The following is a 137,792-nucleotide window of genomic DNA, read 5'->3' on the forward strand; positions in this document are numbered from 1 at the left end:
AGAAGCTGTCACATTCTTGCTCCAGTGGCCTGTGAGACCAGCACCAGCCCCCCAGCTGGAGCCTCTCCCCTCTGGATCTTGTCACTGTGGCTTTGCTTTGCTGCTTGGGCAGCCGGGAGTGGTGACAAGCAGAGAAGACAGTGCCCAGGGCGGCTGGCTGTGCCACTCTGGCCCACTTGCCATCTCACCCATCAGCGCCCATCTCATCACCCACAGGGGTCCAGCTGAGACCAGTGACCGGCCCAGCCGCCCTTACCTCACTGGACCACAGCAGGGGGAGGGAGGCAACTGGACCCTCCTCTCCGAAAGACCTTGCCCAGGCCCCCTGGCCACTGAATCTGAGCTTGGGAGCCGTGAGCTCTCTGTTCCCGGGCACCCAGGACCCACCAGACATGGACAGGAACCTGTGCGTCAGGCAGGGGCTTGAGGAGGGGGTTGGGGAAGAAAGCCACTATGAGGAACCAAACATATTTTTGGTATAAACTTTTTGTTTCATCTGCTTTACCATGCACCAGAATGATGTCTTTACACCCTGGGCCTCTGGGTGCTGTGTTAAATAATCATCCCTCTTGCCTCGGGTCTGTCTCAGGGTATTAGTTCTGGGGCATCAATCAGTCACTGTGTGCTCTGAAATCTGGGAATGACCATTTCTATAAAATCAGAAAGGCAAACAAATAATAGTAATAATAAAAAGCAGGGGAAATTGCACTGGCTGCCGTTTTCCTGTTTTTCAATCGTCGGTGCAGCCTTCCACCCAGGTTTTGACATCCTGATTGATTCATGCTTTCAGGGGTTCATTCATATATTTGCTCAACGGCCATGAATCAGCCAGGTGCCAGGCTCTGTGCTGCGTCCTGGGAGCCAGTGCAAAAGCCAGCCAGGGCTCTTGCCTGTGCGGTATTTAGAGTTGATCGAAGAAGACAAACAAATGCACAACAAAGCATCATGCCCCCAGGAGGCCAGGGAGCCGTGTCCAAGTGCCCTGCCTGGGGACCCAGATGTCCTGTTCTTCCAGCTGAATGCTTGAAAGTGACGCAGAATCCTTCTCTCATCCCAGGGTCAACATCCCTCCCCCCACCCCCACCCCGCATCTCCCGCGTCTACAGGTCTGGCCTCCCGGGCAGCCAGACCATCTGAGGATGGTGGACAGAGTGTGAAGGTGAGACTGAATCTCAACTGCCCGGGTAACCTCAGGCAAATCATTCATCCCTCCCAGTTGCAGTGTCCTTCTCTGTTAAAAGACAGTAACTAGGACCCATCACAGTGATACCATCAGCATCGAATAGGATTAAGTATATAAAGCACCAAAGATGGTGCCTGGCACACAGTAGGACCTCAGCTTATACTAGCCGCCCCCCCCCCCCGGCCCTTTTCCAGTGTTATACACTGCATCTCTCCTCACTGGCAGGGGGAAGAAGCTGGGGTGGGGGGTGCAGGAGAACCCGGGGGTCCATGCACTATGTGTCGATGCTTCATGCCATCCTCCCAGGAAGTCCAGTTCTGCTCTGAGGGGAGCCTCTTATTTGAGGGGAAGAGGGTGGAGAGGCCTGGCTTTGCCTCCTGGACTATCTGAACATTCCAGAGAAACAGCCCTTTTCTTCATCCTGTTTCGCCTCTCTCTGGCTCTCAAGTTTAAAAAAGCATTATTGTGAGTGTGTGGTGGTGATACAGAGGTGGTGATGGAGGTGATGATGGAGGTGTTGATGGTATTGGTGGTGGCAGAGGTGATGATGGTGAAAGTGGTGGTAGAGATGATAATGGTATTGGTGGTGGTGAAGGTGGTGATGGTGAAGGTGGTGTTGATGGTGATGGAGGTAGTGATGATGACAGCGAAGGTGGTGATGGATGTGATGATGGTATGGCTGGGGTAGATGATGGTGGTGTAGGAGCTCAGTTCAGAATCCTAGGCTCAGATTTTGAGAGCTAGGGGAGAGCTCAGTTCTAGCTAATCCACTGAGGGCCTACTATGTGCCAGGTCCTGTGGTACTTGCATCATCTTCATAGCAATGCACAGAGATTACTATCTCCTTTTGCAGATAAGGGCACACCTTGACCCACCAGGAGTTAGTGAAAAAAGGAAGAAGAGCAGAAGAATTGTGCCTAGGTTGCACACTGTTCACAAACTTCTTCCCCCAGGAAGCCTTCCGGGATTCATCCCACAGTTTCATTCCCTCTGACTCCTCTGACCATTCCTTCCATCTCAAAACTATCTATCTGACTCTAAGTCTTGAGTCATGGTGATGATGATGTTGGAGGTGGTGGTGGTGGTGGTGATTGCAGGGTAGTGGTGGTGGTGAGTGCAGGGTGGTGGGGGTGGTGGTGATGTTGTTGGTTGTGGAGATGGTGGTTATGATGGAGGTGGTAGTGGTGCCAGTGGAGGTGGTGGTGATGGTGGTAGAGGTGGTAGAGGTGATGGAGATGGCGGTGATGGTGGTGCTGTAGGGCCTGTGATAGTAGCTCTTGGATGATTAGAATAAGGTAAGGCCTCCTGGAGGGAGAAGGGGAGCTTGGCTGATCACTACCTTCCTCTACCTCTTTCCCCACCTCTTTAATAACAGCTACTATTTATTGCATGTTGCCCATAAAACAAGTGCATGCTCAGTACTTTATATGTAATCATTCATTTAATCCTCCCAACAGCCCAGTGAGGCAGGCACGAATATTTTAGAGATAATATAGTTGAGGCACAGAGAGGTTAAGTAACTTGCCTGAGGTCATGCAGCTAGCAAGTAGCAGAACCTAGACTCAGACTCAGCCACAGCCCCACACCAGAGTCTTGACTCCAGAGGCAGAACTCTATACATACAAGAGAACTGGTATGTATGTGTGTGTGTGTGTGGAGGGGGGGACTTTAAGGGGCTCCACTATCTTGAGGTTTCTATGGCCAAGCAGTGCCATCTGACTATCTTCTTGCCTTCATCTCTCTTGGGAGCTCTGACGGGAGGTGGGGATCATGGATCTGTGGAAGAAGTCTAGGTCCCAGCAGTTGGTGGTCACAGAATGGGGGAGGGGGAGCCACTTTTCCTGACCCACGGCTGGCAGCTCACCCCAGTTCCTGCCTAGGGCTCCTGCTCTCGGGAGCTCCATCCTGCTGGCCTCCCTCCCTCCCAGGATCTCATTATATCCCTAAGAGAAACTGACAGCCTCAATATCTTACTTTGCAAATATAGTTTATTCCTTCAATAAAGCCGCCTGCGCAGGGGAATGTTTAAGCCCCGCTCTCCCCCAAGAGCCTCATTTGAATTTCTAAAGTCTTTAGTCCTCCAATGGGGCAGCCGGGTAATGAAAACGCAGCCGCTTACAGGGGATTCATTTCCTGTCCGGTCTGATCACGGCTACCACCGCTGTCACCACCACCAGCACCAGCATCACCGTCACCGTCACTGTCAATACCACCCCCGCCACGGAGGAGCAGGACTGACCCACCGAAAGGAGAACTGCTGGCTACCTGGATGCTGGGGTCAGGGGGCAGAGAGGCCGTGGCATGGGCCTGTGCCCCCAGGGACCCCTCCACAGGGTCTCTAGGCCCAGGGGCCCCTAGACAGCATCTCTTAGACCAGGGTGCTCCCCTAGGGACCCCGCCCACCAGCCCCTGGGGGTGAGGTCTGCTTCCTGGCTGGACCCCACTCACTCCAGGGCAGTCCCTACCCCAGGCCCCCATGGGAGTCTCTAATTAAAGGACCGGCACGCCCCTCGGGGACTCATTAGGCCCGCTGTGCAGAGAACATTTAATCATTGCTCAGAGCATCGATTGGAAAATCAATTTCTTTGTCTCTCCGCACGCGGCGCTGGAGAAGTGGGGGGAACGCTGACCTCCTTCTGCTGCCATGTAAAGTGCCGCACATTTAATCAGGGAACAGAAATCAATTAGCCACTTACGAGGTTGGCTTTAGTTACCGAGTCGGCAGGGCCCGCGCCACAGCTCAGCTGCTGACAGCAGCAGATCTCTCACAGCCCACCAGCCCTGCTGCTCTGTGCATCCCACCAGCTCTCCCGGGGGGCCCCCACCCCCTGCTGGGCAACTGTCATCCAGCTAGACCCCTGAGAACCCCAAAAAAGCCCTGCAAATCTCTCTAAACTCCCAGCTCATGGTCACAGCCTCCCTGGCTGACCCCTTCCCACTGACCCAGACCACGGGCTCAGCTCTGCAAACTCTGGAGACCACAAGCACATGGAGACTCAGCAGAGGCCAGTTCAAATCCCAGCTCAGCTCCCTGCCGGCTTCTGGGAGGTCAGGGATGCTTTTGAACCCCTCTGAGCCTCAGCTACGTTGTGAGCACTTCACTCATGAAATAGAAAGGATGATAGTCCCTGCCTCACCAGAAGGCGGTGGAAAGCCAAGGAGATCTCCCGCGGTGCCTACCAAAGCGCTGAGGTTGGCACCAGTGGGGCAGGGACCCTCCATCTGCGTAGTCAGCCAGGTCAACCGGGGACAGGGCAGGTGGGCCCAGTGTCCCCCTCACTTCTCCTGTTTCCCCATCACCTTTTGGGGGGCGTGACTCTGAATCACCTCTGCACCCGTTCTCCCCCGCCATCTGTGCACCCCCAACCTGCCGGACATCCTCATTGCCCCCTTACCTGGGATGCTGTGCCCTCCCTCACCCCCATGCCCACCCCACACAGCTCCGGTGGGGGGGAAGATATAAGCTTCACAGCACCGTCTCACGCACCCAGAGTTCTACACACCCAATTACACAGAGTTGTACACGGTGTGCATGCCCCATTACACACAGTTCGGCAGAGTCTCCCCCACAGTGACAGTCACGGGGCTCCTGTCCCCTCACGCAGTGCACACGCCGCCTTCACACACGCACAGCCACCCCCCCGCTGCTCGCACACACGAGCACGCTGGCCGGTGTCACCCACGTGGGCTCACCAGGTTCACCGGAGGGCCCCCACCCCACAGGCTTGCACACCAGTGGCACACTCAGTCACGCGCACACACACACACACACGCACACGCACACCCATTCTGTAATAATATTAGACATGCCATTTCTTTTGCATGACAGTTCCAGTGGAGATGCTCAGAGCTGTCACTTGGATGAAAAATAATGCATAATCCTCGTCTTCCTTCCTTCCCTTCCCTTTCTTTCTTCCCTGTTTAATGAGCTCCTAAAAATATTCCTTGCTGTCTCGACGAGGCTGTGGGCTAAGTGTGAGTCAAGCCTCCCACCCCCTCCCCCGCCCCTGCCTCGGCCCCCTGAGTGGGCTGCGGGATGAAGGGGTCGCAGCCAGGCTCAGTGCTTGGCTAAGCTCAGGTCAGGTGGAAGCCTCTTGCCCAGGCTCCACAGGTCTCTGACTCACCACCCCCGCCTCAGCTGGCCCACCTGAGCTGGGAATGAGACACGGGTGGGAGCGGGAAGAAAGGCAGAGAAGTCCCTTCTGCTACCTGACCACCCTCAGCAACGCCCCCACCCCCCCAGCTCCTGACCAATTTCACACCGACGGTCCCATCCACCATCCTGCCCGCCTGGACGGAGAGGCCTGCATGTAGCCAAGGTCCGAGCTCCGTGAACACCTGCTTCATTCTCCCACCCAGAACTCAGAGGAGAAAGGAGGAAGGGCCTCCCTGAAACCCCCGCTTCTAGCAGCACCCGAGCCTGGCTCTGCCGGGGAAAGTTGCAATTGTCACAGCTTCCTCTGATTCATCCTTCAGGCCTCGCACCAAAGTCACCTCCTCCCCAAAGCCGCCCTGATGCACACGGCAGGAGGTATTTGTTCACAGTACATATTGACACACTTTCATAATATTAAATTTACAGAGGAGAGGCGATCATGCCTGGTGGGAACTTTGTCTCTCTGTGGGACTCTCTCCATCCTGTGTTTTGTTTCCTTGTGGTGTCGCCCCAACCATATCCTAATTCCTTCAGACCGGGAACCTGGCTGGCTGGCCTGCTTAGAAAGATAGATGGATGGATGGATGGATGGATGGATGGAATAGATGGATGGATAGATAGAGGGATGGATAGATGGATGGATGGATAGGTGGATGGATGGATGGATTGGATGGATAGGTGGTTAGATGGATGGACGGACGGACGGATGGATGGATGCAGAGACAGAAGGATTGATGGGAAGTGATATAGAGGGAAGAGCTCAGCATCATGAGGTCAGGAACCTAAATGCTCACCTGGTTTCTGTGAGCATTTGCTGTGACTTTGGGAGAGGCAAAAGCCCTCTGTGGGTCTCAGTTTCCCTATCTGTAAAGTGGGAGAGCTGGGCCATGTGGTGTCCAAGGCCTGTTGCAGCTCTGCAATCCTCATTCTACAACTCTCCACAGTGACAGATGGAGAAAACCTGCCTGTGACTTCTGACGTCCCATCTGACTGTGCGAAGGGGCACTGTGCTCTGACCCCCTTGAGGAGCTTGCAGCACAGCTCTGGGCTTTATTTTCCTAGCCTCTCTCAGCCTCCCACTCTCCCATACCTATTTCCTTGCTTCAGTCTCCTTCATTCTACTTCCATGTCTTCTTTTTGTTCTCTGTCCCTTTTCTTGCTTTTTCTGGGCCTGCGCCCTACCCATTAGTAGTTCAGAGCAAGTGTGCCAGCCCCCCCGGCCTCCCTTCCTCTGCCTTCCCTCTCCCAGCCCCACCTGCTCCAGGAGCCCCCTCTCCATGGGCCTCCCCACATTGTCCCAGCAGCTCCAGTCCCAAAAGGTTAAGCTAATAGCAGCTGCTTTCCCATCAGCTGCTCTTGTTTGCTCTACATAATTGCAGGAGAGGGGGGCCAGGAGGGGGACCTCCATGTGGTAGGAGTGGTAGCAGGTGCATAGGGAGGCGGCTGCGCAGCCTTGTCCCTGGGAAGGGGAGCCGGGTGAAGGTGGCATTTACGGAAACGGGACGGTAGGCTGTGCGGGCGCTGATCACGTGGGACAAGAATTGGGCAGAAGGCCCAGCCGTGGCCGAACTGCCTGGAGAAGGCGAATGGGGTCCAAAGAAGAGTGGTCAGAGATATTACTACTCCTGGCAGGAGAATCATAACAACAACAAGAGCCATAACTATAACGTTTATCAAGCAGGTGACCACGTCACAGGCCCTGTACCAAGTACTTTCCTGCTTTTATCTCATTGCTCTTCACCATGATTCCAGGAGGCGAATGCAGCTCTTGGGCCCACTTTTTTCCCCTTGTGCCCATTGTACAGGAAACGGGCTCCGGGAGGTTAAGTCACTGTCCGAGGTCACAGGTTGCTCAGGTAGAGCCTCAAGCAGAGACGGCTCCTAATCACTCCTGCTCAGAGAGGGTCTGTGCTTGCAGGGACCTGGGAGGCCAACCCACTCATTGTCCAGAGGGACACAGCGAAAGGGACTTGTCCAAAGTCCCAAAGCAAGTTGCCAGAATTCAGCTGCAGATTCAGGTCTGCGGCACCTTCTGAGCCGAAATCCCCCTGGAGACTTCCTGTGGGTAGGGTGCTTGGGTGAGGGGTGACTAGGTGGACAAGACGGGCCTCCTGGGAGGTGGTGTGGAGCCAGAGCGGGCAGGGTGCGCGCACGCGTGCACGGCGGAGGGAGGCACACAGAGAGAAGGCCACCTCTCTGCCAGGGAGGGGCAGCCCCGGCCTCTTGCTGGTTTGAGTATATTCAATAATTCAACAGGGACAGAGAGGAGCCGGGAACAGCAAGCAGAAGCCGGGGTAGAGAGTGTCACAGCAAGTGGTGGTGAACTGAGGCCAGCCCCGGGAAGTTGGAGACAGCAAGTCAGCATGCTTGGGTCCTCAGCCCGCCCCTCTCCCTACAGACTCGGCATCATGCCGGCCTCCACATTCCTGCCTCCAGTCCCAGGTCTGGGGCCCCACTACCTCCTCCAATCAGGACAACCTGCCTCTTTTTTTTTTCCCCCAAAGATTTTATTTTTAAGTAATCTCTACACCCATGGTGGGGCTTAAACTGACAACCTTGAGATCAAGAGTCGCCGGCTCCACCGACTGAGCCAGCCCGGTGCCCGGGGACAACCTGTCTCTTGTTTTCCTCGGGGCAGGCACAGTCTTTCTTGTGTCCTTGTTTCCTTGTGAATACACTCAGGGCAGGCACAGTCTTTCTTTCCCTTTAGACTTGGGGGCTCTTGAGTGGGGTCTTCCAAACTCTGCTGGACACTCAGTCCAGGGCACTCCATGAGTCTGGAAGTAGGGAAGCTTTCTCTTACAGAGAACGACTTGCTTTTTATTTTTTTTTTATTTTATTTTTTTTTTTTTTAAAGATTTTATTTATTTATTTGACAGAGAGAGACACAGCGAGAGAGGGAATACAAGCAGGGGGAGTGGGAGAGGGAGAAGCAGGCTTCCCGCGGAGCAGGGAGCCCGATGTGGGGCTCGATCCCAGGACCCTGGGATCATGACCTGAGCCGAAGGCAGACGCTTAACGACTGAGCCACCCAGGCGCCCCCGACTTGCTTTTTAGAAAAACTTCTGACAGGCGGTCGAACTCCATCCCCTGTGACAGCCGCATGCAAACCTGATGCTCCCCGCACATCTGCCTGCAAGTCTGCAGCTTGCCCAGAGCTGGGGTGCTGCCCCCCAGAGCTGTAGCCCACTGCTGACCTTGGATCCCCCGGCACCCCCGTCTGCAGTTCAGTGCATGCCCCCGCCTCTCATCAGCACCGCCGGGGGGCAGCCGTGAAGGGCCAGGTGAGCAGATGGGCCTTATTTGTATTCTGAGCGGCCAGGCGGGGCTGTGGTTTTCTCCGGGAGAACTCCATCCTCTCCCTCAGCTCCATCTTTTGAAACTTCTCCAAGCAGCATCAATAATGGGAATCGATTCATCAATGAGCATCCTGGCCTTGAGGCCCACAGCCCTTGTGGAGCTTTGCTGCATCTCTAAGCACTTCAGCTCCCTGCCCTCCCCCTATGCCCCCCCACGCGCCATCACTTCTTGGGACCTTGACCTGCCTTCTGACACTAAGCCCCCACCTCAGCCCCAGGACAGCTTTGCTTTGACAAAGGCAGGAATGTAGCCTGGGACTGGAGGAAGCCCTGGGGCAGGGAACCAGGGGCTGAGCTCAGAGTTGCTTTATCATGCATCATGCAGAGTGGGAAAGCAGGTGCCATGCCCAGCCTCCAAATACTGACCATTCCATGTCTACCTCTTAACACTGACTAGCCAAGTGACTATCTCCAGCAGTCCTGACCACCCTTTCACCCAGCCCAACCTCCCAACACTGGTGGCCCAGCCCAACCAGCTCTCCAATGTCAACAATCCATCACTGACCAGCCACACCTAATGGCCCAACATCAGTATGTTAATACATCCTTTCAGCTCGGGCCACCCGTACCAACCTCTTTACCCCAACATCCAGTAGTGACCCTCAATACAGAGCTCCCCAGACTAACCACTCCAACCCACTCTCCACTGGCCATCTAAGATTGTATCCAACAAGGACCCTACCCCTTAGTCACTGACCGTCACCTGTTGCTTTCTGCTGGATCCTGTGCTTTACCTACCACTCTTCAGATGTCTGCTGGTCACAGCTGGACTGCCCTAACCCTGACTGGGCACTAATCTAAACTTCTTCTGGCTCCTGGGACCTGTCCTGTCAGCCAGTGGTGGACTGTTGGATCTCTAGTCTTGCTCCTTTTCATCTGACCAGGCCCTGAGGACTCCTCCCAGCCAGCGCCGACCAGCTGCAGAGTTTGGCTGGGAGGGTTTTCCTCACTGTCTCTGGGCTATCCCCAGAAAAGTTTGGTTGCTGCTTGCTGGATGCCTCCATCACCCCACCCCTCACCCCCAAGCCAGGGTGTTGGTTGTTAGGAGTGACAGTCTATGGAGGGTCATGGCTCTGGCCTGGGCTGATCTCACAGGGAAAGCCCCTAGACTGCTGCCCTCTATGCGAGCTCTGGGTGGAAGGTGACACCTCTCCCTGCCCACTCCCTTCCTGAAGCCAGGCAAGGCGGGGGAGGGTGGGGGCTCAAGGTGAAAGAGTTAGGGGCAGGCTCTGAGCGGGGGCAGGTGATAAGGTGAACTAGAAGCAGAGAAGGCCTGTAAGGGCCCCGGATGGATGGCAGCATGGCCAAGGGGAGGAGGGAGTGAGGAGCTGAGGAATGGCAGGGGCAGAGAAGAGGATGAGAGGCGGGAAGGGGGTGCAGTCCTCGGCATGGTGGGCCTGTGCGCTGCCTTGGCTGCTCCCGGTCCCTCTTGGTTCCCTGCTTAATGGAAAGCTCCATGGAGGCTCATAGAGAGTGACTGCTTATGATCCCCCTTCATCAAGGACTTGGAACCAGGGCCATTAATTAGACGAGGGAGCAGGGGCTCTGGGCCTAGGGGCCAAGTGACAGGAAATCAGTCTGTCCCTGAAAGCTCTGTTGGGAGGCTTTCTGTCCACCCTCATCCTCTGTGGGGCTCGCCCAGGGAGCTGCACATGCCATCGTGATACACTGACTGCTGCTGACCTTGGAGCCCGGGTGCGGCAGACCCCACATCCTAGGTGGGAAACTGGCTCCTGGATTGGACTCCAACATGTGCGTCCGTGGGCAAGTCATGTCCCTTCCCCAGGCCTCAGTTTCCCCATCATTCCAAGGAGGAAGGCTGCTGCCCCCACTGCCCCGAGGGGTGATGTCTGGGCTCCTCTCCTCTCCTGGGCCCAGCCAGAGGGCCCGTAACTTGTCCCGAGCTGAAAACAAGGCTGAGCCTGATGGCAATGGCTTCTCCTGGCTTCTCCTACCCTTTTCTGCTCTCTAGCCCCATCTCAGGGATCCAAGGAGAGTCACCATCCTCCCGAGGCACAGAGGCAGGGTGAGCTTGGGTCCCACTGGGTCATGACAGAGGACGGGTCAGGGGACTCATAGGGGGCCTTGGGAGCTGAAGGAGTTGGAGATGGAGGAGATGAAAGGCAGACCAAGGTCAAGATATCTGTCAATCCCAGATGACGGGGCAGAAATTCCTGGAGTGATGCAAGGACAGCCCTCCATTGCTAGAACTTTCTGAGCAGGGGTAAGGGGACAAGATGCTGCTGTGGTTCCTTCCAGCTGCAGGGGTTTCTGAGGCCATGAGTCTAAGGCTGACCAGGCAGCATCCGTGTGCTGTTCTGTCTGCTGTGGGGGGGGGGGCATGATGGGGATGGTTAAGGCGTAACTCCTGGTGCCCAGGCCCCTACTGTCCAGTGGGGGAAATGGGACTCCTGCCCAAGAAACCCCAGGAGTGCAGCATTCACTGAGCCTCCTCTTGTACACACACACACACGCCCACGCACGCACACACACACGCACGCACGCGCACACGCACACACACGCGCACACGCACATGCACACAAAGGAGACAGCAGGTGTGAGGTTCTTCAGGGGAGGAAGAACTCCAGAAGGCTACTGACTGCTAGGGAGGTTTGGGCGGGAAGCAGAGTTAGTCTGGGTCTTCAGGATGGCCCAGGGCATGGATTGGTGGAGAGGAGATGGAGAAGATGTTCCAGGCAGAAGGAAGAGCCTGTGCAGAGACATGGAGGGGTTGGGGTGGGGGAGGCATGCGGAACATGTAACCAACTCCAAGGAGCCTGGAGTGCTGGCAGGACGTGGAAGACTTAGAGGACCTCTCCAATGCTCTTTCCAGGCATGCAGGTTATTTTCTGATCCCCAAATCTGGGCATTTGGTGTGATTGGTCTGTGTGCTTAAGGGTCTGATGGGGCGGATGTTTGAAATATGGGTCATCTTGGAAAAGCGGGTATTTGGGGCAGTGGAACATTTGGGCAACTCTTGCATTTTCCTCACCCGTTCCCCAGTTACAGATCATACCAGTTGGATCCTGGGGCTAGCCTCCAGGATCCTTCATCCTCAGGGGTGGGTGGGGGTGGGTGTGGGGCCCTGGTACCTAAGGGGCACAGGGGCCCCGGTATCTTGCCTGCTGACTTTGCACACCTGCCCTTTCCACTTCCCTAGTTAAAACCCAATCCCATTCTTGCTGGTCCCAGGGCTTCCCCCCACAGGACAGAAATCAATGAGCAATTTGCTGCTATTTGTAGATCTTCCTTCCCTGCCAGCCCCCAACCCTAGTCCGTCCTGACCAGGTTCGGCCCTGCCTCCTTCCCCAGTCAAATGGACTGGCACTGCACCCAGCCAAACGGAGCTTAGTTTTCATTACCTGGGGTGGGGGGTGTCTCGGCCCGGAGGGGCCAGCGCTGATCCTCTACCTGGGTACACTCCCGAGAATCTAGAGGAAATAAGGACAAGGCAAAGCATCAGTCCAGGAATCTGTATTTTTTTAAAAAGATTTTATTTGTCAGAGAGAATGAGAGAGAGCATGAACAGGGGGAGCGGCAGGCAGAGGGAGAAGCAGACTCCCCGCTGAGCAAGGAGCCCGACGTGGGACTCGATCCCAGGACCCTGGGATCATGACCTGAGCTAAGGGCAGACATTTAACCGACAGAGCCACCCAGACGTCCCAGGAATCTGTATTTTTAAAAAAGCCCTTCAAGGGATCCGAATGGGGCTGGTGCAGGTGTGGCTGGGAGATGAAATGCTTTGGCTGCTGTCAGCTGTCCTTCCACCCGCTGGCTGTGTGCCCTTACTTACCTTCTCTGTGCTTCAGCATCCTCGTCTGTAACACGAGGGCAGTAACAGCTTTAGCCTCCTAGGGTTGCCCAGGGGATTACTGGAGAAAACGCAGGCATAAGGCTTAATTCAAAGCCTAGCACCCAATAGGCATTCAAGAAACAATTGATGAGGAGCACCTGGGTGGCTCAGTCAGCTAAGCGTCTGCCTTCGGCCCGGGTCATGATCCCAGGGTCCTGGGATTGAACCCCAAGTTCGGCTCCCTGCTGAGCAGGGACCCTGCTTCTCCCCCTCCCCCTGCTTATGCACATGCTCTCTCTCTCTCTCTGTCAAATGGATAAATAAAATCTTAAAAAAAAGAAACGATTGATGATAATAGCAAGGACCAAGGGCTCTGAGCACAGGCACGCTCGCTTCTCCTGGGGGTTCCTGGGTGGGTGAGCCTGATGCCTGATGCCTGCCCCAGTGCAGAGTGCCCATGCCCCCTCCCATAGCACTGGAGGCCCAGCACCAACCAGTCCCCCGGGTGGTGGGGAGGAGAGGCCTCTCAGGGGGGATACGCAGGTTAGACTTGATCCTTAGAGGTGGAAGGAAACAAAATACTGACTCCTGGGGATTCCTGACCCACCAAACAGGATGCTGTGAGTCAAAGAGGGGACCCCCGGCAGGAGACTAGACACCCCCAGGTGGTCAGTTCCCCAGATCCTGGGAAAGCCACAGACAGCCTGAGTGGTAGGGGGCAGTAAGGCAAAGGAAAGCTCGAAACTTCCTCCTGGTGGGGGCAGGTAATCAATTCTAGATCTCCAGGTCTTTCTCTTCCTCCTACTCACCTGCCTGCCCACTACTCACCTGCCACTATCTCAAGAGACACAGAACATAATAGTTACAGGTGTGGATTTCAGCTCAGCTTACCTGGGTTTCTCTTTTCAATTTTGTTGAAGTATAATTTACATACAACGAAATGCACACATTTTAAGTGTTCAATTTGATGAGTCTTGACAAATTTATATGCACATATAACCACCACTACAATCAGGGTATAGAACATTTCCATCATCCCCAAAAGCTCCCTCATGCCCCTTCCCAGTCGATCCCTAGCCTTCCCCCAGCCCCAGGCAACAACTGATCTGCTTTCTGTCAGTATAGATTAGGTTTGTCTCTTCTAGAGTTTCATATAAATGGAATTATGTAATATGTACTCTTTGGTGTCTGGCTGCTTTTCACTTTTCATAATGTTTATGAGATTCATCCGTGTTGCTGTTTTGTCAGTGGTTTATACCTTTTTATCGCCGAGTTGGAGCCCACTGTATGAATATGTGATAATTTGGCCACCTGTTGATGGACATTCATGTTGTTTTCAGGTTTGGGTTGTTTGTGAATAAAGCTGCTATGAACGTGTGTGTACAAGTCTTTGCATGAATGTATACTTTCATTTTTCTGGGGTAAATACCTAAGAGTGGAACGACTGGGTCCTACGGTCATTGAATGTTGAATTTTTTTTTTAAGATTTTATTTATTTATTTGACAGAGAGAGATAGTGAGAGCAGGAACACAAGCAGGGGGAGTGGGAGAGGGAGAAGCAGGCCTCCCGCGGAGCAGGGAGCCCGATGCGGGGCTTGATCGCAGGACCCTGGGATCATGACCTGAGCCAAAGGCAGACGCTTAACGACTGAGCCACCCAGGCCCCCTTTTGTTGAACTTTTTAAGAAACTGACAGACTGCTTTCTAAAGTAGTTGCACCCTTGTACATTTCTGCCTTCAGTGTATGAGAGTTCTAGCTGCTCCACAACCTCACCAACACTTAGCGTGGTCAGACTTCTAAGGGGTGTGTAGCGGTAGTTTTAATTTGTATTTTCCTGATAATGAATGATGTTGAAAATCTTTTTCATGTGCATATCAGTCATTCTCTATCTTCTCCCGACCATTTAAAAAGTTAGGTTATCTTCTTATTTTTATTTATTTATTTATTTATTTATTTATTTATTTATTTGAGAGAGAGAGCAAGAACACAAGCAGGGGGTTGGGGGTGGAGAGAAAGAAGCAGGCTCATTGCTGAGCAGGGAGCCTGATGCAGGGCTCAATCCCAGGACCGTGGAATCAAGACCTGAGCTTAACCAACTGAGCCGCCCAGGCGCCCCAGGTTGTCTTCTTGTTATTGAGTTGTAAGAGTTTGCTGCATCCAATTCCTTTGTCAGATATAGGTATGGTAAATAATTTCTCCCAGGCTGTGGCTCGCCCTATTATTTTCTTAGCTGTCTTAATTTTGATTCTGCTAGTTCCTTGTGTGCAATCTTGAGCTAGTTGCTTAGCCTTTCTTTCTTTTTTTTTTTTAAAGATTTTATTTATTTATTTGACAGAGAGACAGCGAGAGAGGGAACACAAGCAGGGGGAGTGAGGGAGGGAGAAGCAGGCTTCCCGCTGAGCAGGGAGCCTGATGTGGGGCTCAATCCCAGGACCTTGGGATCATGACCTGAGCTGAAGGCAGACGCTTAAAGACTGAGCCACCCAGGCGCCCCTTTGCTTAGCCTTTCTGACCCTTAGCTTCCTTATCAGTAGAATGGGGATAATAGTAGGTATGGTACAGAGATATTGTGACTTTTAACTCAGTTCCTATATGTAAAATGTCTGAACCCAGAGGAGGCCCTCCACTCATAGTGGCCATTACTGCCATTATTCTCAGGTAGTTAACAGGCTATCCTTCACTTCTCCTGTGTCTGGTCCTGATGAGGTAATATATCCTTTCTGTCCAGCTGGCTCCTGAGGATCCCACCACCAGCCAAGGCAGGATGACTTGTGGTATCATCCCATGTGAATCTGGGCCTCCATTCATCCTGTATGTTGGCCTCAAACACAGATTGGGAGACCACAAGGTGCTGGGCCAGCACCATCCTGGAGCTTCTGAGAGAGAGAATCTATACGTCCTACCCGCAAACCCACAATTATTCATGCACACCCACAATCCTTTGGTCACAAACTTTACATTAGCACATGCATGCAACCCCATCACGTTCCTTCTGGTATGGGCACAAACACAGAACACTTGAGCCCAAAGTGAAACGCAGTGATCGCCTACTCCCAACCCCCACTGCCACGGATCAGGAGTGATGGCCTCACTGGCCAGAGCATGTATAATTCAGAAGTTTGGCCTGAAATAGTTCTGTTCGGGCCCAGCCTCTCAGACAGGGGAGGAGGAATAGCCGGGGTGGCAAAGGGAGTGGGGGCAGTGACCTCAACCCTGGGGGAGATCCTGGAGTCGGCCTTTAGCTCGGGTGCCTGGGAAGAGCTTGGGGAGGAAAGAGGAGCTTTAAGAGCCACCTGCAGGGCTCCCTTCCCAAGCTGATGGGCCCCTCTTTCTCCCTTCCCCACTCATATTCCCAAATCCTTCAGCCTGGGGGGACATGATCCCTCAAGGGGCAGCTGGGAGAGTAGTCTGGAGAGCTGCATGGCCCACATTGGGCCATTTACAGGTGCGGGGGCCTGGAGTCCCCATCTGTGTGTCTCCAGCTCCCGAACACTTCCCTGGGGCCCAGGATGGGAGGGACACTGCTCAGTTGAGATGTCTTTGTCCCAAGCCTCCTGCCTTTATTCCCCAATCAATCAGTAGATAAGTCCACAAATATTTACGAGCACTCGCCTGGGCAAGGCTGAGTTCCTAGGACATCAGAGGGCACCTGGGTTGTGCACAGGGAGCCTCACAACTTGCTGAGGAGACAGAACATTCACAGAAAGGAGGAAGACTGGGCCAGGGAGGGACAGGCTGTGGAGGTCAGAGATGGGGCTATGGGAAGGCTTCCAGCTGAAGGCCTGATTTGAACCAGGCCTGTCTGGATGAAGGGTCGGATCTGGGGAGATGGAAAAGCAGGAAAGAGAGGTGTGAGCTGGGTGAGGGGGCTGGAAGGTACAAGACTATCTGAATGTTAATAAGACTGGCTGATGGAAGCAGGGTCATGTGAGGAAATCATGGGGCTGGCCTGACATGTCCTTCACCCTTCCATAGTTCAACAAGGACAGGGACTGCACCATGTACAATCCCCTGGAGGTTTCCCTCAAGATTCTGTCATATGGTGTTAAACATCTTGTTTTGGAGTCAGCCTGCTTGGGTTCAAATCCCAACATTGCCACTTCATTGCCCCATGACCTTGGGCAAGTGACTTAACACCTGTTTCCTCACCTATTAAGTGGGGGAAAGAACAGTTCCTACTTCATGGCCTTGTTGAAGAGAGAGATAGAAATGCACATAAGGTGCTTTGCCTAGCAGCCATCCCACCTGTCTTGTCTTTCTCAATCCACCTGTGCAAAGAAGCATCCTCAGAGTGTCTCCAGGACCCAGATAGCTGACCAGGAGAGGGCGCTACTGCCCAAAGGTGGGGAGGTAGTGCGGCCAGATGGAAAGCAGGAGGGCTTCCTGGCAGAGGAGGCCTTTGAGCTATGATTTGATTCCAAGTGACTGACTCCAGAACATCTATAGGCAAAGTGGACTATGGGCTCCATGTTATCTATGGGACACAATACTCTCATGATCCTGTGGGTCCCACAGGGCTTTGGTTTCCCTGTGAACAAAGTCAGTGTGTGGGTTGCTCCAACCCTAGATTCTGAAGGACTCCCTCCCTCCTCTTCCACCTCATCTCCATCCATCTCCTTGGGCCTCTGGCCCAATCTCCCCATCACTTTGCCTCCACCTCTCTTAGTTTCGCTAATTTTGTCTCTCCCCCCAGCCCCACCCTGGTCTCAGCCTCCCTCCCTCTCTTGTTCCAAGTCTCTCAGGCTCTGATTCTGCCTTCCCTATCTCTCCTTTGCTCTCCTGTCTCTCCAGGGACCTCCCCCAAACTCCGCACTCTTCCTGGGACTGGAGGCAGCTGAGGAGTAGGGAGGGGGTCCCTGCTGCCGAGGGCCCACCCCAAGCCCAGCCCTATCGATTAGGGCTTTCTTGGGGGTGGGGGAGACATCGATGACGGTCCCATGAGCCTCTCCAGTGCTGCTAATATTAGCCCAGGGAAGGCAGCTCACTGATGGATTAGGAGAAATTAAGAATTCAAATTCTGTAATTTGAATTAGAGGGCCGCTACTTGCTGACAGCTAATACTTCCCCAGAAATTAATGAGTGAAAGAGGGATGGCAGCCCCAGCTTTCCTCTTTGACAGTATAATTTTCCCCTCATCCGTGCCTTTGAACCCCCCTACTCCAAGCAGGCACTTGCCTGGAGGGCTGGGGTCCTGTTTGTCTCAGATCTTATTCCTGGATCCTGTGGATCCCAGACATCCCCAGGGCACTGGCCTCTGAATTCCCAGCGGAGCCTTGGGCTTCTGCTAGCTGGTGCTCTCGGCATGAGGCCGACCCGCTTGGGGCTCCGGGAGAGGTGCAGGCAGACCTTCTTTCTGTCCCTTCTGGCTGCACGTGGCCCCAGCAAGTGTGTGAGCCTGTCTTCATCTCGGGATGCTGGTCTCTAAGATGGAGATAACCATTGCCCCCTCTCTCGGGTGTTGCGTGGCACAATACACAACCAGGGTGCTTGCTTGCTTGCTTTCCTCCCATTTGGCTTCTTCTCCCTGTGCACCCCAGCTGTGTGGTCCTCCAGGATGCCCACCAATGTCCCCGTGGCCAAATCACGCCCAGACCTCTTTCCTGCAGGAAGTCCTCCTGGGTTTCGTCCTAGGGACACTGATGGCTCCTAAGTTTGCCCTCTTTTCTGCCATGTCTTGAAGTTCCAGGTTATTCCAGGAAAGGGGTGTCCTGCCTCTCAGACAAGATTGTCGACTTCCCTGGGGCCACACCGGCCCCCTCCCTGGCACCACGACGAGGTGCTAAATTCAGGTGGATGAATTTAACCAACATTTTCTATTCCCTTTGTACCTGCCCCACTGTGCCTCCACCCATGCCCACCAGGTACCCTGTAAGTGCTTGCTGGTGGCTGGCTCTTGCTGGGGTGTGCCAGGGCCCAGCCAGTCTGTCCTGCAGTCCCAGCATCCGTGTCTTGGTGGGAGGTGCAGAGGGGCGCATTCACTCCTGCTGTGAGTAGCTTCCTGGAGCCATTCACCAAAATGGCGGCTTTTAAGCAATTTTTTAAAAAGCGTTGACACAGTGTTCGTTAAGGAAATAGGACAAAGTCATGAGAGAGAGCCCTGGGAAGGCCAGACCTGGAGACACATGAAGATGGAGTCAAGGTGTGTGTGGGGGTCCTTTCTTGGGTCCTTCCTCCCAACCCTTCAACCTCTGGGGCACATCCCATGCCTGCCCTCCTGCCCCGATCCCAGGCTCACGCTCCCCCCCCCCCCCCCCCCCCCCCCCCCCCCCCCCCCCACCCTCTCCCCCTGCCCCTGGCCGAGCTCTGACTCAGGGGATGGGGAGGGATATCTTAGCTGCCGGGGTCGATGGACCATGTAAGGCTTGGAGCCCACCCGCAGAATTGGCCACTGAGCAGTTGGGGTTGGGCTTCTCCAGTCCTCCGTGGAGGACACATGGGGAATCAGCTGAAACGGCTTCCTTCTGAGTTGGGAGGGGGCCTTCGGGGTCACCTAGGACCAACTGTCCCTTTGACAGCTGGGGAAGCTGAAGCTCAGAAAGATTAGTATGTAGTCAAATCCCAATTATCTGCCTAATAGGGAGAAAGCTGGCAGAGTGATCCCCAGAGCAGATAATCCCAAATCCCTCTAGAAGGCTCTGCAGGATTCTGGAAAATCAGATGTTCTTTCCAATTCTGCTTCCTCAGGGCTAGTGTTGGAGCAAAAGTTTGCTCCCAGATGGGCTGGGGCTGAAGACAGAGAAAGGAGATTGGCAGAAAAGCAGTTTCCTAAGGTGCTGAGGGCTGCTTTGGGCAGGGGTCCTGTTTGTCTCAGATCTTATTCCTGGATCCTGTGGATCCCAGACATCCCCAGGGCACTGGCCTCTGAATTCCCAGCGGAATGTTCTTCCAGCAACTCAGTTGCTGGAAGCGTCCCCCACTCCCAACCTGCTTGCCTGTGAAGCCCCCCCGCTACCACCACCAACTTTTTCTTTCCTGCTAAAGCTAAACCCAGGTCCAGGATGAAGATCAGGGAAAGGGTGGGGGTCTGGGAAGAGTGGCTCAGAAGCATCCACTGCTGCTTAAGGCTCAGGGGCTAGAGGGCCCCTCCTTGACATTCCCGTGCTGCTCCGCTCCTGCCCCGCAAATGGCCCGTCCGTACCCAAATAGCCTTTTCCCAGATCCAATTAAAATGGTGTTTGGAGCAAGGTTGCAATAATCACATAGTCATTTTCTCTAGTAAAGTTACTGGCTGGAGCCCGATTTGAAAGCTGAGCTGGTAATTGAATCAGAGGAGCTGGGAGGAGTGGAGGGGGTCCTTGGTGGGGATCAGAGGCTCCTGGCTGTGTCACAACCCCCGCTCCTACTGCCCATCACCATTCACTCGCTTCCCCTGGTCACGGATGTCTCTTGCGGCTGCAGGGCTCCCAGACCAGGGGAGGACGACAGATCCTGAGCCCGTGTCATGGGACTTTCTCAATTCACAGGTCTAGCGAGGGAGGCCACATGCCCAAAGTCACCCGGGGGGGTCAAGGAAAGCGAGGACTCCAACCCGGTCTTCCTCTCCGGCCAGTGCTCTGTCTCCACCCCAGGTTTCCTGTCTCCCCTGAAGGAAGCTCCAGTGCCCCAGAGCTACTCCGTTCCCCACCCTCTCCTGCCCTGCACCCACCATCTCCCATCCCCCACCCCAGGCCCCAGCACATTCTCTCTCCGGGGGAGGGGGGGGGAAGGGCTTCCGTGCTTGCTCCCTGGTCCTGGGGGCAGCTTGCTGTGATTTCCCTGCACACCCTCAGCTGAAATGCCCACAGCAGTCGGACTTGCCTGTCCTCTGCAGCATTCTTTCTCCCAGCCCTAGGCTGGGGATCAGAGTATCTGTCATTTGTGGTGGCTCATTCATTTCTTCCTTCTCTGCTTCCTCCCGAAAATATTCATGATGCCTCATGGCACGTGAGGCCCTGAGCAGGGCGCCGGGATAAGTCGGGATGGACAGACTGGCAGCTGCCCTCATGGCCTGATGGCCAACACGAACAACTTCCCAAGTGGGACGTGATAGGAAGTCCCTTCCTGCAGCCGGGGAGACAGGCGGCTTCCTGGTCGAAGTGACCCCGAAGCCGAGGTCTCCAAGCTGAAGAGGAGTGTTTTCTCACAATGAATGCCAACGCCGAGGAGCAAGAAAAAGCCAGGTATCATCTTGGGCAGGCGGAGGCCTCAGTTTCCTCATCTCTAGAATGGGCTCCCTGCTCTGTTTGCCTCACAGGCTTCTGGAGAAGAATGGATATGGATGTTCTTTGTGAGATGGAAAATGATGATGAGATGACTATCGTTGTTAACGGGGGGCATTTGTCCCCCACCCCAGACAAGGGGGCAGAACCCTGGGGGAGGGTCGGTCAGGGGTAAGGCCTGGTGGGCAGGTTAGAGGTGGGGGGGACTGGAAGTCAGGACTTGCCCTGCAGAGCCCTCGAGGTTACCTGGGACTGGGAGCCAGGAGACCACCCGGCTGGGAGTTGTGGGGGCCGGAAACTGCCGAGCTGGTAGCTCCCGGCGGGGCTGGGCCTGGCCTCTGTGGTCGGTGGCCAGCTTCCACGTGGCCAGTGACTTCTGGCCCTTGGGCAGCCTAGGCCCCGGGGAGTCACAGTGAGACTGAGGGGATCTAGTCGTCTCCCTGCACCTCTCCGCCAGTCGATCCCTGCTCTGCCCCCCCTGCCTTCAGCAGGCTCGGTGCTAGATGTGTCATTCCGGAGCTGACCGGCTGGCCCAGAGAGCCCACAGAACCCCCTCGCCCACGAGGGCTCTGGAGGAGACCCAGCCACGGGCGAGCTTTGTGCCTCCCTCACCAGTGGCACCTGCCACGGAGCTTCCTGTCGCCTGGGCCCTCCGAGGCCCGTGCCTGTGGCCCCCAAGCCCTTCCTGGCATGGCTGGCCTCCTGGTCAGCAGCTGCAGGGGTGAGTCACAGCTCCCGTTAGAGCTTAATTAATCAATTGAGTTAATCAGACAGCTGGGATGTGCTGTGGTTCCAGATGGAGGCCGGAGAGAAAGAGCCAGAGCACGAAGGGCCGGGTCAGGTGAGCGGCGGCTAGCGGCAGAGCCTGGTGGCTTGGTGAGGGGGGAGGGCGCTGGCCGAGACCACACCGCAGGTCCCTGCGACGGAGGATGAATGGGCTCAGCAGAGGCCCAGGAGGCGCTGCTCTGGAAGGTGCCCTTCATTGGGTGCCAGAGACAGAGCCTGGGGAAGGGGAAGGCAGGACCTCTTCCACCCGTGGCTTCCTCTCATTTTTTATCTTGTCACGTGTGTCTGAAAGCTGTTTGAAATCCTTATTTGAATGGAGTGGGGGAAAGAAAGAAAGAAAAAACAAGACCAAAAAAAAAAAAAAAAAGGTAGGTCCTCACATTCCCAGTGATCCCAGTCTGATGGGGGAGACCAGACGTCTGGGGACACAGACAGAGACCCAGGCTGAGAGTTGAGTCAGGCTCTGGACATCTGGACCGGGGGGATGGGGAGAGGCCAGGGGAACCAGAGCCAAGGGCGGGCAGGAGTCCAGGAAGAATACTGGGAAGGGGGAAGCACTTGAATGGAGTTTACCCCGTGATTTGCAAAATGTTGTTTCCTCTATTTTTTCTTATATCTGACCTTGGTATTACCTTGGGGGGTGGGGGTTTCAGTGCAGGAAGGGTGATGGTGGGATATGGATTCAGAGAAGACTCACGGACACCCCCGACAGACCCTGGCCCCCCCCACGGGCTTAGTTTGCACAGGGCGGCAAGCTGGGTGCAGTCCCCGGAGACCCAGAGTGTGAGGCTTTGAGAGATAAGGGTCCAGGGCTGGGGACACGCAAGGGACTCTGCGGGATGAATGCGCGGAAGGCAGGCATTTCAGATGAGGCTGTGAAAGACTGTCCTAAGAGGTGGCCTGTGAGCGGGGGGTCCCGCAGGTGGGTGGGATCGTAGCAAGTGGAGGTGAGCAAGGAGAGGACAGCTATGGCAGGGAGGGAAAATCGCCCGGGGAAAGGCAGGGAGCGTGGACGGCACACGGCAGGGTCCGTGAGCCTCGCAAGCTGGCCTGGAAATGAGGCTCCCGTCTGTGTCCGGGAGAGAGGGCCTTATGGTGGAGGGCCCTTTGAATGCCAAACCAACACGCCTGAAATGCATTTGGTGGGCACTAGGGATCACCACGAGTCTCTCCCTGGGAAGAATGGGCTTGAAGCAGTTTTGCAGAGGATGTATGTAGAGGAAGTTCTGTGCAGGATGGAAAGATGGAAGAAACCTGAAATAGGAAGAAAGAGAGAGAGTGTGTGTGTGTACGTGTGTGTGTGGATATGTATATGCATTTGTGTGTCTACATGAGTCTGTTTATATCATGTGTGTGTGTATTTGTGAGTGTGTGTGTGTCTAGAGTAGTTCTTACCCTTTTCGGACTCACAGACCCTTCTAAGCCGTCACAGAAGTTTAGACCCTTAGCTTAGAAAAGTGCACATACTCAAGGTTTTGCTTTCGATGAAGGGGACAGGAGGCGTGCCCTTGAATCTTCTGAAGTCCACGTGCTGGACCTCCTAGGGTTTAGATCTCCCCAAATCCCAGCTCCTCCCCTTCGCTGCAGAGTCTGCAAAAGGTATAATTGAGAGCTTAGCATGGCTCTCGGGACCCCGCGGGAGTGCAGGGGGCACTAGGTCCTGGGCAGCTGGGTGCCTCTCCCCACACCTGTCCCCCGGCAGGACAATTCTGCAGCCAGGACCGGGAGTACCGCTGGGCAATAGGGCAGGGGCCCCTCGGGCTCAGGCCCAGCCAGCCCAGGCGTGAGAGCTCCAGGCTGCCGGTTCCCCTTCCCTAGCTCCCAGCATCCGCAGAAAATGTCAGGCTGGACCCAGGAGGGCTGCCTCCCTGCCAGCACCGAGCACCCTTTGCATTGCCCTGAAATAAGCCCCGTTCACTCCTTCCCACAAATCCTAGTGTTGAGAACAGCTGAGAAGCAGGACCCAGGTGTCCTGGTTCCAAGCCTGGAAGCTTCCGCTAAGCCGTTTCTGGGTTTGTTGTGTGGCTCCTGGAGAATCACACCCTTCCTGGGCCTCTGCCGCTACCCTCTTCCTCCAGCTGGAGCCTGACTCCCCCAGGAGTAGGGTGGCCCCCTGCAGACCCTGAGAACGTGCCCAGCAATAGCCACCACGGGAGGCGCGGCCCATCCTCCCCACTTTCTCCTCTCCTCACACAGGCTCATGGCCTACAGAATATACATTCTTTTTTGGCTGAAGTGGAGCTGCTCAGGACCATCCCCACTGATAGCCGGTCAAGCTCAGGGAGGGGCCTTGCCTTAGATCCCGCCGCCAGGAAGCAGAGGCACCAGGAATGACAAGAGTTTCCAAGTTCAGCTGGTAGGCTTGTCCCTCCACACCAGGCTGCCCCAGGTGCCCAGGGATGCCAGGAAGCTCGGCATCCACCCGGCACCAGGTCCTGCCCAGGGGAGCCAGGGACCTGTGGTGACCCACTGAAGGAAGATGCTGCCATCAGTCAGCCTCCCCCCAGAGAGCCTCCTGCTGGGGTGCTGGGGCCACAAAGGGGCAGTCTGCATTTTTTAAGATCATAAATAGAAGTTTTATTTTATATGCTTTTGATGACTTTACTGAATTATCCTATCGGTACAATATTTTTGTTTTATGTTGTTATTTTTTTTATTCATTTCAGAGGTAGAATTTAGTGATTCATCAGGTGCATAGAACACCCAGTGCTCATTATGTCAAGTGCCTCCTTAACGCCCATCACCCAAGTATCCTTTCCCTCCCACCCCCCTCGCCTCCAGCAGCCCTCAATTTCTTTCCTAGATCATAGGGGCACACTTTTCCCTCTGCCCCCACAGTGTCATAGAAGCAAAAGTCCCTACCCCGTGGTTCTTATTCTAGATCTGTGCTGGTCCAATATGGTAGCCTCTCGCCACACGTGGGGATGGAGCCCTTGGAATGTGGCTAGTGCCACAGGTTGAAATGATCATATTTTGGATATATTGGGTTACATTGTTTAAAAAATGATTTAAGTTAATTTCACCCATTTCTTTGGGCTGTTTCAACGTGGCTACTAGAACATTGAAAAGCACATGTGTGTCTTGCCTTATGTTTCTTCCGTACAGTGCTACTCTAGATAGCAATAGCCCCCTCACCCCTGTGCGGCATTTTGTATAATCTCACTGACAACTGTGAGAGAGGAATGGGGGTGACCTGCCTCTGTTTGACAGGTAAGGAAAGTAAGACTCCACGAGGTCAAATGACTTCGCCAAGGTCATACAGCCAGGAAGGGGTGGAGGCCAGATACCAACCCAGGTTTTCCTGACTCTAGAACTGAGACCCATTTTCCAAGACAATCCAGAAAGATGCCCCTCTCTCCACATTGGCGCTGACCCTCCCCTACCCCCCTCCCTCTCCCCAGGCCCCTGCTGACACCACTCTCCCCTCCCCATGCTATGGGAACCTCCCACTAGAAACATCCCCCTGGTAACCCGATGAAGACGGACGCCTCTTGGCCCTCCACTGAAGCCAGAGTCTTATTTCACATTAGACTCCATGGCCTGTGATTCTTGCCAGCAAAGCTGGTGCCTTTGCCCTATCATTAAGAACGTGCTCTTTTGTACCTGCTGCCGCTCACAGAAGTGCCCCCAGGGCAGAGGAAGCAGCGGGCACTGCTCCCTGGGGCGCACCCACTTTCTCTCCCCATTGTGATCCTGGTCCTCTGCTGACGCCTGTCCACCTGGGTTCCACCCGGTCTGCCTTCTCCTCGGAGATGAGCATATTCAATGAGGCGAGGGGACTGTGTCTTTAATTTCCCCCCCTGTCCGTCCCTGGAACGTGATAAAAATACCCGGCATTGATCTTTTTTTCTTCCCCTTCTGCCGGGGATAATGTTTACCCAGGTGTCAATCAGGAGAAGAATTTGGCTTCCTAATTTCTCTTCTCCTCCCCGGGGGCCGCGCGTCTCCCCGCCTCACATGGACACTGAGCTGGAATCAAGGTTACTAATAATCCCCCAGCACACACAGACACCGAGAGCACATATATTAAAGTCACATATTGATTTATATTTTTGGGTCCCTCTGCCTTTCTGCCCAGCCTCAGCCTTTCTCTCTGCCAAGGAGAAAAAAAGAATTACACAGCTATATTTATCACCAAGATGTTTAGTGTAAAGAGCATTATGTCCGAAGCTAATTCCCACCCCCTGCCCTCTTTGAGGGTATTTTTTAAAAAAATAGTGTGGCGTTGCCTATCCATAAACATTTATCTTTTGTTGTTTGTTCTTTAACTTCTCCCTGAAGGAGGCAGTGAGGGATTCAAGACAGACTGTCAGAAGGACTTCCTGTCTTCACAGTGGCTGCCATCCCCAAGGAGGCTGGGGGAGTTGTCCTGCCAGCAGAGATAATCCTGTTGCAGGTGGGGAAAGAGATGGGTAGGAGCCTGTGTGGAAGGTGGGGCAACGGATTCGGTAGCTCTTAGAGGTCACCCACCAGTCCAAATAGCACCTGGTAATTAGTGGCTCGACATTTGCCGTCCCGTTTCACAGTTGGGAAAATCGAGAGGCTGGGGAGTGAGTTGACTTCCCACTGGGGCTCCAGAGTCCAGGTCAGCCTCGGCTTTCCATCCGGACTCTGAAAGTTGATGGGAAAGAACCTTTCGTCCAGGCACGGGTGACCCCTGCCCTGAGGACTCAAGGTGGGCACATAGATCTCTGCCTGGAGGAAGGTGCTGGTGTTGGAAGCCAGGGGGAGGAGAGACAGTCTGGAGATTCTCATTCTTTAAGGTAGGATGGGGGAAGGAAAGGCTCTCAGAGCCCTAAGCCTGGGCCCCACAGCCTCTCCCCACACCTCTCCCCCCATCCAGAATGCCTGTCACTCTGTCTGGCAAGGCAGCCATTTAAAAATGCCAAACTATTTGACTCCAGTTCCCTCAAGGGGCTCTTGGAATGGAAACAACGTTGAGCATGAGAACTCACAAACCCAGAACCATCTTCTTCTTCTTCTTTTTTTTAAGATTTCATTTTATTTATTTATTTTTTAAGATTTTATTCATTTATTTGACAGAGAGAGAGAGATCACAAGTAGGCAGACAGGCAGGCAGAGGAAGAGGGAGAAGTGATTAGGGAGCCCGATGTGGGGCTCGATCCCAGGAAGCTTCCCAGGACACTGGGATCATGACCTGAGCCAAAGGCAGACACTTAACCAACTGAGCCACCCAGGCGCCCCCATTTTGTTTTTTTAAGTAATCTCTACACCCAACATGGGGCTTGAACTCACAACCCTGAGATCAAGAGTCGTGCGCTCCACCAACCGAGCCAGCCAGTTGCCCCAGCACCATCTTCTTAATGCCTGTCGGTGAGTTTCCTGCCCCCTCACACACCTTGTCTCCTTTATTCTTCACAAATGCTCTGGGAGGTAGAGAGTGTTGGCCCCATCTTACACATGGGGAAACTGGGGTTAAGGAACTTGCCCGGGGTCATATAGCTGGGAAAAGGCAGGCCCCAGCTACAGCCCCGCTTCCTGACCGTTCCCAGGGCTCACTGCCTCGCCCTCAGCCATGGGCATAGCCTCCTGGCACTCAGCCTTCTGTGACCTTCAGAACCCTCCCAGCTTCTTTCTTTCCCTGGCCCAGCCTTGGGGTCATGGCTCTGTCTGCTCACTCCAGGCCCAGCTAACTCTCCGTCCTTGACAGTGAGGGGCAGTTCCTCTTCTGGTTGTACCCAGATGCACCTGGGCTGGGGGGTGTGTGTCAAACCTTTCCCTGATGGAGCCTGATGGGGTCCAGCTGCCTGCTCAGCCTTTGTTGGGGACCCTGAGAGGCTGGCTGGCCCCTGCTTTCCCTCTGGTATTTTCCAGTGGCTTGATTGAGTCACTTCCAACCCGGTGTTTCTCACTTCATTCTGGAACTTATTTTACCCCCTAGCAGGGCTGAGAACTGCGATCTATGGAGAGCCACCATGTGCTCCCCCCAGTGCTTGTTGACCTCCACAGTAACATTGCGAGGTGAAGGTTGAGCCTTTCATTACAGTTGGGGAAACCGAGGCTCAGGGAGCATAAGTAACTTCTCCTAGGTCACCCAGAGGGTAAGAGGAGTTAGGATGGGGTCAAGTTCGTGTGACCCAAAGTCCTTGCTTTGGAGCTCACTCTTTTTTTTTTTTTTTTTGAGCTCACTCTTTAGCTCACTCCTACTCGGGGACTGTCCCCATCAGACAGGCTGGGTGAGGGCGGGGGGGGCCAGACAGCGCGGGGCGCGGCGGGAATCAGCAACGAGGACCCTCCCGGGGAACTTTTCCCATTGAAAATCTGTTCCCCTCGCGGCCACGGGTGATGTATGGCTGGAGCTGATGAGAAACGTGCCGCGGAACGGAGGCAGGCGGCGCGGGCGGGGGCAGCGCGGCATTGAGATTCCGCGGGGCGCGGGGGGCGATGCGGGCCCTGACACGGGCCGGGTAATTGATCTGGAGGTGCCAATTTGCAGCAACTAAATATTTGGTTTCTGCCTCTGCCCGCTCCGCACTCTGCTCAAACAAACTTCAATTAAAAGCGAAAAGCGAGGGGTGGAGGGGCGGTGCGCCCGGGTCCCCGCGGCCAGATCGATGGCGCGGAGCCTGCGGGCTGCGAGCGCGGCGCGCCGGGCGAGGGGCACCACGGACGCGGGCGGGGCGGGTGCCCCCTTCCGGATCGCCGAGCACCGGGAGCCCGGCCCGCGAGAGGCAGAGCCGAGGGAGGGCAGGCGGAGGCGGTGCTTCGAGCCCGGAGCTGCGGCTTAATTAGCTCCGCAGAGCGCGGGCCGCCCACTGTGTGCCAAGCGGGGGACACGAATAGGGCCAGCCTGGACACCCGACTCCGAACGTCCAAGCCTGTGTACTCGGGCAGGGATCCGGGGAAGGAGGGGTCCCAGGGCGCTGACCCCCTCTCCCAGCGCGCCCACCGAGGTACTTTGATGATGGCCTTGCCCTTCTACAGCGTTCACTCAGCGTCTTCCCTGGGCGCCGCTGCGTGCCTGGTGCACCGGACTCCGAGGTCCATCTCCTCTCCTATGTCTGCCCATTTGTCCACCCTTGGGTTGGCCTAAGTGAATCCAACCCACGCCCCACCCCTGGCGGGGTCTGAAGGAGAGGGTTTGGAACTGGGAGGAGCAGTGAGATGCTGGGGAATTGGGGAGGGGTTCTAGGGAGGGGGCTACAGCCTGGGGCAGGGAAAGGATCTTTGGGTCACAGTTGCCTTCTTTTGGGATTCAAGAGGAACATAGCAACAATAGTCACCCCCTGGGCAAGTTAGTCCTCAGGAAAGTTTCTGTCCCTCAGTGATCCTTCATTTCTTTGGGGGGAGAGACCCTAGAGGCTGGGAAGGGTTGCTAATCAATCCCTGGGTGTTGCAAAGCGGAGGGATCTCAGGGTCGGCTGGCTGGGGCAGCCTGGGGGGTGGGTTAAGACAGTTCTGGGAAAGATGTGATGAGGGATGGAGGTGGGGGTGGCAAAGAGACATCCACGTCAGTGTGGAGGGTAGGGGTAAGTTCAGATGGATTGACAGTGGAGGGGAGTTGGGGTCCTTCCATCGGAGTGGATGCTTCTGGAGACCCAGCAGTGGGAAGTAAGGCAGAGGGCCTGGAAGGTAAGTGAGGAAGAAGCCCTGCCGCCTCCCACATTGCTGGGCCTCACCTTCTGGGGTAAAAGGGTGGCTTCCAGACTTACCCCTTCACCAAGTGAGGCTGCTGCTGGTCCACTCAGCTGCAGGATGCAGCCCCTTTCCTCCCAACCTCCCCATCAAGCCCCCTCTCCTGCCCTCCCAGGATCCCCTTGGCTCATGGCTGGGTGTGGAATCACAGGCTCTCCCTCTGTGCCCAGCTTCCAGGCCCTCAGATGGCTCTGCGGTGCTTCTCTGGGCCAGGGAGACCTGGGTGCCATTCTCATTCCCAACCACAGGGCTCTAGGGGAGATTGGTCTCACCATCCCTCCCTTCTGTGCCCCTTCTACTCCAAGCCTCACTTCCCGGACCCTCCTCATGGGCCCTCAGTCCCCAGTTCTCTCTCTCTGTGGCTTGGAGCATTAGTCTTTATTACAGAGAAGCTGGATGCAGAGCTTAGTGTAAGGATGAGGAAGAGCCCCGGCTGGACCACCCTCAGAAGCCTCCCCATCCACCCCTGCTCTCCCACCCCAGTCCCTCCTAGGGGCTGCAGTACTCCTCTGCTGAAGCCAGACCGCTTTCCAGCCTGCAAGCTGGGCGCCGGCTCCCGCCCAATCCCTCCCTCCCTCCCTCCCTTCTCTCCCTGGGCGCTGAGCTGTGGAGCAGAATGATTTCCTGTAATTGGCCAGCAATCCGGCTGCCCGACTTGTTCTATCGACATGCTGGTTAGCTGGAAATTGTATTGGAATCTGAGTGATGGGGAGGGGCGGGTGGGGAGCGAAGGGAGGAGGCTCTTTGGGCCCCCGCTGGGTGCAGCCTCAGCTCTGTGGGTGAGCCAGAGGGGCCACCACCTCTCTTGGAAAGGAGTGGGAGAGCGGCCCAAAGTGCCTCCCCACCCCTTGCATTGCGCTCCTTCTCTTCTGCCATCTCTGGGGGTCTCCCCTACCTGGCTCTACGTGGCCCCGAGGCCTCAGGTCACCACTGTCACCCCATTCCCTCTCCTGCCCCTGGGACTGGTTTCTCCTGAACTAATGTGCCTTTGTGAGAACTAGGGGGCACTTAGCAGACATGGCCGTCCCTCTCCATCCAGGTTCTAGCCAAGGAGGCTCATTATGGAGAATCCCAAACCGCCCCCCCCCGCCCCTCCCTTCAACCTCCCCCAGGAAAGGAAGAGGCTGGGCATCTGAAGAAGTTGACAGCAACTCCTAGACAAAGAGTCAAGGTGTAATTAATGAGGCAGTGCAGGTAGTGGGAGGGGCATGTCCCGGGGAGTCCAGAAGCTTGGTGATTGTGCCTGTTGGTTACCTGGGCCCCGGGGCTCAACCATAAATTCTAGCCCTGCTTCCTTCACTCCTTCACGGAGTTGGCAGATTTCAAGAAGATGACTGCGTGAAAGTGCTTGGTAAACTGTAAAGCTCTGCTAGTTATGCTAGGGCCAGCCCGGGCCTGGGGATGGGGGCGGTTTTAGGGGCCTTGCCTGTCCCCTTGCCCCCGCCGAGAGGCCGAGAGGCCGTGGCAGGTGTCTCTGCTGCTCCGCGGGGTGGGTAAGGCCGAGTCCGGGAATGGAGCGCGGGGTCCCGAGCGCGCGACTGGAGGGTAGGAGGCCAGGGTCCCGGGCCGGTCATCCTCGCGAGGGTGGGATGGGGAAACATCCCTCCGCCCCGCGGCGCCAGGAGCACGCGGGGCCCGCAGCTCCTGCAAAGAGGACGCGGCGAGCCGCACAGCTTTTTAATTAGCGCCCGGGGCCAGGCGGCGCGTCCGCGTTCCCGCCGCAGCCGCGGGGCGGGGGATCTGAGGCGCCCGCGGTTCCGGAGCGCGACCGGGGGAAAGTTAGTAACTGCTCTGCGAGCGCCCGCCGCGCGGGCCCGACCCCAACCCGGGCGGGTGCTGCCACCTGCCGGTCGGAGAGGAGGCCGCCCGCTCGGGCGCGGGGCTGGACTCCCGGTGGCCTGGCTCCCCCTCTTCGTTTTTTTTCTTTTTTAAAAGTAAGCTCTAAGCCCAATGTGGGGCTCGAACTCGACCTGGAGATCCAGAGTGGCCAGCCAGGCGCCTCCGGTAGGCCTTCTAGAAGGCTGCCTAGGGCCCTGAAGCCTGGGAAAGGGAGGCCAGAGGAGAGAGGCATGATGGGGAGATGGGAGGTGGGGCAGGACCGGGGCACCGGGAAGACTGGCCCGCCTTTTCTGCACACCTGCCAGTCTGGCTATCCTCTGACATTTTTGCATCAACTTCAGCAAGAGAGAAAATAATTCTTTGGAACTTTAGTTTGCAAAGGGCTTTTACTGCCCTCCACTTATCAGGTCCTTTGACATAGGCATCATGAAGCTAACTTGGTCGAAGAAACACCAGTCAGGAGGTCCCATTAAGGAGGCTGAGCCCCAGTGCGATCCCAGGGCTGCTCCTCCCTGGTGAGGCTCAGGGGCACAGCCGCCGGGGCCCAATGCCTGGCTCTGGGGCCTGCATCAGATCCCTCGACCTCTCTGGGCCTGGAATCACAGTCACGTCACCCATAGGGGGTTACACCTCCAGCACACTGTCCAGAAGGTCACGGGCATTCGTGAAGAGTCGTTTTCTCACCGACTGGGCTGACAGGGCGCTGTAAGGGGTCTGCGCCTCTCCTCTTCCTCCTCTGGCCAGGCCCCAGGAACCCGGGGAGGCAGCAGCCTTCTGCTTTCCCATCCTGCCCTGGCCCCCACCCTGCAGCCAGACACCTCCCTGCAGAGCCTTTCTTTGTCCCCGGGGGTGTGTGTGTGCAGTGCATTCACGAGCTGGCCTCCGAGGCACGAGCAGCTCTGGGAAAGGGGACACAAAACATGGCCACCACAGCCTTGTTGCATTTGTCATGCTCAGTTCTGGCCTTAGTAGGCTGCTGGCCAGGATCAGCACCTCAGCAGGTCTGCCGGCGGTGGCAAGGGAAAGCCTGGCAAGGGAAAGCCGAGGTCTACACTGGTCTAACTGGTTGGGGAAGGAAGATGGAGCGAGCAAGTGGGATGCTGCCCCAGCCCCTCCACCCACCTCCCACAGGGTACACCTGGGCCTAGCTGGAATCCTCCAGGGGCCTCAGGAGACGTCACAGGGCTACTGAACCTCTGGGCCCGGGGAAGTGAGGGACTTGGGCCTCAGTGTGGGAGGAGGCCAAGTGTAACCCCAAATGGCATCGGCCAAGTCTGGGAACCTCAGTCAGTCCACGGTGCTAGGGGAAAAATGGCAGTGTGGGGCATTTCAGATCAACACACCTTGTTTTATTAAGCACCAATGGCGAGTCAGGCTATGCACCAGGAACATGGAGATAAACAAGACACAGTCCCGGCCGCCGAAAGGCTTACAGTCTAGTAGGAGAGACCAGCCAGCTTTTGGCTGATTACAATTCCGTGGATTAAAGTAAAACATGGCAGGGCAGGGTGGGCAGGGGGCTTTCCCAGAGCACCTGACCCAGCCCGGGGCTCCAGATGGTGCTTGGGAGTTATCCAGCTATAGAAAAACGAAAGGTATTCTAGGTGAGGGAACAGCACAGCGAAAGCACAGAGGCAGGAAACAGCCTCGTGCGTGTGGACTCCTAAGAGTTCAGGGCAAGGAAGACACGGAGTGGGAGGCAGCCTGGTGGCAGGTGGGGAGCGGGTATGGGGGAGGCTGGAGAAATGCCAAGGTGGGGCAGTGGGTCATCCCACAAGAGGCCCCGCCACAGCATTACCAGCAAGGGAGTCCTCTCTGCATCCTGGCCAAGGGCTTCAACCTAGGGGAGAATCCTGTCCGAAGGTAGCAGCCCTTGGTCCACAATTATTTCCCTGGTCCAGGATGCAGGTTTTGGTCATGCTGGGGCATGTGCTGGGAGAGGGTTCAAGCCCAGGGAACTCCCAGTTTTGGACACTGTCAGTGGCCACAGAGACCGTGTCCCTCGCCGGCACCCCCAAGAAATTTACAACGGTTTCCCACCATGGCTTTCAGGCCGCATCGCGGACACCATTCTGCGGGCGGGTCCAGACGGAGGGGCCCTCGGGAAGGTGGGGAGGAGTGTTTACTGACCAGGCGTTTCCCTGCCTCAGACAGGATGCACTCCGAAGGGTGGGGGGGAGCAGGGGGGCAGTGCCGGGCTCAGCCCAGAGTCAGAGAGAGAGAGAGAGAGAGAGTGTGTGTGTGTGTGTGTGTGTGTGTTGACGGGCGTGGGAGGAAACAGGAAGCATTTGTTACCTGCCTCAGCCTCTGAGGAGACCAAGGCCTGGCGCTGCCTGCGTCGGGAGCGCCCCGCTAGGGGGAGGGCAGGAGGTAGCGGGTGAGCAGGTACAGGAGGCCGGCAAGGCCCACCAGACCTGTCAGGACCCCGAGCCTCAGCGGCAGGTACTCCAGGGAGCGCTCCAGCTCGGCGTGCAGGAGGACCACCTGGCGTCTGGTGATGCTCCACTCCCCCGAGTTGTCTAGGACATGGCGGGCCATGCGGGCCTTGTCCTTCAGGGGCAGCTGGGCCTCGATCCGGGCCTCTGCGTCCTCCCGGTTCAGGTTGTTCCGCTGCATCAGCCGCGCCAGCTGTGTGTCCCGGTCACTGAGGACGGGCCGGGAGGGCTGCTCAGGCACTGCAGGCCCCGGCCTCCCTCCCACGGGCAAGTCACGGGGGGCGGAGGGGGGCGCGGGCAGTCCCTGCTTTCAAATCTCTTTCGGGGCCACGGCCAGGGAGGGAGGCTACTCCCACCTCATCGCACGCTTTGTGGGGACCCTAGTAGCACCATGGGCTCCGGAAGTCCCTCAGCATCAACGGGGGGGGGCATTGCAGCCACTGCTCTCTGCCATCTGGGGTCTCTCTGCCTTGCCACTAGGCCTGCGACTTCCCAGTTATAAGCTGGGAAGATCTGGTCATCTGGCATCAGCTACATCCTGAGTCCCTGGGTGGGTGACCTTTACTGGAAGGCCTGTGCCTGCAAACCAGCTGCTTCCTGTAGTTCCCCTGGGGCTTGGGCCTGCTTCGTCCAAACAGCTTCCTGAGCCACCACAGAGACCCCTGTCCTTGCCTTCCCACTCTCACCCTGGACACTGAGAGCCAAGACAGCGGCTGCCTTGCGAGATGCCACTGACACAGAGGGACGGGCCAGCCCCAAGGTGCTTCCCCTTGGAGCAAGGGAGCTGGATCTGGTCCTTGGGACAGGACAAAGCATCACAGGCTAAGCTAAACACCACCCAGTCTGCCGACTCCAAAGGAAATTCAAAGAATAGGTCTTTCGCCCACTCTGCTATTCCCACCTAGGTCCTTCCTCAGGAAACTGACTGTCTTGTCTTTGGCTGCCCAGGCTGCCAGGCTGTCTCCTGGAAGGGAGTCATCTCTAACCTCTCTCTAGCTCTGTGGCTACCTGAGCCCCTCAGGGGGAACGAGAGGGAGTGGGCTCTGCCATCTGGGGGCTGTCTGCTTTGCCACTAGCCCTGAGCTCTCCCAGCTGTGCAAGATGAGAGGGTCTGATCACTACAGTTTGGTCTCCTCTTAGGTGTGGCTAGACCAGAGGGCCTCCTGGGATGTGAAGACACACCTTCCAAGGACAGACACAACCTGAACACTGGTCAATTCTAATGCCGTTCAGAACAGAATGCTCCAGAAAATCATTTCTGGCCGGCCAATCAGAGAAGACTTTGTAGAAGGATGGCGTCTATACCGGCGTTTGAAAAGTAAGTTGACTTCTCGTTTCCTTTGTTAGGGGGACAGCGTCCTGTCAAGGTCACAGGGCCAATCCCTGCCTGGCTAAAAACAAGGACTGAATCTTAGGGATGCTGTGAATCTGGGGCTAGGGAAATCTGAGTGAACGGAGGTGGCTTAGAGCCATCTGCGAGGGCACAGCCTTCAGAACGTGTGGCCTAGGCTCAGGGCTTCCTGGAATGTGAAGGCAGAGCTCCCTCACAGCCCCTTCTGGGGCCCAGAGAGAGTCCCATATGTTCAAGGACTGATGCTATTTATGGGAATAGGATTTTTACCCAAACACTTACTCTGCAATTGGCAAATTTCTCAAAAATGTGAATAATCCCATTTTGGTATAATCACACTTTGGTAAATGCCCCATATTATTTCAAATGCACCAGGGATACAGGGATAGTCTGATAGTTAAAGGAATCCATGAGGGGATCTTTAGTTTTGTCCAGTGTAGATCCGTTTTATGAAAAGCAAATAATCACTCATTCACATGTCTCTGGCCTCTCTCTCGAGCCTGAAAGCGGGGTGTGAACAGCACCCAGGATCCCGGCAAAGGCTCCTGCGGCTGGTGAGCGGGCCTGGAGGGTCTCCTGCAGAACAGGCCCCATCTACGGAGCCCAGCGTACCCGCCAGGAGCCACAGTGCTCTCTGCTCTTAGCGAACAGACCAAGCTGGAAAGGAAGTGCAGCAAGGCAGGGCAGGCATGGGGTCATCTGGGTCATCTGTGACTGCAGATACAACCAGTGTTCTCACCTCTGCTAGAGGATTCCCCCTCAGCCCCTTTTCTGATCCTTTGGTGCAAAGTTCCAATTGTATTAAGACTCCAAGGCAAAGTCTTCATGGAGTGTGCTTGGCCTCTGCTGATAGCCTTTCACAGACAGGGAATAAAGAAGCCAGAGAGGCTGACGGTTTCCATGGGAGACACGGGCCGGGGGGGCAGCTATGAGGATGCCTGAGTCCCTCCAGGAGGCTCAGCAGATTCAGACTGGGCTTTCCATGGCAGCCCTCAGTGGGAAGCTGCGGGGGCGGGCAGGGTGAAGCTTAGGGCATGAGCACTCCAGGCCCCACCTCCGGTGGTGCTGGGAACCTCCCACGCACCAGTCTCTGGAGAGCCACCCTGTGCCCAAAATACCCACAGAGCCAAGTGCCCACCTCTGTGTCTGTCTGCTGTACTTGTGGGTGGCAGCCAGGAGGTTTCTGGGAGGCAGAGACACCCTGCAGCCTCATCTACTCTCTCACCCCACTGGGACTGTGACTCATTCTCTCTGACAGTTTGATCTGCCTGTTTGCCAAACCTGGATTCTGGTTTGTGGTGTGTCCTGAGGGATTCTGAGAACAAAGCTCCCTCCTTAGCTGGACTCTGACAGTTCCCTCCTGGCAATTGTCTATTCATAGGTGCTGCAGGGGGCGGGAGGCGGGACCCTGGACACCCCCTCAAGTAACTCCCCCCTCGAGTTTCTCTTCTGTAATTCAGAAGGATCAGCTCCTGCCCTAAACACCCCATGCTGAAAGGCAAATTGAGTGAAGTAATAAATGTGGGAGCTGTCTGGAAAGGTGAGAAGTGCTAAAGGAGGGAAAAGGGCTCCCGTGATTAACAACATGGTAGCTCAGGGCATCTGGGCTGAAGTGCCCCCAATAGCCAGCAGGGGGAGCCCCTCCCAAGCAACTAGAGATGCCTGGGGGCCTTCACTTCCCACAACTACTTGGGGGCATATCTGGGTCAGGCACAGAAGTCATTCCTATAGGTTTTGGACACAGCCACCCAAACCCCCAGGGCCTCCTGGTCACCCCGTGGGGTAAGGGCAAAGCGATGTGGGCCATTTCTCAGGTACCTGCTTTACTCCAGGGGCCCACCTTTCCAGCCTTGGTCAGGCCTGGCCATGACACACACTCACCAATACACCACCACTGTGTGCTTCATGTACTTGAGCAGCTTCCTGGTCTCAAACAGCAGGGGGATGTCCAGAATCACATAGCGGTATCCTGCGAAGAAGACGGGAAGCCCACGGTTCAATTCTGCAAGCAAACACTAAGCACTGTGTGCCAGGCTAGGGGACAGAGTTGGAGCCATTGGCCCCTACCATCGGGAGCTCCCTAGCAAAGGGATATCCTGCGAGGACAGGCAACACCTCAACGCCAGCCAGCTCCAGTGCCACTCAGAACAGAATGCTGCAGAGAGTCATCTCTGCCCAAGATGATCAGGGAAGACCTTGCAGGAGGGATGGCATTTGTACTGGCCTTGAAATGCAGGTAGGGCTTCTGATACTTGAACATGAGTGTTTGGAGGTGGGGGTTCCAGGAATGGGGGACAGCAAAGCATCAGGAGCAGCGAGGTTCTACTGCTCTGGCTGTGGAGGCCTCGTACAATGGGAGGCAAAGCTGGTGAGGTGAGCAGGGCAGGCACCAAGGGTTGAGTTTACCTTGATCTTGAACCTAAAGGGTTGTTATTTATGAGCAAGGAAATGACACAGAGTTGGAGGAGACTGGGAAGTTTCCAGGAGGAACTGGGCCCTTTCTGCCCTCCTTCACCTATCTTGGCTCCAAAAAACCCTGAAAAACAAAAACAAGAGTGTGGCTCCCTGCTGAAGAAGAGTCCTGCATGGCCATCTCTACCAACTCTTCACGAGAGACTCATATGGGGGGCAGTGGCAGTAGCCCCAGAAGGAAAGAGGTGGCTTCTCTGCATTGGAGGCAGGCCTCCAGCCAAGGACCGCAGGGACTGGTCTGGAGGTGGTGGGTGGTTATGACTAAGAAAATATAAGTCACTCCAGTGTGGTAAAAGGCACTGGCTGGCCCTTCCAATACAAGCCAAGGCCAGCCAAGGGCGGAACCCTCACCCACGGTGACAGGGCATGTCCCGGGGCTGCCCACCCCCAAACACCGCGGGCTCCACACTCCCTAGTTCTCTTTGGGGCAGGATCCCTTGTGTAGGTGTAAAAAGCTGGCAGGGGTCCCAGAGCCGTGAGGGAAAGGGATGGGCACTGCCTCCACCCAGAGATGCCTGCCCGGCTTGGATGGCATCCCACCGCAAACACTTCCCACCACAGAGCCAGAACATGCACAGGGGACAGGGCAGACGACCCAAGCCACTGAGGTTCCTATTCCCCAGGATCTGCTGCTCGGGAAGCCCCAGAAAAACCTTCAGTTGAACGAGGGGGTTAGGAGACTGGGCTGTGATAACATGCCTGGGTTCACGGCCCCCCACTTTCCCACCATGTGACTTTGGGCCCCTGAACAAACCTCATCTGTGAGCGAAGGCTACCTCCCTCCCAGGAAGACGGTAAGGATCAAATGAGTGAAGGCTCGAAAACCACTCCCAGCACCTCACCCAGACACTCCCAAGTGCTCCATAAATGAGGGTTATTATTACTACCGTTCCCTGGAAGAAGGGTGGCCCCGCAGTTCCAGGTCCCCCGCTCCCCTCCCAGCTCAGAACAGAAGCCAAGACCAGACCCTCTCTGGGCCTCTTATCTCCCTTTCCTGCTCTGCCCCCACCCGTCCCTGTCCCCTCACTGTCCTTTCTCCTCGGCCCCTCTCGGGAGCTCGTGGCCAGCTCTTTGGTTCACCGGCAAAGGGCTATTCAGCTGTCACATCCCTCCTGCTTGATAAGCTCTGCAAACTATCCGGACTCTATTAAGACATCCGTCTGCCTACACAGAGACCTCCCCAACAGCTGGTGATCTTATCTGACGTTTGATTATACCAACTTTGACAGTTGTATTTGTTATACTCATCAGGGAAAAACTGGGACTGTGGAAGCCACAGCTGTCGTCCCCATTTTTCACCTTATCGAGCTGAAAAGAGCTTTCTGGCTTTTATTTAAGTGGTGGTGGTTGGGGAGAGGGGAGGCTGGGTGGATGACACAGCAGGAGAACTTTGGAGCGGGTGACATTATCCGCTGCTTAATTTCAGAAGGGGAGAGCCGTCACTGCCTCAAAGCCCTGCAGATGTACTTGCAACTGGCCAGGGAGTGAACGCGAAAGGGCAGGACTGAAAGACAGAAGGCTTCGCTCCTGGGTGGGGGCCAGGAGGGGTCCTCACACAGACACGAGAGGCAGGACAAAGGCAGAAAGAGTCCAGAGACTCTTCTTGAGGGAGGAGAGAGGGAGGAAGGTCTGCAGCAAGGTCCTGAGATGCAGAACAAGCTGGTCCAGCAGGGAGGATGCCTGGAGGCCCCTCTCGCCCCCGGCCAGAGCAGGGGAAAGGGGTGAGGGGAGAGGTCAACACCGTGGATGGCTGTCAAGTCCTCTCTTTCCTTCTGAAGGGAGGTGCAGGGCAGAGGAAGATGGGGTGGGGAGAGGCTCCCCACTCCACTTGAGAACTTGATGCATGAGAGGATAAAATAAGGCCAGGATCACGGTGCAAAAGCCACGAGAAAACCTAGAAGGCTCCCCAATACCCTCCAGGAACAAAGTCTCAGCATTGTGACTGATGATGGGGAGACAAGCAGCCAGGCTTTCCATTCTGACGCCCGGGCTGGCGGCTACATATGCCAGAGGCTGGCGGGCAGATCTGCAGGGGCCCCAGGCCGGCCTCCCGCCTGATCTGAAGCCACTGCCCTCTGCTTCTCCACTCTGGTGACCGACCCCCTCCTGCACCTGCTCAGGTCACCCCGGCCCAAAAGCGTCCTAAGAACAGGGCTGGCACCAGGGCTATAGCTTGGGAAAGGTTGCCAACCTCCAGAAGGTTCTTGCCAACTAAGCACAGACCCCGGCTTTTCCCTGTCCCTTCTTTTAGTTCCGGCACACGCCAGGCTAACTCTCTCCACTGAGCCCTTGCCCCAAAGGACTATCCTCCGAGTAAGGACTCCTCTCCCTGCCCCTGCCCCGCACCTGCCCTGGCCATTCTGGGTCCTCCATTATTTGTCAGCTGTTACTACTCCCAACCCTGCTAGAAAAATCAACTTACTTCCTGGGGATCGTGGCTCAAAAGCCTCAAGTGTCTCTTCTCACTCAATTGTCAACCTCTTTAAATGCTGAGGGACATGTGCACCTCTCCTCTGGGGCTGCCATGAGGCTCTGCGTGGGGGGTGCAAAGGAACAGTGTGAACTCCACAGCTGGACCAGCCAGCTCCCCTTCTCCCTGGCCAACCTTTCTGCAGAGGAGGAGGGCCCCGGCCCTGGAAGAAGAGGACTCTGCCTCACCCCTGTCCCAGGCCCTGGGTCTTACCTCGGAGGAAATACTTGAAGGTCTCCTTCATCATTTCCTTGCGGATCTCAGGGTGGGTGATGGTGTTGAGCAGATGCCGCCGGTCAGGCTGGTTAAAGATCAGGTCCCCCAGGACCTTGCGATTGATGTCACCATTCTCCAGCAAGACCTCGGTGCCAAAGGCCTCCACGATGCGCCGGTGGGCGGGGTATCCAGGCTGGACGACTGTGGCATGAGGAGGGGCCTGGGTCACTCTCTAGAGCCTCCAAGCCAGGCGGAGGCCCCCAAATGACTAAAGGCAAAATGATGGGGGAACCCACGGGTGCCTCTTTCAGTTGGAGCAAAAACCAAATGACAGGAGGGAAGGCAGTTGAAGAAAAGAGCAGAGCGCTTGGAACCCCTCGAGTGGGTCACAGGGTGAGGTGAAGGACAGGGATGAGAAAAGGGGGGGGCAGGGAGCAAGAAATCAGACCAGGGCAGACAGGAAAGCCTTCCCCTCCTCCAAGGCCTTGAAAGGACTTAGAAAAAGGTGAGACACGATGGCAGAAAGGGGTACAGGGGAGCTGCCGTGCAGTCCCACCACCTGCCCCTCCCAACTCACCATGGCGGGCAATGACGTCAACATCAATCACCGCACAGCCCAGCTGCTGGAACACCTGGATCACCGAGCTCTTGCCCGAGGCAATGCCCCCTGTGAGGCCCACCAGGAACATCTTCCCAGGAGAGAGGAGGCCAGTAAGAATGCTGAACCAGGAGCCGGGGAATCACCGGAGTAGGGCACGCGTGGCTGGCTGGGATGGCCTGCCCCAGGAATTCCAGAAGGACCTGCCTGGGATGACAGCAGGCCTGATGAGTGTTGGGCCTGAAGACCCAGGGTCGGGGGCGGGGGGGGGGGGGCGAAGGAATGGAAGGGAGATGCGGCCTGCGCAGGGAGAGAGGAGTTCTGAGCTTGGGGAACTCTGGATCCATCCTAAGACAGAAAACTCTTTCCGGACGGGCCTCCAGTAGTCTTTAGAAAACTTTCACAAACAAGGCAAACCAACACAGTATAAATTTAGCAATCAAACTGCTGAGTAAGCAGAACAAAGTCAGGTGCTGTTAAGCAGAGTGCTTTCTGGAAGAACAGTACCCCGCTGCAGGCAAATTTCGCATAGGAAGGGGACACCTGGTGTGGTGAATCCAAGGCACTTTTCAGATGCCCACAGAGCCCCCCTCTGGCCTTCACTTTATAGTCTGGGGACACTGAGGCTCACGGGGAAGAATGTCTTGCCTGCCCACCGCCCCCAGCACCAGCACTGTCTGGGTGGCTCATCTAGACTGGGAAGAATCCTCCCTCCTCAACCAGAAGAGGCCCAGATGGGGAGCCCAGAGGAAGCGGCGGCTCGGGGGCCGGGAGGCCTGAGGTTTAGAGGAGTGTGGATCTTCCCCGGGAGGAATGTGAGGGAAGGAGGACAGGCTGCGGGAGGGAACGCTGAGCCGGCGCCGGGGTGTGTGGCTCACTCAGACTGAGGAGCAGGGGCCTCTGCAGACCCCGTTTCTCCATGCACGATGCTGTGTGACCCTAGACAAGTCGCCTGTCCCTCGGGACCTCAGTATTCTCATCCATAAAATGGGGCTGACGGAACCTATCTCCTAAGGCTGTTTGCAGACCGAATGAGAAAATGCATCGGAAGCCCTCAGGACACTGCCTTTTCCACGGGGAGTGTCCAGGAGAGGAAGTGAGGACGGAGATGTGGGATGGAAGGCGGGCGCCGAAGTCACACCGCCAGGCCCGGAGACTAAAACAGACGTTTGTGAAGTGGGGTCCCCATTCTTACAGCCTCCGACTATCTCACAAAAGACTTGTTTAAAGTCATGTTGCATTTTCTGGAGTAAACAGGGTTACCGTGTCTCGGACTTTGCTCCCAGGCTGGAAGAAATTACATTGAAGGCCAGTTCTCTCCCATCCCTCCCTCAGCATCAAATCACTTCTCTAGGACCTTGAAATCTGTCATGGGACTTTTTTTTTTTTTTTTGTAAAATGGCAGATTTACTGTCCTAATTACACTTTGCTTGAGCTTATACTGAAATGAGTTTGCCTCCCCTGAGGACACACCGAGTGACAGGGGGAGGCAGCTGCTCGGATGTGGGTGGTGGGGGCGACCAACCCAGAAGTTTAAATCTGCCCAGGCTCGTTCTCCCAGGGCAGCCAGGGGAGGAGAGAGGAGAATACCCACCAGAGTCGTCATCCAAATGGAGAGATCTAACTCAATTATTAAACCATTTGCAAAGCATTTCTCCTCAACCTCTGTGAGCCTGGAGTCGCCCCCAGGTGGTCTCCCTCCAGTTGACACAGAGAGGACTTAAGGATAAGGTTCAGTTGTCAAAAAATTTTTTTTTGTTCACTCAGCTGAAGCTTTGAAATGGAAAATCCAGCAACAGCATTGTAATCCCAGCTCTGTCCTGTTGTCCCCTGAGCTGTGAGCTTGCCTCTCCTCTGCAGAAGACCAATCTGGAAGAATGGGAGTGGAACCTGAGAAGAGGCGGTGGTGGACGGAAGGGGCAAGGGCCAATTCTCCCCCGGGCCCTGGCCCCTCACTGTTGAAAACAAGCCACCATCACCTGGGCACCCAACTTTGCCAGATTTGGCTGAAGGGGCTCAGCAGAGCATGTGACCTCAACTCCTGCCCGTTCACAGGACCAGGACCCCTCCCAAGACACGCTAAATCGGAATTTCTAGCGATGGCGCAGCTCTGCTGACTCACAGGCTTGGAATCGACTTTAACTCTTCATTGACAGTGAGGAGATTAAGGAGCAGAGAGGAAGGGACTTACCCACGGCCACAGCTATTAGTGGAGCCTGACATGAATTCAGGGCTCCCGCCTCTGAGTCTAGACTCCCGCCTTAACATACTCAGGAAATGAAAAATTAATTTATCCTTAGACTAAGAGATAATAAGGACAGTGAATATGGCTATAGGCAAATCAATTCAGAACCAAAGAAAAATGATTTCTAGATGATCATATTGTTGTTTGCCCTCTGCAGAACAGGGGGTGAGGTCTTATGGACAGCAACCAGAGCACAGATGTCAATTCCAGGCTCAGCTCTGTCCCAGACTCTTGGGGTAACTTAATGCATGTCTACCCTTCTCTGTGCTTCGGTCGACCATCTGTGGAAACAGACCAACAGCTGCTTGGCCTCTGTCAGGGAGGCCGAGGGGATGGAGAAGCACATGCCCTGGGAGGCCGTGGGGGGCCCCTGGCTGAAAGGGGCTGGACAAATAACAGCTGTTCCCGTCCAACAAGCCGTCCATAACTCATTCCTCCGCTGACTGAGGACTGAGCTCCTCTGTGCCTTGCAGCGCCGCATCGGGGACCTCTCGGGTAACCAAAGGAAAACGTAGGTCCTGCCCCTCAGGAAAACTGGACGGAGAGACAGTAACTCTTGAAAGCAGTCAAGAAGAACAGAGCAGCCACAGGCGAGCCAGAGTAATCACGCGGGACTCACCCCGGGCCAGGGTGCGTGCGTGCGTGCGTGCGTGCGCGTACCCACTCACAAGCGTGCTCACGGCCCTGCCCAGGGAGGCAGCTGCAGCGAGCAGGAGCCCACGTCCGCTCTAAGCTTAGCAAGGAGGAAAAGAAGGCTGAGGTTCCAACTGCCCCTAAGACTCACCTAGACCTGTGCGGCAGCTCCTTCCCAGGGAGACCCATGGCGAAGTGAGCACCTCGGGTAACCTGTGCTCCCGACCCCGCTCCTGCGCTGGCTCGGAAGTCCTCGTTTCCCCTCATCCCACAGCCATTTACATGCAGGCAGTGGGAACCTCACAGCAACTCCTAAACCTGGCCCTGAGCTGAATCCCCTACGAAACGTCAGAAAAGGTACAGAAACCCGGGCTCCACCCTACTGTCCCAGCCAGCGCGGCACCAAAACCGCTGCTAAAATGGAAGGTTAGGGGCGCCTGGGTGGCTCAGTCCATTGAGCGTCTGCCTTCGGCTCATGTCATGATACCAGGGTGCTGGGATCGAGTCCCGCATCGGGCTCCTTGCTCAGCAGGGAGTCTGCTTCTCCCTCTGCTTCTGCTGCTCCCCCTGCTTGTACTCGCTCTCTCTCTGTCAAATAAAGAAATAAAATCTTAAAAAAAATTAAAATAAAATGGAAGGTTGTAGACTGTAAGTCAAGAAGCCTGGGTCCCAGTCTCTCTGCATTCTGCCATAAAACTGTGTGACAGTGGGAGCCTTCTCACCAGCCTGGCTCAGGGTGGTAAGTGCTCCATAAATGACAAAAAGCTGATCCCCCAAATGCCTGCCCCTGTCTGACCCTCAGTCTCCACACCTGTGAGCGAGGGGCTGATGCTAACTGGGGCTTTCTTCCTCCCTTTTGTAGTGCGGCACTTCACAGAGCTGTCCGGAGATGTTCGCCTGGGAGACCAATGAATGACGAGACTGCTGGTGGCCTGGGAATCCTCCTCCTCAATACCAAAAGCTGTTCCCAGAGCCAGCTTGGCTGGAGGAGGAAGGAGACACCGAGTCCCATGGTAACAGAGAAAAGCAAATGCCCAGCACAAGAGAAATGGAAGCTGGATTCTGGGAAATGATCCCAGGCCTGTCGGCATCAGCCAAGGTGGGCCTCCAATCCCAGGGGAGCCACATCCAAATCCTTTCTTCTCCCTCACTCTCCCTGTCAGGGGAAAGACAGCAGGGTGTAAAGAAAAGGGTTGGGACCTGAGTCGCAGAGGTGGGGTCTGTAGTCCATGAAGTGAGGAGCGAATTCCACTGTGCTCTGTAAATGGGGGGGGAGGTCCCTCTCGTTGAGCTTCCCCAAACTGCCTTTCATTTTTTACCTCTTGGGCACCAACAGCCCAGAGAAGATGAAGAAAAAACATTCAAGGAAGAATGGTCTTGGGGCGCCTGGCTGGATTTGTCAGTGGAGCATGCAATTCTTGGTCTCAGGGTTGTGAGTTTGAGCCCCATGTTGGGTGTAGAGATTACTTAAAAATAAAATCTTAAAAAGAAAAGCCTCTCTTGGAATCTTTTCTGGCAGTGTTTCTTAGGGAAAAATGAGAGTAGGCTGCTTCATGGGTCTCCAGACACAAAACCCTGCTGCCATTGCTGTCTGTCCTAGTTCCGACTCCACCAGGCCCACCCTACAAACCTAAGTCCCATCCCCTGCACCCAGACCTGTCCAGTGGCCTCTTGACTCCACCCTCCAGCCCCTGCCTGGCTTCTCCCAAAATGGCCAGGGTCAGGGCTTCAAGTGGACTTCTGATCATGTCACTCCCCTGCTTAAAACCCTCGCTGCCTCCTTCCCTCTCCTCCTATCCTCCTAGCCTCTCACAGAAGCCTCTGGGCCCCATGTAACCTACCCACCTTCGACCCCTCTGCCCCCCCACCCCCCAGTCAAGGAACCTGGTCCAACCTTGCACACCTGCTTTCTGTCCCTGAATATTCAGGTTCTTTCCCACCTCAGAGCCTCCATGTACTACGCTGCTCCCCCTGCCACCACGCTCACTTCCTAGCTAACTCCCCTAGGTTTATTCTGCATTCATTCCTTCAGCCAATCAGGCACCAGGCCCTGCTCAAAACAAGAGTGCCTGCCCCCTCCAAGCAAAGCCTACACTCTACTGTGGGAGGTAGGGGGGTGGGGCAAGGGCGGAAACAATAAACTCACAATATGTATGGTGATGTTAGGTGGGGAGCATATCAAGAGCAATGGGGGTCAATGTCTTTAAGATTTTATTTCTTAGAGCATGCGCACGAGTGGGGGGAAGGGGCAGTGGGAGAGACAGAGAATCTCAAGCAGACTCCACACTGAGCACAGAGCCCAACGCGGGGCTTGATCTCATGACCCCGAGATCATGACCTGAGCTGAAACCAAGAGTCAAGACGCTTAACCGACTGAGCCACCCAGGCGCCCCGGGGGTCATCATCTTAAATCAGGACCAGGGAGGTCTAAGTGAGGGTCTGAAAGCAGCAAGAAGGCACATCACAGCTCCACTCAGAGCAGCCTTGTCCATCCCCCAACTCAAATCAGGTCCCTGACCTCTCTCTGTGCCATTCTTTTCCTTCCCTGTACCCATCGTGTTTGTGTGACTGTTTTCAACGTGTTAAATAAAATAAGCTCCACGAGGCCACGAGCTGTGTCATTTGCAACCCTTTGTCTGTGGCATCTAGCTTAGTGCCCAATGTCTATCCATCATGTACCAGATGAGTGATACTGGTCACGTTACTTAACCTTTCGTTGACTTGGTTTCTTCATCTGTGAAGCTAATGGCACGTACTCTGAGTCGCTGTGAAGAGTAGAAGAGTTCATACATATAAAGTGTTTCATTCTAAGTGCCTAGCATACATTTATGCCAAGCACTCACCAATGCTCCCTCTTAGTTATGAGAAAGTGTTTGAAAGCTCTTTATAGAATGAACAACTGAATGAGTCCATGACTAGGGAAGGGGAGAGAAAATACTTGGGGTCACATTCTCCTGTCAGTGGCAAGGGGGAGGCTGGAACCAACCTCCCAGCCTGCTCTCTTTTCCATGAGAACATGCTGCCTGAGGATAGTATATCCCTCCTGGGGGAAAAAAAGGGAAACAAACAAAACACCCCATGGGTTAAGCAGAATAAGAAACTGATACTGAATGGACACTCTTTCTTTCCTCCCTTGGGAGAGCTCAGGACTTAACTTGGAAGCAAGTTCTGTTGCTTTGCATCTCCCAATCAACAGCCCCAACCTGCCTGTGCTGGGGGGGCCAGGACCTGGCTCCCTCATTAGCTTGCAGCTTCCCTTCCTCCTCCTCCTGCAGCCTCCCAGGATTTCACACTGGGCATGCATGACCTGCCAGACGCTTCTCCTTCCAACTGCTTTCCAAAGAGGATGTATCCATTTTGCTCCAATGATCAATATAATCATTCATGAAAACGAGTCATTCCCTGCCTTGGGACCCAATTATTTTCTCATGTAACCAGTGGTTGCAAAAATATACTGTTTTCCAGTTAACTAGTACGTGCTATTTTTATCTATGGTTTCCCCACTCCTAATCTTTCATTATTGGGGAGAGGCTGCCGTTTAAACCTCAGTCCAAGTTCTCATCTGCTAGGCCTATTAAGTCAGTACCTCCTCTAAGCTGCCAATTACCTGGAGGGAGCCCCAAGAGAAGGTGCTGGTGGTAAGTCCCTGTCTCCCTTCTCCCCTGCCAATACCAAGGGAAGGGGAGGGAACAGGTCACTCTCCTCGAGCACTCTCCAAGCATAACCCATCAGTGCAGGGAGCTTTTATGGGTGGCCAGGGAGGCTGTTTGCACTGGAATACTATACTGGTGCTTAGGCAGAGGAAGGATCACAGGGAATGCCAACTCTCAGGGGCTTCAGAGTCACAGGGACCTCAAATGGGATCTCAGCTCTGTCCCTTAACTAGCTCTGTGGCCTTGGGCAACTTCAGCATTGTGGGCTTAGTTCCTTGCGTATAAAATGTGATTAATAATGACGACTCCTGGGTTTTGTCAGGATTGAAGGAGGTGACACGTCATGGCCACCTCCTCTTCCCCAACTCAGTGTGTGACATGTCACAGTCATTGCAATCTACTCCACTTCCCCAAAGGGCATCCTCCACCCTCTCAATTGCTCAGGCCAAAAACTTTGGTGTCCTCCTGGCTCCTCGCTCACAATCTTCATCCTACCCACTAGCGCCCCCTGCTGGCTGTGCTCCCTGCTACCTTCACAACCCAGGGAGACACCGCTAGGTCCTTCTACCACCGTCTTGCTCCTGGATTACTGCAGTCGCCTCTGAGCGATTTTCTTGTTGCCTTTTGCTCCCCAACCGTCTGCTCATGATATACCAGCTAGTATGAGCCCTTAAAAATGCAAGTCCAATCATTTCACCCCTTTGCTCAAAATCCTCCAGCGGTTCCTCTCATGTAGAGCACAAGCCAAGTCCTTACAGGGTCCTACAGGGGCTTCACGATGGACGCAGGCATCTCTGTTCCCAGCATCTCCTATCACCTCCCCCTTGATCTCAGCCCTCCAGACACACTGGTCGCCTTGCTGCTCCTTGACTATGTCGAGCATACTCCCACCTTGGGTCTGTGGATATACTGTTCCTTCCACATGGAAAGCTCTCCCCCCAGAGGGCTGCATGGCTTACACCCTCCTCTGCCTGACCATCACCCTTTCGGAGACTGTCCTGAATATATAAAACAGCACCCTCATTTCACTCTCTAGTCTCCTCACTGTTCCACTTTTCTTCATAGCACTTACTAACTTATCACTACCAACGTATTACATATCCACATGTTCATCTATTGTAATCTGCCTCTCCCCAGAATGTGGGCACTAGTGTATCCAAAGTGCTGAAAACAGGGCCTGACAAATAGAAGGCCCCCAAAAACATTTGTTGAATGAATACATAAAGCATGCAGAAAAATGTCCAGCTCATAGGTAAGGAGGAACTTAACACTGACTATTTTATTTTTTATTATTTTTAAAGATTTTATTTGAGAGAGAGAGAGAGAACATGCAAATGAGCTGGGGGAGGGAGAAGCAGACTCCCCGCTGAGCACAGAGCCCCATGCAGGGCTCAACAGCAGGAAGCTCAACACAGGGCTCGATGCCAGGACCCTGAGATCATGACCTGAGCTGAGGTCAGACACTTAACCGACTAGAGCCACCCAAGGGCCCCTCAAAATTAACTCTTAAAATAACAGCGTATTTGTTTCAGAAAACCTACTATGAGAACAACAAAACCTTTTCCATATCACTTCCTATCCCTACATTTCTGGGCTGACAATATCTTGGGACTCACAAATGAGGAAACGGAGACAGAGAGTGCCTAGGAAGGCGAGGTTTCCAACAGGCAGGATATAAGAGGAGCCGCCCCACCTGGGTGGCTCAGTCGGTTCAGTGGCCAGCCGACTCTTGGTTTCAGCTGGGGCCATGGTCTCAGGGTCGTGGGATGGAGCCCTGCGTGCGTGTGTGTGGGAGGGGGATGCTCGCAGCTCAGTGCTGAGTCTACAGAGTCTGCTTGAGGCTCTTTCCCTCTTCCTTTCCCTTCCCCACTGCACCCCCACTTGCACTTGCACGCTCTCTAAAATAAATAAATAAAATCTTAAAAAAAAAAAAAAAAGAGTGTGGGCGCCTGGGTGGCTCAGTCAGTTAAGTGTCTGCCTTCGGCTCGGGTCGTGATCCCAGGGTCCTGGGATCGCGTCCTGCATCGGGCTTCCTGCTCCACGGGGAGCCTGCTTCTCCCTCCACCTCTGCTTTTCTCTCCCTCTCTCTCTCATGAATAAATAAAATCTAAAAAAAAAAAAAAGAGTAGCCGCCCACCATTTGAACACTATGTGCCAGCGACATCCCTCATTCCGTTTGATCAGCACAACCACACAGCGAAGTAAGTCAGTTCTTTGGTTTATGCCCATTCTAAAGGTGAGGAAATGAAAGCTAAAAGAAGCTAGATATTTGTGCATGGTAGTTCCAGGACACCTGGGGCATACTTGAAGATATTCCAAGGGGCACAAAGGCACAGTGTAGTAGGAGTACATTTCCCACTCAATGCCCACTGCCTCTACCAATGGGAACAGACCAGCTTTGGAACATGCCTGCATCCTCTCCTTTCCCAGGTCTCCCTTTACCCTGCCCCATCTCCCAGGTTTCAAAGAAAGGCACAACTACCCACCCATGCCAAAATCTTACTAAGGTGCACTGTCCCTAGTGCAAAATTCCCCTGGCACCACCAAGGGGCACTTGGAAACATCAGTATTCATGCCGAGGATGTGCCTGCCTACAGTGACTGCGTAACAAATGCTCCTGCTGAGTCAGGTGGTTTCCAAATCTTTGCCTTCAATAAAGTTCAAGGAGGACCTAAAAGAACTGTCTGCTGGCAGGTCATTATTAATTGATTTCAATGACAGATCACTGTGATTTTTTTTTGGCCATAACTCGGAGGGTGTTCAAAGAACTGAGTAATATTACCACAACAAAATGTCTTCAAGTCCTACGTATTTATTTACATGAACCAACTTTTTCAGTGCTTATGGCCACAAATAAAAGTTCTGCTCATTCTAGCAAATATACACGATACACACATGAACTTTAAAAAGTTCCACTTAGCGTATTAAGAGAAGCATTTCAGGGGCGCCTGGGTGGCTCAGTCGTTAAGCGTCTGCCTTCGGCTCAGGTCGTGATCCCAGGACCCTGGGATCGAGCCCCACATCGGGCTCCCTGCTCCGCAGGGAAGCCTGCTTCTCCCTCTCCTACTCCTCCTGCTTGTGTTCCCTCTCTCGCTATGTCTCTCTCTGTCAAATAAATAAAAATAAAATCTTAAAAAAAAAAAAAGAGAAGCATTTCAAATAAAACTTATGTTTGACAATTGATCAAAACCAGGTGTTTTGATCAATTGTATATTTTGCAATTATAAAAACTCAATCCAAGAAAAATTGTTTAATATTATGACCCCAAGACAATTTTCAAAAATGTTTTAGTTTTAATTTTTTTGTTATTTGTTGCAGAGACGTAGGACGACAAACCAAAGGCTGTCAAGCATAAAATGTATCATACTAGAAAAAGATTCTGGGGAGGAAATTAGGTAGAAATATAAGTTGGAGGAAAAATAGCAATGTAAAATTTCAAAGGTTAAACTGGTTTGTATATTTTTTTCAAAGGATAAGGGAAATCAAATCACTATGGTATTGAGATTCCATTGCAGATTTACATGCCTGATATAACAGTTGCATTTTTAAAGTGTCTAATATTTACAATTAACCAGAAATTATCTCCTTTGAAAATGTCAAGAGAAAATTTTTAGCTATCTGAAAACGTGCCAGTGGGTAGTTTTCAAAACAAACCAAAGTTCACTGCTTGCCTGCCTTCAGTTACCAGCCCTAATCTTTTCTCCTAAGGCAAGGCACCAAGAAAGGATCTGAACCCTTTAACCGTATTACTCAGGAGGACAGATTCAGACCTTGCACAAGACAGAAGAGGATCCGGTGGGAATTTATGGCCCTGCGAAAAGAAAACCACCCCAACCCGCCTGCCTACTTTCTATTCATCAGTCAGAACTCCAGCATTGCCCAAGACCTAGGTCAGCACCCCGCCAAATCCATCTGATTTATTCTGGTAAAATCAGCCATCACCCTCCCCCCAACGCCCCCCCCAAAACCTTTATTCAAAGGCTTCCGTTTCCTCATCTTTAAAATTAGGACTTAATGTCAAGGTTCATTCGGGTGATAATTTTCCCATAACTAAGGGAGAAATAAAACTTCATAAGCAAACTCAACGACAGAGGTACCAATGTCTCCATTTGGGAAACTGGGGAAAGAAGAAAGGTAGGGGGCCAGGCCGCCCTCTTTACTAGTGGATGAGTGGGAATCTCATGCTGCCACCCAGGCCTGGTGGGGGGCGGGGGGGGGGTCTTCCCTAAAACTTTATAACCAGTCCAGCCTCCTGGGGAAAAGTAAAGTGGAGGCAAAGCCTTGTCTGAGATGATCACTCAGCAAAACAGCAGTACCCAGCGAAGCAGTTTTAATCCACCCTATGAAATAGGTATCATTCCCGTTTTCCAGATGAGCAAACTGGGAGTCGGAAACGTATGCAAGTTCACAAAACTGGAAAGAGCAGACGCCGGATTCAAAAATAAAATAGATCAGGGGCGCCTGGGTGGCTCAGTCGTTAAGCGTCTGCCTCTGGCTTAGGTCATTGTCCCAGGATCCTGGGATGGAGCCCCACATCGGGCTCCCTGCTCTGCAGAAGCCTGCTTCTCCCTCTCCCACTCCCCCTGCTTGTGTTCCCTCTCTCGCTGTGTCTCTCTCTGTCAAATAAATAAATAAAGTCTTAAAAAAAAAATTCTCTCTCCCTTTAAAAAAAAAAGCAAAAACAAAAATAAAATAGATCTGACCACAAAGTTCTGAAGCATTTTGACTTTGGACTGAACCTCGGTTTGAAACCACATTCTGCCACAATTCTAGCTGTAAACCTTTCTCCGTTTCCGCAGCTGTAAAACAGGGAAAATAACACCTTGCTTAGTAGGGTTGCTGTCAAGGCAATGAGCCATGGATGCCAAAGCATTTGACCCAGGGGCTGCTACACAGTATGTGCTCAACAAATTGGAGCCGAGGTTTGAAAAAACAAGGCGCGCACTGCCCACCCCACCGCGCAGCACAACCGGTGCGCCTCGGGCGGGGCTCGAAGCGCCCAGAGCCAGGCCCGGCGCCGGGACGCGGGGCCTCGGAGCCTCCGGGGTAGACCCAGCCCTCTGGGACAGAGCAGCCCCGGGGCGCCCCCCCTCACCAAGCCCCAGCCGGGTCCGGCTATTTCCGCCCGCCCGCGCGGCGCGCTACGTACCCGAGGCCTCTGACCCGGCCTGGGCCGTCGCCGCTCGCCCAATCTCAGCGGCGCTTACTGGCTCCCGGCGGGCAAGGCGGGGCCTCGCGAGCGCGCGCACGCGGACCGGACGTCCGGCCGGCGAAAGGGTGGGCGGGGAAGGCGCGCAGTGCCCGCGCGCTGGGCATGGTGGGCAGCGCGGGGTTGTTGCCTCTTCAGAGCCAGAGCCCTCCCACGCCAAGGGAAAAAAAAAAGACCCGGAAAGTCCTAGCTCCAAGCTCAGGCCTTGGCCATCTCTAGCTGTGCAGCCCCTGGCGATGGCTACGGCACGTAACTGCGCGCCTTCAACCCGCCAGGTCCTAAAAGCACTCTGTAGTGTGGCACTCATTGAATTTTCACAGGTGGATACTGCCACCGTCCCCATTCCACACAAGAGGAAACTGATTTTCAGAGGTTAATCCGTTTGCTGCCTTACAGTGTCAGTTGGCTGTAGAGCTCAGTCTGTCCGTGCAAGCCCAGGAAGTCACTTAGCCTCTCACCCTGTCTCCACTATTAAAGTGGGGATAATCACTACTATGCTGTTTGTTGAAAGCATTAGAAATACATAAAAATACCTAATGGTGTCTCACATATAGTAGGTGGTCCTTAATTACCCTGCTTCCTTTCCCTAAACTGGACCTCTGCTTTCTGCTTCCTTTAAAGTAGGAATCTTGTCTATGTTCACCACAAATATCCCCAGTGCCTAGAACAGTGCCCACCACAGTAGGGATCTGATACATTGAAGAATGAAGTAATTCAGTATCTTTCTCTGACCACTCCAGTCCCTGAAACCTTTCCTCTTAATGTCAACAGCACCGGCTGCTATCACCCAATAAATAGGCTTGCATCTTGATCAAAGGGCACATTTGGTCCAAACACCAATCCAGTGTTTGAATCTCCTCTACATCACCTCTGGGGTCTAATCTTGGCCATGCCCAATGTCGGGGAACTGTTTTTCAAGAGAGCTTCATGCTGTCCAAATTTGAAGTCTAGTCCTAAAAGTAAGAAAGTTTTTCCTTAGGTAATACAGTATCTCCCCTAGTTCTTATCTGTGGGATCATGCAGAACAATTCCAATTCCTATTCCATAAGGCCAGATCTAATGGCCCGGTTTCCTTCTTGCATCAAACAATTTACAGATAACCTAGCTTTGTGGTTCTCAACCTTTTCCCTACTCCTGACACATCAGAGGGATATTCCCATCAGTAACCCTGGCTGCCATGGCAATGACAGGGAGAGGAATATACCTTCCCCTCTCTCAAATAATCAAGCTCTTCTTGGGGCATATTGTTAGGAAACCCCTGCAGATGATCCTGCTTTTCCCAGACACTGCCTTACGGTATTGTGAGCATTGGTGTACAGGCAGGGGCCTTGTCTTTTAAGTAGGTGTCCTTGTGGTCCAGTGGGCCAACAGCATCTGCGACTCCGCTCTGCATCTCTGCTGGGATGATCCCAGAGGAAAGGCTGAAGGATGCTGCAGGGCCTTCGACCCAGGTACATCCTTGGAACTGAAGCTCTACCTTGGCAGTTTGGAGGGGATGCCATCAAGGATTTTTTCGGCTCAAACACATATCCTCTTTTACTCAGGATAGCAATAATAAACTGGCTCTGGCTGCTTACACGGTCTCGTTTCATCCTGACAATGACCTGCATCTCAGTCACCTCTGTGTCCTTGGCATTAAGCACGATACATGGAATATGGTGCTGCTTCAAGTTGTTTGATGAACAACACTCTAAGTCCGAGAGAGATGACTCCTTTGACTCCTGGGTCTTTGACTCTTGGTTCTCAAAATTAAATTTACTTTCTGTATGTTTATTTTAGATAAATATTAATATGCAATTAAATTTATACCGTACCTTACAAATACCATTAATATTTATCCTTTATTAAACAGCTTCAAAAAAAAAACAAAAAAAAAACCTCCCATAGGTTGTCACCAGCTGGAAGATAAAGTCCAAACTTCTTAGCCTGAAACTTAAGGCCTTCTGTGACCTGGCCCCGATCACCCCTCTAGACATGTGCCTCACCATATGTCTCACCATATGTTCTCCCTTGGGAAAGGCCAAGAAGGAAAGTGATTTAGTTACTGCACCAGACTTTGTGTTAAAACACCAGGTTCGAGTCTGAATTCATACTAAGTAGCAGTGAAACTTCGGACTAATCATTGAACTTCTTGTGTTCTCATTGTAATAAGGGGAGTAACATCTGCCCTGCTCATTACACAGCATCAGAGACAGTTGATGGTGGGGATCAAAGAAACAGTGTGCTAGCACATTTTGTGAGCAATAAACGCTATGGGTCACCAACAAACACAATGGGTCACCATACTGCGTGTTCCTGCCTCTGCCCTTTCCCTGTAACCCTTCTTTCTCACTATTCATTCATTCACACATTAAATAATCCAACAAGTGTTAATTGAGGGCCCACTCTGTGCTGGTCCAAAGGATACAGAGGTGAGGAAAATCCAACGTATTCTCTGCCTTCACTGAATACAGGGTCTTGTGGGAGAAGATGGTTGCAAACTGTATAACCACACAAACAAAAAAAAGTAAAACTGCAGCTGTGATTCCAGCTCGGGGGGGGGGGGGTCCACACGGCCCCCAGAAATTATAATGGAGGATCTGGCACTTAAGTTGCCTCCAAGGCCAAGTTCAAAGCCTGCTTTCTCCAGGAAGCCCTTTCTAACAATGCTGCCCCAAAGATCTGCACCCCCTGCCCCACCCTGAACTGCAGTTAACCTCTCTCTCTAGCTCATTTAATCATACCCAGTCAGGCTGTGTTATTTTTTCAAATTGCACCTGGTTTTTCCCAACTTCACTGTAAGTGCCTTCTAGCAGGGAATAGCCGGCACACTCTTAAATTCCACAGATTTAAGCCACAGAAGGCTGGACCCACTGCGTTCCAGACCCATGTGTCAGGTGCTGTCATAGGAAGGAAGGGTACCCTTCCTGAAAGTGAGCTCCAGGGGAGACAGGAAGCTGCCAAAGACCATCTCCCTGTCCCTTATTCACAATTGAGCACACTAGCCCTGTTCTTCAGAGGAGAAAAACTCTCTTCCTTAGGACAGCCAGGCTGCTGCCTAGTATGATCTTTCAACAACAAAAATGTCATCATCTCTCTCCCCAGCTAAAAACCTTTCCAGCAGCTTCCAAGAGTCTTCAGGATAAAGCCCAACCCCCTCAGCATGGCCTCCACATCCCTTCCTGGTCGACTCCTGCCTGCCTCTCTCGTCTCAACCTCCAAAAGGCTCATATAATTCTCGCTGCAGGACCTCAACAGCACCCCACTCTCAGGCAGCTGGACTCCCCCACCCCCACCCCATTTGTCTGGTTCCCCTTTGAAAACTCAGCTCAGCCATCTTTTTGTCCAGAACCTCTTTCCCCAGGCTAAGGGGGCTTCCAGGGTCCTGCTACATCTGGTGTTCCCACTCTCTCACACACTGTACCATAATGGTCAGTCTGTGTAGCTGCCAATGTGTAGAGTAAAGCCAGCATGGGGACAACTGTGTTGTTCTATCTCTTGTTCTCTAGTTCCTGCCATAGAGCCTGGCATGTGGTGAGTGCTCCAACGTGTTGAATAAATGAACCACAACTTGGCTCATGCTTTCCTAGGCCCATTAGAAGAAATGGATCTCTGACATGCTGGGAGTACAGCAAGGGCCTTGATCTGTGATGGACATTGTGAGAAAGTTTTTCTTTGATTATCACAGGGAATGCTGACTTCCTGGGAAGGGAAATAATTTATTAGGCACTGACTGTCTCAGACACTTTACTAAGTGTTTTGCCTTCATTGTCTCATTTTTTAAGTGAGGACACTAAGGCTCAGAGAGGTTAAGTGACTTGCCTAAGGTCACTCATCAGGCAGAGGTAGAACCAGAATTTAGAACCCAGGGAGTTAGACTCTGAAGCGTGTTCTCTTAATCACTATATTCAACTGTCTCCAGTAACAGCTGTGAAGGGATAACAGAGGTATCCACAGTAGAAGTAAACTCCAGAATCTGCAGTTTCACAGGCACATGCCTCAGCCACCCTTTGGGTTCTGCTGTACCTCACTGCCTTTGTAGAATGCTTCAGCCAGAATGGTAAGGATAGAAAGAGCCAGCAGAACTAGATGGGAGAATCCTGCTATTTTAATGTGATGAGGCACTCAGGAAGCTGGGAATGTTTACCTTGGAAAAAAGAATTTTAGGGAACCAGATATTAATTGAAGAATATGTAACAATTATATAGAGGGACACAGGATTATATGCTTCCACGTAACTCCATAAGGCAGAACTTGGCCAACTTTCGACCAATAAGAACTGTCTGAAGGTGGAAGGCTCTCTGTTACGCGGTAGGGGGGTGGGGAGGAACAAATATGAGAACTCTTGGAATCCCAAGAAACTATCACAGACCCAATTTAGGAAACTCTACACTGTACTGCTTTTGGTGATCATTCTGTCCCAATGTGACAATAAACTCGAAGGTAAACTTACATTCCAAAATCACATGTGGCAATATTCAGTTTTCAGTGGTCATTTTTAAAAAGTATCACATATACTCAATTTCTTTTTAAAACCATAACATTTAAATTTTATTACAGAGAAATAACGGATTCTACAAAATCTAAGTGAGCATTCTAACTTGAAAGAGCCTAAGGGGTGGCGGGGGGGGGGGGGGAATAAGTGCCTTTCAGGTGCCTTTGAACTCTGAAATTCTCAGAGGTGCTGGATTCCAGAACTTTGGACTGGTACTTGCATTCTGAGCTTGGACATGACAGTCACATTGCCTGTCTACATCCCAGAAAGGCTCTCCACTGAGCAAAAACTGCTCAGTTTGCAGTAAAATACAAGGCAGTGTCTTTCTAAGCTTTGAATTGCAAGAATGGCAGGTTCCACAGTGGACCCTACAATCACTCTGCCCTGGTCATGCTTCATTAGCTTTTGTTCAACCTCTGCATGTCTGTGAGAAAAGAAAATACAGGGTTGGGAATTAGAATATCAGATGTGGGTTCTGGTTCTGCTACTAGGTATCGTTGTGATTTTTTTTTTTTTTTGGGCAAGCTCAATTTTCTTCAAGTCCCCTTCCCTACCTACTTTACAAGGTCACATGAGCTACAACAAGTGAAACATCTAGAAATTAAATCCACCTAACACATGTAAGGCTTTATTATGATTAGCTCTGACATCTTCTTCTGGCCCGCAGCTGCAAAGAAGACATCATACTGACAGCACTCTTGGTCCTGGAGAGATGAGTGTGGGTGACAGCGCTCAGTCTGAGTGGGTGTCCTTCCCTTCTAAAATCAGATATAAATGATTGGGGATTATCTGCTGTTTCGGATCATATTTACTTCTAAGCCTGCCACTGAGAAAAACTAATTGACAATATTTAGCTCTTTTTTGTTTTGTTTCCCTGAGTCAGATGCGAAGTGTTTCTTCCCACTTTCTCCCTCTTTCCACGTTGAGGGTTTCCCAATGGCAAAGATTATTCCTTTTTTCGGCCATGGAGCTCTCTGAGGATAAGAACATGTCCTTGCTGTACAACCCACAGTCCAACCTGAATGGGAAATCTCTAGAAATGGGAACCATGTCTTCAGGCCCTGGCCTCAAGCCTCAGGTGCAATTACTCAAACACAGGGGTGAGACCCAAGGGATTGAAGCATTCAGTCAATGCTAAAACTAGGTTAAGATGTCACCATTACTTTCTAATAACTGATTTCCTTGGGTGATGAAGTAGACAATGGGACTTCTTCAGTGATAAAGAACTCAGAGGGACGAAGGGCCGACAGATCCAAATTTGTACACTGATTTTGCCACTTACTTGCTTTGTGACTGCCCGATTTACCACCCAATCTGGGCCACGTTTCTTCGTCTGTGCCAAAGGGGAATAATAATACAACGCATCCTCTCGGCTTGTTGAGAGGATTAAATGAGATATACGAAAAGCCTTACCCCAGACTCTGGCATATAAGTGCTCATTAAAAAGTGGATGTGGAGAATCCTAGGGACACTGTAGGAGTTTCGTGGAGACCTGTAGCTGGAGACCAAGAAGCGGCAAAGCCGGACCGAGCAGTCAGGTCTCCCGGCTAAGGATCAGTGCTCCGCACACCACAACCCACCGCCTCTCAAGAGGCCTCGAACTCCTGACGACCAAGTGCCGCCTAGAGTCCCCAGGGAGGAAAGGCGGCCAGGAGCCAACCTGGCTTCTTACAGCAAAGGCTCTCCAAGAAGGCCTGACGCATTCGGGGTCCCGGTGGGTAGCACCCGCAGGCCTCAGGCCTCATTACTTACCCGGATATGGTAACGGTCCTTAACGGCAGCCAATAGCGGCTCACCTGTGGCCGAGGCACTGGCAAGGGCAGGCTGAGGTCAAACCTTGGATTTTGGCGCTTCATCCCGAAACCCTAAGCAAGCATCGAACTACAATTCCCAGCATGCCACGCGGCCGCCCGGTCGCGGAGCGTCGGCCCCGCCAACCCTGGGGCCCTTCTTTTCTCAAAACGCGGCTGAACGCCCAGTACTTCCGGGTAGTGCGGTGCCCCCCCCCATCCAGGACAGCCTCCCTTTATGATTTCTGGGTATTGTAGTCCACATTCTTCCAGTTTCGCGAGAATCAGCTGTTCTTAACCACGGCTCCCTTCGACACAAAAACTACAAAACCCAGACTATATCGCAAGTTCCTCTCGTCCAATAGGAACCCCCCATGTAGCGAGGCGCGGAGGCCGGCTCTCGCAACTCAAGATGGCGGACGAGAGTGAGACAGCAGTGAAGCCGCCGGCACCTCCGCTGCCGCAGATGATGGAAGGGAATGGAAACGGCCATGAGCACTGCAGCGATTGCGAGAACGAGGAGGAAAACAGCTACAGCCGGGGGTAACGATATCCTCGGAGTCCAATTCCCGTCCAGTCTCCCACAACCTGGGTCTCTGGGGTGCGGGGAAATCACCGGGAGCTTAGGGTAACCCCACCCCCATATTCTAATTGGCTGAGACATTGGGATCCTGCCTGGCGATTGGTTGCTGTCTTTGTCATTTAGCAGGGTGGGTGCTCAGTATATTAAGGGCCGGAGACATTCAATACTTTCATTATATAAAAGTTCTTCTGTGTAATGTTCCACTCGTGTGCTTCACTCGCGTTCAGGGAAAAGAGCATGTTGGACGATGGTTTTCGACGGCACAACACGGGTCAATCTAACAGTACAATTCAAAGGGAACGTTACTTACAGAGGTGTGTGAACAACGTGATTAGCAATAAATGAATAATAAAACATTTCGCTGCAGCTCACTTTCAATGAGGAAATATATCAGGTTGTACAAACCATAATTATGTTGTAAAATATCACTAACAGGAGAATCTCAAAATACAAACTTACCTTATAAACCCTACAGTGTAATTACTGTATGATAATGTTTTGGTGTATACAGTGCCCGTTGTTCCAGATAAGCTGTAAGTTTCCTGAACAGTATATAATTAGGTCTTGCAGGATCTTTGCTCTGTTTACTTTGTGAAATAGTCTCAAAGCTTCAAGAAATTGAGTGATGGTGCAGCTTGGACAGGGATTGGAAGTGGGCTTAATACTGCATCTCTGTACTTCTCTTGCCTGCTAGTAATTGTTACTTGGGCAGAAGAAACTCATCAGGCGTTTCAGTGTTGAGTTCTATTTCCAAATCAGTTTTCATTCTTGTAAGCCACACCCTGTCATTCTTCTTTCTTCATATTGTTACAGTAACTGGTGCTGAAGCTCTGTCCCTGTCTATATTTCCGAGTATGTTTTTTAACGGAAAGTTATGAGAGACTTTTTGACGTATAACTTTGGGTGAGTCTGTGGTGGTCTGATTTTGTGCGCGCGCGCGCGCGTGTGTGTGTGGTAGTCCCATTTTCATAGCCATGAAGTCATTTGCAGTATTAGCAGTAGCCTGTAGGTAAAGGTAAAAGGTTGAAATCTTTGGATAAACTTAAAAAAAAAAAAATCCACTGCCTTGTAAAGATGGAAGAACAAAGGATTAATTAAGTAGCTTATAATCTGCTTGTGATGAATCCTTAGGTTAAAAGATCTAGCTTTTATGTTCTTTGACCAGCATTAAAAAAAAAATCACAAGAAGAATGTAAAGAAAAAGGAAGTTTGTCAGATCTGGTTTTATAAGAGTGTGTGTTCTTTTGCTATAACTCACAATAGATCTCATGTAACAAAAGCCTTGAAGTTGGAGATTCCTAAGAAAGGAAGAGCTTTTAAAGAGGAAATAGGAACAGGAAGAAGGGAAAGTGCAGCCCTCCTGAGTACAAATCCTAATTATAGATGAGAGCTGTTGAATTCAAAAGTCATTTCAGAAGTGAAAGTAAGGCTTTTTCTTGGCTCTGTGTGTAGTTGCTTTTATTTTTCTCTGCTAAACTGTTGCCCTGACCAGTGTCTATAGCTCTTTAATTGGTTTTATTTCCTATGATCTGTGAATCACTTTGCAAAACTATTTGGCAGAAAGGTCTGTGTTTTATTTATAGTACAACAAAATGATAACCTTAAAAAATTTTTTTTTTGTTTTGTTGTTATTGTTGTTGTGCATGGTTATATATGGTCTGGGTGAACAAATTTATTAGCATCCCAAATCTGGAGGTCTGTATAAATGAGTTTGGAGGTGGCAGGTGAAAAACAGAGGACCTAGCTTGGAGGACAGGCTACTTCGGGCACTCAATCTGAAGTGGAGTTAATATTTTCCCATTAATTGTCAGAGGAAATGATTTTGGAAGAGGCAGTGTGGCACGGAAAGAGCACGGATTTGGGGGTCATTCATGGGGTTCAAAGCCTGGTTCTGACAGTTGTCCTATAACCTTGGGAAAGTTACTTAACCTCCATTTGTAGGGATTAAATGAGATAACATCGGGAATACAGCCTGGCCCCTCCCTCCTGTTCTTCCTTCACATCTTCCCTGTCCTCCTTTCCCCAGCTTGTGCTCTTATCACATACCTCGTTTTTTGTAGCTTTTATAACAGTAGTTAAATAATGTGTGTCCAGTCCCTGCCTCACCTGATTGTAAGGTGCCTGAGTAGAGGGACCATGTCTTCGAGATGCCTGGCACTTAATGGGCATTAGTGAGTATTTGCTGGATGAACAAATGGCAAATGTTAAAATTCAGAGTTCAGTGTCGGTGGAGTTTCTCTTCACTGAGGGGAAGAGTGTCAGATTTTTCTTACAAACACAATTTCTTACCCCAAGTCAGTCTCATTGTGAGCCTTACTACAGTTTCCTGTGAAATACCTACAGAAATTGGGGATCCTCCAATTTGTCCTGGAAGTTTTCCACTGTTTTTTTGGCTTCTTGAAATTTTCTTAATATTACTTAAAATGTTTTCAAAAGTGATGTAAGAATTGAAGGGGAGCATCTCCTTTTGATGCTCATGAGTCTAAAGTACAATTTGCAACAAAAGTTAATGATAGTTTAAACTAACCCTTATTCTCTTAGGCCTTCCTCTCAAGATGGGCTCACAGTACTTTACACTAATGAAAGAACCATAATTAAATAAACATTTGGTGAGTATAGATTACACATATACATTGAAATACACATATATGTGCACATGCATACATGCAGTGTATGTATATGTTTTATTTTGTGTGTGTGTATTTTTTATGTATGTATCTCTACAGTTTTTCTGTACGCTATTTTTTTAAAAAAATCTACTCAACAAAGGCAGGCAGCATTTTTCCCCCAGTTACTCGCCTGAGATAAGTTACCCTGAGCAACTGAGAGAAGAGTCAGACTACAATAATTTTTTTTTTCAGGTATAATTTATTTGAGAGAGTGTGTGTGCACGCATGGGTGCACACAGGAATTAGGGGAGAAGCAGAGAGAGAATTCCAAGCAGACTCCCTACTGAGTGCAGAGCCCCACTTGGGGCTCGAAACCAGGACCCATGAGATCATGACCTGAGCTGAAACCAAGAGTGGGACGTTCAACCTACTGAACCACCCAGGCGCCCCCAGACTAAGATCGTCTTAATGCTGTATCCCCATGCGGTTCACCATTCATCTGTATGCTTTAATTTGCTTTTTGTTTTTAGTGAAAGGCTTTCCAAGAATTGTTACTAAAGAATAAACCTTATTAGCTGGCAGTAGATTTTAGTTTTGGGTTAACAAACAAGTAAAGTTTATTTGAATGATTGGAACAGGAAAGGACTTTTATATTATTTTGTTCCTAGGATTCTTTTAGAGTTTATTTTGCAATGTCATTGATACCACTGAGATGCAGGTAAGCCATCCTTTTGATAAGGATGTCTCTTTCCCATCCTGCTTTCTTACTCCATGGGGACAGGTTAAGATGAGTTCTTGTAAGTTTTCCTCACTAGTCCTGAGCTGTTATCTCTTATGAAAAAACTTAAGAGAAAACAAAGGGCTTTTTGAAAGGAAATTCCGTAAAGCCAGCCTTACTTGCTTTTGTTTTATTCTTCAGATTCTCCGAGAGTGGTTCTTTCCATATTTAGTTGATGGCTTATAGCTACATCTAACTCTTGGAAAGAAGAAATCTTTTTCGTCCCTTTTTCTTAATTTCTCCCTTCAGCTTTTGGTTTTTCAAAACTAGATCGAAGCAGAAATGAAAAGAGAAACCTCATCACTGATATCAAATAAGTGTTCTAATTTTATTTCCCAATTAAGTTGCAATTAAAAAAGAAACTAATCAAGAGCTGCTTCAAAGAGGAGACTGCAAAGCAGAAGGAATGAAAAGCAAATGAGAGCCTATTTCAGGGAGACTGCTGCTCATGGCACACCAGTTTTGCTGATTTTTCACATTGTTTAACTAATGTGCTCACTCTAAAATTTCCCAGCTTTACCAAGTCTGCGCTTAACCCTTTGCCTGCAGAGTCCATAGATTTGGGGACTGGAGATTTAGTAACTTTAGGAGGAGCTTCTTCAGCTCTTTTCTGTAACTTTGTCTGAAATCTCTACCCTGCAAGCCTCTCTTCTGATTCCTCAAGGAAGGTGCTCTAGGGATTGTTGCATTTAAGGCACACAAAACATGGTGTTCTCTTTTGAGAGCACCAAAACAAACAAACAAACTTAAACTAAAATTCTTTGACAGGGTCAGTACTTGCTTAGAAATTTTTTCTACTGCTGCTGACTTTTGAGAGGCAGCTGAGGGGGTTACACTGTTGTCAAGCGTTTGATAAATGTTATCTCTTGTTATTATTATATGTGCTGGCCACTGTGCTAAGCCCTTTCCATGGATTATCTCCTAGACTTCACTTAAAAAGACTGATTTATCTTTGGTAGTGAGGCTTGGGATTTTCGTCTCTACCTCTTCCTTTGACACCCTGAAGGATCCATTCCGAACTTGCTGGATTTCTTTTCCCTACTGCCTTGATTTCTGCCTCCTGACTCTGCAGCAATGTTGAGTCCTATCTTTGGATCCATTCAGTAACCCATGAACTTTCCCAGACTGGGGAGCCAGTTGGTGATGGAGATGGCTGACCCCTTTAAACTCTTCTGAATGGACAAGTATCTTTTGCAGAGGTCATTCTAGTGTGTGAAATTTCTGCCAGCAGTGAGTCGTTGGTCAGAAAATTACTGAAAATGGTCTCTGAACAGCATTTGATTTGACCTTGGAGTTGCCAGGTTACAGCGTGGCTCACCAAAGCAACCCAGAGGATGTGGAATTTACATTTCTGTCTCAATCCCATTCTAAACAGTTTAGTATATCAGAGCTTTTGTGACCCCTAAAAAAAAAACCCCAGTTATTCTCCATGACAGGAACTGGGTTGTTCACCCTCAAAATTCTGGCCAACTGTCCCGGGAAGGGCAGAGGATGGCAGTAAAAGCAATTTTTGTAATCCCTTCCCACAACCTGCTGTTCTTTTCAGAGGCCTTCTGGGGTAGCTTGATGGCAGTACTAAAGTGGTTTTGGGTTTTGTTTTTTTTTGTGTATGTGTGTGTGTTTCCCATCATCTAGGATTCACACGCAGTTTTTTATATAAATAACTGGTGGGTGGGACTGCAGAGTTTGGGGTGTTGCTGTAAGTGACCCTGCAGTCACAGCAGCACAGAGGATAGGCTTTTGAGACTGAGTCTGACCACGTGGTTTCTACCCGGGTACCCTCGTATGCCTCCGCATTCACCTTGTTGGGCCTTCTGAGTACCAGTAGGATTATTGGTGAACATATCACACCGCATAAGTAAATGCAGAAGGATTTGCAGAAGGATTTCCTGATATCCAAAAGTAGAATCAAAAGGATGTTAGAGCCTAGGATTTGTTTAGTAGGTTTCTCTGGAAATATTAAATTTTAGCCCAAAGAATTAACTTTTAGTTTTTAGGGGTAGAAAATAAGTGACCAAAAATTGTGAATTTTATTTTCTGAACTTTTTTTTTTCCCTCTGATCTCATAATCAAAACTAAACCCGTGGTCTGTGTTTAAGACACTGGAACCATTTAAAATAGTTTTAGTGGAGCTTTTTTGTTTTAACTTTTATAGGAATAGGACAGGTCCTCAGGAGGGAGAAGATGACATATAAGAAAGTTGATAATTTAATAAGAAAGCTGATTATTTAAAATCTCAACCAGTGGCTCAAAAGAGCACAGCATCTCCACACTTTTCGTAGACTATTAATACAGCTGTCCTATGGAAACGTTACTGGAGACGTTTTGCTGACCCTCTTTTGGACTCCAGCTTTTCGGGGTTTTATTTTAGTCTATTATGCTGGAAAGTGTCAGTCAAGCACATTATTTGTTGAACTCTTAACTGTGCACTGGGCGCAGCTGGGAGTGCTCTAGGAAACAGCTGTATCAGATGTCCTTATGCTCAGGAAATTTTTAATCTTACTGGGAAGGTAGGAAGCAATGCATTATTCTATGTAAAGTATTAAATCATTTGGGAGATCATAATCTTAGCCAGATACCAGTGAGAGCTAGTGTAGTCAGGAGGCTTTCTGGATAAAGCGTGGCTCACTCTCCTCCTTGCCTTTAATACGTGCTCCTCTGGTACACAGAAATTTGTTTTAAGGCCTTGTGTGATGGAAGTGTCTTTTGGCTTTGGAGGAGTCTCAGATAAATTCCCACAGAAACAAGACCAAGGTGTTTGGGAAGGAATGGTCCATGTCTTTAGAGATTGGAGGCTTGTCCCTGGGTACCAGTTGGTGAGTTGGTGACCAGTTTGCCTAACGTGTCTGGGCCTTGGTTTCCTCTTCTGTGAACAGCAAGTTAAACTGGGTGGCCCTGAGATCTTTCCGGCCCTGGTGGCTGAGCTTGCACTCCCCCACAGTAACAGCATTCTGTTCCCCAATCCTGCACCTTTTGAGTGGATTTTGTTACCCAGTAGGATGGAGAGGAGGCCTGTGTTATGGACCCTTCCTGCTTGTCGTGTTATCTGGAAGTTCTGTGCTTGAGCTGCTCATCTGTCAACGTGCCCTTCCCTCCTGCCCACTCACACATCCTGGCACTGCATTCTGTTTCTAGAAATCAGCACTGAGGCTCATTTTCTATCTCCTCCCCTGAGCCCTGACTTTATACCAGAGCATCCATGGGATTTCTGTGTTTGAGCTTAGAATATCTTGGCCTTCATTTAAAAAAGGACATTTCTTGGGGCTCCTGGCTGGTTCAGTCAGTAGAGCATGACACTTGATCTTGGGGTCGTGAGTTCCAGCCCCAAGTTGGGCATAGAGCCTACTTAAATAAAAAAAAAAATTTTTTTTAATGACATTTTTATAAGTAATTTTTTTTTAAAGATTTTATTTCTTTATTTGACAGAGAGAGCCACAGCGAGAGAGGGAACACAAGCAGGGGGAGTGGGAGAGGGAGAGGCAGGCTCCCCACTGAGCAGGGAGCCCGATTCGGGGCTCGATCCCAGGACCCTGGGATCATGACCTGAGCCAAAGGCAGATGCTTAACGACTGAGCCACCCAGGCGCCCCTTAATGACATTTTTTAAATTGCTTGTCTTCCCTGTTCCTGGCTCTGTCATTCTGCTAATTTGTCCCATATTCGCTAGGTTGGTCATTAATGACTTGAGTTTATCAGCTTTAGAGTGTTAACTTCAAAATTTTTATGTGAACTCCTATGTCCATTTACATTGTAGGGAGCTCCCTTTTCCCCAGGAAGGCAAGTTTCACTAATTCTTTGCTCATTATTTTGGAACCAAATGAACCAAAGGCAGACTTTGATTTTCTATATTCCATGGTTCTGGCCCATCTCTTTGGGGTGTGTAAAGGTGCCTGGCAGGCTTAGAGTGCTCTCTAAGAGATTGCTATTTCAATTTGCAGAATCCCTACACACCCTGGGATGTCCACCCGCTGGGTGTGGACTGCAGGTCCCTTTAAAAATGATTCGAATTCTTAGAGAAGGACTAGCCTGCTTCAGTGGGGTCCTCTGGTGTGGTTCTCCCCAAATCCAAACTGAAGCTCTTCTTTGAAATGGCGTTGGCGGCTTCCTGGGAGGCTTCTTGAAGACTTACTCTCAAAGCTTCTCAGCTTGGTTTCTTTTGAATAATTAAAATTACTATAATTACCTTGAAAACTAAACCGTAGTGAGCTCTTTGGAAATCTCTTCTCGGGGCGCCTGGGTGGCTCCGTTGGTTACGCATCTGCCTTCGGCTTAGGTCATGATCCCAGAGACACCCAGGAGACCCAGGACACCCAGGACTGAACCCAGTCTGCTTCTCCCTCCTCCCCTCACCCCACTTGTGCTCGCACTCTCCCTCTCAAATAAATAAAATCTTTGGGGAAAAAAAAAAATCTCTTCTCTGAGTCAGTCGTCCTCCTATCTGGGTTGCTGACTGTAAGACCATGGTGAGCTCATAATGTGTTCTCGTGGATGTAGTTCAGTCCCTGGCAGCTCCCTGAAAATGATTCTTCTTTCTTTTAACTTCCCTTTGTTATTCATCTATCTCTATGCTTGCTGTACAAGTTGAAACAGGATTGTTGCTCAATAGCTGCGTGTGCAAATTCAAGGCAGTACAAGGATCATGAAATTCGCTCTCTGGGTTTAGTGTGGGTCTTGGAGTTTGTCAGGCACATATGTTGATGAGAACAAGAGTTCAGTCTAAGATCCTTCCACAAAAGTGGGGTCCCCGATGGCTGCTCAGAAGTGGCTCCACCAGGGGCGCCTGGGTGGCTCAGATGGTTAAGCGTCTGCCTTCGGCTCAGGTCATGATCCTAGGGTCCTGGGATTGAGTCCCGCATCGGGCTCCCTGCTAGGCGGGGAGCCTGCTTCTCCCTCTGCCTCTGCCTCTCTCTCTCTCTGTGACTCTCATGAATGAATAAATAAATAAATAAATAAAAACATTTATAGTGCCTATTTGGCCCATTTGTTTAAAAAAAAAAAAAAAAAAAAAAAAAAAAGAAGTGGCTCCACTGAAGAGAGAGAAAGGCAGGAAGGTAGTTTCTTAGTGATTTCCTTGTGAAGATTTCTGAAGTTGGAGAAAGTAATTTCTTCTATTTTCCTTATGTGAAAATGTGTTTAGTAAGTATCCAAAAGGTTGATACACAGCAGTTCTTTGCCTTGACCTTTTTTTATCCATAGAATTTTTTAAAAATATTTTTTTATGGTAATTCATATACAGGAACCACGTAACTCATTCCAAAGGCTGAAGTGAAGGACTTGTACATTGTATCAATGGTGGGGCACTGCTTTGTTTCCTAACATCAACCAGTTTTTAAATTTTATAATGCTCCATATAATCTTGAGACTGAAGTGAGAATATGTCTGGAATTTAAAAACCACATAGAGTTGTTATAGGCTACAAATAGGCCTGTAGATGATAACATTGAATTACTAAGTGGAAAAAATTTTCTTTAGGCCATAAATGACTTCCTGGTTCCTGTACTTTGCCATGGCCTTGGGGGTTTTGCAGAGCATCTGGTTTTAAGGAGTTTACCTTATTCCCCCTCTAAGAATGTTATTGGTCTTCCTTTCATGATATGCCTTCTGTGTCCCATTAAGATAATACCTAGGAGGTGCACTTGGACTAAAGTAACCTCCAGCCTTTACTGAATCTCCCTGACTTCATAGTCTGTCTCCCTGCGTTGGGTACAGGCAGTTATTCCAGGGCGGGGCGAAGGAAGAGTGAATGAGCTAGCCGGGAACTGAGGGTTATGGGCCTACGGAAAAGTTGGGCTTGATGATACCTTCCCGGGTAAGAGGCTGCTGTCACTGTAGGCTTTCTAGCATGGGAGGGACACACTTTCTAGTACGGAAAGCCTTTTCACAGAGCTGAGTCCCACAGCTGACAGGAGCTTACGATGATGCAGAAAGATGGCAAAGTCAGGGAGATCCAGCACAGGGTGGAGGTAACTTTAGTCCAAGTGTAAGGTCATGAAGTCTGGACGCCAGCGCTCCTCCCAGGCCTAGGAATAGATACCTCTCCCATAGGAAATGGCAGCTCATGGCTGCAGATTCCTTCTCCCTACACAGTACCACTTGCTATGAGAGAATAATTAATATTCATAATCACCTCAAGGCATTTTAAGGCCAGGTACACTTTGTTAATTATAAAATAAAGCTTAAATGGAATTTATCGTGATGGTATAGAAAATGCATTATTTATACTATTTTAATTCTTTGAAAATTGGTTATCTAGAATATACAGCTAAAACCCTGCACTTTTAGCGGATCCTGCAGATTAGGGTTCACTGTATTCTCAGGTGGGACTACTAATTTTGACTTTTTAATGGAAGATTTCCAGGGAAGATGGCAGAGTAACTTTAGGCATTACTTTCAGGCCGACAATTCCAAAATCAGTTTAGACATGACAGAAACCAACTGTAGTTGACCCTTGAACAGCATGGGTTTGAGCTGCACAGGTCTCCTTATATGTGAACTTCTAACAACACAGCACTATAAATGTTATTTTTCTTAGGTTTTCCTTGATAATATTGTTTCTAGCTTACTTTACTTGAAGAATATAGTATATAATATAACTAGAAAATCTGTGTTAATCGGCATGTTATAGGTAAGGCCTCATCAACAGTAGGCTATTAATAGCTAATTTGGGGAGAGTCAAAAGTTGTATGCAGATTTTCAACTGTGGGGGGGAGGTCAGGGACCCCAGCCCCTGTGTTGTTCAAGGGTCAACTGTCCAACCATAATTAGGAAAGCTAAGCTGCAAGGTGAACCTTAAAATTCATCAATAAAATAAAGGAAACCCAATACAAAGGTAAAATAAAGGAAACCCAGAAATCAACAAGAATTGGCAGAAGACATTAGGGAGCAAATGAATGGAAAATGTGAAAGAAACACAGTATAATATGATTTGTGTCTCAGTAAAGATGTTGAGAGACCTCAGAAAACAATAATAAAAGGCTGTAGGAGACGTTCAGATGTGGCTACGAGACTTGTTTTTTGCTGCATTCGTGGGGTGTGTCATGCAGAGGGCCTCTCCCCTTTACTGGGCTCACAGGCATGTTTCATGTAGTCGCTTTTTGGCAGGAGTGGGTGGGTGCTTCACTGTTCTTTTCCCCAGATCCCAGGTACTGGGTTTTGCCCGTGGTGATCACCCAGTCTGAGCCAGCTGACAGTCGCCCTAGGTCCTGCAGGCTTGATTTCGGCAGTGCTCACGACTGTTTCACTAGCTTGGACACAGATCGCAGCAATGTGAAACTGCCTTTTTCCTCCTTCCTTCCTCCCTTTGCAGTACTGCCTTGAGCTTTAGATCCAGCTGGGGAATTTCACTAAACGTGATGCACTGGGAGAGTGGGAGTGGGGATGAGGAAGGTTGTCCAAAAAGACTGCTTTGGGCTGTCATCGTTTTAAATTCAGGGCTCTAAGGAAGTGTTGGTGGTATGAATGCCCTGTTAACAATTATCATTTGCCTTTGGTTACAGCACTCTAGCAATCTGAAGAAAATAAACATCAAATAAAAGCAAGAATTGAAAAGGTCCTTCTAAACAAATAGGACATTTCTGGCACAGATCCCCCCTCCCACCCAACTCTCACCCCCCAGAGCTGGTGGGAGTGAGGAGAGCTGCATTTGCTGGGACCTGGATTCTCTAGTCGTCTTCTGAAGCCAACAGGCCTGATTAAGGACGATCTGGCTCCACAGAAAGCTCTATGTCAGTGTAGCTCAAAACAGATGATTTTTTAAAAACCCTGCATCAGTATTTTCTTTGTCTTACAGCGGTTTGAGTCCAGCCAATGACACTGGAGCCAAAAAGAAGAAAAAGAAACAAAAAAAGAAGAAAGAGAAAGGCAGTGAGACAGATTCAGCCCAGGATCAGCCTGTGAAGGTAACAAGGAGGCTCTGTTTTCGTGTGACTGAGAGTTGCTTTTTCAGAGGAGAGAGTTTGGGGGTCGATGTATAGGAACAATTCAGATTGACCATCTCCACTGGTATTACTTCAAGATGGAGGAGTTGGATCCCTCTGCTGCCCTCTGCTGCCCTAGACCTAGGTGATGAAACTGCTCTCGGTACCTTAAGAGCCACAGCAGGTCAGACACTGTCTCCTGAGCATGTGGCCCGCTCCGTACACACAGGTACAGGGCTGCATGTGGTGCCGTGTGGGGTGCCTGAGAGCGATCCCGCCGGACGGCCCCTGCCACCTAGAGCAGTGGTTCTCCGTCCTTCCTGCCTTGAGTCCCTGCCACCGGGAGAAGAAAAGGCCTGCTCTTTTTAAGGCCACCCTTTATGTATTGCAAGCATCCTCTGATTGCCGTAGTCCTTGTGCTGGAAACCGCAGGTCCCAGAGAGTGCACTGCTGAGCTCCACAGCTGGGAACCACTGGCCTAGACCAGATGACCTGAGACTGACACACTGACCCGAAACCTGGAAGTACGGGGCGGGGGGGGGGGGGGGGGATTGGTTTGTTTTGTAAATAAAACAACATTTGACAAAACCTTTTCTTTCAGGTTAAGTGCTGCCCCCTTCAGAGTAGACCCCAGGAGAAGCTTGAACATACAATCCCTCTCTTAGAATTACCTCTAGAACAGTGTCTAAGCCTCACAAGAAATCCAGTCTCACTCCAGTATACCCACGCTTGGTTTTATGCCACAAATGTTGTACTCCAGCTTGAATCTCCTACCTTGTTGAGAAATGGCTTCAAGTGATTTTTTCCTGTTCTCAATATTAAATCCCCTATGGGGAAAAAAAAAAAAAAACCAAACACCATTATTGACCACCATGTTGGCCAGGTTCTTGCCAGGCACTTCATTTAAATTAATCCTAAATGGGGCGCCTGGGTGGCTCAGATGGTTAAGCATCTGCCTTCGGCTCGGGTCATGATCCCAGGGTCCTGGGATCGAGCCCCATGTCCAGCTCCTGGCTCAGCAGGGAGCCTGCTTCTCCCTCTGCCTCTCCCCCTGCTCGTGCTCTCTCTCTCTCTCTTTTTGTCTCGAATGAATCAATAAAATCTTTAAAAAAAATAAAAATAAAAATAAATAAATTAATCCTAAACCTTCAACATCCCTACCAGGGAGGTGGGGGTCTTCTTCATTTTAAAGATGCGAGCAGTGGGGTGCCTACCTGGCTCAGGTGGTAGAGCATGCAACTCTTTTTTGTTTTTTTTTAAGATTTTATTTATTTATTTGAGAGAGCACGTGTGCACACAAGCGGGGGAAGGGGCAGAGGAAGAAGGAGAAGCAGATACCCTGCTGAGCAGGGAGCTCATCCTGGGGCTCGAGCCCAGGACTCAATCCCAGGACTCCGGGATTATAACCTGAGCTGAAGGCAGACACTTAACCGACTAAGCCACCTAAGGCCATGAGCATGCAACTTTGATCTAGGAGTTGAGAGTTTGAGCCCCACGTTGGACATAGAGCCTACTTAAAAAAAAATAATTTAAAGATGAGAGCAGTGGCTCAGCCAGGTCGTTGGGTCAGGGATTCTAGCCCAAGCCCATGCTTTGGCTTTAGAGACTTTTATTTGTTTCACGAGTTTGTCTGGGGGTGGGTGTTTGGAAGACTCTACGGGTATTTGAGCTCCAGCGTGTGTCAGAATGGTTCACTTTGGAATTAGAAACATTTAACAAAATACCATTTACATAGCCTCCCTTTCCCTCTTTGTGAGAGGGGTGCAGTTCATTGTCAAGAATTTAGGAAAAACCTAACAAGAGGAAGAAAAAAATCGCTTGTCCTACCTCCCAGGAATAAGCAATGTAAACATGTTAGTTTATGTTCTCCCTGTCCTTCTGAATCTAAATTTAAAAAAATGGTACAGTAAAAATACCAGAAGAAATTATGAGTATTTTTATATAATCGTAAGCCTGACATAAGACCTGGAAGTCATAAAAGAAAAATTGACAAATTTAAATAATCTCTGTAGAAGTTAAAAAGATAAACAACAGACTGGGAAAATATTTGCAGTATTTGAACCAATCAATTTAAAATCATGAAATGAGTAGGCAGTTTACACAATTAAAAATACATGTTCAACCAGTGTATGAAAAGATAGTTAAATTGACAATGAAAAAAATTAAAATTAATATATTTTTTTCCTCCTAGATTGGTAGAGTTTAAGATTTGGTAAATCTAATGAGGGTTAGGAGAAACACGTGCTCACTGGGTTATTAATTCATATTAAATGAACACACTGTTCATTGGGTTATTAAATGATACTCTCTTTTTAGAGAGCAAATTGACAATATATATTACAATTTCAAATGTGCATATCCTTTGACCCAGAAAATCTCTTTCTTAGACTTTATCTGGCAGGAATACATATCCCAGTGAGCAAAAATAGATGTACAAGAAAGTTCATTATGGCATTTTTTGTAAAGCTGAAGAACAAAATCACAAAAATGCCCATCAGCGAGGGACTTGCTAAATATATTGTGGTCTATCCACAAAGTGGACTCAGTTCAAATGAGCAGGTCTGCATGTCCACATGGGAGGGTCTCTAAGACATAGTGTTTTTTATTTTTTTTAAGATTTTATTTATTTATTTGTCAGAGAGAGAAAGAGCACAAGCAGGGGGAGTGGCAGGCAGAGGGAGAGGGCAAGGGCACTGAGCAAGGAGCCCAATGTGGGACTCGATCCCAGGACCCGGGGATCATAACCTGAGCCAAAGGCAGCCGCTTAACCGACTGAGCCACCCAGGCATCCCTAAGACTTAGTGTTTAAGGAAGAACAGCATGTAGAATAATACCATATGACCAATTCTAGTTTTTTGGAAAATTGTGCGTGTGTGTGCTTGAAGCTTGCATGCAAAAAAGTCAAATTATATTTGCCTCTTCTCACCCTACACCTCCTAAATTAAGACTGTTGATGATAAGGATTATATTTAAGGGGTGGGATTGTTGGGTGTTTACTTTCTGTATGTAGTATATATTTCTGCATTGTTTGAAATTTTACACTGAGCATGTATTCCTTTTGCCACCAAACATCATGAGGCTAAGAAGGAGAAACCCCATAGGAAGCACCCACCCTTCAGGGATCCCATCGCCAACCACTCTTTCTCTGGTTGTCATATGACATCTGACCTCTGGGTTTGGGATGGAGGAACCATACCCCTTCCTTGAGTTGCACCCCTTAACGCTTACACTTGTGATTAATCAAAAGTGCTTATTAACATAATGAGCCTTTTCTCTCCCCAACTTTATCTCATCCAGATGAACTCTTTGCCAGCCGAGAGGATCCAGGAAATACAGAAGGCCATTGAACTGTTCTCAGTGGGTCAGGGGCCTGCCAAAACCATGGAGGAGGCTAGCAAGCGAAGCTACCAGTTCTGGGACACGCAGCCTGTCCCCAAACTGGGTATGTATGTGCTTTCTTCCCCAGGGGATGGGGAAGGATGTGTCTTAGCTGTGCTTTGGGTGCCACACCGAATTTGTGGGGGGAAGGTGGTAGAGTCCTGGCGTTCCTTGGTGGTTATTTTCAGAGGGTGGTCTTAAAAATGCTGTGTAGAAAACACTAATGCTCAGGGACCTGCTGGTTCACAGGAGTCCATATTGAGAACAAGTACTGATTCCTTTAGTCCATCATCGTCTACTATAAAGCTACAAAGAAAAACAGTATATTGGCACAGGCCGAGTGGGGTTGTGTGATCATGGGTCTGTCTTCCTACAGAGATTTTGTAGAGAGACCGTCTTGTTTATCGGGCAGATGTCTGGCCCTGGGGTGGGCCGAGTCCCCAGCCCTTTCCCTTTCTTTTTTTTTTTTTTTAAAGATTTGATTTTATTTATTTGAGAGAGAGAGGGCACAAGCAGGGGGGAGGAGCAGAGGGAGAAGGCTGCTGAGCAGGGAGCCCGATGTGGGGCTTGATCCCAGGACCCTGAGATCATGACCTGAGCTAAAGGCAGACGCTTAACCAACTGAGCCACCCAGGCGCCCCCCTCAGCCCTTTCCCTTTGTCTCTCAGCCAGTGCATGCTTCCCAACTACACGTAACTTGACATTTTGCTTAACAGTGATGGCTCAACCCCGGAATGCCCTGTGCAGGTCTGGTTGGCACCCTTTAAAAAAGCTATACTGAGCTCTTAAAGGGATGGGACAAGCAGAAAAGCTCAAAGGATTCTAGAGAGACCGACATAGTAGAGTTAGAGATGCCTGCTGAGATTGAGCCACAGCTAACGATGATGCCTAACTTCAGATGTCACTGTTGACAAAAAATTTCTGGAGCGGTTGCACCATGATTCTGGACCTATTGATGGGCCAGTGCCTGTTTTCTCTGTGACTGAGAAAGTGTGTTGAGAAGACATGTGTTCAGATACCAAATTTAAATGACTGGTCTTTTCCAGAATGTTTGGGGGGGGGCGGGGGCAGGGCAGGGCCAAAGACTGGAGAGGGGAGAGGGGCGGCTGCGCCCACAGAGATGATCTGTTCCAGAGGTGGGGTCTGTGTGATAATTGGGCAGTACTACTCAAAGTGTGGTCCTCAGACCAGCAGGGTGGGCATTGGCTAAGAGCTTATAGACATGCAGACTCTCAGGCCCCACCTCAGACCTGTAGAATCGGAACCTGGAGGGCATTTGTGTCCACTTTGCGGGTTTCAGACACTGCTCTAGAGCAGATGCAGTTCTTGGACAGCTCAGTCACAATCCAGAAGCAAGCACTGCCTGGATGTGAGGAGTGGTGATTTGGCAGCCGGCGCTATTCCAGAACCCTGGCCCGACCCATCCGCCTTGTCTGTCAGGCTGCCCAGGTCAGCCAGGTCCTAAGCCCACTGGCTAAGCCTTCCAGCAAGGCTTCGGGTCACAGTAATGCTGTTAGTAGGGCATTACCAGGAATGGGTCCCAGTGACCACTCCCCGCCAAGGAGCAGGAAGAATGTAGAGAGCAACACGCTCCGCCTCTGAGTGAAATGCTTGATGAGGCATTTTGTGGTGCCGCCAGGCATCTTGGCCCAGTTTTCAGATGGGTTTTGGGGTTTTTGGTCCAATTTTATTTTTCATTAAGAATTTGCAAATGGGTAACTTAGCTCCATTCTTCATAGAGATGAATTGGGGTCCATGGACTTCTGTTCCTTATCAGTCCAGTTACTCTATGTTGTCTGCCTCCATTTCTCCACCTGTAAATATAGAGAGTGCTCCAGCTTTGTTGTCAGAAAGTTTGTGAGAAAGCCACACAGGTGCTTCAGGAGCCCTGACGCCCTCGGGAAAGTGGAACGAGCTCAGCTGTATTTCTTCTGGAAGTGCCTCTTGGGCCATGTGTGGTGTGGGGTCCTGGGGGGAGGGCCGTTGCTCTGAGCACCTGACCAGTCTGCCTTTCAGGTCCATGGTCAGGCCCAAAGGAAGGCTTCCGTTGTTTTCGTGAGGCAGCCCGCAGAGAGCAGCACATTAGAGGCTTCAGTTGGTCCGCATGGCTGAGGTCCCAGCCTAGTTCTCCTCAGAGCAGTGCGACTTACAGCTTCTTGCCGTGATTTTTCCCACCACTGGTGGGAAATGGCACCAGTGGCCATGAAGCCTATCAAGTGTACTGTTTACTCCCCACCTTGTTGGGAGAGGTGTGATTAGGTTGTATTCCACTGAAGAGACCTGGAATTTTTTAGAAGTTTACAGTCCTAAATTCGCCATTGAAGGGCCTTCTGAACAGCAGCTGTTTTAGGCTGTGTGACAGTGACAGTTCCGTGTTCCCAAATATGTGCACAATTCTGTTCCCAGATAAACTTTTGATCCCCTCCCTGGTTTGGAATTTCGCCACTCTTAGATTCGTTTGTACAAGTAACTACCCAGGGGAGAGCTCAGACTTGTACGTGGTTTTTCTGGGAAGCCTCCCCACTCTCACTCTCTTCCTTGTCCTGTCCGTTTGGTTTAAAGTCTCCCAGATCTCACATTCTTTGCTTCCAAGTCGTTCACAGTTGCTGTGGTGCGTGGTTTTGGATCTTTGATGTTGGAAGGCAAAGAGAATTTTGGGGGGAGAGTGTACAGAACGAAGCCCTCTTAAAGTCCGGGGTTTTCTTTTTAAAGTTCCCAATGTCCTTAGTCGGTTACTGGGTCCAGGTGGCCTAGTGATCATTGGCTGTGCCCCCACCATTCTCTGGGGCAGTCTCCCACATCTGCGCAGCAGGAGGCCCTCGAGAGCCCTGTGAAGGTGAAGACCCTCTCCGCACAGGCGGAAGCCGTGATGCTGGGCGCTGGCCGGAGGACAGTGCAGGAGCCTAGGGCCGCTCCTCAGCTCCGCTGGCACCCCAGACCGTGAACCTGTTAAAAGTGGTATCCGTTTTTTCATTGTGTCCTGGAACTCTGCTTTGTCAGCTGTGTCTTGGCAGATATCACACAGCCTTGAGATGACCTAGGAGAGCTGGCTTATCATGGTCAGGGGCCCTCATCTTGCTGCGGGACAGGTGCCTGCTCACCTGTCTTTTGGGTGCCCATGATGATGAGGGCCTATGCCATCCCATTCACCGGCTCCCGCCCCAGAACTCCTGCGCTCTGGGATTCCATGAACACGAGGTGAAGGAGTGAATGGAAATGCTCATTGCATGAAGGGCCTAGTAACCAGCCTAAGGGAAAAGATTCAGCCTTGAGATGATTGTAGTACAGTGGGGAAGACTACCAGTATCTTGCCCATGGAAATCATTTAGGAAAAAATAACAAGAAGGAGGTTCTGAAGTTAAATGTATTTTGGAAAAGGTATAAGTTCAGTACAAGGCAGGGAACTGACCAGCACCTCCTCAAGACTAGCAGGGAGATCCTTGGAACTTTCCAAGGGTCTAGCCCTCTCGGTTTTGTAGGCTCTAAACATTTCACATGGCAGTGGATTGGAAATAGATTGATTTACATTAAATTAATTCATAAGGGCTATTTTATGAATAAATCAAAAGGCTGGTTTCTAAACTAGGGAAGAAAAATATAACCTCTTTCCCAAGCAAACCTCCTGGGAAGCCGGGTGGTAAATTGGAGGTGGCTGGTTGCTTCCTTGCTATGTGTCCCCATTGTTGCCTGCACTTCCCAGTTTGTGACCCCTAGTACTTATTAAATACTTCCCCAGAAGATGGTCCATCTTGTGGGGACAGGGACCTTGTCTTTTCCCCGCTGTATCCTTGTGCACAATGTCTGGTGCAGGTCGGTGCTTGGTACATGTGCTGAGTGAGAGTGAGTGAGCTGGTCAGTCCTAACGGTGTTGCCCTCAGCTCATAGCCTGAGGTGGTCTCTTCTACTACACCAGCCCCATGGATCCGTTACCTCTGCCTTTAACACGTTAGAATGACGTATTTGGGCTAGGGGTCTGCAAGTCAGTAAAAGCCTGAATTGAGTGCCGAGTGTGTACAGAGCCTGATGCTGGGATCAAAGCAGTGTACTGAGTGGGTCCCTTTCGAAGGCTGTTTTCAAAATGTACTAAACATTGCGTTCTTACCAGTGTGAATGTGAACAAGCTGTGAACTGTGGAAACCGAATCATTCCAAGGGCCACAATTAAGTGATCGGTTTGGTCAGGTGTATCACGAGTCCAGTTTGGCTGCGAGGGCATCGGGGCTGTATCACGTGAGCGCCCCCGAGCCCTGTCCGCACGCTCCCCAGAGGAGCGGCGTCTGTCCAGGGGGCAGAGGTTGCGTCAGAGGGTGACTAGCCGGCAGCATCGTGTAGATCAGCGATTCAGGCTACAGACGCCTGTAGGACTCTGTAAGCACCGAGGAACCAAGTCGGCAGCAGCGGTTAACTGGCCCACGTTGCTGAAAGCCGAGGCTGGCCGGGCCGAGATGGAGCCTGGCGCCTCGATGCCATCATCTGGTTCAGCAGTGGGCCCAGTACATTGTTGTTGCTGTTGACACAAAAGCAGCCTTGTTGCAGCTCCTTCTAAATCCATCCAGGTTGATGGGCCTGGGCCAGGACCATGACGGTCCTTTTTATACCAGCCGGGAGGCAGGAAGCCAAATTAGTCAAGACAAATGTTTGCCATTTAGTAACCAAAGGGAGATTTAAAAGAATTTCCAAAAAAACCAACCACCTTGGATCTTAGTGATTGTTCTGAGGCTTTGCTACGAGTTGGCTCTCAGCTGGGGACTCAGGGTAGCTGGAGAGATGGTCTGCAGTTGCCAAGCACAGGGTGTTCTTCAGACGGAGGGCTCCTAGGGACAGGAGGAATTTGCTGTGGTCGATGTTTGAGCTGAGCTCCTTCCCTCCCTCTTCCCCACCCCCACCCCACCCCACCCCCGCGCCAAGACAGAGGGTGAGGCTCACAGCTATGCTCTTCTTCCAGGAGAAGTGGTGAACACCCATGGGCCTGTGGAGCCTGACAAAGACAACATCCGCCAGGAGCCCTATACCCTGCCCCAGGGCTTCACCTGGGATGCCTTGGACCTGGGGGACCGTGGTGTGGTGAGTAGGCCTGGGCAGGCTGCAGTGTGGTTTGGGGGCCACTTTCAGTGAGCCCTGCCATCATATGGAGACAGATGCTACCCAGGCCTTCCTTAAGGACTCTCTTGAGAGCTGATCCAAGCAGGTTGGAGCAGACACACACACACATACACACATACCCCACCTTGGCCCCCTATCTGTTGCCTCTGAGGCCTGCCCAAGACGCCACATTTCTTTTTTTTTCTTAAGATTTTATTTTTTGGGGCACCTGGGTGGCTCAGTCGTTGAGCGTCTGCCTTCAGCTCAGGTCATGATCGAGCCCCGCATCGGGCTCCCTGCTCCGTGGGAAGCCTGCTTCTCCCTCTCCCACTCCCCCTGCTTGTGTTCCCTCTCTCGCTGTCTCTCTCTCTGTCAAATAAATAAATAAAATCTTAAAAAAAAGATTTTATTTTTTAAGTAATCTCTACGCCCAATGTGGGGCTCAAACTTACCAACCCAAGATCAAGAGTCACATGCTCCACCAACCGAGCCAGCCAGGCGCCCCTCAAGATGCCGCATTAAATAGCACCTGACTTCTCAGGCAGATTGAGAGTTAAGCTCTGTAGCTCCCCCAGGCGATACCTTTCTGCCGTGCATTTGTTTGTCTTGTTCATCTATTCATTTGTTCCCTGTCTTAACGATGGAGCGGCTGGTTGGGTGGATGACATTCTTGCTCTGCCACCGTATTTACTGAAGTCTGCCGCTCTACCTCTCGGTGGCTCGGTTTCCTCGTACAGCTAGGGTGCTTGTTCCAGAAGAGTCCCTGCCATGCCTGGAGCGAAAAGGATTTATGAGATGAAACATGGTTTTTCATAGTTTGCCTTGTCCTTCTGGAAAGCTTAGAGCCCCAGGGAGGTGGAGTTGCCTCTCCCCACCCACCCCCGCCCCGCCCATGGCAGGGTGGCTCTGAAGCAGCTGCTTGTGTCTCTGCAGCTGAAAGAGCTCTACGGCCTCCTGAATGAGAACTATGTGGAGGACGACGACAATATGTTCCGATTCGACTACTCCCCGGACTTCCTGCTGTGGTGAGCCATGAGGCCTTCCTGGCGGCTCGGGCGGGGCGCGCGGTGGGCCCACTTTCTCATCCCTGCTAAGAACCAGCCTTCGAATGGCAAATTAGGGTGTCCATTTTGAGTTCCCACATCTGAAGGAAAGTTGTTTCCAGTGGAGCTAAGAATCGAAACCTTATTTAAGGTGGAATGACCGGGTGAGGGAGGCCTTGGTGGCATCAGTCCATCACACGAAGAAGAGATCGTGTGTTATGTGGTGACTTGGTGTAGGAAGGGAAGGAGGGATGAGATTTCAAAAGAAAAAAGAGTCATTTTCTATCCAGTTCCTGAATGTGCTTGGTTATCTGAAAATGGCCCTGCTTGGCTGAGGCCTCCAGCCTCCTGGCGCGTGTTGAGTATCCAGGGATGTAGAGGCATGAGGCTGAACTGAAGAGGGACTGCCTGAAAGGGAAGACTTGGGCAGGCAGATAGAGGGGGTGATGGTGCCCAGAGGGCGGGTGGAAACCAGAGCTCCGGGGGCTCCATAATCGATTCACAACCATGGGACCCCTTGGACGCTGAGCCGGTCATCTGGCTTAAGCTAGAAAGCGAGCAAGCACAAAGAAATTCGATCGGTTGCAAAGTCCTCAGTATGACAGCCTTGAATTGGGTGGGTGAGTAGGCCAAGTGGGCTGAGCAGCAGGAAGGGGCTCTGGCTCGACCCCATGTGTGTCGGGGAGGGCTTAGCCCTAAAGAGAATTAGCTCTTAACCTCCAGGGAGGTGGAGCAGCAGGAGGTGAGAACAGACTCGGCTATGGTGCGCAAGCCGTCTGCCCAGTGCACTGGTCAGTGGTTACTGTCTCTCTTCTAGGGCTCTCCGGCCACCTGGCTGGCTCCCCCAGTGGCACTGCGGGGTTCGAGTGGTGTCAAGTCGGAAACTGGTTGGGTTCATCAGTGCCATCCCGGCAAACATCCACATCTATGACACGTAAGCACCAGCACCACTCCCCACAGCGCTGCCATCCTCCTTGGTCTGGGAGCAGGGTAGAAAAGATGCACATACCTTCACGAAAGAAAAGGTGAAGGGAAGGAACTCAGGTCCTGGGAATAGAAATTCATGACAGGAACCGTCTCCTTTGCTCAGAGTTGCTGCTGGTTCTCTTGTTCGCGATCTGGGCTGGACGGGGCCCACCGTGAGGGCCAGTATACCTGCACAGGGGCCCCGTGTTGGCACTTACAACACCTGTCACACGGTTGTGCACTTGAGCAGCCTCATAAGTGGGCCCGAGCCAGTGTGACTCAACATCCGAACAGTCGTGGGGCCTCTGAGCTCTGCTCTTCATTTTCCCTGGAAACATCAGAACCAGCCGCCACAGTCTTCTGGGCTTACAGGCCTGGGATTCTTGTGGGAGTCAGAACCCTTGAACTTCCAGGATAGCCCTTGACTTAGTCTGAGGTACCCTGCCAGCTACAGGTGGGACTCCCCCATGCTGCTGGTGGGGGTTCACCAGGCAGATCCTGGTGATGCTGCCAAATAAAGGAGTTGGCTTGAGTCTCACCTACTTTTGAACGTGGGGTCTGGCTGAAAGGAGTGGGTTCCTTGCCTGGGGCAGCGGGCCCGGGCGTCCCCAAGTACCAGCTGCTGGGTGCGGGCGGCGGCAGAACGCAAGCCTCAGCTGAAGGGCCCCCTCCCTACGCGGTGGCGCCCGGGTCTTGAAGGGATTACCTTCCCTGTTAAAAGCTGGGTACTGGGGGTTTTTCCTTTCTCTCCAGAGAGAAGAAGATGGTGGAGATCAACTTCCTGTGTGTCCACAAGAAGCTGCGCTCCAAGAGGGTGGCTCCGGTCTTGATCCGGGAGATAACCCGGCGAGTTCACCTGGAGGGCATTTTCCAAGCTGTATACACTGCCGGGGTGGTATTACCAAAGCCTGTTGGCACCTGCAGGTAGAGATCTCTTGCGAGGCCCTCAAAGTCCTGGTGTGCTCGCTCTCGCTAAGGAGCTCGTGTGCTGAGTCGCAGCTCTGGCCCTCAGTCGGTGCATGCCCGAGAGCGTCCTGCTTCTCTCCTGCCTGACGAGATGGCTGGTGGCTGCCCACGGGAGCCGGGGCGGGGGGAGCACGGAAGAGTGAAGGGGGAATTTGTAGGAACAGACTGGAGAGTGGGTGCCCTGTCCAGAGGGGTCAGCCGTCCTCCGCTCCCACTGATTCCTGCCTTTTGGAAATAGGAGGTCATTCCGCTGGGGTTTTGTGGTAGTTTTTAAGGACCAGCCCAAATCTGGGTTTTGATGGTAAATGTCCAAGAGTTTTAAGTGGTTGGCTCAATTTTATTTTGAATATTCTGTGGGCCAAAGAGAACATGTTTGATCCCTGGGTGACAGGGGACCGCCTCTGCCTCAGAAAGCTGTTTGAAGGAATTGAACAGTCTCTGCCTCAAGAACATCAGAAGTGAAACACCAGGCAAATGCAGTAGAGGAGGGAGGAGGAGGGTACACATTCTGAGAACTACAAGTCTTTTCCTGGACTTGGCTTTTAGAATTTGGGGAAGAAAAATAGAAAGAAAATTCGGAAAGAGCTGTGGCAGCCCTGCATTTACTGGGGGCCGTTGGAGAGCCCACCACCGGCACTGGCGCTCATGGGGCCTGGCGGGTCTCTCCCGCCACCTGCTGGCCATCTGGAGAGTTCCATGCGTTCGCTCTCCACGGGACTTGCCAGAATCCTCTGAGGACAGGACATCTGTGTCCCCCACAGGTACTGGCATCGGTCCCTAAACCCACGGAAGCTAATTGAAGTGAAGTTCTCCCACCTGAGCAGAAATATGACCATGCAGCGTACCATGAAGCTCTACCGACTGCCAGAGGCCAGTGGTGCTGCGGGCGTGATGGGCGGGGGCGGGAGAGGCTGAGAGCCGGGCCCTTGGCAGGAACGCATCAAGGCTTGGGCAGGGCGGGGGTCCGAAAAGTGACCCAACTCAGAGTTTCCTAATTCCTCGACTTTCTGTCTCTGTTGTCTCTGCTGTCTATAGCAAGGATTTTATTTTAGTTTGACTTTCTCAGTTCTCTTGCATCTGCAGCTGGGCTAGCTTCCGTGTCATCTGTGATGAGCTCAGAGAACACCTATTCTTTGTGACTGTAGCCCAAGCGAGGCATAAATAGATAAACCTGCTCACTGAGCCGCAACACCGCCCAGAGCCTGTGTAAATAAGCTACAGAGCGTCTGCCAGGCCTCAGTTGGGGAAAGGAGGGGTGACTCCAGCCTGTGAGGGGCGCCCAGATTTCTTTTTTTTTTTTTAAGATTTTATTTATTTGACAGAGACACAGCGAGAGAGGGAACACAAGCAGGGGGAGTGGGAGAGGGAGAAGCAGGCTTCCCGCTGAGCAGGGAGCCTAATGCGGGGCTCAATCCCAGGACCCTGGAATCATGACCTGAGCCGAAGGCAGATGCTTAACGACTGAGCCACCCAGGTGCCTCGGGGCGCCCAGATTTCTAATCCCAGTCCCCCGATCCAGATATGTCTGGTGAAGGAGTAGGCAGCCTGGAGTCAGCTGGTTTTCTGTTCTGGGTCTCAGTTTACCTAATTTTCCAATGAAAGAAATGCTGCTCCTCATTCTCCCCTTGCGCCTGGTTTCAGGATCCTAACGACCTGAAAGTCGCTTGTCCTCCTGCAGAGCTTCCAGGGTCAGCGCGGTTACTGGTGCCCGCTGATCAGGGGGCTGCCGGCTTGCCTTCGTCAGCCACCAGACTGGCTTAATCACCCTGGGATCGGGCTGGTCCAGCACTGGGTCCGGGTCAGCCGTGTCCTGTTTTGAGAGACTGTGACAGTTGGATACTGCCCCAAAAAACAGATTTGGGGGGGGCTGTGATGGTGTCTCCTCTTCCTGTTGTGAAGACAGATTTGTCCTGAGTTCTAGACAGCCAGCATTCTTAAAGCGGTGTCGTAGCCCAGAAGAATGTCTCTGGATCTCCCCGCCTGTGGGTGAGAGCCCCTTTCAGTGCAGAATTCGAGGTGTCCTTGTGGGAGCTGCTGCCATGTAGAAATGAGGTCAGTAAGTGTTCCCCGGAGACATCAGGCTTACTGAGGAATTCGGGTGGCTGAGGTCCTGGAGCAGCTCTTCTAAAAGCAGTTCCTACACAGGGAAGCAGTTGCATCACGCAGCAACTGAGGTATATAAACTGTAATGCCACGCTGCTTTCAGATCGGCTGACCCCGCCTTTGTTTTTTTTTTTTTTTTTAAGATTTTATTTATTTATTTGACAGAGAGAGACAGTGAGAGAGGGAACACAGCAGGGGGAGTGGGAGAGGGAGAAGCAGGCTTCCCGCTGAGCAAGGAGCCCGATGTGGGGCTCGATCCCAGGACCCTGAGATCATGACCTGAGCCGAAGGCAGACGCTTAACGACTGAGCCACCCAGGCGCCCCCTGACCCCGCCTTTGTGTCTTGAACCTTTGGGGATGTTCTGTCAGCCCCAGGATTTACTCCAGAGCATCAGATGGGTTCATTCCACTGAAGCCTTTCTTAAGAAAAAGCAGCTGTGGGGTGGGATCCTGGTTTAAGATGCAGTCCCAGGAGTTTGGTGCTTTTCTTCACAATTTAACCGGCAGCAGGCCCGGCTGGAGGCAGACTGCTGCGGCAGGGTCTGAGCACGCAGGCAGAGCGGGCCTCGGGTGTAGACTCTGCTGGGCCTGGGAGTCCCAACATGCCTAGGCAAGGAGCTGGTCTGTGAAGGGCTCTCCTAGTCTAGAGGAGAGAGACCAGCATAGGAGATCGGCCACAGCTCGGTGGGACAAGGTGGTGAGGGTTCGGAGGAGAGGAGCCAAGAAGGGCTTCGCCAGGTCGACGAGTAGCCCAGGCCTGGGCCCACCCCGGCACATCCACGAGGGTTTTGCTCCCTCATGGCACCATTAACATTTGGGGCTGGGCAATTCTGTCGTGGGGACTGTCTTGTTCATTATAAGATGTTTGGTAGTTTCCTTGGCTTCTACCTGCTAGATGTCGATAGCACCCCTTCTAGTTGTGACAACCGAAAATGTCTCAGAGTATTGTCATATACTCAGAATCACCCCCGTTGAGACCTGCTGGGCTAGAGGGACATAAAGGACAGTCAGAACTGTCTGCCAACTGGTCCAGAGGGTGGAAGGTCTTCTGCTCCCTGTTAGGGAGTTTAGAGCAAGGGAGGGGCGTGCTGGGTTGTGTTTTCTTAGGAAGGTGGCCTGGGCCATGTGGGTAAGAGATCGAAGCAATAGCCTAAGCCAGAGAGGGTGGCCTTCACTAGGGGGGAGAGGGCGAAAGATACTGATGAGGCAGGCCTCGCGCCTGAGCGTGTGGGGGCCATGAGTGAGAGGCCACTGGCAAGGGTGACTGAGGGTTTCCTCTTGATGGCCTGGGTGGATGCCTCCAGGGTTGGGGTAGGAAGGGAGACAGTGTCAAGTTTCCGGTGCCCTCAGGACTTGAGAGGGAGTCAAGAGGCTCATGTTCAGCACACCTGATACCGTCTCGTCTGTCTGCCTTCCAGACGCCCAAGACAGCTGGGCTGCGACCAATGGAAAAAAAGGACATTCCAGTAGTGCACCAGCTTCTCACCAGGTACCTGAAGCAGTTTCACCTCACGCCAGTCATGAGCCAGGAGGAGGTGGAGCACTGGTTCTACCCCCAGGAGAATATCATCGACACTTTCGTGGTGGAGGTGAGTGGGGAGGGGTGTCCTGGGCCCCTGAGAGGCATTCTCCTTCAGTGGCTAGGTTCCCCAGGCTCGGGGACTGAAGACCCGCCTGATGGCAGTGTTGGCCCCCTAGACTTCCTTGACCCTCCTTGCTCGATCCTCCCTGAAGACAGGAAGTTGTAGCTTGTCCTTGCTAACAGGATACCCTCTGGACTTGGCGTGAGCCCTTCTTGCCTCTGCCCCCACCCGCAGTCCCCGGGGTGGGGGGACGGAGTAGAGAGGACTAGGCCCCTCTTCCTCGGGTGAGCCTCTGAGCCCCGGCTGCCGTGCTTGTGGTAGCGCTGGCCAGGCGTCCGCGACAGTCTGCGGGGCTGTGAGCCGCGAGGAGGCCCTGACGAGGCGCAGGGAGGGCGCTCGGCAGGGTCAGCCCGCAGTCCGGCCTGGATTCTCCTCCTGGCTCTGTCCTCAAGTGCCCTGGGCCAGTGCGTTCTCTCCTGCCTGCACCCCCTGTTTCGGTGTGTACCCAGTCATCTCGGGGGGCAGAGCTGCTGAGGGCGGTGTGGGAGCAGTAGGAAACGTGCCACTCCCGGGCTGCAGGGTCCCCGCGCGTGCACGACATTGCCTCCTAGTGTTGTTTCCCCTGCAGAATGCAAATGGTGAGGTGACAGACTTCCTGAGCTTTTACACGCTTCCCTCCACCATCATGAACCATCCGACCCACAAGAGTCTAAAGGCTGCTTATTCTTTCTACAACGTCCACACCCAGACCCCTCTTCTAGACCTCATGAGCGACGCCCTTGTTCTCGCCAAAATGGTGAGGAGCAGACCGGAGGGCCCGGAGATGCGTGAGGACGGGGCAGTGGGAGCGGTGGGGGGCACAGCTGCCTGGGCGCCGAGGCTTCCGGCCCTCCTCAGCCTCCCGCTCCGCGTAGGAAGGGGCCCAGCACTTCTCAGCCAGCAGCCTGAAACCAGGAGGGAGCAGGGAGCATCCACGTGAAGGGAAGGCACTGAACTCCTGGTTCATTTCAGTGAGTTCCGTTCTCACGGGCGCCGCTGCCAAGGAGCCTGAATAGCCAGGCCTGCTCCGGGAGTAAGGGGTTCTCCTACGACTTCCCCAGCGTGGGAATGGGGAGATTGGTCTCTGTCGTGGTGAGTCATTGGAGCGGCTGACTGTAGGGCATGGGGGGTGGGGCCCAGGCCTCTTTGACCCCCAAAAAGGTCAGCGTCGGTCAGCCCTTCATCGTGGGTCCTGCCCGAACTGAGACGAGGCCGCATGGGCCGGCCGGATGGTGGCCAGGTCAGCGTGTGCCCTGCGAGAGCTTCTGGTCAACTGGGTGAGATTTAGGAAGTGTCTGTCACGGTCTAAGAGCAGCGTATCTGCTGCCGTAAAGGCGCAGGGTACACAGCAGAGGCCTAGTAGCCGGGGTGTCGGGGAGTGAGGGGACAGCACAGCTGCTGAGCCGCTGATAGGAGCCAGCTTCTCAGAGGAAGTGCTTCGGGGCTTGGTCTCCAGAGAAGACCGTGCCAGTGACCGGTGTTTTGGGGAGCCTGACATGGAACCATAGGAGCAGTGACCTGGACGCTGAGGACACAAGGATGCACTTGGGCCACTAGGGGCCAGGTGGGGTGGCGTTCCGAGAGTCATGAGAACCACCCCTGGAGAGCAGGTGCTGGCTGGAGTCTGGATCTAACGAGGATGCAGCCGGGGCTTCCGAAGGGAGAGTGTTCTCCCGGCTGCCTGCGCCATGGGCTGGGATGTGATAGAAACGGGCAGGAAGGCGCGGCAGCTTTTCTCCTCTTCACCTGTTCCTGTTTCTCCCCGCTGCCCTGTAGAAAGGGTTCGACGTGTTCAATGCACTGGATCTCATGGAGAACAAAACCTTCCTGGAGAAGCTCAAGTTTGGCATAGGGGACGGCAACCTGCAGTATTACCTTTACAATTGGAAATGCCCCAGCATGGGAGCAGAGAAGGTACGTCCGTGCCCAGTGCAGCTGGGGTCGGGGGGTTCGTGTTGCCGGCAGAGATGGGGCCACGGGTCTGAGCCCCAGCAGTGGCAGGGTCCGCATTCCCCTTCAGCAGCTGGTGTGAGGGTGGCAGAGGGAACAGGCTCCAGAGCCACCCAAAAGCAGGAAGCTTGTCTCCAGCTTTTTTTCCCCACGAGGTGAGCCACCTCAGCAGGGCACTGGGGACCACCTCAGGGAACTGCAAGTCCAGCTGCCCGCGCTTGGCCAGGAAGGTTCTAGTCTAAGGATCTGAGGGGTTTCCTCTGCTGGGCTCCTGCCCTCATCCCAGCGTGATCATCAGCCCTTCCTCTGGCAGCTCCAGAGGGCAGCTCCAGGCTGTGGTATTCTCAGGATTTACAAAATAAGTGACAGACGAGCTGGAGAGAGGCCTTGGGACTAGCGACGCTCAGGTTGCTGGCGGTTGCTTTCTTGAAGGATCTGATGGATGTAGGAAGACCCTTGTAGAGGTTGAGTGAGCCCGCTCCCACAGCCCAGTGGCCCTGTGCGGACTCAGTCCTGTGGGACTTCTGAAGTGGGGGAGGTGGAGGGAGAGGGGAGGGGGACAGACTCGGGACAACTGTCAGCTCAACTCTGCCTCTCCCCGTTGGCTCTCTTAGGTTGGGCTGGTGTTACAGTAATCAGTTGCCAGTGAGATTCTGGATAAAGCCACTGAGAAGTCAAACCAGGAAATGGAACCCCACCACTTGTTGGTCCAATTTTCACAAACGTGAGAATCCCTGGCAAAGGGAACAGAACTGAACCGGCTTTACCAAACCGCCACTGAACTTGACAATTGTATCGCAATGGCGTAGGCTGCGTGATGTCACCTCCGGCCGTGTCTCTGGTCTCCCTGTTTTCCAATTAATCACATCCTTCTGCAGCCGTGATCAAGGGAATGTAACTGCTGAAAACTAGCTCGTGATTGGCATATTATGGAGTTAACGGGTGAATAATAAAAGTATATATATATATATTATATATATATAAATATTTTAAATATCTTTCATGTTCCAAATGTACAAGGATGTTCGGTCTCTAATGAAAAACTGAATCCAGGTCATTCCTCAGAATTAGAATCCAGGGACTGTGGCAGACAAACACATACTGATACAGTGAATTGTTTTGTTCTGAAAGCAGGCATTGACTTTTCTTGGGGGAGTAGGAGAAAGAGGATGTGGGGGATCTTCTCCATCCCCCTTCTGGATGGGCTGAAATGATTAGCTTCGAGAAGGCAGGGAAAAGTGGAGGGCCGGTGCCGAGCCTGGGGCGGGCCCAGAGCTCGCAGAACCGCAGGTGAAGTCCTAGATGGGCCGACCCTACCCAGGCTGCCCTGCAGGGACCAGGCCTTTTCCGCATTCTTTCACTGGCCAGTGGGGACCATCTGTGGGTCCCTTCTTCCATCCTCGCCCTGCTCCCTGTGGGAAGTCACCCTGCCAACTGATTTTAAAGGGCTCTTTAGCCAGCTGTTGTTGCCAACCTGAGAGGGATGAGTCCCGCATGACATTGATTTTCCACTGCCTGGGGTGACTGGCAGTTTGAAGGGGACCTTTGACCTTGTAGCATCTGGGACCTTGTGGAGACCGTACCAGTGCAATCCCTGCTGAGCTCGGCTTAGAGCAAAGAGCCAGCACCCTGATAGCCCTAGGGTGGCTGGCCAAGGATGGCGTGGGGACGATACCCAGACCCCTTCAGCCGCCAGCCCCTGGCCTGTGCCTTCCGATCCATTAGCCATCTCTTGTGCTCCTTTCCAAGATGCGCAGCCTGCAAGTGGTAGCGAGGAGCCGTGGCCAGACACTGATCTGGATTTGATGGCAGAAATGATCGCGTGTCGCCGTGGTGTGAGTCTGATTTTTGCTGATGATGTTTTGTGGATTTTTGTGGTGGTGGTGGTGATGGTTATCGATGCTGCCAGTCCCCCCAAAAGTGATGGAGCCTCAGGTCCCGTGGCTGTCCGTGTAGGCCTTTCTCCGCTGTGCTCAGCCAGGTAGCTTGGGGAGGATTGGGCTGTGGAATTGTCGGAAAGCCCGTGCCGGCTTGTATGGAACTTTGCTCGAGGAGAAGGTAAACGGGGGGAGAGCGGGGCGTGTGTGTGAGTGGCTTTCCCGGCCGCTTTCAGCTGCCTGCAGGGGGAGGAAGCCTTAGCCAGGAGGCCAGGTTTAGCCAGTTCCCACTGACTGAAGCCCTGCTCTGCAGGCTAAGAGCTAACAGAGCGGAGTTGCGGGCTTCGGCTTTGCCAGACGCTAATTGTGCAGAGTCCCCAGAGCTGGAGGAAACTGTGCTTGGGCTGGACTCTGTAGACCGCTGCTGGAGCCCGCGACTCCACTGTCCTGCATTCTCATCAGCGGCCGCTAGGGGCCTCCCTTGTCCCCGTTGTCCCCGTGCTGCAAACTGCATGCCCCAGCGATCTAGGCTGACCTTTGACTCCTTGACTCCAAGATACCCAGACCAAAGAAGCTGCTGTTCTTAGCAAGATGTGCACTGCATTCCACAGACGGGAGGAGTCCGAGAGACAGGGGCTTGCCTTACAGCCTCACGGACACCCAGCGCCCCAGACTCCCAGAGCAGCTTACCCTGTGCATGCATCTGAGGATATCAAAGAACAAAGCGCCCGACTCTTTCCTACCTTGGGCAGGACCTGGAACTTGGAAAGGCTTCCTGTCCTTGGCTTGGTCAGCTGTGGGCCAGGTACGGGCCCAGCCGTTGCTGAGATTGGGGGTGCACCACAGCCCCGGGAGTGAGCTTTGCCTCGGTTGACCCACGTCACAGGATGGAAACCGTGAGTCTGTGGCTGCTCTAGAAGAAACAGATCTCCTGGAAAGGCCCCGTGTCTCCCTCCAAGACCGTGTGGCCTGCTCCCTGGACTCTGCCGTTGTGTCACGGTGGGGACCCTGCCCAGCCCTCAGCACCCCCTCGCCGGTCTGCAGGAGGCAGCTTGGCGCCTGCTCTGAGTCTCTTTTTTTGTCCAAACAGTTCGCAGGTTCTTCACTCCACCTTTGCCAGGACTTCAGGTCAGAGAGCTCAGAGAGAACCATTGCTCGGGGTTCAGGGCCTCCCCACAAGGAGCCCCGCAGGATGGTGGAGCCGTGGCTGGCGTGAACCAAACACGGGAACGACCCTGGGGCCTCCCAAGTTCTTCACCTGGGACCTGCCTCAGGCAGCCGTGGTTGGAGGGCCTCCCCGGCACGGCCCTCTCCCTCTGCCACCAGTACTCCTTGCTGGCACCGCTGGGCTTTTGGACTCCCATGTTTCCAGACGTTTACTTCCTGCCTTTGGATTGACTCTACATTTGACCCCTTGGCACATTCCCACGGCCTCTGATCTTTTGTGGGGAGAGAGCTGGGTAGAAAGGAGGCCTCAGCTCTGGGTGGAGGTGTACATAGGGCTCCCCCACCCCATGCCTGCTTTCAAAGGCGCTGTTTGGAGGTTTGGAGGCTGGCCCATACCAAGCCACCTCAACACCCAGCTTATGGGAAATTCAGGCCTTGCCTGCAACTCTCATCTAATTGCCATTGACCCCCTTCCTCGCTGGCTCACTGAAGCCCAGGGGTGGGGGTCCCTGTGGTCTGAATTCTTTGCCCAAAGATGACCAGCATTTAACCAACTGAAAGGATGGCCCAAAGGCCTGGGTACTTCACGAAACTGCCATCTGGGACAGGGTAAGGACCTGTCAGGCCAGGGGAGGGGAACGAGCACATCCTCGGCCAGTGCCTACCCACCCGGGCGGCAGCCTTCTTGTGACCTGGCCCGCCTGCCCCCGAACCAGAGGAGACGCAGGTCGTCTTTGGTGTCACCCTACTGCAAAGTGAAGGCAGGCCTGCCGACGGGCTATCTCCTAGGACGTTGTGCGGGACAGTCCCATTCAGTTAAATTCGAAGATACTGACTGCCGGCAAGGGGTGCGAACCTGGGAACAGAGAGGGGGAAGCTTCCCTTTTGTCTGGGCTTTTCTCGGGGCCGTGGGAGGGGCATCCATTTCCCGGGTCGGGGAGGAGGTACCAAATGCATTGTAGTCCCACCCGTTACATCTCACTTGTTTCTAATAAAGGAAGCAGCTGAACCAAACCTCTCGGCCCTCGTGTTCCTCGGGTCAGCAGGTGGCAGGGGCACCGACGGGGGGGGGGGTCCCTGGCCTGGGCTGGAGCACCCTCTCCGAGGGCAGCAGGGCCCCCGCGAGGAAAGCCGCTCGTGCGCGTTCCGTGGAGGCAGCTTTGGAATACTGTCCTCCGGCAGGGTTCTCTCTTCAGCAGAATTGGCACTTTTCCCCTAACTCCTCCCATCCCGGGGCGAGGGGTTGGGGCTGACCCAGGTTCACTCCGTGTGAGAGGAGCCGCCGGGCCCTGGGCCGACAGCAGGGCACGTCGGCAGTGGCGCCAGTCCCGGGCTTCGGCGGCCGGGAGCGAGCCCCCCTCGGTGCGGGGCACCTGCGGCCCGCTCATCCACATGCCCCGACTCCCCTCCTGGGCCGGCGGCCCGCTGGTCCTGTTGGGCCCGAGGGGGTGCTTTTGAACACTGCCGGTCACCAGGCCCCACTGCACACCTACCGAACCGGGTCTCCAAGGAAGGGCCCCAGTAACCGCATTTAGACTTCGCATCCCCCCCCCGCCCCGGTCTCTTCCCCTGGAGTTTCTCATCCATTCCCCGACCCCGTGCCGCTTTCAGGCACCCCATGGCTGGTGCCTCCGAGGGAGCCCCTTTCCAGGGAACCGGGCTGCGGCCTGAGGACACAGGACGTCCCCCCAGGATCATCTGTGAGGCCCCTCCTAAACTGGCCCCTGTGTCTCTCCCCTCGCCCGTCAGTCACCCTAGCCCCTGAAGGCTCAGGCCTTCGTCCCCACCCTTAGATTTGGGCTGAGGACACAGCCCTGTGGGTGGGACCTCCGCAGTTACAAGTGACTTCCTTGCCTCCACCTTCCACCACCCGTTCCCACCCATTTTCCTGCACTGCAGACTTGCCCTTCCAAGGCCGACTTCCAGCGTTGGGGCTCTCACCCTAGCAGGAAACCCTTCCTCGTGCTTTACCAAACCAGAGAAGAGAAGCAGGATGGGACTGGGGGGGCTCAGCCCGGGCTCCAGCGCTCACCTGACACGGGACCCTCACCCAGGCCCCGAGCAGAGCTGGCCCTGTGGGGCCGGGACGACTCGAACTGCTGCTCTGTGTCCCCCGTAACTAGACTCGGCCTCACCGTGCCTCCCTCCTCAGGGCCTCCCTCCTCAGGCCTGCGGTCCGGCTGCCTGGCCTCCTGACGGCCCTGAGAACCAGGAATCGGGCTGCCTGGCTCCAGCCTTTGTGGTTCCTGCATCCGTAGGCTTCCGAGCCCCTTCAGAGTGTGAGCATCCTCCTTGAGGACACATGGGTTCATCAGAACCACCACTCTCAGCACACACGGAGAGCAGGGGAGGCACTCACGTCCTGCATCGGGTCATGGGTTGCAGGAGGGCAAGACGGCCCGGCCCTGGGTTCCATGGGGCGCATTCAAGCCCTGGCCCGGGTGCCATCCCCAAGCCGGAAACTGTCCTCAAGGTCTGCCCTGGTTCAGTGTTCGTGCTTTTGCCTGATGGAACCCAAAATGCCAGGGCTCCACATTGAAGCCCAGAAAGTCTCCTTTCTGGCAGGTCGTCTCTGGGTTCTGCCCTCTGGTGTCTCGGCACACTCTCCCAGCCACTCCAGGCAGCCTGGAGCGGTGGGCTGGTTTCCAGGCCTTTAGCCCTGGTGGAAGGAGAGCCCCAAGTCTTGGATTCATCTACTGAACAGACAGGGGCCTTGAGCGCAGCTGAACCCAGAAAGCGGGGGTCTGTGTGAGGTCCCTCAGAGTCCTGTCCCCATCCCCTTTTAGGGACATAAAAGTTCTTCCTGGCAGAAGCCCCCCCCCCCCCCCCCGCCACCTGCCCTCTCCCCATTCAAGGCCCTTCATGGTAAGGGGGCAGGGGAGCTTCTGAGTTGGTGTCCCCACAGTCTCATGGTGCTGGAAGCAGCTCTAAGCCAAGAGGAGGGGACAGGCTATTTTGAGCTGGGGCCTCTCCTCTACCCCTCCCACCCCCACTGGCTCCCTGGCCTGCTTAAACAAATTCAAGCCCTACTGGGGGAGGGGGCCCAAGGGACTCTGCCCTCATCCCTTCTCAGGGGCCTGTGGGTATGAGCTCAGAAGTGCTCCAGGTACGGCAGTAGTAAAATAAACTGGCTTCTTTATCTTTTAAAATCAATAGTTTTGTTTTACTGTCCTCTCCCCATGCCATTCTATGACACAAGTTAGAATCTACTCCCAGGCTTCCTCAGAAGGGGAGCTCAAGTTCAAGAGCAGCAGGGAGGAGCCCAGGAAAGCCTGGAGAGGGGAGGGCCTTGGGGGGTGGCTAATGCCTGGGGTGGGGTGGAGGCAAGGAGGGGGCTGTACTACTTTGGGGGAAGGAGGCTGGGATGGGCCCCCCTGGGGGGCAGAGAAGAGCTGAAGGCTCACATGTTCTCCCCAAATCTGGCAGCAAGAGGCCTGGCTCTTCATGAGCCACGAGGGAGTAGGCCAAGAATCGGAGGCGCTGGGGGCGTCTCAAGGCTCCAGGGTCATAGGGAGAAGAGCAATGGCCTGTTCTTAGGAGGGACCGAAGCAGCCCCCAGCACCCCGTTGAGACCAGAGTGGAGGGGGCAAAGTGAGCAGGCTGGAGGGCCTGGGCCTCCCTCCACCCCTCCACCCTTCCACCCCAGAGGAGGAGACAGCCTCTGCCACGGGATGCAGACTGGCACGCGAGGAACCCCAGCGTGGGTCCGTCCCGCCCTCAGAAGCGCTGGACGTGGATGTGGACGAAGAGCGTGGCTGGCGACAGTGAGGCCCCGTCCTTGGCAAGCAGGTGGATGTGGCGGTACCCTGTGGGGAGCGTAGCCACGTGTCAGGCTCTCCGCCCCCCAGCCCGCAGGGCCAGGACCGCGGGGGCGCCAACCACATCCCGGCCCTGGGCTCAGGCAAGCTCTCGGAGGACATGCAAAGCCCAGGCGAATAGGGTCTTGGAGGCCCAGACCCGCAGCCCTCTCCGTCCCCGCCAACCTTGCTTCAGGCTGCTGAGGGGCAGCGTGAACTGGCCCACAAAGTCGTTGGGGGAGGTGGTGTCGTAATCTTCCACCACGAACCGGACCAGCACCAGCTCCGGAGCCCGCAACTGGAACTGCAGGGTCTGCCCCCAGCGGGGGTTGAAGCCTAGGGCGCAGGCGTGAGTCAGGAGCCCGCCGGCCCCCAGGCCCGCCCTCCTGCCACCAGCACGCCCACCCACCGTTGTTGAGCACGTAGTTGGTCTCCTTTCGGGCGCAGTCTGCGGGCACCCCGTGGATCTCAACACGCACCAGGGGGTCCACGATGGAGTTCGGCTTCTCGGTGTTCAGCTTGGGCAGCTGCTGCGCTGTCAGCACCTGCCGGGGACGAAGGGGAGCGTCGCTCCGGCCCCCGCCCGGGCCCACGCCTACCTGTCCCCTTGGTTAGGGCAGGAAGCCCCTTGCCCTCAGCGCTCACCCGGACCCTGCCCTCACCCCAAGCCGTCCCCAGGCCGCCACCGTCTGGAACCAAAGGCTGGCGCCCTGCAGGCTAGGACCCCTCCGGGGCTAGCTGTGACCCCGGGGTACGGCCTGGTCCAGGCTGCTGACCTGGATGGTGAGAGTAGTTCTGGGGGGTCCAGGGCACTCGGGGTCAAAGGTGGTGTCGGGCTGCCGCAGGGGGGCGGGTTTCAGGATGTAGCCGCACCGCCCGTTGACGAGAAAGCGCCCGGCATTGAGGTCCATCTCGTAGCCCGGTGTCTGGAAGTTCAAGGCCACTGCGGACATAGCGGGGTCAAGGCAGGGGCTCTTAGTGTCCCTCCTCTCACCGCTCCGTTTTGGGGTCTCACTGCCCACCCCCACCGGGCCTTAGGGGTGCATCACGGCAGCCAAGGGACCCAGCCCCCATTGTCACCTACACTTTATCCCTGGTATAGGGTGGGGCTGGGCATAGGCCCAGGCCAGAGTGGCGTCCAAGGAAGCCTGGGGTCTCCATATCTGCGCTCAAGGGGACCGTATTCCCCTCCTTTGCTCCTTTGTTGGAGCTCAGCATCCCTCCAGAGCCCACTCCTGTCTGTGTTGATTCCGTGGGACTGCCACGGATGTGTGTGTGTGTGTGTGTGTGTGTGTGTGTCAGGGGACACATGGGAGTAGAGATTTTTAACTTTTGTCTTCATAAAAAATGTGAGACTTTTACACTGTCAGGAAGATGAGTCTGATTTGTTTTCCCACCTAATTTCCTGACAATTATTTTAGTCATTGTTATTACCGAGAAAACACCTTTTTCCACCTTCTGGCAAGCTGTCTGGCCCCACCCCTGCCCGGGCCTCTCCTGGCTCCCTGGAGGCCGCCCCCCTCGGCAGCGCGCTGCCCCCACTCACCCAGCTGACAGCCTGAGTTCCACATCTCCTGGGGGCTGTAGTTGGCCGAGTTCACGCGCAGCCCCAGGGGGTAGACGCGGGTCAGGTGCCGGGCGTTGTGCTTGACGAAGCTGTTCCCTGGGGGAGAGTTGGGGCAGGACCACGATGGCCCCTAGGTGTCCCTCACGCAGTGCCAGGGCCTGTAACTTCCTCTGTCCCAGCTACAGGGACAAGCTGGGAACAGAGGCTGAACTCCCGCAGCCTCCCCCTGCCCCAGGGCTGAGAGGACCTCCCAGACGAGGCTACTGAAGCCCAGAGAGGGCCAAGGACCCCCTTCCACACCCTGGCACTGCAGCCCAGCCCCAAATCCCCGCATCCTGCCCCCAACTCAATGCCTGGAACACGGGGCCCCAGGCTGACATCCGGCTCTCATCCCGCCTCCCCCATGCACTCCTCCAGCAGCGTGTGGGTCCTCCAGGCCTTCGTCCAACCTGCTCCTCCAGCCTGGAAACCCCTTCCCCAGGGCGCCTGGGTGGCTCAGATGGTTAAGCGTCTGCCTGCGGCTCAGGTCATGATCCCAGGGTCCTGGGATCGAGTCCTGCATCGGGCTCCCTGCTAGGCGGGGAGCCTGCTTCTCCCTCTGCCTCTGCCTCTCTCTCTCTCTGACTTTCATGAATAAATAAATAAAACATTTAAAAAAAAAAAGAAAAAGAAAAAAAAAGAAATGCCTTCCCCTTCTTCACCTGGCTCCTTCCACCCCATCCTTTCGTCTGGGGTCTCGGCAGGCATCCCCCGCTCCAGAGTCCTTCCCTGACCTCGCGCCCTCTGCCCGGCTCCCCCAACCCCCGCCACGGCCCACTGGTCACCCTGCACCAGCACTCCCGTCTGTGTCTGGCCCTGTCACCAGGCTTGAGTCCGGCAAAGGCAGGCAGCAGCCTCCCTCCTCCCTGGACCCTCTTCCTTCCACCCATGCCGGCCCGGTGCTGGGCAGGTGCTGGGCGCTCATTCCCTGAGCCCCAAACTGGGGACCTCCTGACCCTCTCACTGGCCCTGAAGTCCTCTCAGTCTCCTTTCCAGACCAACTTCAGGATGCCCCCCACCAGGAGCCTGCCGGCCTCCACGGCGCCTCCGGCCCCCGGGTGCCCGATGTCCCGGCTCCTACCTGCCTCTCGGATGAGCTTCTTGGCCTTGCGCTCGTTGAGGGAGCTGACCTGGCAGGGCTGGGGCGGCACTGGGTTGGGGCGCAGGGTCTGCAGGCGGGTGGCACAGCAGTACACGGCCAGGGCCGACAGCTCGGGGGAGATCTGCTTGGCCTGGGAGATGAGCCTCAGAGGGGGTCCGCCGGCTCCTGCGCCTCTGTCCTCCTAGCTCCCCTCCCCTCCCCAAGCAGCTCCTCCCTGCCCCAGCCGGGCGCCGACCGTCCCACTCACCCGCCGCCTCTGCTCTGCGGCCTCTGCCTCCTCTTCTTCCTCTTCCTCTTCCTCCTCCTGGTCGGACAGAATTCGACCGTCCTCACCCCGAGCAGCTGACAGCTTCTTCCCCTTCACCAGGACCCGGCCCTTCAGCTGCTGTAGGGACCCCACACGGAGGGATTATGCCCTCTCGCCCCTGTCAGTCACACAACCACCACTATGTGAGGGGCTGACCCGGGGGCGCAGGAAAGGCCACGCCAAGATGAGGGATGCTTCTAACAGGAAAAAATGGGAAACAACGCATAGAGCCACCAACGGGGGACTGGCGAGGGAGGTCCCTCCAAACAGAATACGACAAGCAGCCTTTCCAATGAATGACGCAGCTCGGGACCGAAAGAGAAGGAGCCCTCTTCCCAAAAGATCTCCCGTGAAAAAAGTGACTGTAGAACATGTAATCACATGAGCTTCCTTGTGTAACATTTGAAAGAGAAGACAGCTCTGCACATAGGTATAGACGCGTGGGAAAATTCTAGAAAGACGCACAAGAAACTTAAAGATGGTTACTTCCTGTGAAATAGGACAAGGGCAAACAAAAACCGTTTTTCATTGTATACACTTTTGTACAGCTCGATTTTTTTTTTAACCGTGTTTCATGCTAATAAAAAAAAATCAAATCACACACACACACACACACACACACAGAGGTGAATCAACATTCTCTGCATATTTGGATTGAGAGTAGGAGGAGCGTTTTCTCAAGGAGCCGGAAAAACACAAATGTCCCCAAGAGGCAGATAAAATGTTCTGGGGTTTGGGAGGAAGAACCACCCCAGGCCAGAGAGCTACGGAATTTCCTCAGATCACAGGAAGGGGTGGTTTACGCTGAGCGAAAATTCTAAGCAGGTGGCGCTTGGCTGGGAAGGGAGCTTCAGGTGGAGAGGACGCACCACCCAAGGCCTTGGAGGTGGCCGTGGCTGAGGTTGCAGGGACTCTCTAGGCAGGGCAGCAAAGTGGGGCCGGGAGGGGGGTGGATGGGTAGGGCACGGAAGGCCCTGAATAGGGCGGGGTGGGTCTAGTCAAGACTGGTGGGTAGGAGAGTGACAAGACCATGGGGTGGCAGATGCCAGAGGAACGCAGGGGGAGGTCGAGGCAGAGAGAGGTGTGGGGTCCCGACCTGCGGAGATGGCATAGCGGGGGTGGATGGTGGACCACAGCCGGGTCCTCCCCCACGCGGGCTGAGAGTCCGGGGGCATTCATTACCTCTGGGGATGGCAGTTCTTCCGGGTTCTGGGCGTCCAGCGCTTCTGTCACCAGCGCGTCTCCCAGGATGGTGCGAAGGTGGTGGGCCATGACAGCCTGCTGCTCCAGCCCACAGTGGTTCTCGAGGGACAGGATGACAGGGTATGGCGACAGCTGGGGGGGAGGGACAGCAACTCAGAGCCACCTCCCCGTCCCCCTCCCAGGACCCCCATTACACCTGGCCCCCCAACCCCCTTCAGGACAGGCAGGCAAAGGCACTCTGGGGGTGCTGAGTAGGTGGAACGTGGGACATACTCTGGGGCCAGTGTGTTTTTGGGGGGACAGAGGTCAGATCTGGGGTCTCAGGGAAAGGGTGGAATGTCTGGGAAGCTGAGGGCAGCTGCAGGAGTGGTTTTATTGTATAAATGCCCTTTATATGTTAATGACATTGGCCATGTTGTTTCTGTTACACACTCCCCCCCAAGCCCATAATTTTTTAAAGTTTATTTATTTATTTTTTTTAGTAATCTCTACATCCAGTGTGGGGCTCGAACTCACGACTCCAAGATCAAGAGTCGCACACTCTCCCGACTGAGCCAGCCTGGTGCCCCCAAGCCCACCATTTTTTGAGGGTAAGATTTGTGTATAGATTGACAGAAGTCGCAATTTTATGCAGACTTCTCTTTCATGGCTTTCTCTTTGGGAGTCATGATATGATTAAAATGTCCTTCCCTACCCGCAAGGTTTTCTTCTGGACATTTTGTGATTTTACTGCAATTACTAAACATCAGGGTAGAGGAAGGGAGCCTCTCACTCAGCTTTCTTCTACCCCATTGGCCAGTTGTCCCAGCAGCACTTGGTGAGTGAGCGATTCTCTGGGCAGGGGGGTTTCTTCTGGAAGGACAGAGGACGCTGGGGTCACTGGGGAGGCTCTGGGGCTGGGCATGGGGGTCCTGGGAGCTCACAGTGAAGGCGTGGTCACGCACGGTCTGGACCACGTCTCGGAAGAGGATCTTGGAAGTGAGGGTGTGGCCGTGATAGACGATGGGCTCCCCTCCTGGCCCCTCCCAGCAGTCCAGCTCCACACAGCGGCATCCCTGGGCAAAAGCCCTGCAGACAGACAGGTGGGCGGGGGAGGGGTCATGCGGGAGCCCTGGAACAGAGCAATGGCCAGGCTGAGCCAGGTAGCCACTCCCCTGCTCAGGAAGCCCACAGTGAGATTTGAGCCCCATAGCATTCCCAAGCTGGGCTCCCAGATGTGTTCACCCCGACCATCCCCCGCTAGGGTACCTGACATAGGCCTCGGTGCTGCTGAGCCCCCCGATCTGAGAGTCGGTCAGATAGGTGTTGTGTGAGGAGGAGATGAAGTAGTGGGAAAGGGGCTGGTCCATGTCCTGGAACACGCATGTGTGGGCCGGGTCCACAGCAGCCCCTTCGGGTGACAACAGGTACATCATGAAGCCATCCAGTGTCATCAGCTCATGCTGCTTGGCTGCAGGACGGGCAGAAGAGAGTGTCAGGCCACCGGGAGGATCCCCACGTCTGGCCCCACAGGCCCCCAAAGCTCACTTAGCTTAGTAATAATGAGCACCTAGCTACTGACTGGACTCTACATAAGTTATGCCATTTAGGTTTTTTTTTTTAAGACTTTATTTATTTATTTGACAAGAGAGACAGCGAGAGAGGGAACACAAGCAGGGGGAGAGGGAGAGGGAGAAGCAGGCTTCCTGCCGAGCAGGGAGCCCGATGCGGTACTCGATCCTGGGACTCCAAGATCATGACCTGAGCCGAAGGCAGATGCTTAACGACTGAGCCACCCAGGCACCCCGCCGTTTAGTTTGTTTAAAATAATCTTAATCTCTACACCCAACGTGCGGTTCGAACTCATGACCCCAAGATCAAGAATCGCACGCTCTATCACCTGAGCAGCCGGGCGCCCCCATAAGTCATGCCATTTAATCTTCAGCCAAACCCTATGAGGCAGGGACTCTACTAAATCCATGTCACAGACGTGGCAGCTGAGTCTCCGAGAGGCAAGGCAACCTGCCCAAGATGGCCCCCACAGCCAATAATCGTAGAGCCCACTTAGCTAGAAGCCCCCGGACCTGTCAGATGCCGAGACAGGGCCGTGTTGACCCCAACCGGTCTGTCAGACCCCGACCTGTCTCGTTGAGCTCATAGGTGTGGATGAGCTTCTGGGCGTGGGCCAGGGTGGCGGTGTCCTCGCCCTGGTCCTTCAGGAACTCCAGCAGCTCCGGGGTGCTCAGCACGCGGTCCTCGCCCGAGTACTGATGGAAGATGTCCTCCAGCTCGGGCCGTTTCAGCAACCGCCGCAGAAACTCCTCGATCTCAGCCCCCTCCAGCCGCTCATTGTTGGAGTGGTCGCACTCCTGGAAGGCAGGGCGGGGCAGCTCAGAGGAGGAGGACACCCTGGGAAAGCCGGCCCGCACCGACGCATCCGTCATGGACCACGCTGGGCAGCCGGGGGCCCCCCAGGCCCCAGGCAGAGAAACTGGGTGCTAGCGAGGAGGTCCTGGGTGTCGTGCAAGCTTACACAGCTGGTACGCTGCAGGCCTGGGATTCTAAGGAGGCTCTCTTGGCTTTAGTGCCTGTCCCCCTGCACCATGACCTACCCTCCAAAATCAAGATATGGGAGGAAAAGCAGTGACCTGGGGGCGGGACCGGCCATAATCCCTCCTCCTGTGTGTGTGCAGTGCCGTCCTTCCGTCCCCAGATCCACACCCAGGGCCAGTGAGCCACAGATAACTGAATCCACGGGGAGTAGTCCCCGTGGAGCTGTGGGCCCAGGTGGACCGGCGCCATGGCTCCCGCGTCTTTCCGTGTCTCAGGTGGGTCAGTCACCACCCACACGGGCATCTGCCGTGTGCTCTGGCCCGGCCGCCGATGCCGAGCGCAGCCCTGTGCAGCCCCCGTGGTGCTCCCACGTGTGGGGTGTATCCGGTCACGCGGGGAGGCGCCCCGTGTGTCATAGTGGAGGAGGGCGTGCAGGGGAGCCCGGGAGCCGACTCCTGCCTGCACGCCCGCGTGTAAGCCCTGCACGGTCACTGGGGCGAAGGGTGCCTGCGGACTCCAGAGCAGAAGTGAAAAGCACAGCTTTGCTGCTCACTCTGGGGCTGCGGTGGGTGAGGGGGGTCCTCCCCATCCCTGGGCTCCGCCTGGGGGTGAGGAAAGAAGTTCCGGGCCAGCACGCCCATCCTGGCCCTCAGGGGAGTGCAAAAGGCCAACTAGGCCCAGATGTGGCCTCTCCGCAGGGCCACAAAGGCTGTGCACAAAGGCTGCGGGCGCGGGGCGTGGGTGCCTCAGAGGTGGGAGTGGGGGCGGGCGCCCACCTTGAAGAGGCGGTAGGCATACATGTCATTCATGTCCACGTTAACCATTCTGAGCAGGCTCTTGATCTCCTTGAAGCTCATCTTACTGTCCTGGTCAGAGTCAGCCCGGTGCAGGTAGGTGTGGATCCAGGTGTGGGCGCTCAGGAAATACCAGCGACAGCCTGGGCACCGCCGCCCCTCCCCCACACACAGGTGACTGCCAGGGACGCCCCCGCCGCCTGGGTCTAGGGGCCGTACTTCCCCTCTGCCCGCGGCCTCCTCGGGGAAGGGACCGGGCTCCCCAGAGACGGGAGGCCGCGTGGCCACCCGCTGTTCTGAAGACCAGGGGCTCCGGCTCGGCCCGCGGGTCCCAGGGGACGGGTCCTCCCTCCCCGCCACCCCGCCACCCCGCCACCCGGGCAGGATATTGGTCGAGGCGCTCGCGCTGGCTCATGGCGTCGAGGCGCGCGCGCAGCTTGGCCAGGCCGCGCACCCAGCGCTGCGCCTCCTCGGCCGTGGCCGCCGCCAGGTCCAAGTTCTTGCGGCGGCCCTTGAAGGCGATGGTGAGGCAGCGCGCCGGCGGGAAGGCGCCGCCGAAGCGCCGCAGGCCCTCGGACTGGTGGCCCTCGCGGACGGCCTCGATGTGCTGCACGAAGACTGCGGGGGGGGGGGGGGGGACGGGGCACGCGCCGCCGGGTCAGGGCCGCTGTCCCCGGGGCCGCTGTCCCCACAGCCCGCCCCGCGCCCGCCGCCCTGGCTCACAGATGTGCTGCGACGGCGCGCGCGGGATGCGCCGCTGGAACCACACGCTCAGGCCGTCCTCCTGCAGCCGGTACAGCCGCTCCTTGTGCCACGTCCGCGAGCGGATCTTGCAGAGCCGGGAGCCCCGCAGCATGGCGCGCACGTCCTCGTCCTCCGTCAGGCCTGCGGGGGCGGGAGGCCGGAGGGCGTCGGGGCCGGGCCTTGCCCCTCGCTCCCTCCACCCTCTTCCCAGCCTTGCAAGCCCTCACCGGCCACTCGTGCTCTCCTGAGCGTAACACGTGCCCAGTACTGGATTTGGCCTTCGGCTCCTCAGCCCCCAAGGCCGCGCTTGGCGTCTCCCACTCAAGCCCCGGGGAGCACCAGGACCTCCTGCCTCCGTCAAGCAGCTGCCTCCAGAGGCCCTTAGAGCAAAGCAGTCCCTCAGGCGGCTCCTGGGACCTGGGCCTCCCTAAAGGTCACCCTGTGTGCCACTCCCTTCCATCCCGGTCTTCGGACTTCAAGACCAGAGTCTGCCACCAACAGCCTTTTCCCTTGATGCCAAACCCTGACATCAAGAAGGAGTCTCACTATCTAACCTAAATCTCTCTTGCTGCAATCCAAGCTCCTCACTTCTGCGTTCCCCAGGACAAGGGAGGACAGCAGAGGCCACTCGGGCTCCAGGGTCACAGGCCAAGGACTGCAGGACCAGCCCTGCCAAGGCCAGCTGGGGGCTGATGTCCAGGTGTCCTCTTTGTGTCCAGCTGAGAGCATGGTCTCCGGTGACACTGGGCCCTCCCCCGGGCCCGGCCACTGTCACAATCCCACCTCACCCCACCTGTGCTCTCCACAGTGTCCACCTTCCCCAGTAAGAAGAAATGCTTACAAAACATCTACCGCATGCCAGCCCCTACTCATGAATTCACACACGAGAAAACAAATACAGAGAAGCTTAAGGAACTTGCCAGAATGCCATGGCTACAAAGTGGTGGAAGCAGGCTTCAAACCCTGGAGGTCAGGCTCTAGCACATTTACCCCCCGCCCCACTACACTGAACCCCAGCCTGCTCCTCTGTCCCCTCTCCTTGCTATCGTGGTGGGGGTGGGGTGTGCAGAATTTAAATTCAGGGGCCCGGGGAGGCAAATCCCAACTCTGGCACTTCTGAGTTACACAGCCTTGGTGACAGGAACCCGTGACTGCTCTGGGCCCTGTGTTCGCCCTGCACGCCGTGAGGATGGCAGGAGCACCCGCGGCAAAGTTGGAACTTCAGTGAAGACCCCGCCCGTCCTGGTGGTGCCACGTCCCGCTCTCGTTTGTCGAGTTATAGGTCAATACCAAAGGTTTACAAGCCAGAAAGAGTGGGAACCCGGCAAACTGGAGGGTCCATGCCCTTTGGAAGGAGGAGGGCAGCTGGGAGTGGATGAAAGCTCAGAGTTTCCAGAGAACAGGAAGCTGGAGTTGTATGTGAAGCCTCCGGACTTTTCAACGTCGGCAACTAAATCAAATTGAAACAAAAACCCCCTAAAACACCACTGTGTGAGCCAAATGAAACAGGACAGTGGGTGCCTCTTCCTCCTTTTATTTTAACAAGCCCCCAGTACTGGGTTTGGCATTAGGCTTTGTGGCCCCAAGGCCCCTGTTTGTTGTAAACTCTGACCTATGAAACCAAGCCTAAGTCCCTGGGCCTTCTCTCACTCTCTCTGGGGGCCTTTGTAGGATCCTTCTTGTCTCTCTTCTTCACACAGGACTCCTTCAAGGACCAGCTCACACAGCAGCTCCTCCAGGAAGCCTTCCTTGATTTGTCCTCAAATGGGCATTCTCCCTCCCTGATCACCAACAGCACTTTTTAATTTAACTAAAACACCCCACCCAAATTGTAATTTCAGCAAACTTTAATAAACCCAAGGACAGGGACAAAGTCTTATATCCATACCTCAGTGCTCATCCCAGAGGCAGGTTCACAGCCAGGGCTTTCTGAAAGGGGAGGACGAGCCATGTTGGCAGAACTAAACGCATTCTACCCCCAGCGCTACCTTATCTGTCCTTTCCTTGAGGGTCAGGGTTTCTGAACCCTGGCTGTGATTGGAATCACTCCTCCAGGTGATTCCGATCACAGCACAGACATTCTTGTCTGGCAATGTGGGTTGGGACTTGGGTAGCGATGTTTAAAAACCTCCCCTGTGACTTTGAGGGTGACTACGATTGAAAATCAGGGCCTCAGGGCCAGGAGGAGAAACCTGCCATCCAGAGGAGCCTATGGTCCCCCCTTGGGGCTAGCCTGTGGCTTTAAAGGCTCTGAAGGGTCTCTCAGGATTCAGAGCGGCCTCCTGGGTCAGTGCCCATTCGGTGCCCCCTAGCTAGGAAGGGGAGGTGGAACCCTCCTCTTTCCAGACAGAGAGCTAGAACGTGCCACACACCAGGCCAAGAGACTCACCAGACCCTCAGCCCTCCGCACTCACGTCTGGGCAACTTCTGAATTTCCTCAGCCTGAGAAGCAATGGGTCGGGGGGCAGGACATTCGGGGAACCTGTGGTACCACGGCAACTGAGCCCAGCCCTCCTCTACCTCCTCAGCTGTGGGAAAGGAACTCCTTGTTCCCGTGACAACCAGGCAGAGCCTGGGGCCACCTCCCCTAACCCTGCCAGCCCGCGCATGCCAAGCCCATAGTTGGGGAGGGTGGGGGGAGAAGGGGGGCTGGTGAATGACTAAGGCCGGAAATGGAGGTGAGTCACCGAGGGCCTGCTTTGTCCAGAGGATTCTGCAAACAGGACATCGAGACAGGGAGCCTGAACTTCTGATCAGCCCTCCGCTGGGATAGGTTCCCATGTTGAGCGGGCCCCTGCCCCTGGCCCTCATCCTCGGCTCCCCAGGAGCCTGTTGGGGGAAAGGGTGACATTCCAGTCTGCCCGCCCAGCTGGCACTGGCCTCTGGATCTCCCTGCTCCTCGGAGCACATTGCCTCCCAAACACGTATCCATTGGAAAAGCCAAACAGAGTTCAATGCCAGGCTGAGCCAGGTGCTGAGTCCCTGCCTGGGCAGGTGACACTATTTCCCCATTGCTTCAGCTTCTGAGCCCTGGGGTAGCGAAGGGATTGCACTTCCAGACAGGAAGGGCAGGATCAGCAGAGGTAGGAGGCCAGGAGGAGGGCCCAGGCCCTAGGCAGTGGTGCTGGGAGGCACCTGGCTCTCTGCCCAGGCACCCAGTCAACATTTATAGGTCCTGCCAGGGCCCAAACCCACAGATGCTTCCTCAACCTCACTCCTACCTGCTTGGAGCAGGTGTACAAGCTGCCTGCCTCCTGTGCTTCCAGTGGGTTATCTATCTAAACATCCCTGCCTTGAACGTGGAGCTGGGCTGGGCCGGTGCCATGGCCACCTTGACTGAACAGAGGGGGGAACGATCATGAAATAGCAGCAGTAAAAATGATGAACAATAGGCAAAAGATAGAAACCACCCAAATGCCCATCAACAGATGAATGGAGAAGCAAAAGCGGGTACAGACATACAGTGGAATATTATTCAGCCGTAAAGAGGAGGGACAGCTGGTCTAGGCTACATGGATGAACCTTGACAACATTGTGCTAAGTGAAATAAGCCAGTCATAAAAGGACAGATAATTGTATGATCCCATTTATATGCGGTGTCTAAAATAGTCAAATTCATCGGGACCGATTATATGTCCCATACACCTCAACAAAAAAAATTCAGAGACAGAATGTAATTAGAGGTTACCAGGGCCTACGGGAAGGGAGAAAGGGGAAAATTACTGGTTAATGGCTACAGAGGGGTTTTTGTTTGTTTGTTTAGGGTAATGGAAAAGTTTTGGAACTAGCACAACATTGTGAATGCCTAACACCGTGTGTGTAATTAATGCCACTCAATTAGCCACTTCCAAATGGTGAAAATGGTCAATTTTATGATATATATATATATATATATTTTTTTTTTTTTTACCACAACTTAAAAAATTAGTAACGTAATAGGCCAGAAACCACTGTATGCTTTAAATGGGTGAACTGTATGATATGTGAATTAATATCTCAGTAAAGCTGTCCAACAGAGCAGCTAACGTATCCAGGGTCCTGAGTCTGTAGGTGGTGGATCCAGAATGCATTGAGAGTTGGGGGCTAACGCGCAGGTGCGCTCAGTTTAGGGCCTGGCCCGCAGCGGGCACTCACTAAATCATAATAAAGTGAGGCGGGGGCCGGGGAGGGAAGAGGGGCCCAGGTATTCCTACACATCTGCCCTCCTCAGTCTCGTGGTCTCCAGCTGGGCCCTTCCCCAGCCCAGTTCAGTGTTGTCAGCTGGGGCTCAGACACCTTCTCTAGGCCAACTGCTTATCTCAGCCCCCAGAGACGGGCCAGGGGGAGGTGAGGAAGGGACAGCCCGGTTTCCCAACTATCACCTTCAGCCTGGGCGGTTTGGTCTGCGTGTGGTCTGAGGCCTGAGCAGTTCTGTGTCAGGGGCCAAGGCCTGGGGCAGGAGGCTGTTTTCAGTGGCGGGGCTGGAAGGGCCATGGGGAGGCCAGGTCCATCCCTGATCCTCAACCCACCCCACCCCCACCCCCGGCCTGTTTTCATAGATGGGCCACTAGAATTATGAGAGGGCAAGCTGTGTGAGCCGACAATAGTGTGGGTCACCCAGGCCAGGAAGGACGCAGGGGCCGTGGCCATGTGGTGGTGGGCAGAGGCCAGAGCTGGCCATTGGTGGGGGTGAGCGTGGGTGTGCTGTGGGGTTACAGCGAGTGTAGACAAGAGGGGTAATATGTAGGCAGCAGGGCGTGACAGTGGTAGGTCTCGAGCAAGGGGGGTGTGTAGGGGTGTGTGCGCTGGTGTGTGTGCGTGCTCTGCACACTCAGGAAGGGCACCCGGGGCTCCAGCAGGAATGTGAGAATGCAGCGAATAGCAACAGCGTATAGCTTCATGCCAAGTGGGGGAGGAGAGGAAGAGAAGCTTTTCCCGATGCTTCTGGGAGGGAACACGCGATGGTGAGGGGTCCCACACCCCTTCCCAGTCTAATTCTCCGGCCAGCAGGCAGCCCCAGCTCTTCAGGTACCAAGGCTGTCCCCCCTCGCCGGGGCTGGCTGCCACACCCAGCGCCAGGGCCCAGTGGAGCTCAGCGCCAGAGTCCGTAACATTCCTGGGAGAGTCAACACAGTCAGAAAAGGCAGGCGGTGCCTCCCCTGTCCCTGGCCGGACCCAGTGCTACTGATGGTGGCCGCATCCTTCCGGGCAGGGCCAGAACAGGCGTGAAGCCGATCTGGGGGGCAGCAGTCGTAGGAGGGGGCCTCCCCAGAGCCGAAGAAGGAGGAGAGGTGAGGGAGGCCACACGGCATGACCGGGCCAGCCCCCTAGTCCTGCCTGGCACGCCCCGGCTTAGCCAGCACGGCCACCCAACTCTCCCTCCCACCAGGCCAGGCACCTGCCAGGACCCCCACCTGCCAGCTCCACGCACGGCAGCCCCACTCACCCTGCAGGAGACATCCTGGGCAGGCCATAGGGAGAGCCCTCTGGCCCCCGTGGCACTTGGTGGATGCGTGCGGGCCGGGGAGGAGAGGGAACGGGATTCTGCCCACTCAGCTCTGCTCACCGGGAGGATTAGGGGCAAGGGCGGAGCGTCAGGGGCACGGGCACAGACAGGGGCTCTGGGGAGATAGGGCTGGCAGATAAAATTCAGGATGCCCAGTTACATTCACATTTCAGATAAACAACAAGTGATGTTTTAGTATAAGTTTGTCCCAAATGATCTGTTGTTTGTTTGAAACTCACGTTTAACGGGGCATCCTGTACTTTATGTGGTAAGCCTATGAGGACACGCCTGGGGGCTGGCAGGGCCTCTGTCGGGGAGAGGAGTAGGGGGCCACGTCCAGGCACAGATCGCTCACTCCCTCACTGTGATAGGAGTTTGGACCTCGGGCCAGACGCCTGGGTTCGAATCCTCTCTTAGCTCCTTCCCAGCGTTGAACTTCTCCGAATCTCAGTTTCTCATTTGTAAGATGAGGCTTATGGTACCACATACCTCATAAAATTGTGAGCATTAAAGGAGTTAATAGGTGAAAAGCCCTTGCTCAGTGTTATAAAGGTGTTAATTAGTATTCATTAATTCTGGCAATAAAGAGCCAACATTGAAACCTAGGCTTTGGCGGCTGCCTCTTAGCCATGTGGGCCTCGGGCTGGAGACTTCCCCCCCCACCCCGCCAGCTGATCTGCCCTGTGAGGCCCGCAGCAGCGTCTCCTCCGGGTGCCAAGGATTAAGCAGGTTCCCGCCAGCCACAAGCTCAGCAAGCCCAGCACTCCGTCTGGCTCCGCAGGTACTCACTGAGCTCCTCTCCAGCTATTCCCTGGCTTCCTGGGGACAGCTAAGCCTGCAACCCCGGGGGGGAGGGGGGGACCGGAGGTGGTGTTCCTCCCTCCTCCCCATCGTCCCAGTTCCCCCTCAAGATGACCCCAAAAGCCCTTTCTTTCCCTTGGGCTCCTCTGAGCCTTTGACCTCCAAGCCACTCCCTGCCCTAGTCTCTTGACCTGAAATAAAATCTGTTGTCTGTTAGCCTAAGGGGTGTGGCCATGACCGTGACAGGGGGCAGCCCTGAGAGCCATCTGGGGAGGAGTCCCGGCAGCTGTGGTGGTGGCAGCTCCCTGGGTGGTGGGCCTGGCCTTGATGGCCTGACAGGCTGGGCCCCGGGACACCTGGCTTGTGTCTCCACCCTGTTCCTGGAGTCAGTGAGGCCTGGGGAAGGGGCATTCCCCAGAAACTGGACATTCCTTTCTCAGCAGTCACTCAGCAGGACAGGGCAGCGGTGGGAGGGGAGGACAGCCCAGGTGACATTCTGACACCCACACGGGTCCTGACAGTGTCACTAGGATGGGATGCCCCCGTGCAGCTTTACTCATGCCGTGAGGCTGAGTCCTGGGCTCAGCTTGTAATTACCTGTCCGCGAGTATCTCCTGCTACTAAACTGTGTGCTCCCCGAGGGCAAAGTGCTGTGATATTCATCTCCGTGGCCCCAGCCCTCGGCACAGCGCCACTACACACTGACAGGGCTAAGCAAACGTGTGTGGAATGAAGAAGCAGGTGGGTATGCGGGGACAGCACCCCAGCCCTCCCACAGCATCCGCCACCTCTGCTTCTCCTTCTCCGGCCCCACACCAGCCCCGGATGTCTTGGTGACCAGCCCCGGATGTCTCGGTGGCACCTCAACTCCCCACGGCCATCCTCCTCTCCCCAAGGCCCAGAGAATGACACTGCCACCCACCAGAGACACCTTTCAGATCCCACCAACTGCAGAGTCCAGCCCAGTCCGCCTCCTAGATGGTTCTAGAATCCAACTCGGCTGCGCCGGCCCAAGTCCGAGCACCACCATAGCTTGACCAACTGATTCCTCAGCCTCCCTCCTATGGTTCTCTTTGATTCACCCCTGCCTTCGTCCAACATGCCTCTACTCTGCCTGAGCCCTGCCTACCTCCTCCTACCTGAGACCCTCTGGGGCTCCTGCTGACCCCAGGGCAAATCCATAACTCTATAAGGAGAGGCCTTGAGGATCAGGCCCCCACCTGCCTCTCCCCCATGCCTCGCTCCAGTCTCCCTGTGGCTCTGGGGTGCAGCCAGGGCCCTCGCCGGCTCCCCAGCATCTAATTTGTCCCCTCCCTTCCTAGGATGGTTTCTTTGCCTCATTGTCTGCCCTCCTTGCTGATGCCTCCATTCTCTAAAGGGCCAGAACTGTGTCTGTCTTATTTGTTGCTGAATCCCAGGACAGAGCATACTATAGGCACTCAATAGATGTCTGCCGAATGCATGAATGATTGGAGGGTAAGGCAGAGATCATGTGTCTTATGTCTCCGTAAGGAGAGCGCAAGGTTCAGTGCTCAGAACATGGACAGAGCTCAGTCAATTCAGATCGCATGAGTGACAGGAAGTAGAAGTAAGAACAAGGTGGGGGGCAGTGACAAAGAGAAGGCAAGACTGGCAATCGGTCCCCTGAATTCTGCCCCAAGATCCACACTGGTCTCCTGGGCAGCCCTGCCCTGTTCCCCCAGCCCCACACCCACCTCTCCATCATTAACTATTTACCTACAGCAGTTGGAACACACCGTTTCAGTTTCATGGTGCGGCACGTTTTCTACAGCACTCGCACACATTCCCCACTCCCAGTCAGCCACACTTTGCCCAGGCTCTGAGCGGTCCCTTCGGCAGTGTGGCTGCGCACAGCCTCCATGTCAGCCCTTGCCCTTAACTGGCTGTGTGGCCACTGACAAATTCTTCCACTTCTCTGAGTCAGTTTCCTCATCTGTGAAATGGGAATTATACCAGGTACCTCTCCGGAGAGTGAGGAAGACTGGGTGAGGCCACCTCTGTAACCACCCAATGCAGTCGGACTCTGGGAGATGCCTAATGCGCCACAGTGTGCATACATTCCTTCCCTGCAGTCCCTTCCCCCAAACCTCAGACTCTGCCTTTCTGACTTCAAGGACAGTATTCTCACCAGTTCGACCAGTCCTACCAGTGCTGCGTCGCTGCTGCAACCCCTCTGGGGGCTGCAGGGCTGGAGGACTGGCTTGAGGGGCTGGCCTCTTCCCCAGCTCCCCTGCCCCCCTAAGGGCGGCCAAGAACCCAGGATGCCCGGGGGCGCCCGCGGACCCTGGAAGGCACAGGGTGCTGGGGAGGCGGGTGAGGGACACCCCCAGCCTGTCTCCCCCACTCTATGCACCAGGTCCTCCGGGACCCCGATCCTCGCCCGGCGCCCAAATTCCCACTCCAGCACGCCCGGCGGGCGCCTCCTGGTGGGAAGCGAAGGCCACCGGCGCGCCTCGCTCGGCCCCGGAACGTCGGGTGACCGAAGGTGCGACCCCCCAGTCGGAACGGTGCTGGCATTCCGACCCCCGCCGCCCGGGAAGCCCACGACGGCTCGCCCGCACACCCCCGCCGTCCCAGGCGGCCCCCCGCGGCAGTCCGCGCCCACCCCGCACGCCCCCGTCCGTCACTGACCCATCTTCTTCAGCGCCCGCAGCCCGGGCCTCTTGCTGCCGCCGTCCGGGGACGCGAGCGCGACGGGTGTCGCGACCTGGGCCGGCACCGGGGGCTCCTCGGGCCGGCGGCGGCAGCTCCTCCAGCGGCCGCACAGCATGGCTCGGTGGGGCCGGGGCCGGGCCGGGGGTCTGCGCTCGGGGCCAAGGCAGCGGGGACGCCGCTCCGGCCCGGCCCCGGCTCTATGCGCGGTCCCGAGCGCAGAAACTTAGCGGCGCCCGGAGGGAATGGGAGAGAGGTGGTGTCGGGAGCGGGGAGACAGGGAGGGACGAGGTCGGGAGAAGGAGGGACCGGGAGGGGGGCGGGGCCGAGGACGGCGCCGGGGGAGGTGCGAGGCGGTGGCGGGGAGCGGGGAGCGGGGGGCTGGGGGACCCCAGGCCGGGAGGTGTGTCCTCCGCGAGGTGTGGGAAGGGAAGGGGGCCGGCTTGCGTCCCCCCGAGTCTCCGCGTCCGTCCGCCGCTCGCGAGTCCGCCGCCGCATTCTCCGAGCGGTCCTCGGCTCCCGGCCCCACCGGTGACCCGAGCCTCTATTCGGGGGGTTGGGGGCCAGCGGAGGGGCGAGGATTGTCCTCTGCCACAGACACTCCGTTCTCTGGATCCTGACTCGAGGCGGACTCAGGACCCCTCTCCATCTTTTCCTTCCCTGTCCCGCCGGGAGGCCTTAGAAGGGAGCCAGACAGGGGACCGAGTCTGCGGGGCGGCTCGTGCTGGGCCAAGGGTCCTCGGGCCGGCCTGGAAAGCCGAGAGAACCCCGAGAGCTGAGCCAGGCGGGAGGGCAGCCCAAAGTGGAGGGTTGGGGGAGGGGGGGGGGATGGGGGGGGGTAGGAAGCCTTTGCTGTGACGTCATAGGATTAACCCTTTCCGAGCCAGGCCAGTTGCTGGTCCCTCAGTGGCAGAAGTCTCAAAGCTGGGGAAGATGGGGTGGCACTAAGTCTAGAATACCCGGCTGAACTCGGTTCGGGGTTCGAGGCTTGACTGGGTTGGCGCCCCAGGGGGCGTTCGATTGCCCCGGGAAGGCCGTCGCACCCTGTGTAGATGTCCGGGACATCAGCCTGTGGGTCAACGTCGAGTGTGGGTCCTGGTGACCGCCTCATGTGTTCACTTACTATATGTGAAACCATCAGACTATCCGTGCTCGAAGAGGGGGATGGCAGGAGACTAACCCTGTTAGGGTTTGCAACTGCCCTAGGTTGGGTGCGGAGAGCCGGGAGCACACCGCCCCTCGGCGGCGGCCAAGAGTGTGGCACCTCAAAGAGAAAGCTTAATTCCTGAGAACCTAGATTTGCCACCTACGTGCTCTAGCCCACTTTCAAATATCCTCGACCGAGAGATTCGGCCTACTGGTTTGGGTCCTCACCCTTCTCGGGATATTCTTCCTGTACTTTTGATCCTGCAACTCCTTCCTCCAGGAATGACCTTCCTCATTCTCCTGGCGTACACTTACGTGTTCCAAAACTCAGCTCCAGTGCCCCTCCTCCAGAACCCCCTCTTCCTCCAGGGCATGACTCCCTTTTTTTTTTTTTTATCCTCAGCGCCTAGAAGGGTCGGAGGAACTGAGTTGAGTCGCTCGGTTCTGCAGGACCTGGGTTCAGCTGCCGGACGCGGGCTTCCACCAGGGGGCGCGAGGACTCCGCGTCGTTTCACTATGTCCACCAGGTGGCGCTTCCTCCCTCCTCTGGCCCCCACAAGGTCGGGGAGCCGGCCGGCGGATCCGCCTCGACTGATTGGGAGACGCACAGCTAAACTATTTGCATTATCTTGAAAGGACCGCGCTGAGTGGTTGAGGTATAGAAGAAGAAGCTGAAACGGGCTCTCTCATTGGCTTAAATTCCCCCCGGCGTCCACATCCCGGTCAGATTGGGCCCGGAGGTCAGTCGGAAGCCGCTGGGCTAGTGGCGACAGAGCACCCAAGTCCGGGTGGTGGGCGCTGCAGGGTGAGTGCCTGATGGCTGAGCGGCTGGGGTAGGGGACCCCAGGGCAGAGCGGGTGGGGGACCGGGGTGGGAGACTGTTGGCCCCGCCCTGACTCCTCTTGGCTTGCCCATTCTCCTGTTTAGGAGTTGGAGAGGTGCATCTGGAGAGGGAGGGACAGCGACCCTTGGCACCTGCCTCCACCCACCCACCGGGGTCCTCTCCGCCCACCCGGGCCCCACCCACGCTCCCCTGGGGTTGGAAAAGGAGTCTTCTCAGCCGCAGCTTCTGACCTCTCGGGGTATCTCACTCACTTAGGTATAGAGCTCTGTTTGCTCCTCTGGAAAGTGGATCCGTGGTTTACGGAGGTGTGTGCCGGGGTGGACCGTGGAGGTCTGCTCACACGGAGGCTTGTTCTTGCAGAGTCGCTCAAAAGTGGGTCCCCAGGGCTCGGAGCCGCTGGGTATGGGTACCGAGAATGAAAGCCCAGAACCAGACTGCCAGAAACAGTTCCAGGCCGCAGTCAGTGTCATTCAGAACCTGCCTAAGAATGGTGAGGGCACGGGGACCTGCATTTGGGGGTCAAGAAGATTGGGGTCTGCCTCTGATCCCTGCAGTTGTTGCAGATAAGTCCCTGTCTGGGCTGCCCTGGGGATCTCGTCTGCCTCCTGCCCCTGTCCCGCTGGGTCGGAGCCCTCGCCATCTCTACCCATTACAAGGGTGGTTCATCCCATCTCCCTGAGGATGATGCTCTGCCTTCCACTCCCACCCCTCTGCCCAGGCTCTTACCGCCCCTCCTACGAAGAGATGCTGAGATTCTACAGCTACTACAAGCAAGCTACCATGGGACCCTGCCTGGTCCCCCGGCCTGGGTTCTGGGACCCAATCGGACGATATAAGTGGTGAGCTCCCTACCGGCCGGGCAAACAAGCCTCAGCTGTCAACCAGCCTCTCACAGCTCTCTGCCCTCCAGGGATGCCTGGAACAGCCTGGGCAAGATGAGCAGGGAGGAGGCCATGTCTGCCTACATCACTGAGATGAAGCTGGTGGCACAGAAGGTAGGGAGAGGCTGCAGGCTTCTTTCTGTCCCCAAGGTCCCAGCTAGGTGGCCTGTCGTCTGCCTTTCCAGGGCTGACCCCCATTATGTTTCCTGCACACTGACACACCTGTAGGAATTACCACCTTCATGCTGTCTCCCCAACCCTGCGTGTCTCTGGTCCCTGACTGGGCACAGGGTGGAGGGGCATGACAGGGCAGGAGCAGGGTGGAGGGGACCTGGCTCAAGGGGGGATAGGAGGACAGTGGTAGGAGGGGCAGGCCCCTACCCAACAGACCCCCTCCCCCACAGGTGATCGACACAGTGCCCCTGGGCGAGGTGGCAGAGGACATGTTTGCTTACTTCGAGCCCTTGTACCAGGTGATCCCCGATATGCCGAGGCCCCCGGAAACCTTCCTGAGAAGGGTCACAGGTCAGGCCCCCAGGCTGTGAGCTCCACAAGTGCTGAGTGAATTTTCTTAGGTCCAGGCAGAGAGGGCTGCTCAGTTGGAGGGGGAATTTGGGGGCAGAGGGCTCCAGGTGATGTCCCTGTAGGGACTCCACCCAGTGCCCCTGATGGCATGGGCTCATAGCTGATGGGGAGCAGGGGTTGATCTCACTGGGAGGCACCAGCCTCTTCCCAGCCCCACCTCTGGGTGCCATGTCTCAGCAGGTTGGAGAGAGCAGGTACTGAATGGAGATGTTGGGGCTACCCCAGAGCCTCCCTGCCTCCCCAGGGAACCAGCACCCCCAAGTCCAGGTCAGTGCCTGGGCCGGAGGGACAGAGAGCCAAACCCAGAGCAGGGGTGGGTGGGGGGCTTCTGGTGGGGTGGGTAAGGGGAGAAGGCTGGATGCCACGCCTCATGCTCACAGATACTGAGACCTCCTGTGCTTGCAAAGGCCGGGGGGCAGGTTCTGGGATTCCAGTGCCAGGACCTCACTCCTGGGACCTGTCTCTGCCTCCTGTCTCTAGTGCCCCCTGAGCAGGTGCCTCTGCCCCATTGCACACCCCTCTCCTTCTTCCATAGCCTCCCTCTGTCACTAATGTTACCTCCCCTTGCCCAGAGTCCCGGCCACCTAGGGACCTGGACTCCGAGGTTTTCTGTGATTCCCTGGAGCAACTGGAGCCTGAGCTGGTGAGACTACCCATCATTCCCTGCCTTCCCCACCCCACTGGGCCCTTGCTGCCCTACCCCCACCCTTGGACCTGTGCCTCATCTCAGCAGGTTTGGACAGAGCAGAAGGGAGCCCCTGGGGGAGAGCCTGACACCAGAAACAGCTCCCTGCTCCCTGCAGAGAAAGGTGAGCCCTTGCCCGACCCTTCACCCGCTTCTGCCATTCCCTCTGGTTCTGGTGTGCCCCAGGCTTTCCCCTGACTGCCCTCTTGGGGCGGAGGTCAAAGTCTGGCACTGGGCACTTGCCAAACAGCCAGACACCAGCCTGGACGGGCAAAGTCCCTGCCCGGCCCCCTCTCTGTAGGCTTCCCATGTGAGACTGTCAAAGGACAGTGATTTCTGTCCTGTCTCCTTCTAGAACTTCCAGTGTGCCATGTCCTTTAAGGGGCACTTTCATAAATATTATTTCCTTTATTCCTCTGAGTAAGCAGGTCATTGAGTAGCCCTGTGAAGGCAATGACCTCTTCCCCCAATTTTCAGATGACAAAATGAGGCTCAGGGAAGTTTCTGACTTACCCAAAGTCACCCAGCTAAGTGGCAGTGCTGGGATTGAAACCCGTGGCAGCCTCTTACTCAGCCACTCGAATGGACTTTATAAAAGGCACACTTCACAAGGGACTGCACTCTACTATTACTTTTCCCCAGACCTGCCCCAGCCTGCCACCACCCTGTCCCTAGCTGAGTTGCCTCCTGAGCCCCCTTCCTTGTGTTTGTGCTCGGCAGAGGGCAGCCCACTGGGGCCCCAGGAATTGGACACGTGGCTGGTGGGGACAGTTCGGGCACTGCAAGAGAGCATGCGGGATGTCCAGGGGAGACTGCAGAGCCTAGAGAGCATGCCCAGCCTCCTCAAGCAGGTGAGCTGCCCCCAAGGCCCAGGGCAAGATTGAGGCAGAACGCTACGGGTCTCTACTCCAGGCCCCTCATGGAGCCACTTCCGTCTTTTTGTCCTAACTCCCCACCTGCCCACATCTCTGACTTCTGCAGAGAATGGTGTGACTCGTGTGTGTCACAAGCAGGGCAGTCGGGGGGGGGGGGGGCTGAAGGGAGAGTGGGAAGGGCCCTCCTTTCCTGCTCTTACCTCCCTCTGCTGGAAGAGAAACTGAGCATGAGGGCTAATTCCAACAGTCTGGAAGGCCAGGATGTGCGTGCTCTTTGCACTGGGGCTGGGGGTCCCTGTTGCCCCTTCGTCAGGACTTCTGTTCCCAGATTTAGGGTTTGCTCCCAAACAATTCAGCCCTTGCACCCCTCACTCTCTCCCCTCTCCTAGATCTGCTTGCCCCTTACACCTGGGCTCCTCTGCTCCTGCAGCATGGCTCACAGCCACCCTTCTTGGAGCCCCCACTGAGTGCCAAAGACAGGATTTACATTATCTCATTTAATCCACACATCGGATGAACTAGGTTTGCTTTTCATTTCCCTTTTACAAAGGGGAAACCAAGGCTCTGAGAGGCTGGGTAATTCAGCCCAGAGGAACCTCACAGAGCTGCTGTGAGGATTAGATAAGATAATGCCCCCCCCCAGCCCAGGAAGGCCTTCTCCAATGGGCTCCATTGTTACTATTATTATTATTATTATTAACATCCAGTGATGGAGCTGGGAGTGGCCCCAGGTCTGTCTCCCTCCGAAGCTGGGACTCACCACAGACTCTGAGTGGGTCTGTTCTTGAGAAGCCTGGGGTCATGGGGGCAGGAGACAGCTGAATTGCTGGATATGGGGGATTGCTTGGGTGACCCCTGACCCCCTCGACAATGTGGGTGGCAGGGATTTCCTCAGATTCACCTTTCAACGCCCACCCCTTCGAGGCTTTATTTACTTATTTATTTGACCTTTAGCTAATTTTACATGCTGAAGATTTTAAAGACTCCACCCCGAAATAGCTGGTTTTCCATCTCTAAAAATAAGAACATTCTAGTACCTAGCCCAAATGACAACATTTTAGCACACAAAGTCCTTCATATTATCAAACACCCAATCCCAACTGAAATCTCCCCAGTTGTCCTGAAATCGCCTTTGCCAGCTTCTCTGTCCAGTCAAAACGTGCTGCATTTGGGTCCTCTGTCCTTTAAGACTCCTTTCATCCAGACCAGCCCTTCTTCCTTGCTACTGACTTATCGGGACTGGGCCAGTGCAGTGGTCCTGTAGAATGTTCCTTTTTGGGTCTTTCTGATTACATCCTCGTGGCTAGTTTACATGACCAGATTATGTCAGATGTGATGTTCTTCACATCAGGGGACACAGATCTGGATGTCCCACCATCAATGATTCTTACGTAGACCACCAGCATAGATGAAGGGGTGACAGTCGGATCCCATCACCGTTGGAGCCAGGGAATGTCCAGCTTCCCCATTAACCCCACTGGCCACATGATTTTTTTTTTTTTTTTTTAAAGATTTTATTTATTTATTTGAGAGAGAGAATGAGATAGAGCATGAGAGGGTCAGAGGGAGAAGCAGACTCCCTACCAAGCAGGGAGCCTGATGTGGGACTTGATCCCGGGACTCCAGGATCATGACCTGAGCCGAAGGCAGTCGCTTAACCAACTGAGCCACCCAGGCGCCCTGGCCACATGATTTTTGACAATTGATGGATAATCCTTGCCTGGATCAATATTTGGAAAAAATGTTGATTTTTAATTTCTATTATTTCTTTACCATATATTAGGTTTCACTTTTCTGTAGCGCGTCATCTAGCAGTTCCCTGAAGTACAGTGCCTTATGGAAAGGCAGAATAAAGGCTTAATTCTTTCTCTTTAATTACCTATTTTAAAGTAGGGAGTTGATTTAACAGCCACCTCAATAGTGACAAATTTCCAACTTTGAGTATCATTATGGACTAATGGATTTTAAAGATTCAGTATTTCAATCAACTGAAATTAATTCTTTGTGATGCTTACACTTTCACAATTTTGGTCAATGGAGACCCTTTCAAGCTGGGTCCTATGTTCTCATAACATGACCTCATTAATCTTTAAAAGCTTCCTTGCTTTCTGGTACAAGATGTCCCACATTCACCTCTACCTTCCCTGCTCCAGACCTGGAATTAGCCACTTCTCCAAGGAGCCCGGGCTCCTTTTAGCAAAGGATGATATTTGGAAATGAAAATCTGAGCACCATTTGAAGTATGTGGCACATCCTTTATAATACTGGGTGTTCAAGCCACACCAAGAGGGCCACTGATTTGTGGCCGAGAAGAGACAGCCTGGAAGCCAGTCTCTCCACCAGGCAGCCCCTCCAGTCCCCTTGGCACCCGGGACTGTCCTGGGCGGAGGATGTGGGAGGGAACTGGAGGTCAGCTGTCAGGGACACACTGGGAACCCCAGGGTCCCCTCCCTTCTCGTGGTGCAGATTTGGGTGCAGTGGCTTCTTTGCCCCCGTTCTTACAATCTTAGGGAGGCAGCTCCCCCAGACGAAGCTCCCGCTTACTTCTGGAAGCAGGTTCCTCAGGAGGGCCCAGTCTGTGCTGAAGCCTGGGCTGGCCCCTGACTCGCTCCCTCTTGGCAGCAGAGGACCCCGCCCAGTGCCCGGCCATGGCCCCTCAGGCTCTCGGGTCCCACGGTGCTCTTCTTCCTCCTGTGGCCCTTCATCGTCCAGTGGCTCTTCCGACACTTTCGGACCCAGAAGAGGTGACTCTCAGTGGAGGGGTCGCTGCAGCCAACTAAGGTGGCCATGAGCCCCCTGTCCTGCTGTGCCCTGAGCCTTCCTAGGGTTTAGGAGAAGAACAGCATCAACTGCGTCCCCCCCCACGACTCAGTGTTTGCCTTTGCACCGCTCCCTTATGGGGGGGGAGCATTTAAGAGCCCATCCTTCCCCTCGACTTCACTCGGACGCCTTCTCCCCTCCCACCCAAACATCGAGGCTCCCTGGTGAGGGTGGAGGAGTGGTGCACGTCCCGGGTTCTGGGTTGGCCGTGACTCGGGGGCGGGGCTGCCGGGTCTCAGCCTCTGCCCTCCCCTCCCTCTGGGTCACCTGACTCTTCTCCCACCCCAGCCTCTCCGGGTGGAGGGCCAGCTCTTGGGCAAGTTGGGACTTGGGCTGGGGCCTGGAAGAATGATTGGCTGAGAGGTTGAGGGAGGGAAGCCCGGAGGCCCGGCCGAGTTGGGGGGGAGGGGAGTGAGCTGCGTTTTGCTGGCCTCCCTCCCCCTGCACACACACACTCAGGACGTCTTCACGGGAGATTCACTTACAAATGAATGTTTCACTAAATAAAATAAGACCTTAATCTTCTGCCGTCTGGGTCCCCACGGAGTGAGGCGGGAAGCCGGGTCCGGGCGCGCAAGGCACAAGCCTCTTCCCTGCCCCTCCCCCAGCGCCCCCGAGGACCGTCCCGAGAGGCCGGCGGTCTTCCCTCCTCCCGCAGCAGGAGCGGCGAGCACAGGGGCCCGGGGCCGAGGGGGGCGGGGCGGCCGAGGGAGGGGCGCGGGGGCCCTCTGCTGTCGCCGGGGGGTGGGGCCAAGGCGCGGCCCCGCCCCCCGCCCCGTCGGACGGGAGGCCCGGCGAGCTGGGGTTGGCGGGGGGGAGGAGAGGAAGCCCGCGGGGCCCGGGCGGAGGCCGGGTCCCAGCGCGGAGAGAAGGGCGGCTGCTCGTTGTGTCGAGCGCGGGCCGCAGGGTTGGGGCCCCGGAAGTGCCCACCGCCCGCTTCCCCCTCCACAGCTGGCGTGACCTCCGCGCTCGGGCTTTCCCAGGGAACTTTCTGGAAGGCCAAGACCCAGCGGGAGCCTAGTCCCCGCCCCGCCCTGAGGAGTGGGGGCGGGGCCGGGCGCGGGGAGCCCCCGTCGGGGTGGGCAGAGCGCCCGCGTGGGCACAGAGCTGCGGGTGCCGCCGGCTGCTCGGACTCCGAACTTCTTTTTCCCACCGCCTGGCGGCCTTGGTCTCTCTCTGGTCTGCGACAACCCTGTCGCGTCCCCTCCCCCTTCGCCTCGGGCCCCTCTGGCTCCAGCAGTGGCCCGTATTCGGTGGGGAACTCGCCACTCTGAGCGCCTCCTAGTTTTAGCGCGTGAGAGGCCACTGGCCAGGAGCCCCAGCTGCGGAGGGCCACAGCAGCCTTGAGCCCCTGCAGCTGCCACCGCCTGGGCCCCAGGACCTTCCTGCCCTCGGTGAGGAAGAGGCAGTTCTGAAGGCCCCTTCTTGGAGACCCTTAAACTCCTGAGTTCCCTCTATCCGCTCGGGGCCTTGACCACTACCCGAGGCTGGCTATCATTCGACCCACTGGAAGCCTCACGTCACTCCGTCGGTCCTTCTCTCAAGGTGGGGAGGGCGTCCCCCAGGCAGACACACAGGCCCTGGTGCTCTCTGATCCAGCCCAGGGGCACAGGCAGAGACACTGAATAAACCCTTGTGCTAAAGCTGGACCCCAGCAGGGGTGGGACCAAAGCGGTGCTGGGGATGCAGGAATGGGCACACAACTAGGTGTGGGACTTGGGCAAGCTTCGTAACTGCTCTGAACCTGGGTTGCCTTGTTTGTAAAATGAGGATGAAGATCTCATTATAAGGCAGTCCTGGGGTTTTTGGTTTTGTTTTTTAAGATTTTATTTATTTGTGAGAGAGCACAAGCAGGGGGAGCAGCAGGTAGAGGCAAAGGGAGAAGCAGGCTCCCTGCGGAGCAGGGAGCCCCATGCAGGACTCCATCCCAGGACCCCGGGATCGTGACCTGAGCGGAACGCAGACGCTTAACCAACTGAGCCACCCAGGCGTTCCCAGTCCTGGGTTTTAAATGCCTGGCAATGGGTTAAAACTCAACTAATATCAAGGTGCCTGGCCTCTTGTTTGACAGAATTCTAGAATTCCACAACCTATCATTCTGCCCTCCGCTCCCCACACATGACAAATGAGCCCTGTCCAATAAACTAAGGGTGGCTGGGCTCAGCTGTTACCTTTCAATCCCCCTGAATGAGGGTACCCAGGAGTCCTCTGGAGTCTGAAAATGTGGTAACAATAAAGAGATCTCTGACTCCCATTCAAGTTCTCTGCAGAACCTTTTTTCCTCAGGGAGCTGTCGGTGTGAGGGGGAGCTCTTGCTCACAGGAGTCTCCTGCATGACTGATGAAGGAGCACAAAGAAGGGCAGGCTTTTCTCGGAAGCCCAGGGACTGGAGTGGTCAATTTCAAAACAGGTGAATGTGCCCCAGAGGCACTCTTGCTTGCTTCTCCCTTGGGGCATGCCCATCACCACCTCCCCATGGAACCATTCCTGAGTTGCCAGACAAGTCCTTTCTTTGGACATGACGCTTGCTCTTTATAGAACGTCCTTCTTCATGCTACTGGGCCTAAAAACCCTTTATCCTTCTGAGAGAGCCAAGAAGACATGTCCCCCACGAATCCTGTCCCTAATTCCCAACTCCTGAGCAGCTTGGCTCACAAGCTCCTTGCCAGGATTTTCTTCATTTGTCGTTTTGACTCACAGAGGTTTAATGGCCTCTCTACACTGTCCATGTGCAAGGATGACATTTTATTCATCGTTGTTCCTTCCTAACAAATGTTTGCTAAATGAAGAAACGAGGGCTTTAATTAGGCTGAAGCTGTTGGAAATAGAAAGGAACTAAATCCAAAGTTCTTGAGAAAAAAGAGAATTTTGTTTGTGAAAGAAAAATGACACGAGGGTCAAAAAGACCTTCGTTCTAGCAAGAATTGCCAGTTAGTTGTCATGTGACCTTGGACAAGTCACTTCATTTCTCGGAGTCTCAGAGATTTCTTATCTCTAAAATGGAGACAATCATTCCTACCCTGTCTAACTCACTGGGCTGTGGTGGGGTCAAATGATTGTATGTAAAAAAATGTTATATGTTAGAAAGAGGCCGGGACGTAAGATGTTGCTATTAAGAAAGAAATAAGAATGGGTCACGGGTGTGTGGTAAGAGGGAGAGGCTGTTACTACACTGAGATTTTTGGCCTAAATGATTACAGCGGAGAGTTTAGGCTACTCCACGGCCCTGTCCTCTGGGCTGGAGCTTGGAATCTGGAGAATTTTCTCAAGGAGACTGTGTCACCTTCCCTCCCCCATGAGTCTACCCCCAAAGTCCTGGGCCAGCATCCCCCTGCCCCCATTTCTGGGCAAGACCTCCTCTTTCTTTGGCTCCGTTCCCTCCCGGTGCTGCCCAGCGCCCACTGATGAGAAGAGCCTCTATGGATGGAGAGATTGATTATTTAAACTCAGGATTAATTTTGAACCTTCTCCCCCACCTCCCCACAAAGAGGTCCATAATCTGGCCCGGACTGCCTTGTCTGAGCTCAGGAAAGGTTCCCGGTCGGCCCCAGGAGGCCATTTTCTTCGACAGAAGCTGAGGCCCGGGGGCGAGGCCTTCCCACCCCGGGTCTCCTGGGAGCCCCAGGTGCACACCCCGCGCTTTCCGGATCCCCGCCCGGGCGAGAGGCTCGGTCACGGCCCATCGGCCCACCGGCCCACCGTTTTGCACTGGTCCTGGGGCGGCCGCGGCCCTGAAAGACTAGGCCTGGACTGGGGCTCGGCCACTTTTGTCCAGCGGTCCCAAGGCCAATCCGAGGGTGGAAGTCACCCGGGACTCGAACCTGCCTTCTCATCCTCCAAGGCCTAGTCCGGGCTTGCTGCACTAATGCAGTCACACTGTCCCTTTAAGGCGGCACTTTTTATTCTTCATTTGTTTACTTCTTCATACGCTTTTCGTTTTTTTCAAAATACGTTCACGATATCCTTCCGCAAATGTCAGTCCCAGGCATTAACCACACACACCTTGCAGCCATTCCTATAATCTTAAGAATCGAGAGTTATTAGCCATAGGCCAACATCTCTCTTTATAGGATTTAATCTTCTTTTACACTGTAGGGACTACTTTTTAGGAATAAACCATTTTTGCTTTAGCTAACAAATGTTTATGACCTTCGGAACCCTTCCGCTGAGGACAGAATACGATAATACCCTTTAAAACGCACCTTTTAATAAAAATATTGTGTGTAGGCCCTCAGAGGCCATCGAATCTTCTCGTATTCCTGAAGCAGAATGGTATGGTCCAAAGCCCGCCCCATCTTCTCTGCGATTGGCTTTCCTTCTTCGGCGAGACGTGTGACTCCTGGCCAATGGTCACTCACGTTTCTCTAGCGAGGGCTATGCGATGGAAGGAGGCGGCCTGGAAATCGCCCCCTACGCGTTCTGGGATTGGCTACGTCGCACGGCGCGCGAGGACGGCGGGCCTGAGGGATGGGAACTACGACTCCCAGCTTCCTGAGACAGGGACTCCGTTACGCATGCGCATGGGCGGGGCGGACAGGCTTCTATATAAAAGGGGCGCAGAGGGCTGGGAGGCAGCAGTTGGAAGTTGGCAGGTGGAGAGGCAGGTTGGGAGGGGAAGTCGGGGGAGGAGGCGGAAGAGTTGCTGTCGGAAGGGGGAGGAGGGAGGGAGGAAAAGAGGAGGAGGCGGTGGAGATCTGAGCTGAGCCGAGCATCGAGCCAAAGGGGAGATGAGTTTGTCTGTCCTCGGCTGAGGCTCCGGCCGGGCCTAGGGAACTGGGAGCTCGGGTTGGAGCGACACCCGTGGAAGTGGGAGGAGGTGGCTCTGGGACTTTAACCCCTTGTGGGCTCCGCGGCAGGGGATTTAACCCTTTGTGGATTCGGCCCCTCGGAGGCAGCGTCATCGGGTAGTTTTAACCCCTTCGGGGCTGGGTTTAACCCGTTGGACTTTAACCTCATCTCCTTGCCCACCAACTCCTCGATCGTGGGGGCGCTCTGCGGGGAGGCTTGAGGTCCACCCCCTTTGCACATTACGTACTGTTACTGCTGCTGCACCCCCTTGGACCCGCTAGCTGGCCGCGCTGTGGGCACTTAACCCTTTACTGACTTGAGCTCTCCCAAGTTGCAATTGGAGTTTGTTTACAGAAGGACTGGCTAAAGGCGTCACTGCAGGAATTACAGACCGAAGAGGACTCTGCTGGACATTTTTTAAAAGAAAAGAAAAACCTCTTTTTTCCTTAAGGACTTACAGCCAAAATTTTTCAAACTTCGAGAAGAGGACTCTATTAGTCATGGCCGAGCCACTCTTGTCAGAATACCAGCACCAGCCTCAAACTAGCAACTGTACAGGTGCTGTTGCTGTTCATGATGAGCGGAACCCCGATCGCCCCCCAGGCGCGGAGGAGCGGGTGCCCGAGGAGGACAGTAGGTGGCAATCGAGAGCGTCCCCCCAGTCGGGTGGCCGTCCGGGGCAGGAGGGGGAAGGGAGCTTGGAGCCGCAGCCGCCTCTCCTGCAGACCCCCGTCTGTCCAGAACCTAGCTGCCCGCAAGCAGGCAAGAAGGGCCAGAATGGGGACGACTGGTCCGCTGGCGGAGCCCCCCCGCCGGCGGCTGGGGGGGAACCAAGACCCGAGGCCGAGCCTCTCGCACAGCCATGTCATGATTCCGAGGCCAACAAGTTGGGGGCTCCTGCTGCAGGGGGCGAGGAGGCGTGGGGACAGCAGCAGAGACAGCTGGGCAAGAAAAAACATAGGAGACGCCCCTCCAAGAAGAAGCGGCATTGGAAACCGTACTACAAGCTGACTTGGGAGGAGAAGAAAAAGTTCGACGAGAAACAGAGCCTGCGAGCTTCAAGGATTCGAGCTGAGATGTTCGCCAAGGGCCAGCCTGTCGCACCCTATAACACCACGCAGTTCCTCATGGATGATCACGACCAAGAGGAGCCGGATCTCAAAACCGGTCTCTACCCCAAGCGGGCCGCTGCCAAATCCGACGACACCAGCGATGAGGACTTCATGGAAGAAGCGGGCGAGGAGGATGGGGGCAGCGACGGGATGGGAGGAGACGGCAGCGAGTTTCTGCAGCGGGACTTCTCGGAGACCTACGAGCGGTACCACGCGGAGAGTCTGCAGAACATGAGCAAGCAGGAGCTCATCAAGGAGTACTTGGAGCTGGAGAAGTGCCTCTCGCGCATGGAGGACGAGAATAACCGGCTGCGGCTGGAAAGCAAGCGGCTGGGCGGCGACGACGCGCGTGTGCGGGAGCTGGAGCTAGAGCTGGACCGGCTGCGCGCCGAGAACCTCCAGCTGCTGACGGAGAACGAACTGCACCGGCAGCAGGAGCGAGCGCCGCTGTCCAAGTTTGGAGACTAGACTGAAACTTTTTTGGGGGAGGGGGCAAAGGGGACTTTTTACAGTGATGGAATGTAACATTATACACATGTGTATATAAGACAGTGGACCTTTTTATGACAATAATCAGAAGAGCAAATCCCCCCGGCTTTGGTTGGTTTGGTAAATTTAGCTATGATGTAGCTTGCGTGCTTTTCTCCTGTTCTTTAATTATGTGAAACTGAAGGGTTGCTTTTCTTGTTTTCTTTTTAGAAGTTTTTTTTTTTTTAATGTGTAAGTAACTTGACCAAGTTATAATGCATTTTTCTGTTAAAAAATCCCCTCCTTAAACGGAGCTATAAGGTGGCCAAATCTGAGAACCATTAAATTCATTCTAGCTATAATAAATTTAATATTTGTAAATGTAACATAGTTTCAGTGTGATTTCTAGAGCTAATTCAAAATAGTGCTGATTTATTTTAAGTGATTGCATTGGGGGGGGTAAAGAAATCATTAAGTTTGTCAGTTTGCAAAAAACAATCTTTAATGGGACAATTTTCAATTTGCTGATTTTTCCCTTGAATGGGTTTTAGTGTGCTAAATATACAGTTCAGGCAAAATATAAAGATTAATTATCTTCAATACCTAAGTGTGCTCGCTTTCTAGTGCCTTGGTTTTCTTTTTTTGATGCTGGAGAAAGAAACCAGTGTTGGGTGTTTGGGGAGCAGAAAGTGGCTACAGTCAGAAGCTTAAAATTTAATTCTGCTTCTCAACAGCCATTTGAAAGTCTATTAACAAAACTGTAAACCTAATTTGGCAGTTTGTTAGGTTAGACAACTGACAGTCTCATTTCATTTCTACAAATAGGTTTTTAGTGATTCCTTCACTTCCCCAATAAGGCTGGAAGAAGTTCCTGGATGTCTGAAAAAGGATCTTGGTAAACCCCTTGCTTTTTTAGTGTAAGCAATGGTTGGATAAACTTTGTGGCAGTTCTTTGTTAAGACATTTAGAGGTAGGGAATATTGGATTTGTAGAGGGAATGGTTGCTTGGGGCATTCCAAGGACTTACCCTAATTATCTAATACTTAGGTGCTCCCTATACTAAAAAAAAAGGAGTAGGAGCTCTCCACCTTTTCATGAGGGTCAAACCAAAATTAGAAATCCCCCCCCATCCCTCACTGCAAATCAAATGTAAAGCTTCTGGAAGAGGAGCTAAATTAAGTCCTTATGGGCCGAGTGGGAACCCTGTACATTCATTCCCTGTACAGCCGCTAGTCCCACTCTCCTGATGGGGGCTTAGGCTCTGGAATAGTTCTGTTCTTGAAAATGCAGGGAGACCCTGGGAATTAATTTCCACCCCCAAATCAAATAGTAAGACATGATGATTGTTGGCAGACAATCTCTCCTTTGCTATCCTGCCTGCCATTCCCTTGCGGTGTATTTAATAAACTTCTATCTCCTTAAAAAAAAAAAAAAAAAATTATTCCTTCCTCATCATGGTTAATCCAGCCCATCTCCCCCTGCCCTGTGTCAGTGTTTCCCTAGGGCAAATGCATTGCTCAAATCATTAATACAGGGGTTCCTTAAAACTTGGGGCCTTAGAATCCAGAAGGGGCCTTGGGATTCATGAACCCCATTAAGTTTTATGTAGACTTGTGTTATATGTACATTTTTCTGGGGAGAGCGTTCAAGAGAACCATGAGACTGTCAAACTCCTTGAAGGTTAAAAACCTCTGTAGGAAAAGGGGGGGGGGGGGACACAAAACTCCCATTGGAAAGCTTGCTTTTGTATCTAAATGGAATAGTGGAGGTGGCAGGAACTTCAAGAGTGAAATGCACCTTATGATGCATAAGCATTCACAAATCAATGAATCAAGGGGAATTATGCTGGTCAAGAACTGACTCAGGGCCTTCAGAGCTGGACTAAGCTGGTCCTACTCTGACAGATGGTCCACTGAAGACAATGTATGATCCGTTTTTCTTTTGGCCTAAAAATTACATTAAGGGGAGCCTGGGTGGCTCAGTCATTAAGTGTCTGCCTTCGGCTCAGGTCATGATCCCAGGGTCCTGGGATCAAGCCTTGCATCGCATCGGGCTCCCTGCTCAGCAGGAGGCCTGCTTCTCCCTCTCCTACTCCCCCTGCTTGTGTTCCCTATCTCGCTGTCTCTGTCAAATAAATAAAATCTTTTAAAAAAATAAAAATTACATTAAATGTCTATTTTGAAATAGTTTTCTTCGTGTTTTTAATTTTCCTTCTGCTATGACGTCATGCAGTAGTCCCAGAAACACGGCTGCTTGGTGGAATGGCAGCAACACTGCCCTCTGGCTTTATATACGGAGAAGCCTCATTTTGACTGCACTATGGGATGCAGCAGTGGTGACCTCAGATTGTAGAATTTAGTAAGATGGATTTAAGTTAATGATCTTGTTTCCCCCACTATCAGTCTTAGGAACACTCTATAAGTACATTTATCATCAGAAAAAAAAAAAAAGTATGTTTTACTCTTAGGAGACATTCAGTTTAGTCTTTAAAAATACACAAATAGTTAATTTACTCACAAATGACTTTGATTTACCTTGAGATATGCAACTACCTGAACTTTGTTTCCAAAGGCACTTTATAGTATGTATTGCATTTATGTTCTTAGAATGATGAGATTTGTGTGAAATTTCAGTTTTCTATCAACACTTTCTACATTAAAACACTTGAGTAGTACACTGCTCTCAGGACAGAGAAAAAGACTGAATTACTTATATTAATGGGGGGTGGGTTGTGATAACAAATGATCTTCAAATCACTTGAGGATCTCTAGCCTTTCACTAAAGTCCTCTCTGCCAGACATTTTAACTGAGCTGCTCAAAAGGCCATGCTTACACATTGGCAATTTCAGTTTGTTTCCTTTCTCATCATAGGGTGCCTGGGTATCCAGCCAGGGCAAAGTGCTTCCTAAACTTTGAGACAGATGGCTGGAAACCTTAATCCTCCTCTGAGCAAGGAAAACTTTTGGGAGGCTAGCCTAGAATATAAAGTGGCCCTTGGGATATGGGGACCTTTAGATCTCAGTTTTGGGGAAAGCCAGGGAGGCCCAAATTGGTTTAATTCAGGAAAAATAGACCAGAGGGGGCTCCTGGGTGGCTCAGTCAAGTGTCTGCCTCAGATCATGATCCCAGGGTCCTGGGATGCTCCATGGGGAGCCTGCTTCTCCCTCTCCCTCCCACTTCCCCTGCTTGTGTGCTCTGTCAAATAAAATAAAATAAAATAAATGGACTGGGTATCTCTAAAGAGAGAAAACATAAAAATTAGGCTAGTTTAGGAGTCAAAAAACCAGGGTCCTAGTCATATCTTTAACATATACTACTAGCAGTGTAACTCTGGAAACAACTGAGCCTCATTCTTCATCACCAAAATAGGGCTGTGCCAACTTTACAAAACAGCTATCAGCATTAAACAAGATAGCATGAAAATGTGTCATACAAAAGTAAGCTACCATTGATATAACTATTATTGTTTTTTCTTTTTTTCTTTTTTTAGTAATCTCCATGCCCAATGTGGGGCTCAAACCCACAACCCCGAGATCCAGAGTCACCAGCTCCACCAACTCAGCCAGCCCCTTATTGTTTCTTTTTAAGACCAAAGCAGTTGCCCATTTGATTGGTATTTTAATTTTCCCTTCATCCAGAGTAAAATTAAAATCCTTTGCTTGGGAAAATGTAAATAAATATACTTTACCCTAATGACTTCAAAAGTTACAGAAAAAAAAAAATTCAAGAGGGAATCCATAGGGGGGAAAAAAACCCCAAAAAACAAAACCACAACCGAACAGTTTACCTTCAGAAAATCAAGAGCTGGCTATATTTAGTTAAACATCAGGTAATGCACCACGGGATTCTCCCTGGCCACTTACACCCAGAACAGCTAGCAACAAATATTCACGTCATTGCAATGGCAAAACTGGCTAGAGCTGAGACAGTACTGGTACCTAAGTACACTTGAGTTTGTGAGGTTTGTTTTTTGAAATTTGACAAGAACATTGGGATAAAATTCCACTTTACTATTATTTCTCACATAAGGTGTGGATAGTTGATGCTAAAAATGAGAATTTTTAAAGTAAAGAAAATGTCAAATTCAGGCCCTGAACACAGTGGGATCTGCTGACCAAAGGGTAACAGTCATACTTTCCAAGTGGGACAGAATATACAGTCTAGGAGGCAAAGATTCAATCTTGAGCCAGTTGTCTGAATACTGGAAAGCTTACCACCTCATTCTCCTTCTTGTTGAAAAAAACAAAGGCTAAGTTTAGACAGATCAGTATTTAAGCTCTCACAAATCCTCCTGAATAAACTTTTTCTTGGGTTTTACTTAGAGGTGGTTCAGTTATGACAAATGATGTATCAACAAGCTCAAGGGCAGGAACAATCCTAGTAGTTTACTAATAAACCTCTGCACACCAACAAAATTCTTTCAAATGGCTGAGCTGCTATAGGAAACTGTTGGTAAGTTCTTGAAATTGCTAGTGTGATCTCTCAACACAGCACCAAGAGCAGTTACATTTGGCTTAAGTTTTTTCAAGAGCAAAAATTCAGAAGGAAATCATACTCTCATTCTTCATATTCCATTTCACACATCCACTGACTTTGTGCGAAGTGTAAAAAGCCCTGGGTTTGCAGTGAGCAAAAAGGTTATTCCTGAAGGAAAATGTGGGAACTCGAGTGCCCCATGCACAAGTATAGTTGAGAAAATGATAGCATCACTGCTCTTGTGAGATACTCAGTAGAACTTGTGCTAGCCTCCAGAGGGTCAGAGGAGGAGATTAATTTGAAGTCTGAAGCCTGTGTTAAACACAGCATTCTGAAGACCTGGGTAACTCCAGCACAACTGTTAGGCAAAGGCAGGAAACCGAACTGGAGGATGGAAAGGAATGTCTAAGTGGTTAGTTCTACCTTCCTCTCTAGTTACTCCTAAAAGTGTACTTAAAACACAAACATGTGAGCAATTTAAAAGGAGAAAATTCAAAGAGAAAGATGGTGAGAGATAAGACACAATTAAAAAAAATGGTTAATTATGGAAATCAAATCAGAAGCAAGGATCTTCATCCTGGAAAGGACTGCTGCAAAGAATCAATCCTACTCGTCAATGAATCCTGCTCTCACAGAGCCACCAGGCCCCAGGAGTTGGCCGTCAGGGTCAAATATCCAGGACTTCCTAGCAACAACTGCTTGGTACCCTAAGAAACTGACCCTTGTTCAGCCTAGTTGGATGGCCACCCTTTGTGCTGCCAAGGGCAACCAAGGCCGCATTTCAGTAAGGCAGGCCTCCCAAATGCCCCAAATAACCTCTGAAGCAGAAGTTCTAGATTCCCAAATAACAAAGTTTTGGTAAATAAATGTTTACTGAAGAGTAGCTAATCCTCAAGGTATGTGGGAGGTAGCACTGGCCTTATTTTCAAATCAGGAAACTGAGGCATATAGGGTTTGTAGACTTTGTCATAAACCCCGAAGGAACTCATCTGAAAGGGGATAGCTGAGGAGGAAGCTGAAGGTCTGGTTGAACATTAGATGAACAACAGACTCAGCAACAAAATGACCAGTTTGGACTCATCTTCAGGATTTGGCCCCTGGCCGAGCCAATCAAGTCAGTGGTAGCACACAAAGAAATAGAACTTGGGAGTTCCTAACTTCCAGTCCTGTGTTTTGCTCAGAAGATAACCAAGAGAGCATTTATAAACTGGGTTTATTCCCAGCTTTCTTTATCAAGGAATGGAAAAGCTTGTGGTTCAACCTTAAAGATGGTAACCTTTCATCTTTATAAATGAGTAACACAGTTCTGCATCTGGCACAGTATTCTCCACCTAGTCGCATCCAAAGGTTTAACTACATTACTTCACAATGGAGGATGAATCACAAGAGTCTGGGATCCTCCTCCATTAAATTGACAGAAGAACCACAAGGATAATCTTTAAAGCCCCTTTCAGCTCCTAAGACCTTAACTCCTACCAAGTTAATGTTAGCTTCTCCTAACTCCCATCTTCTCTTGAAGAACTGTAAAATTCACATGACATAAGCCAAAAGTCAACCTACAGTATGAATCAAGTGTACTGCATTTAGTGTTTCAAATTTTGGTTTAAGAAATCGAGTCAAGTGATCATATTTTCACAATCCAGTTGTTAAGACTTTTTCTGAGAACATCTGGAGAGTGGGGGAGAATATAGATAAGGCTATGGAATTGTCATTTACAACTTAAAAAAAAAAATTGTTAATAGGAGGGCGGCTTCGGTTCTCAAAAACCTTTCAAGGTTCTTGCTAATAAAGCCAAAGGCTCAGGAATGATGTGACCACGTGTGACTGGCAGTGAGATTCATCACAAGGTACCCTTCAAAGGTAAAGTTGACTACCCAGTCACTCTCATACTTTAGAGTCTACCTAAGCATAATTTTAACTGACATTTTAGCAACAAAATAATTAAGATAGCCCTGAACTGTATGTAAATCTCTCTGAAGTTGGATTTTGAGCAGTAGAAAACAAGATGGTCTAATCTGTAATTCAAGAAAATAATTTCACATCAAACTTCAATCCTTAAGCTGCTATAGCTGTAATATAAGGTTGAGTGTTTATTTTTTTGAAAGCAGGTCTCCCCCACCCCCCCAAATGCTACAAATATGAAGTAGCTCAAAACTGCAATTTCTTATCTTGGGAGCATCTGGGATCCACAGAAGTGATTTTTCAATTGCTTGGAAATTCAAAATAGAGGTTCCGTAGTAACAATGCACCAGTGGCAAAATACTCCCCATTTTGTTTAGTTTGTGGGAGAAACGTTCTTTAAACTGGAAAGAATTTGTGGTCTTATAAAGATTACGTTGGAATTAGTTCTTTTTTTCCCCTAGGAGGGCAGCCATTTCTCCAAAAGTTTTGGTAAAAGTCATGGCTCAGATTTCAAAACGCAAACAGATGTTCCTGAAGCATCCGAAATGGGCCACTCCACTTTTATTCCCAGAGCCATGGCCACTCGGTTATTTTGTGTCCCCCAAACCTGTGAAGGGCAAAAACTCAAGCCCTCTTTGGTGTAAACTTTCAAGAGAAGTGCAACAGCACATTTTTGGAGTTTCCCAAACCGGCTGGGGACGTGCAAGGTCAGGTCGTTCCGAGAATCGGGGCTGGAAAGAAATCTTGAGGCCAAGAGCACTCAGAGATTTCCAAGCACTGGGTTCGTGAAGGTTTCCACGAGCCTCTTATCTACCTAGTTCCGGGGGAATTAGTGGTTGTTACTGTAGGAAGAAGGCTGGTCCTTCTCGAAGCCCGGGCCGCGGGATGGCTTTGGTGTATGGGGGAAGATGGTGGGTTCACCCGGCTCTCCGCCCTCGGGGCCTCCAGCTGCCTGCCACGCCAGAAGGACGCGCGGCCAGAGCTGGGACCTCCGCCCTCCCCCGCAGCGCCAGTCTTTGGAATCTGGCGTCGCCCCCACCTCGCCCGTCAAAGCGGGGGCACCGCAACGCTGGGCCCCGCCGCCATACCCAGGCCGCATGGGGGTGGGGAAAGAAGTTGGCAAAGCTCGGCCTCAGGATCTGCGCCCCCCGTGACAGGGCAGAGGGGAGTCGTTTCACCCAGTCTCTCCCCAACTGGGGTCTCGGGGAACACGCGGTAATTGCCCAAAACCCCGCCCTCTGTGAGAGGCGAGGCTGCGGGGCTGCCGGGACGGTTTGAGGACCGGGCCCGGCCGGGAAGACTGCAACCTTCACCCCCCCCGGCCCCCGGTCCCACTCCCCGCCGTCTCCCAGCGCTACCACTTCAGGCAGCCCACTCGGCCCGGCCTCTCCCCGCGCCCGGACCACCCCCCATGGGGTGCTCTCACTGCGCAGCGAGTCCCTCCGCTGCCTCCTCCCAGCCCAAAATGGCGGCGGCGGCCACCGATCCTTCTCGTCGCCTTTCTCTAGGGCCGAGGATCCCTCCGCACCCACAGCCCCGCCCCTCTCGGCCGGATCTATTTTCTGACCCGTAAAGATTAACGCCATCAATGAACTCCTCAATTGATCTCGGAAGGCGGGTTCTGTTGTGCTTCCGCACAGCTAATCGTTGACGAAAGTGAAAATATTGGCAGGCAGTTTGACCAATCAAAGAAGGCATCGGTGAGCGCGGGCCGCCACTCGCGCAAGGGCAGATGGGTTTTGGAGTTCTCGGTCTGACTGTAGACGTGACAGGATCTTCATCCGGCTTTCCAAACTAGAAGAACTACAATCCCCAGCAGGCGCCGCGCTGCCAGGTTGTCCCCTCCCCCCGCCCTTAGTGCCTGAGCGGCTTGACCAGAGCTGCTGTATCTGCCCTGAGAGGTAGGGCTGAGGCCGTGGGAACTGCAGAGACAGGCGGTCGGTCGCACAGAAAGACACACAGATATAGTCGTGTGCATAGTCCTTGACAGCAAATAGGTCAGTTCCGCCTTTGCAAAATCTCCTTTCTCGAACCACTTCCCCTCTTCCAAGGAATCCATGCTTATTCCAGTTGGGCTACCCTTTCAGCTGCATTTAGTGTGAAGACTTCTTCCCCTTTCCTCTGTTTCCCGTCCTGAGAGGAAGGAGAGGGGGAGGCAGGCCAGGCCCAGGAGATGATAAGGCTTCAGCCCTGGGCTCGGCCCAGGCCACATCTGTGTTTCTCGAGGTGCTGAGTTTGCGAGCCCAGCCTGAAGGGGCTGGGGGTGGGGTGCTGTCGAGGGGGCTGGGGGTGGGGTGCTGTCACTACTGGGGCCTCTGGAGGCAGTGAGGAAAGGACCCCTTGGAAAGCCTGCTCCGTATTTTCTTGTTCCAGCCGCTGACCCACTCCACCGCCAGCCTCTCTAGGTCACTGCTGTATCTTCGCCCCCCTGGGCCAAGACCTTTCCCCCTCTGGTTGCTGGGGGAACAAAGCCCAGGACTAGCTTCCTAGCTGCCAGCCTGGGCCTCAGTGACTTCCAGAAGGACAGCCTAGGATGTAAGCCTTGGCCTGGGGCCTGAGGGACAGGACTGGGAGGATGGCCCCTTGCTGGCTGGAGGTGTGAAAACCAGGGTGTGGAGGCTTCAGCACCTTCGTTTGATAATGACGATGTGCAGGTCTGATGCTCAAAATGGCTGCTGCTGAAAAATTCCTGGGCAGCCAGTCTTCCTGAAAATTCTCCTTTAAGACTTAGCTCTCTGTTATTTAAGGCAGGTGTCATTAGTTAGAAGCATCTGCTGAAAGATTTGGAGCAGAAGAAGGTGGCTACTCCGAACCAGACCAGCTGTAATACAGAGTCACCAGCAGCCCTGGAGGAGGCCAAGGTAAGCCCCACCTTCCCAACCACCTGAGTGCCCCGACACGGATCCTGCTAACTGGGATCCTGGCCGCTTGTCGCAGGTGTGTTGGCAGATCTGGAAAACCAGTATGTCTAACCGAGTCCTTATGCCAGCATGCCACATCTGTGCTATCTCATGAAATCCTAGCAGCCCTTCAAGGTAGGAATTACTGTTTCCATTTCGAAGAAGCTCAGGTTATCAGAGCTGAAATACCTTTTCTAGATTCATGCAGTCAGCAAACAAAAGATCCACGGTTTAAACTTAGGGCCTTCTGACACCAGAACCCTGCCTTGCATTTTGTCAAGGCTGAGAACCAAGTCTGACACAGGGAAAAGAGTTTGAGCAGTTGGTTCATAATTTAGGATGGGGGTTGGGGTTCACAGAGCATCCAGGAGAGAGGGAGAGACAGATTGTATCAGGCTCTCAGGAAACGTCACCTTCTGATCTGGCAACAGGAACCCAGACTTTCTCTGCCCATGCTCTCTCTTGCTGCACCCACATTGCCTATTCTCCCCGAGTTTACAAGTCCCTATAGGTGAGGAGGGGACTCAGCTCCTCTAACCTACCCTACCTAGCCAGTTGCAGTGTTTTCTGGAGTTAATTTGGAGTTCATGACATGTCAGGGTTAGAAGTTCATAGAGGGCAGATGACTCACCCAGATCACACAGCTTATCTGCAGTAGTGGGAATGGTGGTAAAGGGACAAGCCTTCAGGAGGGAGGCGGCATGTGGGGCTGAGGGGCAGGGATGGTTTGGGTGAGGGGAAAGATCATGAGGGGACACATGCTGAGGGCTGGGGGCAGGTGAATGATTGTGCACACACAAGCCGCCTTGTCTCGGCACTGCCAGGGGCCTTGCCTCTTCTGGGGTGGGGCAGAAGCTCTGTCTCAGTTGGCTCAAGACACTGGTGGAGACAAGGCCTGTTCCCGATTGATGATCTCCCTGCAGGTGAAGTAACAGTACAACACAACAAACAAACATACACACATACTCCGTACACACTCTGACATACGCCATCCCAGATGAAGCGAGAACCTCAGGTCCTCCAAAACACGCACAACACACCTCCAGCTCCTATAGGGCTGCATACACCCCCAGTGTACGGACCTGTGCTCGGGTATCTCTGAACTGTGGTGTGCATTGTAAGCAACATGCCAATGGTAGCGGTTATTATTAGAATTCCCCAAACCACAGACATAGAGCAATTCATTCCCCATCCCCCACACTGAGTGCTCCCACCCTTACCACGACGGAGATAAACAGATGCTCTGCACACACACTGTCTTGACAGAATTCTTTCCACCTCTTAGATAAGTTCTAGAATGCTCTCAGCTGCAGACTGGAGGTTCACCCTTCCTCTCCCTAGCAAGGGCCTCTTTCCTGGTGCTCATGTCAAAGAGGGATACCAACTTCTGCCTGGAATAAATACACTCCATCTTCTTGACTCTAGACCAACAGAAAGGAGCGTCTCATGTCTCAATGTCTGTTTGTTTGGTTTTTTTTGGTCTCAGTGTCTTTTGAATCCCCCTCTCTTATGGGCTTTATGTCATTTAGCCTGTTTATTGAGCACTTACCTTGGGCCATGCAGAGGGACATAGTGGTGGACCGGACAGACAAGACACATTCTTATAGGAAGAAGACAGATGGTAAATGGTATTGTGGTAGATGCTACGCGGCATGTTAACTGGGTCACACAGGATGGTGTCACTGGGAAGGGGAGATGGGGGGATCTTTAGATAGGGTTGGGGGGGACCTCTGAAGAGGTGACATTGGCACCAAGCCCTAAGGAGTCAGCTATGCAAATAGCTGGAAGCAAGATCGGCAACATAATTTGTAGGCCTCGGTGCAAAGGGTTCTTTATTCAAAAATTGTTTAGAAGTTCAAGACAAGAACAGCAGAGCATAAAGCAAAGCGTGGGGCCTTTCCGAACAGAGTGGGGGTGAGGGGCTCTGAGGTTGCTTACCCACGAAGGCAACTCTGTGGAAAAGACAGTCTTTCTAGGAAGAGGGCTGATCAAGGAAACACAGCAGGAGCCACTTCCCATCCTGTGTCCTCTTTCGCCGCCTTCATCCAAACAGTATTTATTGCACGCGTGCTCTGCGAGGCACAGGACAGCGACTGTTGGAGGCACTGAAATTCCGGAGTGAAATACACAGGCAGAATTCCTGCTGTTTTCATGAGTTTACTTGGGAAGGGTTGGTGGGGGGAAGCCCATCAACCAACAAATAGTGGCAGAGGGTGAGAGGCTAGAGAGGGACCCAGTGTCAACTGTGGGAAGGTCAGCCTCAGGCCGGCTGGTTGCAGAAGGGTTCCAGCACCAGGGACAGGCTGGCTGTGATTCACTCTTCCTTGTCCTCTCTGTTTAGACCCGTGGTGCTCCTGGGAGCCCCCAAACAGCCCCCGAGCCTCATGACCCTGGTAGTTCCCTGCCCCTGACACCCCGGAGAGAGTGCCACTCAGAGGAAGAAGATCCGACTGGGGCTGGCAGTGGCCTGGGCTGGAGCGGTAGGGGCTCCCGGGCCCAGAGCCCAGGGGGCAGCTCGGCCCAACACCGAGGGGGCAGCTCGGCCGAAGCCGCGTTGGGCCGGAAGAAGCCCCGCAGGAGGCCTTCCAAGCGCAAACGCCACTGGCGGCCCTACCTGGAGCTGAGCTGGGCCGAGAAGCAGCAGCGGGATGAGCGGCAGAGCCGGAGGGCCTCCCGGGTCCGCGAGGAGATGTTTGCCAAAGGCCAGCCC

The 137,792-nt window shown here is 53.4% G+C and overlaps 6 protein-coding genes across 16 annotated transcripts in view; 4 read left to right on the forward strand and 2 right to left on the reverse strand.

The window, feature by feature from the left end:
- Window positions 1-32,298: 32,298 nt before the first annotated feature.
- Window positions 32,299-58,694, reverse strand: DCAKD (dephospho-CoA kinase domain containing). 4 transcript variants are annotated; one of them, XM_032396554.1, is made up of 5 exons: window positions 58,480-58,694; window positions 40,493-40,716; window positions 39,913-40,116; window positions 36,639-36,726; window positions 32,299-33,615 (listed from the first exon to the last, which is right to left on the reverse strand). In XM_032396554.1, the coding sequence occupies exons 2-5, from the start codon at window positions 40,602-40,604 to the stop codon at window positions 33,324-33,326; spliced, it is 696 nt and encodes a 231-aa protein (XP_032252445.1). In that variant the 5' UTR covers window positions 40,605-40,716; window positions 58,480-58,694; the 3' UTR covers window positions 32,299-33,323. The 4 variants fall into 4 exon arrangements, with proteins under 4 accessions (XP_032252445.1, XP_032252443.1, XP_032252446.1 ...); XM_032396552.1 differs by having other exon boundaries at window positions 40,493-40,720; XM_032396555.1 differs by lacking the exon at window positions 58,480-58,694 and adding an exon at window positions 52,194-52,319.
- Window positions 58,695-58,883: 189 nt separating this feature from the next.
- On the forward strand, window positions 58,884-91,570 carry NMT1 (N-myristoyltransferase 1). Its single transcript, XM_032396475.1, has 12 exons — window positions 58,884-59,060; window positions 70,276-70,384; window positions 73,700-73,844; window positions 78,725-78,843; window positions 79,795-79,886; window positions 80,722-80,838; window positions 81,624-81,794; window positions 82,598-82,706; window positions 85,359-85,529; window positions 86,152-86,319; window positions 87,339-87,476; window positions 88,127-91,570. Exons 1-12 carry the CDS (start codon window positions 58,930-58,932, stop codon window positions 88,145-88,147), a joined length of 1,491 nt encoding a protein of 496 aa, XP_032252366.1. The 5' UTR covers window positions 58,884-58,929; the 3' UTR covers window positions 88,148-91,570.
- A 2,147-nt stretch (window positions 91,571-93,717) lies between these two features.
- On the reverse strand, window positions 93,718-111,863 carry PLCD3 (phospholipase C delta 3). 2 transcript variants are annotated; one of them, XM_032396588.1, is made up of 15 exons: window positions 111,580-111,863; window positions 102,621-102,782; window positions 102,287-102,515; window positions 101,880-102,009; window positions 100,691-100,919; window positions 99,820-100,021; window positions 99,495-99,639; window positions 98,551-98,703; window positions 97,309-97,446; window positions 97,041-97,191; window positions 95,900-96,016; window positions 95,130-95,296; window positions 94,763-94,898; window positions 94,540-94,689; window positions 93,718-94,362 (listed from the first exon to the last, which is right to left on the reverse strand). In XM_032396588.1, the coding sequence occupies exons 1-15, from the start codon at window positions 111,716-111,718 to the stop codon at window positions 94,274-94,276; spliced, it is 2,337 nt and encodes a 778-aa protein (XP_032252479.1). In that variant the 5' UTR covers window positions 111,719-111,863; the 3' UTR covers window positions 93,718-94,273. The 2 variants fall into 2 exon arrangements, with proteins under 2 accessions (XP_032252479.1, XP_032252480.1); XM_032396589.1 differs by lacking the exon at window positions 111,580-111,863 and adding an exon at window positions 104,530-104,552.
- Window positions 111,864-113,020: 1,157 nt separating this feature from the next.
- Window positions 113,021-120,049, forward strand: ACBD4 (acyl-CoA binding domain containing 4). Of its 7 annotated transcripts, XM_032396650.1 has the most exons (12): window positions 113,021-113,273; window positions 113,383-113,551; window positions 113,674-113,845; window positions 113,951-114,080; window positions 114,309-114,429; window positions 114,501-114,585; window positions 114,876-114,996; window positions 115,237-115,323; window positions 115,629-115,699; window positions 115,787-115,865; window positions 116,462-116,592; window positions 119,239-120,049. In XM_032396650.1, the coding sequence occupies exons 4-12, from the start codon at window positions 113,993-113,995 to the stop codon at window positions 119,362-119,364; spliced, it is 909 nt and encodes a 302-aa protein (XP_032252541.1). In that variant the 5' UTR covers window positions 113,021-113,273; window positions 113,383-113,551; window positions 113,674-113,845; window positions 113,951-113,992; the 3' UTR covers window positions 119,365-120,049. The 7 variants fall into 7 exon arrangements, with proteins under 7 accessions (XP_032252541.1, XP_032252544.1, XP_032252546.1 ...); XM_032396653.1 differs by lacking the exon at window positions 113,021-113,273 and having other exon boundaries at window positions 113,336-113,551; window positions 119,242-120,049; XM_032396655.1 differs by lacking the exons at window positions 113,021-113,273; window positions 119,239-120,049 and adding an exon at window positions 118,400-119,144 and having other exon boundaries at window positions 113,336-113,551.
- A 3,980-nt stretch (window positions 120,050-124,029) lies between these two features.
- HEXIM1 (HEXIM P-TEFb complex subunit 1) lies at window positions 124,030-126,190 on the forward strand. Its single transcript, XM_032396615.1, has one exon. It carries the CDS (start codon window positions 124,725-124,727, stop codon window positions 125,802-125,804), a length of 1,080 nt encoding a protein of 359 aa, XP_032252506.1. The 5' UTR covers window positions 124,030-124,724; the 3' UTR covers window positions 125,805-126,190.
- A 6,900-nt stretch (window positions 126,191-133,090) lies between these two features.
- HEXIM2 (HEXIM P-TEFb complex subunit 2) overlaps window positions 133,091-137,792 on the forward strand; it is a 5,350-nt gene continuing 648 nt past the window's right edge. The window contains 4 exon segments of the mRNA XM_032396466.1: window positions 133,091-133,285; window positions 133,823-133,882; window positions 134,930-135,043; window positions 137,424-137,792. The exon segment at window positions 137,424-137,792 is cut by the window's right edge and continues 648 nt beyond it. Coding sequence (XP_032252357.1) covers window positions 133,091-133,285; window positions 133,823-133,882; window positions 134,930-135,043; window positions 137,424-137,792 — 738 coding nt within the window.

The sequence above is a fragment of the Phoca vitulina genome, unplaced genomic scaffold (assembly GCF_004348235.1).
Source record: "Phoca vitulina isolate PV1807 unplaced genomic scaffold, GSC_HSeal_1.0 scaffold92, whole genome shotgun sequence".
NCBI classification, from domain to species: Eukaryota; Metazoa; Chordata; class Mammalia; order Carnivora; family Phocidae; genus Phoca; species Phoca vitulina.

Coding starts and splice junctions, on each gene's coding strand:
- DCAKD (XM_032396554.1), bottom strand. CDS start 40,604: ATGTTCCTGGTGGGCCTCACAGGGGGCATTGCCTCGGGCAAGAGCTCG. Junction 40,117..40,492: donor TGACGTCATTGCCCGCCATG/GTGAGTTGGGAG, acceptor CTCATGCCACAG/TCGTCCAGCCTGGATACCCC. Junction 33,616..36,638: donor CACACAGTGGTGGTGTATTG/GTGAGTGTGTGT, acceptor GCCCGTCCTCAG/TGACCGGGACACACAGCTGG.
- NMT1 (XM_032396475.1), top strand. CDS start 58,930: ATGGCGGACGAGAGTGAGACAGCAGTGAAGCCGCCGGCACCTCCGCTG. Junction 85,530..86,151: donor TCGACACTTTCGTGGTGGAG/GTGAGTGGGGAG, acceptor TTTCCCCTGCAG/AATGCAAATGGTGAGGTGAC. Junction 86,320..87,338: donor CCCTTGTTCTCGCCAAAATG/GTGAGGAGCAGA, acceptor GCTGCCCTGTAG/AAAGGGTTCGACGTGTTCAA.
- PLCD3 (XM_032396588.1), bottom strand. CDS start 111,718: ATGCTGTGCGGCCGCTGGAGGAGCTGCCGCCGCCGGCCCGAGGAGCCC. Junction 102,516..102,620: donor CGCGCCGTCGCAGCACATCT/GTGAGCCAGGGC, acceptor CCCCCCCCGCAG/TCTTCGTGCAGCACATCGAG. Junction 94,690..94,762: donor CAACTACGTGCTCAACAACG/GTGGGTGGGCGT, acceptor CCTGCGCCCTAG/GCTTCAACCCCCGCTGGGGG.
- ACBD4 (XM_032396650.1), top strand. CDS start 113,993: ATGGGTACCGAGAATGAAAGCCCAGAACCAGACTGCCAGAAACAGTTC. Junction 115,700..115,786: donor AGCAACTGGAGCCTGAGCTG/GTGAGACTACCC, acceptor GCCTCATCTCAG/CAGGTTTGGACAGAGCAGAA. Junction 115,866..116,461: donor CCTGCTCCCTGCAGAGAAAG/GTGAGCCCTTGC, acceptor TGTGCTCGGCAG/AGGGCAGCCCACTGGGGCCC.
- HEXIM1 (XM_032396615.1), top strand. CDS start 124,725: ATGGCCGAGCCACTCTTGTCAGAATACCAGCACCAGCCTCAAACTAGC.